Source organism: Theobroma cacao, chromosome 4 (genome assembly GCF_053813885.1).
Source record: "Theobroma cacao isolate CCN51 chromosome 4, ASM5381388v1, whole genome shotgun sequence".
NCBI lineage: Eukaryota > Viridiplantae > Streptophyta > Magnoliopsida > Malvales > Malvaceae > Theobroma > Theobroma cacao.
In genome coordinates this window covers 2,820,456-2,960,285 of record NC_142642.1, presented here as the reverse complement: position 1 = coordinate 2,960,285, position 139,830 = coordinate 2,820,456, and the positions used below count along the sequence as shown (strand labels likewise).

Sequence of the window (139,830 nt, the reverse complement as noted above, 5' to 3'; positions counted from 1 at the left end):
GACTTTTCCAAATGAGAAGCTGAAGAAGTCATTCGCCTGCTATTTGTCCACTTCAACCGGACCAGTTGCTGGGACTCTTTATCTATCCACTATTCATGTCGCTTTCTGCAGTGATCGCCCCTTGTCCTTCACCGCACCTTCAGGCCAGGAAACCTGGAGCTATTACAAGGTAAAATCATTAACCTCTTAGCTTCAAACAATAAAACTTTTTTCAATTGTATAACCCTTTCTTTCCCCTTATGTTAGATTGATGGGACTAATTAATTTGCTTTGGGAAATTCCAGGTAATGGTACCTTTGAGCAAAGTTGGCATCATCAACCCAGTGATCATGAGGGAGAATCCGTCAGAGAAATATATCCAGATTGTTACAGTGGATGGACATGATTTCTGGTACATGGGTTTTGTTAATTATGAGAAAGCCTCCAAGCATCTCTCTGAGAGTCTTTCCAATTTTGTAGCATCTGGGATTGCTGTTCAACCTGCACCTGTTGCATAAACAGAGGACTACATTTACAGGATTCTTCATATTCGAGAGCCTTTGTTTTCCTTTTTATTTAGATTTCAGTTGGATTTCATCATCCGTTTCATCTGTATTGGACTTGTTCGCTTGTACCATTTTTGTAAAATAAAATGAAACATCTCTATTCTGATCCTTGCTCATGTATTTGCGATACACAAATGAAAAAACAAAAAAAGGGACAAAAAGAAAACACAAAAAGCCAGCCCTCGCCGTTGCCGGGGATCGAACCCGGGTCACCCGCGTGACAGGCGGGAATACTTACCACTATACTACAACGACTTGTTGATGTATGGACGCTGTTCGTTCCTATTTCATTATATTAGTTACTTTCCAAAGTGACATTAATTTATACATAGGTGGAGTTAGTAGAGTAACCAAAAGTGTGATTAAAAATATATCACATTGTCAATACATAAATCCAAAATCAAAATATGTTATTAATTTGTTCTTTAATGGTACAAATTCTCAACTTTTTTTCCCTCTCTTTGATATCTTCTTCTACAATATGCATATGCACATGTTATGAAATCTTACATTAGGGTAAAGGAAGGTTCTCGGATTTATAAATGTGGACATGGCACATCTCAATAGATTAGTTTTTCAGAGACAAGGTAATGATCTTGTAACAAAGTAATGTTAAAATCAACTTAGACTCAACTTTGATGTCATGCTAAGTGCTCCAATAGATGTTGTAAGCATGGTGACTTGACCTATGAAGGCATCGTGGATTTGGGTGGGAAAAAATATTACAAAATCTCGTATAAGATAAGTAAAGAAAGAGTCTTGAACTTGTAAATGTGGATGTTGCATATCTCACTAAATTAATCTTTTGGAGAACGTGTATGTGTTGCACTTTGATTTTTCTAAAAAAAAATTGCTAAAAGATAGCATCTTGTGATTGATTCATAAGTAATTGTTACGAAATATTGGAAGAGAGATTTAATTTTAATTTAATGTTTGCTTAATTAGGATACTTTTGGCTTACTACTTAAACAAATACTCACTCTGATCACTTGTACTTTCTTTTATAAAGAAAGAATATAATACATGAAATGCTTAGAAGCCTTCAAACTTCTTTGTCAACATATATAATAGAGTTGTGTTCTTATAGTTGTCAACCAAAACCTTATTAAAACTAAAACTTATTGACACGTGTAACATTCATTTTTTGTTTATTGTTAAATAATAATTTTATTGTTATGAAATATAATTTAAAAGAACAATTATGAGAGAAATATTTAAAGGGAGTAAAAAATCTTATCAATTGTGTATTTACAAATGAAAGAAAGGCCTATTTATAAGCCAATAACTCTTAGTTAGATAGAATTTACAAGATAAAGATAATACTAAAGAATTAGATTTGGATGGATTTAATCCTAATATTAATCTAATCTAATATAAATCTAAATCTAGATATACATAATTAAATATCATATTACACTTCTTTTGTCTAGCTTGTTGCGCTACTTGACTTAGTTTGAACTTTTTAGGTCATAACATAATGAACATTCACACATATATTCATAACACTCCCCCTTGAATATTCATTATATCAAAAATATGCCTCGTTAAAACTTTATTAGAAAAAAATATCTTGCGAAAAATTTTGAGTGAAGGAAAAAAGTACATAATTCTTTTCAAGAATACACTTTTGAAATACTGCTTCTTTAAAAACCTTATCGAGAGAAACCTAGTGGGAAAAACCTTAATGAAGGAAAAGAGAAAAGTGCGCATTTAACTCTCTCTGATGACTACATTATTTAAGATATTTAAAACAGTGCATTCTAATATTTTTTTTCAACTTTTTAAATGTTACAGTAAGAAGGCTTTGGTGAATAAATTTGATAGATTGTCGCTTGAATGAATTTGTTGAAACCAATATTACCTTTTTCTTGGAGATCACAAGTGAAGAAGAATTTTGGAGAAATATTTGTTGTTCTATTGCCTTTAATGTATCCTTCATTTTATTGTGTTATGCAAGTGGTATTATCCTCATATAACGTTGTTGGAATTTCCTTCTCAGTTGACAAGCCACACGTTTCTCAAATATGTAGAGTTACAAATTTTAATTAGATACATTCATGACTTGCCTTATGAATTGTTAAAATTTCTGCAAGGTTAGAAGAATTAGCTGTAGAGGGTTCTTTTGGTAGGAAGAGAAGATGTGTTGCAATGAGTGAATAGGAATGCACTAAAGGTGGCAGAGAGGAAGATTGGAGCAATCTTTGAAGCGTAAGTGCTTTGGTGGCAGGTGGTGAGGGATAAGAAATGGTGGAGGTAGCAACAAATTACAATGAATGGGAAAAGTTGAATGGGAAGAGTTGAATGGAAAAAATATTTGTAAAAGTCTCGAGAGAGCTTTCAGGATAATCTCTGCTGGGTTTCTAATGACTTCTCTTCCCTCCCAACCTCTAAGGCTCTCGTGTTTATACTGTACAGAAGCACTTTCTTAGGAGTAGTTAGGGAGAACACATTTAATTATGGGAGAACATGCTTGTCATGGAAAAGCAGTTAAAGAATGACTTATGGCATATTAAGAGAATGATCATGTAATTAGGTAGTAAGAGTAAAATTTGGGTAATGGAGTAGTGACACTTGATAGTATACCACTTGTATTTTAAAGGAAAAAGAAAGAACAAATAGGTAAAGCATATGTGATTCAAGAAAAGGTTAAGACGAAGTCCTCTTAACTATCTCCATATCTGAGCTACCAAGTCAAGCTCTCTAGAACATCTTAAATGTGAAGTTAACTTATAAAGCTTGCCACTCGTTCTGAGTTACTTTCACTTCCCCGTATAAACAATTATTCCATACTTGCTCTTAGGTGCTTCGATGCTTAGAATGCCCTTAAGCACTTTCACGTTTGGAACTCCTCTAGGCGATTTTGCGCTTGGAACACCCTTAGATGCTTTTGTGCTTGGAACACTCTTGGGTGCTTTTACGCTTGGAACAACCTCAAGGCTTTTGCACTTGAACACCCTTGATGTAATTTTTTTTGTACACACAGTATTTCAAAAATAATAGTTAGCCAAAATTAAGCATCTACATTTTGCCCCTACATAAAAGTTCTTATGATGAGTTCTACATATAAGATGAAAAAGGCACAAAGTAATAAGCTAGACAACGCTTGTGTGTATGTGTGTGTGTATATATATATATATTATTTTTTACTTTTTATTTTTTTAAAAAGAATAGCTTGCAAATTTATACATTTATTATTATTATTATTGTGCACTTAGGATTATCCTTTAACGCTTCGTGCTTAGAACACCCTTGGACACTTCCGCATTTGAAATGCCCCTGAACGCTTCTTCGCTTGGAATATTCTTGAATTGAAAAATTTTTTAAGCATGATAATAAGAATAAAAAAGATTTGTTAAGAAAATTTAAAGCGTTATACTCATACTAGGAAAATAATTCTTTAAAGTCTACTTGGAAAGCCCTTGAGCGCTTCTGCGCTTGGAACAACCTTAGGTGCTTCTGCACTTGAAACAACTCTAGATGCTTCTATACTTGAAACACCCCTAAATGCTTCCGCTTTGGGAATACCCCAGAAAACACTTAGCATAATTTTATTTTTGCCCTTTAATGAAAATTTTATTATTACAAATAATAATAATAAAAGACAAGGCAAAACATGAGTAATTGCTCTAAAGCCTTTAGACCATTAAATTATTCTTATCGACATAGCTTTCAAGTTTAAGCAGTAAAAACAATAAAGCTATGACCAATGATTGAAAATAAAACAAAAGGTCTGTCGAGGTGAAGTGCAAAAAACTACAAACGAAATTTACAATTTTTTTGGGTATTTTCTACTGACTTTAATCACCATAAATTAAATGCTTGCAGCCAGTTTGTGTGCTTCTGTTGAAATGTTCATCTACATTTAGTTTTTATTGTTTAACATTCAAATGTACACAAAAGCTACCATATGCAACAGAGAAGCCCACTTTGACCAGACGGTCACAAAATGCTAAATAAGGCATCGGAAAGAATCATGTTGCATTGAATGTTGAAGACATTCTTATGCTTTGAGTATGTGAAATAGAGCCCTTTACCTAAACACCTCTGGAAAAAGAGTATTGGATGCATTAGTAAGTTAGTAGCCTGGTGGGGCACTTATTAACGATTTCTTTACTTAAAATTATTACTAATAAAGCTTTTGATATGAATTTTAATTTAAAATTTTACTGCATTAGAAGTTAAAGGGCACATATCCATGAATGCGAGGAACATTTTTAAGTTTCAAGATATCTTGGATTTGGATCTTTATTATTACTTCTTTGTTATGCCATATAAGGAAAGACGCCTAAGGTCTATAATTTTCTATTACTTGGTATAAGTTAAAGGGCATTTAAAAAAAAGCAAAAAAAAAAAAAGTGTACTAACAAACGAAAAAGTTTTGTTTGCCCAAAATCCATTGTGTAAATAGTTCATAAGTAGTAAGTAATTACCAAAGATATCCAAAGTTTCAATTCACTTTTAAAGGCATTAACTGGTTCTGATGCTACATCTTTAACATTTTGAAGATTGCTTTCACCAACTCACTTCAAACTTTCTAATTGTTTTTTTCGTATGATAATAGGAAGAGTTCAGGATAGGAGAAAGAAGTAGAGATATATGTGGAAAAAACAATGAGATGTAGAAAAGCATTTAATAAGAAAATTTAAAGTGCTAGATTCCTACTAGGAGAATAATTCTCCAAAATCTATAAATATGAGAGAATAGTTCTGTAAAAATTCACAATCAATTTTTCTATATTTCTCTCTAAGGTTTCTTTGAACAAGTAAATTCTCTTTACAATAATATTGTGTTGTGTTTTTTTGTACTATTATTATTATTATTATTATTATTATTATTTTATTTCATTTATTATAACGCATCTTTCATAAGGAAGAAAGAAAAGAAAAAAATAAATTATTATTGCTTGCTAGATGGTTTTCCTAAAGAGGAATTTTTTTTTGTATATGTTTAGGGGCGCTTCCTTGTTTGGAACGCCCAAAACACTTAGTATAGTTTGCCCTTTGTAGGAAAATTTTATTATTGAAAATAAAAATTTCATGCATAATAAATGTAGATTTGGTTTATTATTAGAATGTGGGAATAATGTATACATTATATATAAATCTTGAATTGCATGTAAATGTAGATAAAAGAAAAAGTTATCACTTTAATGTTTGCTACATCATAAGATTATAATTCTTTAATAATGTTGTTCAATACTTTAAGAGATTTAAGCTAAATGAAAGATTAATATGAAAAATAGAAAAGGTAAAAGTCTAGGTGTTACTAGAAACAAAGGAGGACATGGTTTTGATCCAAAGGAAAGATAAACGTCTGGCCCATGACAACTTTGTAAGCCTTTGAATATAATAATGCTTGCTTTTCCATTTGTCATGTAGGCCTTTGAAAGCTTCAATAGTTTTTATTTCTTTATGATTTTTTTTTGTATGCCTAATGATTTATATATATATATATATATATATATACATATATATATATATATATATATATTATTTGTTTACCTGGCATAAAGATAGGAATAAACAACCAAATATGGGACAAAGCTAAGAACAAATAAATAAACACGGAATATTCATAAGCAAGAATGATAATGCATGAATACTTATCTGGCTGTCTTTGTTGTTCATGCTTGTAGGAATTTCGGTTGCCTCATTTTATAAACAAGACTCGTTTTACCCCAAAAGTTCGTTATGGTGAATCTAGCAAGGCTGCTCTAGGAAAGAAAAAAAAGAATACTATTGCAACTTCTCTTTTTAAGAAAATATGAGTAGGAAAAACTGGTGAAGTACCCCTTGTGCCAGAAAATTGGGATGATGGTGTCATCAAGGAAGGAAGAGAAGATTGCTTTTGAGAAAAAGTGCATGCAAAACAGGTAGATAGGCATCCATGTGCGTCTGTTGGCTATCATTGGGATCGTATTTGTAATGAAGAACTCCAGATATGAGGTGTTCCATCCTAAGAGCTTCAATATTAAAGTTTATATTTGAACGTGGTGAATTCCTGCTTTCAATCAGTGACTACTTTCAATAATGCTAGAGTCCTTGATGCTGTAAGAGTAACCACAAAACTCCACATTCGTAGGGAATCCAAAATTGAAGTATGGCGACTATTCTTGCAAGGTGGAATACCTTTTCGCATACCATGGTTACAGCTTAGGGAGAGTTTACTTTTGCCCTTGAAGATGTGCATATTTTTTTGGAACTTCTTGGTGTTGGTAAAGCTGACCTTTGTTCCGTTATACTTTCTCAGAAGGAAGATAATGTCAAGGAATTCTTTATTAACTTGTTTAAAAATCAGGTTAGGGTTTCCAAAGTGGCGCACTGCTTCAACTAGTAGGGCTTTTATAAAAAGTTCAATATTAAAGGTGAAAGCAGTCCTCATAGGTATCTAGAACATGCTCATGAGTTAGTAGCTTTGTTGATCATGTGGTTGGCTTGGTATGTCCTTTCAAGTTGTCTAGATGATAGAATTTCCTTTTCAGTTATTCCTTATGCAATCAAAATTGCTAAGGGTGTGAGCTTTCCTCTTGCTTCACTATATCTAGGATCTTTGTATAAGAGGTTAGACTTGCATCACTCTAAAACTGCTGAATCAGTTGGTTGCTATAAAGTCTTGACTTATGTAGATGTAACCTTCATTCAAACGTGTTTATGGGACAGATTTTGTAGTTATGCCCTATTTCTAACGTGTATCAGCCTCCTGTGTCTTCCTCTGCAAATAAAGCTTTAGGGAAAAATTATAAATCTTGGGCGTGGCATGACCAAATTTTCAAAGACAACATTCTTAAGGTGTTAGATGAGGCAGATCAATTTATTGTAAGGCCTTATGTGAGATCAAACCATCGTTTTGGTGATCTAATTATTTATTACGATAGGCGACCATTTGAGATTGAAAAACTGAGCTCACGTGGATTGAACTTCTTGGTGTGGATTCATTTTTCTTAATTGCCTTCCATGATTGAGACGACTAGTGTAGGTGCCGATAAGGATTCATTGTCTGTTGAAGTGCACTCTCCTTATAGAGTGGCGCGTCAATTTGGATATGATAAGCCAACTCCACCTAGACCCTTTTTTCTTGAAAACTTCTCTTCTTGTACTTCTATATTCCTTATTGGCATGCTCAATCATAATGTGGATACATTCAAAAATTGTATTGTCCCAACCTTTGATAGAATAAGTGCCTATACTGCTAGTTGGTATGCTTATTATGTAGATTTTCTTTAGGAAAGGACTTCGTTTGTTGTACCTAATCCTAAGGTGCAATTGCATGTTCCTTCCATCAGTAATAATGACGTGTCACTTTGCTTGATTTCCTCTAAGAGGAACAAAGCCTCTTATCATGTAAACTTGTTTTTTATTCTTTGTATCTCTTCTTTCATTACATTCGCACCTAGATATTTGAACTCCTCTTTTATTTTTTAAAGGAGAGTCAATTCCAAGTGCAGAAGTGGAAGAATAAGTATCTTAGAGTTTGAGAGTGAAGAAGAATCATGTGACCACACAAAAAATTATTAGTCTAGTGATAAGTCAATTGAGGAAAGGCTTCTCAGACATGAATATCTGTGTTTGGGAGGAGAAGTGGATGGTAATGCTCTACAAAAAGGTACGATAAATATGACTAATTTTCTATCTTCTACTATATAAAATGTTGGGGGTGATGAGGTGAATGCCATTATGGGAGTTAGTGATGATGATGTGGATGCCACTACTAGAGTTGGTGGTGATAATGTGAATGCCACTATTGAAGTTGTCAGAGTGTTCTTGGGTTTGGCTTTGGAATGCCTCAGTATAATGATACAAGTATCATTTCTGAGGGAGCCTTTAGAGTTACTCGAAGTATTCAGAATAACTTTGGAATTGATGTTACTTTTGGTGTTACTTACAACATCTCCTCTTTTGAAGGTGTTCCGAATGTTATTTGTGATGCTTTTTCTCTTGAGGGTGTTTTGAATACTACTTGCAATGTTTCTTTTTTTGGGGTGTTTCGAATTCTACTTGCAATTCTTTTTCTACTAGGGTGTTTTGAATAACACACGTAAGGCTTCTTCTTCTTTTAAAGGTATTTGGAATAACTCAAATATTATTTATTTAAATATGGTTACGCCTCTTTTTGATTACTCACTATTTGTCATCTTTTGTTTAGTGGTGGAACATAAAAATGATGCTTTTGACACTTATTTGCAAAACTTCCATGGCGTTTCATTCTTGCCATAACACTTGCAACTTTTGGACCATGTCTATAAAGTAGAAGGTGAATTTTGGCATTTTAAACACAAATTCATGAACAAATGCATTATGGATAGCTTGGGTACTATTTTATAGATTGCATCCTCCCCATGGGCAGACATTTCTCTCGAAGAATTATAGAAGATGGTGGATCTCATGGAAGATGTCCTCAACTCTGGTTATCAAATTAAATGCCTTGACACTTGTATGGCTAAGGCCAAAGGATATATTATGACAAAGATTGACAATCTTAACATAGAGGTTGAGATAAAAGAACTTGACGCAAGGAAGATGGAGTTGCAAGGAAGATTAAACAGCTTTTCCAATTTTAAGAATGATAAATCCTCTTGCACTTTGAACGTCATACTTAACTAACTTTTTTTCTTGTTCTTCTTTTTCTAATATTGTAGACTTGTTTTCCATAGTAAACATTTACTTTGCTTTCTTCATGGTTTTATTGAGCTGCTATGTTCCATATTTCATTCTTTGCAAACATATGAATGTTTCACAAGTATTGTTGTGTGTGGCCAAAAGGGATTCTCAACTTTATATTAGGGAGCATAATCCTCAACCTAGTAAAAAGGAGAATGATATATTATATGAACATTTGAATCTACGGCTTATTTATAAATAACAAACTATAGTCAAGAAGTGAGTAATAAAGCTTGCAGCTAATAGCGTAATATTAATACAACCAGATTATGAGCATTTAGGCTTGTGGCTGCAATATGAATTATATGGTGAAAGATTCAAGATATAAGCTTGAGACCTAGTGAAACAATAATATTACATCCAAAGTAAAAGCGATAAAGCTTGCGGCTGAAAATGAATTTACTTTAAAATATCATAGGACAGCCAAAATGAAAGCGATAAAGCTATGGCTGATAATGCATTTAAAGTAAAATATACAAGGTAATTAAGCGAAAGAAGTCATTCATAAAAAAAAAATAGATAATGGATAGTATTGTCATACATGATACTTCTTAATGTATTAAAAATTGACTAGTGTTGTAACGACATTGGTCTTTGGATTCACTAGCTTGCAATATCCATTCTCGTTCACCTCATGAACAATGTATGGTCCTTCCTACTTCAGACTAAATTTAACCACTAATGTTCATTTTCTAATATTTTCTTCTACACGGAGTTTTAAGTCACCTTCTTCAAAACTTCTTTTCCTTACCAATTTGTCATATGCTTTACTCAACCATTTTTGGTATATGAAGAAATTCTTATTAGCTTTATCTTTTCTTTTCTCCAATGTTTCCAATTCCATCATTCGTAAAGCATCATTGTCCACCTTAGCATCCACGGCCAATCTTGCTGATGGAACTAGGATTTCTACTAGTAGAATAACTTTTGTCCCATATACTAAAGAGAAAGGAGTAGCATTGGTAGGTGTTCTTTTGGAAGTGCTATACACCCATAGTGCCATTGAAACAACATCATGCCACATCTTAGGATCGTCATGTGCCATTCTACTTAGCACTTTGAGTAGAGTCTTACTGGTGGCCTCAACTTGACCATTCTTTTTAGGGTAATAAGGGGTTGACTTCACATGATCGACATTATAAAGGACTAAGAATCCCCTTATGCTAAAGTTAAAAAATGGAGTACCATTATCAAACAAGATACGCCTAGGTATTCCAAATCTACATATGATGTTTTCTTTGATGAAGTTAGCCACGGCCGGTCCAGTTGCCTTCTTCAAAGGAACATCCTCTACCCATTTGGTGAAGCACTCTGTTGCTTTGAGTATCCATGTATGTCCTTTAGAAGAGGGACTAATAGGTCCAACCAAGTCGAATGCCCAAGTGTGGAAGAGCCAAAGTGTGACAACGTATGGAGTACTACAATTGAAGCATGTATGGCATTTCCTTGTGCGATTTACCGCATTTGCTTCCATGGTAGGTTAGTAATATCCAAGATCTAACAATTTATGATAAAGCTTTTTCCTTGTTCATGCTTTTCACTACTTCCAACGTGAACTTCTTCCATTAAGGAATTTACATCAGTAGGAGAAATGCACTTCAAATGAGGTTTTGCGAATGATGCTTGGAACAACTCATTTCTTTTCAGGAAGAAGTGTTGAGCTCTTCTCTTCGCTTGTCTCACATCTTGAAAATTTGTTGGAAGAACTCCATTTTGAAAGAAATCAATGTAAAGTCTAAGCTAATCGTCTGCACTTCCTACAAAATGACATTCATGCAGATTTAGAGATTCTTAACACTTGGGACAAGAATGTTGAAATTGAAGCACATTCTTGGACAAAATAAGCCAAAAATACCTACTCTTTAGAGTAAGTGATGTAACGGTGGTCTTTCCTCTCCATACCACTGTTAATGGATTGCTTTCAAATTTTCCTATGCTTTATGCTTGGAAATGCATCTGGCTAATACTCAATTGCTTCCTCTATGGTATAACACACCATGGATAAAAGTGAAATGCGTTAATCGTGAGATAACAATAGAGCTTGGATTGAACAAGTCTCTTATTACTAGTTCACACTAGTCTTATTCTTTATAAGTGAGAAGTTGTAATAGCTCACTGGATGGACATGAAAGCCCTCTATTTAAAACTAAATTAGTACTTTGATTTTCTTCTTGCATTTGTATTTTGGAGGCTAGAGTACTGAGTGCGTCTGCATGTCTATTCGTCGATCTTGAACTATGTTTGTCTCTCAGTTTTTGGAATTTCTATAAAAGTGACTAGATAATAGTTCTCTGGGATGAAAGCATAGGCTCTTTAAGAGAAAACTCACTATTGTTTGACTTACAATGAAATTAGAACCTCCATGGATGCACAAGCTACTAACTCCAACAATGATGGCTGCGTACAACCCTAGAATCAACACCTTATATTCTGCTTGGTTATTACTGCAGAGGAAATCTAACATGAAGGTTAAAGAAAAACCATTAAAATACACATCAAAATAAAATTAGGAATTACCTTTTCAAATTGAGATGGGAAATGCACCAACAAATCTGAAAGAGCTTGAGACTTGATTGCCTTAGGTTGCACAATTGAAATGTAAAACTCTTTGAGTAAGATAAGCCATTTTGCTTACCTCATGGATAAGGCCGGCTGAGAGAGCAAGAATTTGATAGGATTTGACTTGGTTACCACTTTAAGTTTGTGAGCCAGGAAGTAATAGTGAAGTTTTTGAGTTACGTACATCGATTCAAGACAGTACTTCTCTATCAATGGGTTCAATTCACTCTTATGCAAACATCTACTCAAATAATGCATAGGTCATTCTTGCCCTTCCACTTCTTGAACAAGAATAACAGTAATTGAATATGGAGTTGAAGTGAGATATAGCATCATTGGTTCCCTTTGAAGTGGCATAGTCATGGTCTTGGGAGAAGCATGAATACCTTTGATTTTCTTATAGGCTTACTATTGTTGGTCACCCTATGAAAATGAGAACCCTTTCTTAAGAAGAGTTTAAAAAGGCATAAGAATCTCCCCTAAGGCTAAAATGAACCTCTGAATGTAAGAAACCATTCCCAGTAGGCTTTTGAGTTGCTTCTAGCTTGATGGAGGTGGCTTTGACTAAATATCCTTTATCTTCGCAAGGTCCACGTCTATGCCTTTACAATGAACCACGAAACCTAAAAACTTACCGGTTATTTCTCCAAAGACACATTTCAAGGGATTCATGCGTAAGTTGTATTTTTGACATCTCTCGAACACCCTTCTCAAGTCTCCAAGATGATTTGGGGATTTTTTCGACTTCACTACTATGTCATCCATGCAATCTTCTAAGCAACCGTGCATCATGTCATGGAAAATTGCTGTCATGGCACGCTGATAAGTTGCACCTACGTTCTTTAACCCGAACGACATAACTGTATAGTAAAAGTTGTCAAATGGAGTTTTGAATGCTTTTACTGCATCGCTAGGTGCCATCTTTATCTAGTTATATTCGCTGAACCCATCCATGAACAAGAACATCTCATGACCAGTTGTAGCATCCACAAGAGTATCAATGTTCAAAAAAAGAAAATCATCCCTGGGACAAGCTTTATTTAGATCTCTAAAGTCCACGCACACTCGAATTTTTTCGTTTTTCTTCTTTACAGACACCATGTTTGCTAGCCAAATTAGGTGATAGATTGGCTTGATGAATCCGGCTTTAAGGAGTTTGTTAATTTCTTCCTTTATTTGGTTTTTTATGTCATGATGGAATACCTGTGCACGTTGCTTTGCTGGCTTGGTTCCAAGAGAGATGTGCAACTCATGAGGGACCAAGTTTTTAGATTTTTATTTTTTTGCTCTAAAATTATGAGTTTTTTGAACTGTTAATAAAATAATTATAAATAATTCATTTTTTCTTTTATCTTTTTCTTTTTTTCATCATTATGTGTCTCTTTTTCATTTTTTAAGTTGACAAACATTGAATAAAAAATATTTTTATTATTTAGTTAAATTATATTATGATTCTTTGTATTTTTTATTTTTCAATTACTTAGGGATAATTATGACTTTTCATCTTTGTAAATAACTATTGATTGATGATAATGAATAGCCAAAGGACCTAACAATGCATTTTGAAACAAAAAGGGTCAAAGTATACTTTAGAGGTATATTAAAGGAGAGTTTTTGTACTTTACTTATCACATAATTTTCACGTTTAAATGCGGGTGATTAATTTAATTTCAACAGGACCAATTTCCATTTGTAAACAGAAGTGATTAATTAATACCCCTCAGACTTAATGCTACTATTAATTAATTTTGGATTCCCAGCTCACTATTTTTGTTTTCACTTGAGATTTATCAAATTAAAATAGACTTACACCAACACCAATAAAATCATCGAGGTGAGACTTCAAGGAAAGTGAGATTTGGGTAAAGTTCTTTAAATCAAATCTAAAAGATTTTTATTTTATTAAAAATGACTAAATAAAATTAAATTTGAAAACCAGAACCCATGGATTTAAAGTTTTTGTTATATAGATCAAGCGTGCAAAATTTCAAATAATTTGGATATGTTTTGATATTTTATTTAAATACGTGTTTTTATTAAAAATTTTGATAAAAACTTATGTATAGATGTTATTTTTAATTAACTTTTTACATGTAATTGATTTTCTCAGTGAGTTCTATCAATTTATCGGTTTTGAATTTGAAGTTTAGTTTTTATTTAATCGATATTAACGAAAAATCTCACCGATCCAAATTCTCTCCATATATCAATGGCGTATGATTATTGATTGCAAGTTACTTGCTGTGGTAAGCTCAAGAGGTGTAGATCATCGAGAGAGACTACACATTTTGAACATATGTTTATCAGTCTATATATGTTTTTTGGAGAGATATTTGTAATATTACTTTAAATTCAAATCATTAGTAATAATTTAGTAGATGGATTTTTACGAAGATTTGCATGAGAAAAACCTCCATCGAAAGCCCAAACATTTTCTCAAGGAAGAAAAAGAGATCAGAAAATCATATTGAAAACCCAATCCAAGTTCTTTTATTCCTGATTGATTCATGGTTATCACCATCCAGCCTGCCTCACAAGACAAACCATGCAAGGTAAGAGAAAACATAACAGCAACAGGGAAATAAAACGAAGTTCAGAAAGAAAGCACAAAAGCCAAATGCAGGGAAACAGATGGAAATTGGGTTTATGGTTTTCTGATGATGATCAGCAGAAGATGGGGAAGGGATGGCCGCAGAGGGGGCAGTACCAGACTGGTTCTGGCACGACGAGGTACATCAAGGGTCCGCAGCAGCAGCTTGCTTGGAGAACAAAAGGGTGGTCTTGGTCATATTTCATTCTGATAAGGCAGTAGCGAGAATGGTCGATGGAGCTGCCAGTTAGCCGACTCCACAAAGTGCTTTCGTGAAACATGCCACCGCCGAGATTGACTCTGCTTCTCAGATCAGCCACGAGAGCTTCGCTCAGATCATTTTTGTAGAAGATGATCTTTAACTGCAAACACCAAGAAACATCATTGATAACATACATTTATATATAAGACAAACAAAAGAATTCAGAAAAGAAAATAAATTAAGCTTGGTCGGTCGGAGAGGGTGAAGAGTGATTCAAACCCTGAGATCAAAGAAACGCTCCCAAGGGGGTGGGACAGAGCGTTCGGGGTTGTTAGCAAGGAAGGTCAGAAGAGAGCTATCCATGGAAAAGCCGAAATGTGAAGAGGAAGAAGAGAAAGGTGTGAGGGGTATGGGGAGTGTGGGGGTGAATTTATAGCACATGAAAAAATAGAGGCATGCAAGTTAAAGGGTGTGGTTTTTGTCTAAACCTGAGATGTGTGGGGTTCATGAGACTCATTTCCATACCAAAAAAGAAAAATTCTTGTTTCTATATGCTTAAATGATAATTATAACATAGAGTTACGATAAAACTACCGTAATTTATTAAGATTCCGTTTAATGGATATTTTTATTATTTAATTTTGTTATTTATTTTTCACGAAAATCAAACGCAGCCTGAGATTTGAATATGCATCAAGATGAATGGGTAATACAATAATTTTTTTTTCCATTTTTCAATCTTGGTTAATAATCAAGGAGATTTGAAAGGGGAAGTAACAAAAGGGATTGCAATGAGGGATTATGCTTTCTCAACAATGGCCTAAATTATTCTCTCAATTCAAGATAATGTGTTTGAAGGCAATTATGCATATGAAATGGTAATGAAAACCTTATTGTTTTCTAGAGAATTGGATTTTTTTTGTGAAGTTAATAAAATTTAAAAGAGTTTAGTTTAACATTTTCAGTATTATGTCATAAATTTTTCATGTATTTATTATACAGAATTTACAGCGTGTATGCTTACGATGCAATAATAAATAAGCATATTCATTTATTAGCATACCGCAAAAGTTATTATTACTTGAAAAGAATCAAAAACTTTAAATTGAAATGATAAACAACTAAGAATTATTTTTTTTCCTATAAAACCTAGAAGATATAATACCTAAAAAGCTTCTAAATTATTTAGAAAAATTCAAATAAGTTTTTACTTTTTTATTGCGTGAAGTCCCTATACTTTTATTTTGAGCCAAAACCCTTGTGTTTTTGTTTTAAACCAAATAAGCCCTTTATGGCTAATGGTTAACTTAATCAATGTAACGCCTTTGACTTTAAATGAAATAATTATGCCACCTACTTGGTGAGGTTAAGAGAACTTGTGTAATTGGGGTGTATAATAAGATTTTTTCTCGAGTAATTAAGGTATAAAAGAGAGACATTGAGTTAGATGGGACAAAGAAGGGGAAATGAAGTCAAAATGTTTAATGTTTACAAGAAAGTTAGGTTCTGTTGAAAAAGTATCAATACATCAAGAACATTTATCGATACTTATTGGACATAATGCCTTAAGGAGCATTTTGTGTGAAAAGTATTAGTACTTGAAGATAATGTATCGATTGAATTTCTTGGATCACTCCTACTCGTATTGTTTTATTCACTTCTCAAACTCAAAATGCACTAAAATACTAGGAATAATTCTACCACCACTTATAAGACAGAATGCCTTAAGGAGCATTGTGAAAAGTATCGATACTTAAGGAATAAGTATTGATGCTTAAGGACCAATTATTGATACTTGGATGTTAGGATGTTGTAAAATAAGAATGCCACGTGGGCAAGTATCGATACAATACTAAGTGTATCGATACTTGCATCCAATAGTGCAGAAAATATAAAGGGCCTCGGTTGAGCACTCTAATTATGTTCCCTTCAACTCGAGACTCCCTTAGCTTCCCTCTCCCATTTGAACTCCAAAATAAGTCCAAAGGTGGATCCAAGTGGAAATCTAACCCGATTAATGTAAGTTTAAACGCATTTCAACTAGATTTATCGATTGATTTGCGTAGTTATGACTTTTATTAACAGATTCGTGAATTTTCTCCTAGATGAGAGGGTTGTTGTGTTGAATGATCTCTTGTGGTGAGTTCACCAAGGTAAGCACAAGTTGAAACTAAGCTGAAAATTGATGTGGATTTTGTAAATGGAAGAATATCTGAGCTGAAAATGGGTTTGTAAAGTATAAAGAAATTGAGTATTTTTTATTGATACACATTGATTCACCGCAAGATTGCATTTGGAGCTCCACATCTTGTACCTAAGGAGCTTGAATAACTAGTTTGACTATTGTTGGTTGATCTAGTGTGTAGGTAGCCATTAAGTGAGTAAATATGCATTCAAACGTTTTGGAAGAGTGCATGACAAGCTTTAAGTATGATTGTGATCAAATGTTTTTCAAAACGTGCATAGGAACAAGCTTTGTGTATTGCCACACTTGATTAAGGGAGAGCACCAGTCGGTTGCAACCGTGCAACCGACCAAAACTGACATCGGCGGTCATAGTCAGCTCGATTATTCGGTGCTGATTTGAGAGGTCAGCTTTAACCGACGATTTTAATGCTTCATGGCTCGATCACCAATGACACTGCCTCTCCACCTAAGCCGATCGAAAAATCGAGGGGAAGGGTGAAATTTCATTTATAGCCTTTTTAATCCCCTTTTGTCTTCTTTCTCTTCCCCAATTGTTGTATACACTCATCAAATCAACCCCCATTTTTCCCTTTGAAACCCTAAAAACCTTTTTGGCTTCTTCCTTAGTCCTCATCAGTGGCCGTCGTCAACCCCTTGCTGCCATTGTCGTCCTCTTCGCTAGTCACCGGTCGTCTCTTGTAGTCCCTGTCATCTACTCATCTTCCCTTTATTCAAGCCTTAAGGTATATACAATGTTGAATAACTTGAGTAATTAACAGATTGCGCTTGTTCTGTGTATTTCCTTTCTAACTGAAGTTAAATTAATAGAAAGTTTCTCTCTGCAATGAACTTGAATTCTCGCTGCAGCGAGAAACTTTCTGTTAATTCTACATTGTTTTTCGCTGTAGCGAACTTGCATTCTTGCTGCAGTGAGAAACTTTCTGACTTGCCAATGCAGTCAAGCCCATCCACCCTCCAACCGATCGAAACCGAAGTCGATTTCGGATGATCGATTTTCCCTTACAACCGGTCGATCTCGGTAGATCGTAAGGAACTTCGATTTTTGTCTATTTTGGTTTCTATTGAAACCGAAACTGACTGATGCTCACCTCTACACTTGATGTTATGTGCGTGTAATTGATTTATTGTATTAACTTGATGAGATGAGCATTTATGAATAATATGATATGCGTATGTATAATTATGCTGAGGCATGAACTGAATGTGCTGAAGCTTATGAATATATGATATGATGCTGCATGTGTAAATGAACTATTATATGAAATTCATATGCTACAAAATTGTGAGACATGAGTTATGTTGATATGATAAGCATGTTGAATGGCATGGTGGTTGAGGCTACATGGCCATATGAATATTTAATAATGACTGTTTATGATAAATTATGTGGTTTAAGGTACATCCTTAGCTAGCAAAGGGAAAATGGTGCTAGCCATGTGCTGAAAAAAGATAGCACATGAGATATAACCTGAGGTCAATGGCTACATGCATTGGACCGTGATGTTGTGTCCTTAGATAGTGAGGGGGAATAATCACTATACATGAGCTCCCTAGATAGTAAGGACAAAATATCAATATCCCATTGTTGAGAAGTTCCACAATATTATACAATTCACTTAATAGTAAAGGGGAAATATCACTATCCCGTGGTTGAGAAGTCCCACAGCAATATACGATTCCCTTGATAGTGAAAGGCAAAAATCACTATCTAATGGTTGAGAAGTCCCATGGTAGTATGCAATTTCCCTTGATAGTGAGGGGGAAATATCACTATTCTATGGTTGTTAAAGTTATACGGTAGCTTATATAACTTGTTAACTGCAAATTTGCAAGTCGATGTTGTGAATCCTAAGTGGATTGGTAAGTTTTATTGTGTTCTTTGTTGATATTGTTGTTTAATGTGCTCCATGGCATTCATAAGCATATGAGTGTGTTTAATTGAGGTTTGAGCACTAGAGAATGTGTTGGTATGTTTAAGCCTTAAATGATATATTGTAAATAGCCTCTTGTGGTTGGAAACTACAAAACTCCGTAGCTTTTTGAATAAAGTATCAATACATTGGGAAATGGATCGATACTTATTCATCAAGATAATTTTAAGGGTATTCTAGATTAATTGTATCGATGCTTCTTGTAAAAGTATCAATACTTGTGCTTTGTTCTTGGGCAAATGATCCCTTATCGCTAGTAGTTGCATGGGAATGTTTTCCTATTTGTATTTCACAGTCAACTGTGTATGAAATGGAGGGTTTTTAGTTGATGTGACAGTTTTAAAGCAAAATATTGATCTACATCATGGATTTGAATTGGAAAACTTGCATGGTTTCAAAGATGGAAGAACATTGTTATGAACTTTCTCTCAATAATTGCTTGTTATCTTCAAACATCCTTCACTAAGTTTTACTCATTGTTTTTAACTTGCATGTTTTCAGATTCGAAGCTAGCTGGATCGTAGATACTTTTAAGGGGATCCTTGTATACCTTTTGATAGGTTCGAGACCATGGCATTTAATACTTACTTTTCCACCCAGAGTTACTTCGCTGGTCATTGGTCGTCGAGTTGCTTTGGTCATTTAACCATATGTATATATTTATGTGTGTGGGTTATGGGATATGTCGATAGCTCTTTGTGTCTCATGACTTAATCTCCAATAATGGGAGCTCACCTAGACATTTTGTCACGACCCGAAACTCCCATCAAGCCCGTGACAACCGCCGCGACGTCCCGATAGGCACTCATTACCCCAAATACCGATCGAAACCCCGCAAGGCTTAGCATCAACTTTCGCATCTCCCCAGTGAGCGACAGTTATTAAATCTCACATTTCAAAAAAATCATAAGTCATTTCCAAATTAAAACAATAAAATATTACTTTCTGGCTCACAGGTATAAAATATCACTCTTTTTAATCATGTTAATCCATCTCGTACAGCTTAACCATGCTATAGATCATATTTCCTTGATATTATCTCCTTGACTATTTCCCAAAGTCTCTTATGTGCACATAGTTCAATTTCTGATAAATTTCTTATCATTGTACTGCCTACATCACTCATCATATATTAAGTTTGAATCTTAATTCACTAAAAATCATTCTTCATTTTAGTTGATCACAATATCAACCCCACATATGTGTATATGCCTTATAATCCCATTTATGCATCCAAGATCTATCTTGATTGGATCATTGAATACGATGCAATATCACAATTCTTCAGAGTCATCCCTTTGTCCTCAATCATCTTTACATGCCTCTATATTGCTGTGTATCCCATCCTCATACTTATGTGACATGTCAGTCATGAGTCTAACTTGACTGTATAGTCATTTGCTCCTTAAGCTTTAATATTTTCTCATTGCGAAAAGTCTTTCGAATTTATCACATCAGAGTATTCATAAGGTGGATACATATCCATATTTTATAGTTCAAGGTCAAACGCAGTGAACACTATCTCATCATTAAAGTTCTACCCTTATCTATCGATCATAACTCCCTTGCACACTTACCTATACATTCCTAGGTTACCTACAAGCCACTCATGGCCATCCAACTTTTGCCCTCTTACAGTAAGTCAAACTAATATATTCTCTTATGTTTTTCCATACGCTTTCTTAATAAAGTTTCACTCTTTCATACGAACATAACATCATTCTTCCTTAACCAATTTACAAATTGTACTTGAAATTGTAAGACCTAAAACTAGATTCTCCTCATGTACTTTTCAATATTAATACTAATATCACTCTCAACTTATAGCTTCCTTTTTATAATCACATAACTTAGTGCTTGCTTTTACAAGATCCACAGCAGAACTTCTCTTGAGTATTTCCTTAGGGATATTTATCTTAAACTTATGTCTCATAACATGTGATCACTTAACCCGTAACTTAGCCATTTATGTGGCATTCTCTTCGAGGCCCACTCCAAGGTATTGTTATATCTGTATCGATCTCCTTGGCTTTCCGATCCTGCAGGACCACATACACCAAGTATCGAACCCCAGACCTTTTACTTCCTCCGAAGGGAACGTCTTTAACTCATTCATATCGATACCTTCCAAAACTTTAAAACTCCAATTTCCAAAACTTAGAATCAAATTCAATGACCTTAGGTCAACTCGTGAATTCAACTTCACATTTGTCTCATTTTATTCATGCGTCCTAGACATGAAGTGTTCTTAACACCGCGGCACGATGGCTATTGGAGTTTACTTGATCAATGTTATTCATCTATATTTAAGGTTACTACACTAATCATTCTCAACCGTTTAGTTTCCCTTCAAGCTTACATCACAATTTTCATAACCATTTATATCCTCTTATGCTTATCACATATAATAGGTAAAATAGATATTTTCAAATTCATCTCATCCTATTCAATCTAACTTGACTTAACCTAACTCGGGGTCACACAGTGTCAGTGTGGATTTCTTAAAACAACTTTAAAACCGAAAACTTTAAAATCCAAAGCTTTAAAATTAAAATCTTTGATCTTTAAATCATGCTCTGATACCAATCAAATTGTCACGACCCGAAACTCCCATCGAGCCCGTGAGAACCGCCGCAACGTCCCGATAGACACTCATTATCCCGAATGCCGATCGAAACCCCGCAAGGCTTAGCATCAGCGTCTGCATCTCCCTAGTGAGCGACAGTTATTAAATCTCACATTTCAAAAAAATCATAAGTCATTTCCAAATCAAAACAATAAAATATTACTTTCTGGCTCACAGTGGCATTTTCGTCTTTCTTTTTTTTGAAATTTCGAAATTCGTAAAAATGTAATATGTAAGTGGAAACACATATTTCATGATTTAAATTAAATTTTGAAGTCTAAAACATTCGTTTAAAGTAAAATTATAGCTATTTGAATATAATAAAAACATTAAATAAATATTCTATTTTCTTAAAACACAATATTTTCAAAGTCTTCCTAAAATAACTTTTGTAGCGTAAGAGTAAAATAAATTTATTCATATAGTAATAAAGATAATTAAAGTATGAAATTTCGTTTACAGTGACACGTGGGCTCCCAACTAACCAAGAAGGTGTAGAGCTACGAACCCTTACTTCATATGATGCAACTCCGAGATTAATTCTCGTCTTAATCAACTATCAACAAATTATCCTGAGCTTGAAAAATGGATAGGAAGAGGGGTGAGATTATGATTACATAATCCCAGTGAGTAAACAATTACCATCAAAAGCATCTAAAGCCGAGTAGATGGAGACAATATAAAAAAAACATTATATTTCAATAATGTTCATAACGCAAAATTCGTTTCGATCTATACCAAATAATTTCTTTTCATCAAAATTTCCCTGGCTTATGAGTTTCTTAAACTTGGCCCCTGCCAGAATCATTCTCACAGGTACCTTCGTCAAGGTATCCCACTGAGACCGTCAAGGCTGTTTAATGACCCATACCCATAAACATGTTTTCACATCTGACACACAGCCGTTCCTTGGCGTTGGCTGAGTCTCACTCTCACTTGGTGGCCCGAACGTAAGATGCACTCAAATCATACCTCAGGAGATACTTCACCCAACATCTCCCCCGGGAGGTAAGTATATAATTGAGTTACCGTGCCCCTCTCATAGGTAGTCCACGAAAACCCCCACCACTGCAGTGACCGTTTAATATACCATCAGACCCATAAAAATTTCAGTAACATAATGTGGCGAATAAAATGTAATCCAGTATACCAAGACCAATTCAAAACTGTTCATATATTTCATGCCAACCTCAAAAATTTAGCCATCATGCTACTATAGTGTCATAAGCCACAATTTCAATAACATATAAAATCATAAATTTCAACATAGTCTCCATATACTCAATTTTTCCAAAACAATATTAGTTTTCAAAACCAGTATAAATCTCATTTTTATTAAAAAAATATTTTAATTGGAAAACATAATATTTTATAATTTAAACTCACCATTCAATAAAAGCATCAAACAAGTATAATTACTCTAGATATTTAAGACGATAAATTGTCCACTCACAGTTCTAGGAGTCGATATACTCCTATTTTCAGTCCGCGGGTACAGTCCTTTACCCGTATTTAATGGCTCACCACCTAGCCATAATCCATGACACATATTTCAATTAAATTGTGTCTAACAGTCATAAGCTATTTCAGGCTCGATATATATGCATGATATGAAATGAAAAATGCACAGGTAGCCATCTAGACCCGGTATTGACCTAAGTCGATTTTTCATCCAATAAATTGGCCAATGCGTCCAATTTCACTCCAACTTGCTCCATTTCTTTTCCAATCCCTCAATTCACCAAGCACAACTAATTAACACACAATTAGGCAAAATTTATCTTCACTTTTTTTCTTGGAACTTTTGGCCAACAATGGTACACTAACTCCGTAATTTTTCTTACTTAATTTTCTCTCCATAATTCATTAATTCCTACACCAAAAACTATTATTTCTTAATCAAATCACCTAGAATAACATCCCATTCTTCTCATTATTCACTTAGAGAATTCGGCTATTGATGGGCACCAAACCTTTGGTGGTTTTCTTCACTTGTTTTCATGCTACACATCATTAATCACCTAAAAACACTAACATACCTAAAAATCAAACCAATCCAAGATCATTCTCTCTCCATACCCATTTTGACCAGCCATGAATTCATCATGAAAACATGTAATTTAACCATGGAAATTAAGGAAAAATGCATGGGTAAGGTAAATCACTAGCAAAATAAAAGAAATTTTACCTTTGCTTGATCAAATCCTAGAATTCCAACACTTTCTCTTTGATTTGTCCCACCTAGGGTTTGTTTTTCCTTGGTTTCACTTTTCTTCTGGTTTGGCTGATCACTATGGGAGAAATAGGCTGATTTTTTACCTTTTTATAAAGAGATAATAAAATAATAAAAACATGACACGTGACATTTCCTTATTGGTTCAAAATTTAAATATTTGACTTTTAATTCTTTAATTCTCCACCACACATTTCTCATGTTTATCCATTTCCATGATGAATAAAATCCCTTGGTTTGGACAAATGTCTAGGTGAAAATTTACCGATTTGCCCCCGGGGTGGCAAAATTACCATTTCACCCCTATACTCCAAATTATACCGAAATTAAAATTTTTCACTTCTAAACTTCAAATCATACTCCAATAAGTCAAATGGATCAAAAAAATCTTTTCTAAAAATTTCCATTTTGTCTCCAAGTGGCAAATGACCATTTTGCCCTTGAATAGTGAAAATTTCGGTTTGACTCCAAATTGATCCTCGAACTCTAAATTACCATTTTGAGTCATTCCTGAACTGTGAAACTCTTAATTTCACCTTAAAATTCCTATTTGAACTAGTTGATGCTTAATCGACTTAATGGTACCATTATGGGTAATATCGTCTTTTAACGATTTCTCGAACTTTCTAAATATGTAACAATTCTATTAAGGATGTAAATGACGTCGTAATTATTTTATAGAACAGGGTTTGACACGTTTGTGGCCGACTTACAAGTCTAGGGTACCAACCATTTCACCACATGGATGATTGTAAGCATTAATTTATATTTTTCATCCCAAGGTGTATAATGTTTGGTTCCCATAATATGTAAGGTAAGGTTAAACAAAAGTTCTTAACAGACACATAACATGTATATGTTGAAGTATTATAATTAGAGGGTACTTCCAATAAGGGCTACCTATGTGAGTAGAAGTGTGGTCGCTTTTAAGAGCTAAAGACTTAACTTTGACAACACTCGTGAATGGTGCAAGACACAATGCCATAAAATGTGTTGGCAAAATTAGATACAAAGTGAGCAAGGAAGCTTGTGTGTGTTTAGTGGCCCGACTAGTCAAATGAAAAATTGATGGCTCAATGCTTGGTTAACTACTTAATTTAGACTAGAACCAACCACACTCACTAAGTGAAAGTTCAAATTTATGGGATACCTTCATTTATGGACAAGATTCTTAAAATTGTTGGTATTTGGAAATTTTATAAATGGTGGGGGATTGTTGGTATATTTTGAAAATAAAAGGTTGTCTTTTCTTATAAAAAGCTATTTTAGCTCAAAGATTATGTCACTTAATGTGACATAGTGTGACTATTGGATTGCAGGTGTCTTTTCATGTGAATAATTGTCTCTTAGTAAAGAGACATGTTGGAAAAACACCTCTAAATCCAAAGGTTATGAGACAACCAGAAAAACACCACAGTTCAAAAGTTTAGATATGAAAAGTTAACTTTTTGTATTGTGGCTAAAAGATTATGTTTTATGGAATGAATGGTTGTTCTTTCATGAAGTGATTATTGAAACAATACATTTATCTAAGGATTGTGTCTTGCCAAATGCAAAGGTGTCTTTAAGACAAAGAGGTGCCTTGATGAAAGGATTATATCCTTGAGAAGAGAAATTTGCAAGCCTACATAAAGGACTTGCTACCAACCATTTTGACACACTAAAAACAAATAAGACAAGAGCAGAAAAATCAAGAGCAATACAACTATTATATTCTGAATTTAAACATAAACACTTAAGTTCCCATCATCTATTAAAGGAATCCAATTCTTTATAATCTACTTGCTGCAGAAAGTAGGCTTTAAGGCTAAACAATTTTACAAACCTTCAAGTATATCTAGCAGTTTACTCTCGTAAAGTGCAAAGACGAATTTAGACGTTGGTTTCATTGTATCCCTAAGGTTATTCATATAATTCCTCTTTTGCATACCGAGTGATGGAGGCGAAATAAGTTTTAAAGATAATGTCTATGAAAAAGCTCACATTGAAGTTAATTTCGCCAATTCCTTAAACTCTATCTAAACCCTATTTACACCAACTTTTTTACCAATCAAAGAAATGACTATGGTTGGAATACCTCCATGACAAATACTTACTTCACTTCATGAGAAAAATTCCAACCTTCGAGCAATCTCTAAAACTTTGTACAATACAAAAGCTAAAGTCATAAAGGAAAGCTTAGCGGGTCGCACAATGATTCAAGCTTTGATGGAAGAACATGGTGAGGATGGCTTCATGTATAATGTTGAATATGACCAAGATGGCCATTTGACACATTTGTTTTTGGCACATCCTACTTCCATTGCACTAACAAAGAGTTACTCAAATATTTTTATCACGGATTGCACTTACAAAACCAATAGGTACAGGATGCCATTACTTGATATTATAGGGGTTTTAGGTTTTAATACTTCCTTCTATGCTTGTTTTATTTTCATGCAAAAAGAAGAGGAAAATAATTATGTGTGGGCACTAACTATGTTTAGCCAAATTTTGGAAGCTAATAATCATCCACAGGTTATTGTTTCTAATAGAGAACTATCCTTGATGAATGCAATAAATTTTGTCTTCCCAGGAACTGCAAATCTTTTATGTATTTGGCATATTGAGAAAAACATTACTGCACACTGCAAGTGTTATTTTGAAAATGATACTGATTGGGAAGCATTTCTTTTTGATTAGACGAATTTGATAAACTCTTCAGACGAGACATCATTTGAAGAAAGTTGGTGTAGTTTTGAAAATCAATATGAAAGGTACTCTCAAATTCCTAATTACATCAAGAATACTTGGCTTCCTTACAAAGAAAAGTTTATAACTGCTTGGATAAAGAAGTATACTCACTTTGGGAATCGAGTAACATCAAGCGCTAAGGGTGCACATGCAAATTTGAAAAAGTATCGTCAAGTTTCTATTAGTGATCTTCATATTGTAAAAGATAAAATTTGTCAAGCAATTGAAAATCAATTTCAAGAGATCAAAGCTAAACTTTCTAGTGAAAGGATTCGTGTGCCCCATGAGTTTCTCATTCCTTCCTTCAAAAATGTTGTTACATGTGTATCTATCTGTGCATTGGAAGAGCTTTCCAAACAATACAAATTGGCATACTCTGACTCCTTATTGTTGTGGGTCCTCCTCAAGTGGAGCTCACAACTTAAATTAATAAAAAAAAAAAAGACATCTACTCTTTTTGGATGAAGTGAGATTTTTTGAAATGAGAAAAAGTGCCAATAAAAAAGACTTACGGAGAAAATTTTTGGCCTACTGGCGAGTTGTGGTCTGATTTTGATGAAATTTCAATACGTTGTTCCTAATATTGTGAGCTTCAATATTTACGGTCAAATTGCATTTTTCTTTTCTTTAGTCTTTGATACCCTTTATTTAGATTTTATAAATTGTTGTTTGATCTCTTTACTATACTCATTGATCTTTTATAGTGTATTACTTTTTTGGATTAAGTCTCGTGGTTTTTACCTCTCACAGTGAAGAGGTTTTCCATGTTAAAAATCGTGTGTTTTTTTAGAAGTTTATTTTGTGCATTCATAACTATATCTGTCATTTGAAATATTTTTATTGGTTGAATATTAACTCCTCACAAGTTCTTTCAAGCGGGAAAGACTTTATTTTGTATCATTTATTTCATTATATCAATACTCTTTCCCAACAACTGGTGTCAGCGTAGATTTCTTATTTGTGGGTTTAGCTTGATTAAAAGATGGAGCCTAATTATAGTAAAATGATCAATTTGAATGGCCCAAATTATCACAAGTGGAATGAAAAGATGAAAGACCTACTATTTGTTAAAAAGCTACATTTACCAGTATTTGCTACAAATCTAGTGAAGAATGGGCTTTTGAGCATGAAATGGTTTGTGGTTTTATTCGGCAAAAGGTAGATGACAATGTTTTGAATCATATTGCCAATGATTCACATGCCAGAACTTTGTGAGATTAAAAAATTTCTTAGGTACAATATATTTAAATTTTGTGACGTTTTTTGTATATTACAAAATTTATAGTGATATTTCACTAACAATATATTGTTAACTTTTCTTCTTTTTTGCAGGCTCCTATTTGATGGTTGAAGACAATGCATTTTGGACACAACTCTTTGATATTAACTTTTTTTTTTAATGAGTAATGTTATGTACCTTTTGATTGATACACAAAGATGTTAAATTTTTAGCTGGCTATTTTGAATGGCAGAGATGTCTGCTGATAATGGTAAGACAATAATCTTACTATAATCGATCATGATTTTGGTTAACTACAGTTGGTATCTTTGTGCGTGTCTTTTTTCAGACAAGAATATCATACTACCTTGTGGGAGTTAAATTGTTACATAACATTTTATCAAGACAGTTAATTTGTTGTGATAGGAATTCGGGTATGGATTGGTTTGTTGCAATCAGTAAAAGCGATTTTGTCTTCAATGGTATATGCATAAACATTGAAAATTCATGGCAGAAGCTTAAAAGGTGATTTTGTAAAATTGAAATATATAGTATGCTTGAAGTTTTGACATCAGTAAAAGACATTTTCACTTGTTTTAGTTAAAATATGTACGTAAAGATTGTCAAATGATAAATAAGCATGCTATTTGTAATTTTTTTAAAAAAAAAAGTCGTTTTTACGAGTTTTTTATATAAATTTACTTCAGCATATGAACCTATGAGTTTCTTATAGAGAAATACATTCCTCCTTTTTATTAAGATACGATCATACGATTATAATTAAAAAAAATTGTAAAAATTTCAATAAATAAGTAAAAATATAAATAATTAATCTTATGCAGTGTGATTAGAAAAATATTAATATATATTTAATTAAAATTTAATTTTAATAAAAAAAATTATTTAAGTGAGAGGAATTTAAGAAATTACAATATAAAGTTATTAGTGGGAAGTGTGAATAGACAATCGAGTCTCAATAGTCTCTCCTTGAGTTTAGTTGCACGAACCAGACCTGAGTGCGCCGTTTAGTGGCCCTTATAATTTGATGCTATTTGATAGAGTTTTACTTAATAACGTCAGCTGTTAATTATTTGGACTGTGGTTGGGTACTCAATTCAATCTTGTTTCTTCATACTTCTCACGTCCAATCTTTCATCAAAATCAAGAATCATTTTTAAATCTTTTATGACATCTCTACAATTTCTCATTTTAAAACATTTTACAAACTCTTTTTCTTGTAAGTTTTTTTTGGTTTGCTTTTCATATATATATATATATATGGATGATGGCCATAGAAAGTTAAAGAAGAAGAAAAAGAAATATTAAATGCTCCAATTTCTTTCCTTTGCATAGAATTCAGATCAAAGAGATTTTATGAATTACGTATCATGCCATGGCAGAATAATAATAATAATAAAATAATCAAAGCAAAAAGCTTAATAGATTATCTTCTACAACAAATTATCACAAATTCTTGACATGACTTCATCATATCAACAAAATCTAAATTCATAATAAACAAATTAAAATTATTTTATTTAAAGTATTTCAATGGGATATAAATTTAATTTCAACTGAAATGTTATGAATATAATTAAATCCATGTTAAGATTTCATAATAACTCTCAAGGAGACAGAAGACTACACAAACAAGGGTTCTTCAAGCTACCGTTTCAAGGATAAGCCATCCTGAGGCCACCTCTCATCCCTAACATGAGTATTGGGTCACTTCAGGATGTCTAAAGCAGTAGTATATATTTCACAACATTAAATGGTAAAGATAAATTTTAAATTTCAAAATTTGTCACCCGATCACAGATCAATTGTATATATAACGCATATAAATTAGATCTTCCACTTCTAGCATTACCAGTTTCAATCAAGTCTATGCCTAGAAGGTACGAACCGGTTGATTTCATCTTGCACTAAACTCATTTAACAGCCATCTAATTAGAAAATTCCAACAACAAATGTTCTACAAAAAGAAAGGGAAGACCTATTTTAACTGCAAACAGAAAGAAACGCTCGTGCGGTAAGTGCAGACCGGCTATTGATTTGGCTTTTCTCAGCTCCAATACTTAGCGCTTCTTCTTGCTTGCTTTTGCAGCACTGGATTTTGAGGGGATGGCGATTAGGTAGATGAAAAGAACCACAATCGAGATCACAGAGATTTGAGACCCATACTTAGCAAGCAACCTCTGCAGAAAGAGAAGGTTCACATTAATTTAAAAGGGAATGAAGGTAGTTGATGAACGATGCATATCAAACTATGAGAAAAAGTTGTGAAGAACTTGAAGACATCTAGAAGGGTCAGCAAAAGGTCCATTTAAATTGTAACCAATAGGCAAGGATCAACCACTACAAATTCATCCAAAGAGAAAAGATATTTCAAAAAAAAGGGATGCATATTATCTATTCCTGAAGCATATCATAAAATCTCTGCATGCAGGTTAATACGTATACATCCAGATTCTAGATGCATGATTAATTTAACAAATGTAACATGAATCATTCATACCTTAGCCTTCAATACGTAGTCACGGTCAAAGCGGGTTCCATCAAAAACAAAAATCAAAAACAAAAAGGCTTTAGTAACATGACATAAAAAAGGGAAAATTTGAATAGCTTGATCATTGGTTTTTGCCATTCCAAACAAAAACTTACCCACTCAAACTTCTTCTCAGGAGGTCTCTCCGCAAGAACATCTAAGGGCAAGATTGGAGTTGAATATGCCTCCTAAAAATACACAACAAATTAGAGCATCAAAGCTTGTTCACCTTATTTATTTTTCCCTTAATTTTAAGGAGAAAAATAGAACTCTGTTATGGATCTCAAACCTGTAGTGCAGACTTTGTGGGAATGCGGAAAGTAATAACTGCTGGGGCACCATAGAACATTCCTTGTCTTTTGGCCTCTAATTCAAATGAATGAGATAGAAGACCACCACTGCAGATTGTAAAGTTTGCAATTTAATTAAGTCAATCTGGGAAGAAAAAATTATGTAGATTTACAGAAAGGCAATCCTCACGCATCAAGTCTCTCCCATGACTGCGAAGTGTTACCACTGACAACATCAAACGCATCTTGGGGCCAGCTATCATCAAGGAGACTCACATCATACGCTGTCCTGAAATTTTATTCAAGAAGATTGTTCCTCAAGTAAGATAATATCCACACAACACAAAAATGCATGACAAATCTCACAAAACTTCACATGAACATGGAAAAAAAGGGGGAAATGGACAATGCCCTGCTTTCATATTACCACTGCAGAAGTTCCAGAAATTTTAAGCAATAATATTCAAGCAGTATATGGTCATATGGTAGCATCAAACTCCAATTAAACTTCCATGGTCAACGCGGTTAGATCAGGGCTTTAAATGGATTGAGAAAAGAACATTGAAAATCCACGAAATAGGCAAAATTTTAGAGCAGAAAATAATTAAGCAAGCCAAAGGTTTACAAAGAATGAAATTTTTCAATAATTTTTCTTCGATTCTTAAAAGTACTAGATTTGCATTTTCATCTCGATTCTCACAGATCCATATAACTACAAAACAAATGAAATTCGGATAAAATTTACTTCTTTTCTCACACATGCAAATCAGCCACTTATCATGCAAAGCGTAAAACGACATCGTAAGCTGCATATGAGGACATGGATAGCTCAAATTCATAATGAAAAATCACAGATCGATTCAAAATTTAGAGTTTTCACCACGATGGAGAAATCAGAGCTAGATCTGGATTAAAGGAAATTATAAAAAAAAAATTGAAGAAAAAATGAGAAAGAGAAACGCACGAGAAGCCTTGGTTGTAGATGTCGATGGAGACGGAGACGCGTTCGGCTCCGGATTTGAGTCTGGTGAGTGACGCCTTCTTGTGAGCGACGATGAAGGGAGCGTCGCCAATGGCGGTGGCTGCTGATATCAAGAAGAGAGCAATCAATGCCTTGATCAGCGGATTTCCGATAAGCGTTGCCATGATTTACCGGAGCCGATGATTTCTTTTTTTATTTATTTTTTTTTTTTTTAAAGAGAAATCGCAATGGTTGAAGAGTTGAACAAACGGACAAGAGTAGGGTTCATAATATTGAGCTGACCAAGGACTGCAAATCTGGTTGGCGTGAGAAACGAAACGACGCCGTTTCTCTTTTTTGTTTTATTAAAAAAAATACAAATCCTAATTTGACTGGTTAATTGATGGGCTTGATATTTTATTCCACGTGTATGTATTTATTTATTATTTTAAAGTTTATTATTTTTCTGGAGATTTACATATTTTTCATTGAAGTAAAAAAATAACAAATTTTGCTGGTATCAAATATTCAAAACCCCAAATCAATACCATGTTTTAGATCAATTAACTAAAATTTAATAATGTCACAATAAAAAAAGAAAATAGAAAATTTACAGTACTATATATTTTAAAGAATGGAGAATTTGAGTACTAGTAGTAGATTTTTGCAAGCATGGTAGGATAATGTTGATAATGACAAAAATAAATATATGTAGAGTTTTGATAAAGAAATTTAATTAAAATAAAATTGCATCATTATTCATTAATTTTGAGAAAAAATTTCAAGGTCCCACTTAATCTTAGAACATTGATTGAAATTGAAACTCTATCATTTAAGTAAATTTAAGTGTTTATATTTCATCTATTATCAGTATATAATACAAATACAACGTCATTTAATCGTAATATGTCACTTTATTGTGTGCAAAGGAAAAAATTTAAAAATCTTACGAAACAAATATTTTTAAAATTATTAATGTTTATTTATTAACGGACTGTGTTTGGTTTCTTATAAAATCAGAAAATATATTAAATATAAACTCAGAAATTAAAGCTAATTAAACTTCATTTTGTAACTTTTGGAAAGAAGTACTAGCAAACAAAGCTCTTATCAGTATCCATGAACTACTTTGGGGTTAATTTATGCAAAGTTCAAAGATCATCAATAAGTATAATTTTTGGCAAATTAGAAATTGAGAAACATCATCAAGCTTCACAAACTCAACAAATTAATTAGCAAAAGGTGAAATTTATACACAGGCTGGTAGCTAATTATCCTCTGGAAAGCAGTATTGGGTTTGAACCTGGAACATTTTGTGGTACCTTTGAAAACAACTTGTTTCCACATGCAAATGCAAGATCACCTTTATGCATACAAGTAAGATGAGAGGATAAGATTATATATATAAATCAAAAAAGAAATTGAAAATCTTCTTTCTCCAAGCAAATGTCATTTTCCAAATTAGTAGTTCCCCATGTGCAAGTAAAAAAGATTGGTTTTTGGGCATTGGACAAAAATTAGATACTGACATGAGCCATATCCTGAAGGAGTGGCTCATCCCCTGCTACTGTTTACATGGTTTCTTGTATCGGTAAGAAAATTTCTGGAAAACGTTTTTTCCATCCGAAGAGAACAAGAACAAAGCAATAAACTGAATTCATCATGCATGCTTCTATTTTTCTGAAATGAAGTGAATTGCAGCACATTGTTCTTCGACAGGAAGCTAAAAAAATGATGGTTTCAGTTGTTACCAAGGAAGAAGAGAAGGTCTAGCATGATAGAGAAGAGCCTGTCAGGTTAGCCAAGGATAATTGCCTGAAACTAGACAGGGGCTTCCAAGGAAGAACTTTTAACCTAAGAGAAACCTGCTGTGAGGTACAGGCAAGTCATCCTTGGCTATCAAACAAGACTCTTTATCTTCATGGAAGACCTCTCTTCCTCATACGCATGCATGCTCCATCATGATCCCGAACTTTTCCTTGATTTCTTTCGCTCATATCCAAATGCTTACTCTTTAACAAGGGAAGAAGATAAGCCCTGGCATGAAAGAAAAGAGCCAGTCAAGTTAGCCAAGGTGAATGCCTGGCAACCCAACAAGATTTGAAACCTCTTGGAAGGAGCAGGCAACTCATCCTTGGCTACCAAACAGAACTCTTATCTTCATGTTAGACCTTTCTTCCTCTCTAGTATTTTTCAAGCTCAAATGCGGATACCAACACAACATTTTTGAAGTCTGTATTTATAGCAAATAAAACTAAAGAATAGAGATCAGATTCGAAACGCCACGCATGATTTTTGATCCCGCGGCCTCTTATCAATTTGCCTCATCTACAGATTTTTCCTTTTAATGTGCTGTTTCTTGCTGCCTCGCTGCCCATAATGGAATATATTCTCTTCAAATGTAGGGACCTCATGTTTTCAGAGATAGACTCTCCACAAAGATTAAGGAAAGGCCTTGAAGTTTCTGACCAGAAACTAGTCACCAGGCACTTTGGCCAGGCAAGGCAACTTGCAGCTAATCTTAGCCCTTTGAAAAGATGAAAGGCTAGGGTAGTTGTAGCATAATCTAGATATGCATACCAATGCCCCCTCCATGTGCATCTTTTGGGCTTAGGTTTGGCTCAAACCTCCTTTTTATGCAATTTTTTTCCTAGACTTTAACCTCAACGCTGTCTCTGTTTAGTTTTTATCAGGTGAAGATATTATGAACTCAAACCATGTGAGTTCTTGGCCAATGTCAATCAAAATGGTGTGACCATTACCTAAACTCCAAAAAAAAGTCATGCAAATCAAAAGTTCATTCAGTTTACGTCTCTCAATCTTGGTCAAAAACCATTTAATTGACAACCAAAATCATATGACTCTTAAACCATGGTTTTCAACCTTTCAGGACATTCGTATGAAAAGAAACTGATAACTGGGACATGGCCAAAGTGCATGTATTTAACTTTAAACAGCTTAATAAAGAAAAACAAATTGAGCTTAAATTTTTCTTTGAGCAACTCTGTTAAACCAAGCCTGTGACCACTTCTTTTCTAGTGAATTCTCTGTACTTCTCAATTCTTTAAATTTATAGATGATTTTGACTTGGCTCCAAAGGAAGCAGGCACAAAATCTAGTAAAGGAACATTGGTCAATACATTTGGGGAATGCTGATGGAAACGCCAATGGACAAATCAATACCTTCATTTCATGGGGCACATGATTCCATTGACAACACACGTCCAATTTGAGATGCCCCAGCTTACCAAAAAATGTAAAAAAAGAAGTCAATGCCATTGCCACTAGCAAAGGCTTTTGTTCTAATTGACTTCCTTTGTGTATGCATATGCATTCCTCTACACCTATAGGCCATGAAGTATTTATTCGTCCTTCGTTAAGCATCTCTAGCTGTCCATATCAATTATTGCCAGGTGATACTACTGCTCTAAGTTCATTAACCTTGAGCTAACGACCTCCTCTCCTCCCTTATGGCCTTGTTTGTTTCATTCATTACCCTTCCCTTACGACCTGAAACCACACTTTCATCTCAAAATCTAGTCAAATCCTATGATAGAATGTGCTTTTGACATTTGCTCGTGTATCGGATTGGATTCTGGTGATGCCAAGCCAATGTCAAACTCACCCCAATTAACTCAGAGGCCTTGGAATGTTCTACTTTCCAATCCCACGGTATGTGAAGCCACAAGCCACCTTAGAAACAAGAAAACCATGCAACCGAAGCCTTCGACATTACCAACTTTGGGTCTCGAGAAGCCTGCTGAGGGGTTGGATTCCAAGCCTTCACCTTAGTTAAGGTTACCCACTTTAGGGCTCCACAAGCCTGCAAAGAGGTTCTGATCCAAAACTCAATCAGAGTCAAAGCCCTTGTGCCATTAAAGAAAGCAAGCTTGGGCGGCGCATGAGCTTTCTGGCCAGCTAAGCAGAAAAAGTGATGATATTTCTCCCAGGTGGACCCCCACTTGTCAACCAATCCTTCCTGTTATCCTGGCAAGTCTGCCATACCTATCATGTGTTTCATATATATCAACTCCATGTAATATTTGTACCTTGAAATTGTATATGAATAGTATTTCTTTGGACTCTTTCTTCAGACATTGGGAGATACGCTGTACTCAGCTCCACACGCTCTTACTTTCCCTTAAATTATCTCAAACTTCTCATCTTTTCTTTAATTTTTCAATTACAAGATCGCAACTTTTTAAAGGCATGGTATTAGATTTACCAAATACTTTATGTTAATTATTGATGATGGAGAAGGTTTCCAAATCAAAGCCGAGAAGATCCGTGCTGGTTCTATGTGACTTTTGCAACTCAAAGCCAGCAGTTTTGTACTGCATAGCTGACTCTGCAAAGCTCTGCTTGTTCTGTGACCAACGAGTCCACTCTGCCAATGCTCTGTCTTTCAAGCATCCTCGTTCACAGATCTGTGACGGTTGCAAAACCAAACCAGCTTCTTTTCTTTGCTCAAATGATAATCTTATATTCTGCCAAGACTGTGATTGGAATTCACATAACAGCAACTGTTCTGTTTCAGCTCTGCACGAGCGTTCTCCTATTGAAAGGTTCTCAGGTTGTCCTTCAGTGACTGAACTAGCTTCTCTTCTGGGATTTGATTTAAAACCAAAAGATTTGATGAATTTGGATCCAGGGTTTTCTTTATACGAGCAAGAACTTATGAATCTGGAAGATTTTATGGTCCCAAATGAGAATTCCTCTGTTTCCTCTGCTTTGCTAAGCTCTGTTAAGCTTAACCATGAGGTGTATAGACAACTGGTTGAGATGGGGAAGAGAGATTTGGTGAGAGTAAGTGGTGATGGAGCTGAATTGGGGCCAGGGACGCCGCCTGGTAGAAGTTCTGAGAAGGGGAATTTAGGGAGTTTTGAAGTGGAAAATGGGGATGATGAAGAACTGCTGCACCAGCGAACCTCGTTTAGCTCTTTGCTAATGTTGGAAAACAATGTGGCCTTGAGAAAAACTGAATATGTCGCTGAAGGAGAGCTTATCTGGGACTATAACTCTTCTTATCAGGCTTCCAAGGTATGTATCAAACACAATATTTTTCACTAATTTAACTTACTCTTTTTAGTAGTCAAGTTGGGGGATGTGGGGTTTGAACATTGAACCTGGACATCCTTAAAGAGTAAAGGTGCTTTCTGTATATGATATTTTATGTAAGTTGTTAGAAGAATAAATCCCGAATATTCTACTACAACATTCCTATTATGCTTGGATTTTTGTTCCTTAGTATTTTTTTAACTTAAGTCATGTCAACTGTCATGATTCTCTTTCTGTCATTTACTTACTGTTGGTTGTGTAATTGTGTTTGTGGCCTTTCTCTGGTGTATTTCATCTGTTTTTTCTTTAACTGAATTTTGTAGGTATCTAAGTTATATTTGGGAGGTCATGCTTGATCTTATAGGCTAAACAATCTTATTTAAATACCAATGGTCCTTGTACTATATATTTTTAAGTCTGCAAAGTGGACTTTTCCAGCCCTGATTGGACCCTTTGTGATCATGGTGCATCAATGCCTTTACGGATGCAATTTCATTGCTCAACAGCAAAGGGCTTCACATTGCGAATTTATAAATGCTTTTATGATCTTACCACTTTCCATGGCCAATATTAAACCTGTACCCTAATCTTGTATCGCGCTGCATCTTCATGCACAATGTAGTTGTAAACTTTCATTTGCAGCTTCATACCAGAAACAGAGACTAGACTTGTGTTAAACCATGTTTGATGTGCGTGATTATGAAGATCATTATTTGTTGTTTCTTGTGAGGTGTTTTGAGTTATTCTTGGGTTGCATTTCTCAGAACTCAAACGAAATTCTTTATGACAAACTCATGCTTAATCTTCACATGTGCCTTTTCAGATATGGGATTTTCAATCAGGAAGGTCAAGAGACTATGAAGAATCCTGTCCAGAAGATGCAGGGTGCATGAATAGCATAAGCAGTCGCGGTTTTGTGATTAAGAACTATGATGAGTTTGCTAAGGAAGGTTCCCTATCAGAAACTAAAGTCTTTCAAGACATGGACCAGATGAGCCTCTCCATGAAATGTGAGGATACCTTGTCCAGAAGTGTAAGTTCATATTCATTTCCTTGATAAATTTCTTATGGAAGTTTGAAATCCTTTAACTTGTAGCTGGTCTTCCATTCACGCTAGTTGTCTTGAAAGTTTTTGGAGGTACACTTTCAAAGAATAGAAATAAAAGGAAGCTTTTTCTTCCTGCTCTTTCAGAAGGAAGGGTTTTGAAGTTTATTCTCCTTGTGGGGTTATATCACAGTTGTAAATAAACTGTTTTCTGACTTAGTTGGAAGTGTTGATAGGATTTTCTTGTATCTCTGACAAAATACTTGAGTGATGTGATTCCTGGAAGAAAACTTCCTCATTTCTTACTTACTACTGCTCTTTCATAAGAAGGAAAAGATAATTTCTTACTTCTACCTCTTTGGTTCTTTGTTATTAGAAAGAAAATAGCTGAAAATTCATGGAGAAAAGAAATTATTCGAGATTTGATAGTTTCAACTTGTCAGAATACTGGTTTTTTGTGTTGTATCTTTGGTCAAAATTGTGTTTACTTTTGATATGAGGCTTCACTGCTGAAATCAATAGACAAAACCAAAAGAATTCTATCAAAGCAAGGAATTTGGTTGAAGGAGGATGAAATTCTCTGATGTTTTCAGTTCCAGCAGTCTTTTCACTTATTGGCTATTGGTTTTAGGTTGGATGTTCGTCCTAAAAATTTAACACTTTTTATATTTTTTTATTGATTAAAACTTTGAAAACTGTTAAGAACCTTGATTGCGAAAATGCAGAGCCGCTGCAATCAACCATTCTCAAGCTACACAGCAACAACTGAAGCAAGTAACCATGTGCCAGTAGTTGGATCATCATCAGATTCCAAGGTGGTTGAACCCTTAAAATGCGATAGTACCAGATATGTCCAGGTCATGGAACATCTGGTTCTGGCCGGTGGTGAGTCTATGAATGAGGCAAAAGCTAAGATTGACATGGAACTGCTGGCGCAAAGCAGAGGCAATGCCATGTTGCGGTACCAGGAGAAGAAGAAACATAGGAGGTTTAAGATCTTTTAGTCTTGTTTTTTCTGTTTTCCCATGACTAACCCTTTTTTTTCTTTTAAAAAAATCTTTATTCTTTTTCAATTTGTTGTCCTGATACATGGACAGATATGACAAGCACATACGCTATGAGTCAAGGAAGGCCAGGGCTGATACTAGAAAGAGATTCAAAGGTCGCTTTGTGAAGGCAAGTGAAGCTCCAGATGTTAAGGTGTAAGGGCTGTTTTTTCCTTTTTGGATAACATGTATTCCTTCTGTAGCCCCTGTCTGTAAATATTTCTTCCCTTAGTTTGTCTACAGGATTATTGTAGCTGTAACCCCCTATGTCATAGAGGAAAAATATCGTTGCCACAACTTTTGCATTTCGGTAGCTGTAAGTTAAGATATATGTGTGCAATTACACAGTTTTTGACTGTATGCTCCTATATTGGATGGATAGTTATTAGTTATAAATGCTCAGGAGTAAGCACTATTGAACGGGTAATAAATGAAACCATACATCTATTAAATTGTTGGTATTTTGAATACAAATATAAGAAGAGTCTCTTCACCTATTCTCACTTGGTCTTAGATTGAATGTTTGTCTTAAAAAAATTCAATTGATTTTAGGTTGGATGTTAGTTCTAAAAATTCAAAGAGAGCTACTTGCCTAGACTTTCTATGGTTAGTATTTTGGCAAGCTGAAATTTTATAATCACTATAAATATAGCTTCTGCAGAACAAATATGCACTTACAGACTTGAAACACTACTTTAACCATTTTGGTTCAGCAACCAATGAAATCTTTCCATGATTCGAGTTTTTCAAGTGCAATAATGGTGCTGATGGAATTGAGTTACTTGCACATTTCTACAATCTTGTAAAGAGTTGAAGAGCTCATTTAGGAACCAGTGAATCTAATGTGCTAATTCCCAACCGGTTGCTCTTGGAAATCGATTTTAAGCAAAAACAAAAACCCAAGGAAAAACTTTCCAAGCCCTCAAAATCCCAGGTTAGTGGTTGACTAAAATATAAGAAACATCAATGGTTGCATTGTGTTGATACAATTGTCTTGTTTTGCCAAGTTGGATAACACTGGATTTCTCATCCACGAACCAGCCTGTATCCTGTCCAGGGTAACATGGTGCATCTGGGGAAGCTTGTAATTTTGATATTTCTGGTAACAAACTGCATCCAGGATGGTGGCAGAACTATGATGAATCCTGGTGCAGTTGACAGCTGATCCATCGACAGCATCTGAGCTTCTATTTTTTTTTTTTTTTTTGTATATATCCAGTTGACTGTGAACCTCATCATAACCATTTTTTTTTCAGGAGTAAACGCAAATCATACAAATGTACCCCTGCAGCATTGGCTTTCACCTTTTCTGGTATTGCAGGGGTACATTTGTCAATCTTGTGGTAGAATCAACACCAGATCAATCCAAGTTTAATGTAAACCCTCTCTACGCAATTATAATTCTATATGTCAATCTCACTAATCTTATCTTAAATAATTCTACAAAGGGCTTTGTCAACAAGTAACTTTCACCCGTATCAAAGTTATTTTCTGGTTTAATTGCTCGCAGCCCACATCCCTATGTCATATGGGAGTGATTTGAATGTAGCCCATTTCGAGCACTGCAGAGTAGATTTGAAGAATTAAATCAAAAAGGGTGATTTCGCAAATCAAGGGTTGAAATTTCTTAGGAAAAATCGTAGTTAAGGAAAGGGCAAACCAAACATGTAACACCAGTTGTCATTTGGTCCAGCTATCAAGCTTGGTCCCCACGTGCACAGTTTCAAGCAACCATAATTTAAACTCGTCTACACCAACTACCAAAGTGCTTCAAGATAAGTCCAGACTTGACCTTCAATGGAAACCCATCACAATCTTTGTATTGCGGGATATATTCTTACAGAAAGGAGAAATTTTATATTATAATTTAGAAAAAATCAAGTTGACAGAATTTAATAAATTGTAGTCATATTCTAATCTATTAGTATCATAATTTCATTGATTTAGTTTATAAACTGTACGATTACGATAATTATCTTAAAATGGATATGGTAACGCAGTATAAAACTATCTCAAACTTAATTACAGTTAATGCTGCTATGTGCAAATGATTAGATTGAAGAGTTACTCTCTGTAATTGTCTCATGTTACACTTCAAAATGAAGGGTACTACAGATGTAGGATTCAGATTGGATAGTTGTAATGTGATTTTGGAATTTTTCTTATCTGTTTGGAATAACCAGTTGCGTCAAAGAAATGAATAAATATTTTTTATATGGGAAGTTTCAATCTGCTCCTTTAACAATGCTAATGAAGACTTCTACGTCTCAGCCATGTGAGATATGCCTCGGTCCATGAGCTTTCTATTCCCAGATTCTTTTCCCTCTTTTTCTCTCTCTTGATATGGAGATATTATCAGGCATCCCATTGCATTGCATCCCCGAAGCTTCATTTCTCTTCCAGTCTCTCTCTGTATACAGTGAGTAACTTCAAGATCTCTGCTATACATAATACATCAGTGTTTTCTTTTTATTGCTGTGATTGATTTCTCTTCCCTTTCTTACATAACTCTGGATGTTGTTTTTGTAAGTTTGCTTTAAAAAGAAACTGAAAACAGCTGATATATATACATGCTTTAACATATATGTCTGCTCAAGGTTCTAGTTTCTCTTCTTATTTATTCAGGTCCATATGTTCCTGAATTACCATGGTTTCACTGCTGGAACACTCATGGAGCTGAAGTATAGATACTTTCAATGGTTTTTGTAGGATGTTATTGTTGAAAAGAATCCCCAGGGAAAAAGATGGGGTGCACTTATTCTGTGTACGGACTTGGGAGGAAAAAGAAGCTGAGTATCCCGGAAGTGGTGGTATATGTTCCTTCTATGAGAATTCCAGCACAATGTGATCTCCAAAGAGCGCTCAAGGGTCTAATTCCTCGTGATCTTATCGACAGATTATCTTGTCTAAGGAATCGGATTGCGTTAATTGCAGAGGATACTGGTCTGGCCTTATGACCCTGTTGTTTTTTCATGGTTTTTTTTTTTTTTTTTTGTTTTCCTTTTCATCTTTCACTCCCTATGGCAGTGAGAAAATGTTGGAAAATTTTATAGCTAAGTGGAATTTTGGATGTTGCAGGTGGATCTGCTATTACTGAATTGCGGCAGGCACTGGAGGAGTACTTGTCAATTCTAATTGGACTTACTAAGAAAGGTTTCAGGAATCTGCTGCTCTCTTCCTCTCCCCTTTGTGCCACATGTTTGTATGATGGAAATAACACGTTTGTATTGCAGAACATGGTCTTGAGGACTTGGTGGAATTCAAGTGGAAAAATTTAGAAGACGGACGACAAGTAAGAGCATCAGGAATCTAATATTTGTTTCTTTCCATATCTTCGGTGAACTGAAATTGAGTCTGAAATATGCAGGAGACTTGTGTAGCAAATGCCTGGTTTGAATTGTTATCTGTTGTTCACATGATGGCTATGCTCACATTATCTGAGGCTGATACGCTTATGATCCCCAAGGATTATTCTGGTTCTGGCTTTAGGGTCGTATCTACAGGTTTGTTTTTCTTACTGATACGGCTTTTCCAATTTGGCAATTTCAAACTGTAACTGCTTCCACTCTAGTCTAATCAGCTAAAAAATCATCTGTAACAATCACCAGCAGATTGCAAGAGGGATGCTGTTGATTTATTACTTAAGTCAGCAGGGTACTTGGAATTTGGTGTCCGGAATGTACTCAGTCGCATACCAGCAGAAATCAAGTACGTACAGAAATTTGCAAATCTTCCAAAATACCCTTTACATACTTCTGAGTACAAGCTTCTGATTTAATGTCATCGACATTCCCAGGAAAAGTTTGTCAAAGGATTTGCAGGATGGTGTACTAGAGGCTATTGCTATCCAAGCATTGGCCCAGGTATTCATTTACTGACAGACCCATTGGTGCTTTAAATACAAATAGATGAAATCTATCAAGCCAGGCTATCATGCATTGATTTCTTGATATTAATGAAATGGATTTGGATTCAGGGAACTGAAATACAGCTTGGTTTAGCAGTTGAAAGTCAAAAGGCCACGCTATCAGTGAAGAGGAGGTTGGCCTGTGAACAGCTCATTTATTACAGTCAGGTTTTTTTTTTTTTTCCCCATTTGAGAACCTTTGAGATCGTCGTACTTCTATGAATATTGCTTGTATGAATTGAGATTTCAGCTTTTCATAGATAGAATTCACCAGTTAAGCTGATGGAATTAACAGATTATCATACTTTGAACTCGATTGCCTGTTCTTTTTCGTTTCAGGCTTATCAATGCTTGTCTGGATGTGACTTAGGTCATGGATATGGAAAGAAACACACGTGGTTCATCAAGTGGAAATTCCTTGAATCAAAGGTATTGAGCACAATCGATTGCAAACTCGAAAATTCTGAAACATTCTCATCCCAATGTTCACTCAATTTTGCATATGAATCTAATTTTTTATGTAATCGTGTCTTCAGGCTGCTGCTTACTACTACCATGGTCTGGTCCTGGACAAGAGTAATGAACCAACCTGCCATATTAGTGCTGTATGCTGTTTTCTAGCTGCACAAGAACTACTTGTAGAGAGCAAGAAAGCCTGCATAAGCTTTTGCCTTTCAGCTCCAGTAACCAGGTTGGTTTTGATCTTAGGATACGAAAATCGTCAACTGTTATGGTATTGTCTCTGGTCAATCTTTTCAAATCTAATTCTTTTTCTTTTTTGGTGGAAAAGGGCTCCTCCACTTTGGGGAGTTATGAAGCATTTACACCAGAAAATACCTGAAGTCGCATCAAGGAAATCTCAGATGTATGGCTACCTCTTAGAACAAGAGAAGTATGCGTTTTCTGACTAGTTCATTTCTGCAACTTTGAGTTCAATTTATTTCCTCAACTAATGATCAGGGATTTATTTTGTAACTGGTGGTGAAGCAGGGCTCTCCAATCATTACCTGACCTACCAGATTTCCAACTATCACTGAGACCTGATGACTATGAATTACCTGGAATTGATCCAGCGTGGGATTGTGAAAAGTGGGAAAACCAGAGCCAGTCCCTGAAAGAGCATCTCAAAGACTGCGAGGATGAGATGGAAAAAGAATGAAAAGAATCTTACAGCCTTTCTCATCATATCTTCCTGCAAAACTAGTTAACATTCTTATACAAATCTTATCTAATATAGTAAGACAGATAGTCACAAGCAACGATTGTTAAAGTGTTGCTTTCCTATTGATCATTAGCATTGGTTTCACGATCCCATTGATGTTAAGACTTGATGGTGAACTCTGTAAACCAGGTGGTTAAGATCAAAAAGAATTAGCATGTTTTTGTACTTTAAAATTGGTTTCCAAACAAACAATTGAATACTACTCAGACACTTTTATGAGGAACTCGGATAATGATGGCTCACAGAAATAGAAATCATTGAACTGAATAGTTTAGATAAGCAGGCTTTTGATCTCTTCCAAACAGTTTACAGCTATAGTAATAGAAAAGAACAGCTTGAGGTTCTGCCAGAGGAGGTTTTGAAGCCAGGAGTGAGAACAAAAGTTCCCAATTACCTAGGATAACTAGCAGCCTAAAGCAGTTCATTTAGGCTTTAAAGCAATTTCAGAAGCTTCCCTGCTGCATTCCATTGCTAAAATTGTCTCAACATGCAATTTTCAGTAATTCTAATCTGAGTAAATAAAACATGTAAAGTACCAGAGTCAATTACAAAATATATTATGGTTCCTACCAGCACTGCAATTTCTAAAGAAACAGCATCCAACCCCTAAAAGAGAAAGTAAATTTCAAGACCTGAGCTGAAGAAGCTGCTTTGTTTGATGATTATTAACTGTCCTTGTCTCTGATCTTCAAGGGCTCAGTTGCCTTTCAGTTTCTCGGTACTCATTCATTGGCTTGATACATGACTTTGTTGCTTGACATAACAGCAAGAGCAAAGTAGGAAAAGAAAGCCAAGTAAGAGAACACCAAGGTTATCATCATTTGATTGCAAAACTTCCCCACACGATCACAAATAGCCATCCAACCCATTTTTTCTTCTCCATATCTACTGACATAACCCACTGCCGTGGCCGCTGCGCATCCAGATACGGCCAACACCATAATCACCTGCAATACACCAAAATTTGTTAAGAATAATAATAGTACTAGTAAAATTCGACTGACCATTTCCATTTACAATTTTCCATCAAACCATTCATTCTTTTCTTGGTTCAGACATGATCACAAACTCGAAATTGGGGAGTTTTCCTGAATTAATTCTGACGTAGGTGAGAATTAGTCGTGGTTTCTGACAGTCTTGAAGAGGAAACGTATTTTTGTTTTTTGTCCATTTCAATAAGAAACCAACAATTTGCTTACCATGTCATGCATCAACAGATAGAAACAGCTCTTGAGATATGATCCTGAACGGCTCAAACGGCAAACCAAGATCAATGAAAGTGCAGAGAAGGCGCAAACTACAGCGTCTGTCACAAGTAAAAACCTGTAACAAAACCACAAGAAAATGGGTTTCTCTAATTTATTAGCCATCCAAACAAACAAATGAAAAAAAGAAAAAAAGAAAAGAAAGAGTCTCAGAACAGTGTCGACTGTTAAAATCAGTGTTTACCTCATAGCAGATGAGTAGCTGTACTGAGCTCTAATAGAGAAACCAAGTAGAATGATGGATTGGGAGCTTGTGACCATAACACAGATTGCAGCCACTGTGAAAGCAGCAGCAAAAACCCTGAGCATGATTTGAGCCATAAAGAAACTTGTTTTTGAGGTGTTTGACCCTGGAATGCCCAAAGATTTGGCTTGGAGCATGAATGAAGCTTTATCTCTGGCAACCTCAAGTGCCATTTAGAGACCCTTCCTTTGCCAAGAATGTGCAGAAAACAAGCCGACGGAAGAAGGAAAACCAAGGGCAGAAAAAAAAGGACAGGCAGGAGGCAGAGAAAGAAGAGATACGCTACTTAATAAACTAAGAAGAAGAGTTTGAACGAAGATAATGATTTTTGGCAGATGCCAAAACAGATCCTACCTAGTTGGATTGAAAGTTTTTGAGCTGGCTTTGTCCAGATGCAAGCCAGTTTAACAAGTACTCATTGCAACTTGTGAGTTATGAAGCTAAAGAGATACATAGGAGTCTTCGCCTTTTTAAGTAATGGGAACCAAACCAAAGACTTAGATTTAAACACTTGTAGAAGAACAGTAAATCTAGCCCCATTCTACCAACGGATTGCCTTGTAGGAGTAATATCATGTGTTCAATTCTTCTGTTGTTCCAATAGGGTATTTTGCTTGTAGAGGGAAATTTTGTTTTTGGGGGGATGATTTCTTGTACACAAAAGTTATTAATGAAAGGGACTTGGACCAACAACCTGCAGATATGCAATAAAATTGGGGAGTTATTTGCAGAAGGGAAGGAAAATATTATTATTACATCTGACAACAAAGGCATTTTGAGCTGGAAATTCAGAAACTGACTTGTCAATCCTGAACTGGTTGCTGCCTGCTTACCTCAAGGAAAGTAGGAAACAATCTTAATTGCTGGTTTTTGTCACCGAAATTTAATTTTAATAAATGCCCCTTCAGTTTAGGTTGTTTATTTGTTCTTTTGTTTTTTTATTTATTTATTTACAGCAGATGGCATGTCTCACTCTTGATAATGAAAGCTGATCTGAAAAGCAGCACCAGATAAGGTAGAAAAACCTTTTGGTAGTAGAATTTTTGGCAGCAAGAAAATCAACTTGTTACCATATGGTTGTTCATGTATAAGGAGAATAATTCATTTTTCAAAGGGCTTAGTTCTAAACCTTAAAGGCAATGGCCTCAGCTCTGTACCCAAAAGCATCATGTGGATGTATAGTGCCAGGTTTTCAAGACTGTTTAAAAGTTGTCCAAGCAAAACAAGATCATGTATGGCACCCACCATTCTCTCCTGCCAATTGCCATGCCTTTTAACGTTGGTTGGAAAAATGAATGCAAAGCCATCAAACTTTTTCTTTGTAATTCGAGGGACACGAATTAAGATAAACCCTGCTTATGATATTTTTCATCAGTCCATTTAATAAATCAAACATTTATTAATATATTTAAATATATTTAAAATTTAAAAATTTTATACTTATCTATTCCGTAAATCAAACGGTATCATTAATACATCCCAAACATTCTTCAATTGAAAGAGCACTGAAAATAGGCAATGATCCCTCCAATGCATTTATGGCTAAGCTAGGGTGGCAGATTGCATTACACACTGGCATTTCAACTACCTTCACTACAATAAATACTAAATACTGTACACTGGTAGTATATTTACAAATACAGTCTGCCCTTTGGTCAATTCTACCTTCTGTTTTTCATCTTTCTTTCTTACCTCTTTGGTCAATATAATCTACTTGCCTTCCAATAATATCTTCAAAGTCGTACAAACCAGATCTAGGACATCGATTACTTTCCACCACCTTTTGAGGTTTGTACCCAACACCCTTTAATTCAATCAAAGCATGCAATAACATAAAAGGAAAGGCAGAAGATAAGGTAGTAACCCATCATTTCGTTATGCCTTCAAAAGAAGATTGAGTATACAATTAAGCCTTAACCAAAAGGATTCTGAAATTCATAAAATAAACAAACAATCTCAAATTATTTTACAAACAACAAAATCTGACACCTTGACATTAACCTTTCTAAGGGCACTCTCTTCATTTTTCTTACCCTAATATAAGTCAATATATTCTCTTACAAGGTATGTTATCTTTACTTTTTAGAGTCCTAAGCTCTTCATAGTTTTCTTCTTTTTTTTCTCCTTAACTTTGAAATGGAGTAATTAATTTGTTTGGCGGAGAATTATATTATAGCTAGATTCGCATTATGTCTTGCAAATCATTAGATTAGTCGAGACGAGTATTAATCAATTCAAATTAAAATAATCGATTGAATTTAGTTAATTCAAGTTGATTTTTTGAGTTGTAATATAGTTTATTCAACTATTTCAGTCGGTTTTGGTATAAAATTTACAATTGAACCAACTGAAAAATTGACAATTAATAATATATTTTTTTAAATATATATTTACATAATATAAAATAATTGGGCCCGTTCTTTAGTCCCAAATAATTGGGCCTTCACGTTCCTTTGTGGGCCTTTGCTTTGTAATTGGGCCAACAATTAGTGAAAATATTTGAGAAAAAAACTATATCATGAAAATAATTTATCCTAGCTTCACACTGAAGTGGAAAAATTAGAAAAAAAATGATAAAAAAAATTATTATATTTGGATATATTTCTTTTTGAAATAAATAAAAATAAAGTGAATAACCACTTTTAAATACTCTTTTCTTGTATACTTCAATTTATCATTTCTCTTTTCTTTGCTCTTTTTTTCTATAATACATTTTTCTTTAAATAATCATAAACTAATTTCTTATAGATTCATGAACATTCATAACAAAAATTGTTAAAAAAGAAATTTAGATAAATCAGTACTTTAATCATTATTATCAATTTTTTTTAATATAACGATGATAATAACGCATTGAGAGATACTCTTTGATTAAAAGAATAAAAAAATAAATTTTATATTGTCGTAAACAAAAAAGTTCAGTACAAAGAAACAACTTTTCACTTTCTTCAAAATTATTTTCAAATATTTTTGAACAAATATTAATTATATATAATCAAGCCGGCACATTCCATGCAATAGGAACAAATTGCTCCACAACACTATTCTTTTTTTTTTTTCAATAATAAAAAATCATTGCAAAGTAAGTTTAAAATATGTATATCACTTTTGTAAATCCACTAAAATAAGTACGGTCAATGTCTTTAGGTTTATTATATTAAAAAAAACCTCAAATACTTTTAAAAAATTCTTAAATTATGTCCATTTATTATACCCAAATAAACTTTTTTTCCCTTAATTTGTATCCACACAAACTCTTAATCTTAAAATAAAGTTAATAATGATCAAAATCAACATTAACTGATATTTTTTGTCTACATGGTATATGATATAGTTTGATAACGTGATCACATGATAATTTTTATCCACGTGACAAATAACATTAATTATCACATCAATTATCACATGATCGTATTATTTAACCATATTATATGTTATATGGATAAAAAATATCATAAAACCACATCATATATCATGTGGATAAAAGTACCACGTGATACTCAGTGAAACGAATATTAATTTCCCTTAAAGATTAAAAGCTGGTGTAGGTATAAATCAAAAAATAAAATTGCTCTAAATCTAATAAAAAAATTAAGTACTTACTTGCCAACTTAATTCTAAGTAGGTTGGTTTTTTATTGTAATTTACTTCATAAACTATGTCTTGGAATGCTAACCACACCAAGTGCATATAAAAGTAAGTCACTGACATTTTTAATTCATGTCGTTTTAGCGCCATGCATAACAAAACAAAGCTACTACATTAAAACCATCGGAAAGCAGTTACTATATATAAAGCTGAACAGAGCAAGAGAGAAACAGAGCTCCTTCCAAGCAAAAGGCCCACTTCAATGGCGACAGCTTCTCTGTGCGTCAATGGCATATCTTCGGTTTCTCGACGACGACGCATTGCCTCATGCTTCTTGAGAATAACCAAACGCAGTCAGAGTTTAGCTGTGTCGACGGAGCGGATAGAGAAGGCGGCGAGGCTAGGAGAGAATGTTGGAAGGATTGGAAAGAAGAAGGAATTAACGATGAAGGAAGCAATTGAAGTGAAACCAAATACTTACGCGAATCCGCAGGAGCTACCGGAGGAGGAGGAAGGCAAAAAGAGGTTAAAGGATTACTTTGAAGACTGCAAAGATTTGATCAAATCGGACGGCGGTCCGCCTCGCTGGTTCTGTCCATTGGAATGCACTTCTACTTCTCCAGATTACCCTCTCCTTCTCTTCTTGCCTGGTTCGTTTTCTTTTTTCCTAGTTCTATTTTTTGGTCTCTACACTAAATATTCAAATGACACTATGTTAATTGAAATTTAAAAAAAAATTATGGAAAATTTGTTTATTTAACTTTTTGAGATGTAAAATTTGTAATTAAATTTTTATAATTAAGATGTTCTAATATTTCTTTTTCAATTAAATATATAAACAATTCGTTTAATATTTTTTGAGTTATTGTAGATCTTAAATAAGATTTTATTAATTATAATTTTAAAAAATTTCTTTATGCTAAACCAACATTTATTGGAATTGTTAACATTATTTTAAAGTAAATGAGGAAAGAAGAATTCAAAATTGAATGTTATAATTAGAAAAAAATACTTGGTTTTATATATAAGAAAAATATAGCTATTGGAGATTATTAAATACATATTACCATTAGTTGATTGACAGTAAAAAAAATGGTTAAGAAAAAAAAAAGTTGTTGAAAATCATTAAATACATACAGAAATAATTAAGAATTAATAGTATTGTAGGAATTGAAAAGTGACAAAAAAATTAAAATTTATTAAGCACATAATTAGGGAAGCGAGAGAATATGTTATCCTACTAATTATCTTGACTTTTACATGTGAAATGAGCTAAATAGGAAAAAATAGATATTTATTAAGTATAAGAGAATAGGTAGATATTTTTTTAATTATATTGATTTTTATATATTTTTAATATAATTAATTATATTATTATTATTATAAAATTAAGAAACTTATAAAAATTTTGGGCCTAAAGCCACCGCTTTGATGGCTTTACCCGACACTATTAGAGTGTCGACTGATAAAAGAAATTTCACATCCATTAAGTTGAGATATCTAGATATATAAATAAAATGAGATTTCTCTAAATGATTTTAAATTAAATGTCCGTCTTAAAAATTTAACATGATATCACAAGAGACATTACTTCTCTTATTATTATCTCTGATAAATTCATTATCTGTACATATGAAAAAATATAATATATTAAAATAGTGATAACATAAATTTTATTTTTATTAAATTTGAGTATTTTAGACGTATAAATATAATAAAATCAATCTTAAAAATTTAACACTATATTCAAGTTGAACATTGACTAACTTTATATGTACCACGAGTTTTAATTGCAGGAATTGATGGCACTGGACTTGGACTTATAATGCATCATCATAAGCTTGGAAAGTAAGTAAAACTAGCCAGGATCCTATCAATTAGCCATATAAATAATTAAGTTCCAAATATTTTCCAAGTCATCTGTCACCTCTTATAAGTTTGAAGCTATGGAAAATTTTCACCTTGCTATCAGTAATCTACTTTATATGACCTTTGATTGAAGGATCTTCGAAATCTGGTGCTTGCATATTCCAGTTAATGATAGAACACCATTTACAGGTAATCTGCTTGCTCATTTGATGCCTAGCTGATAAGTCTTTGCTGTTTTGAGGTAGTTTCTATATGACTTTGAGTTCATGGGTTTAGAGCTAGTGAAGATGGTTGAAACAACGGTAAGGTCAGAGAGCTGCAGGTCACCAAATAGGCCAATATATATCCTTGGAGAATCTCTTGGAGCATGCCTTGGGTTAGCTGTTGCAGCCAGGAATCCTAAGATTGATCTTTTGCTTATTTTGGCTAACCCAGGTCAGAAGTTACATCTGTAGCTTGTTACTTTACATATGAATAGTACTAAATTTAAGTATGAAAATAGGTTATAAAATTTTGAGGTGAAATATGACCATAATTCCTTTTTGAAAAAAGATAAATATTGGAAGAGGTTACCAGCTTTCTGAATGTCTACCTGGTGAATGTTAAGTCAAACTACTCTGGCTAGGGGAAGAGCTTGTTGCTTAAAAATTCTTAGGGTATATTGCTTGAGCACCAAGCAAACCAGTTTTTGTTGCAGATGAATTCATTTTGTGGCTTTGCTTACTCCATGTAGTATCTAACTGAATTTCTTTTCTTTTTCTTGTTTTCCCCTACAGCTACATCTTTCAGCAAGTCACAACTTCAACATCTAATGCCTTTACTGGAAATCATTCCGGATCAGTTCCCTCTTAATCTCCCTTACATGCTGAGCATAATGAAAGGTTTGCTGATCTAGCTGTTCTTCAACTTTGTTGAGTTGCAAAGAATCTGTTTCCACTAGACATAGGAGAACATGATACCATTATCACTTCTGAAAATTATGATGATAGTCGCTGAAAATTTAGTCGAATTGATAATTACGATTTTGCTACATATGTTTAGGTGATCCTTTGAAGATGCTGATGGATAATGTGTTGAAAAGAGGTTCTCTGCCACAAACTATTGGAGGGCTATCACAAGATCTATTTACCATGTCATCCTACCTCCATGTAAGATCCTTCCCAAGAAGAGTGGTGGCAAAGTTAATTGTGGCACCTTGCATCTACATTCATTCACTTTCATCTTAATCTAATATACTGTGCTTTCAGTGTTACATTTTATATGCTATGTTATTAATTGTATCTTGCCATCTTATTGGATTGCCACATGTTACAATTGATCATGCGTTCATGTTAATTTTCATTCATGTGCTTCAAATTTCTCAAAAAGGGAAAAAAATGAAAATTGATGATGCAAATGACAGGTTCTGACTGATATCTTACCAAAAGAAACACTCCAATGGAAGCTAAGGATGCTGAAAACTGCTTCTGCATCCACAAATTCATGCCTTCATGCTGTAAAAGCTCAAACACTGATACTTTGCAGGTCATTAGTCATTGGCATGCTCCATTTAGTTTCAATAGCATCAATTACTTTTCATTTTTCTGCTTAGTAAAATGGTATCTTAGGAATTGCTGCAATGAACTTGAAAAATGCTGAAATGTAATATCATGTTGTTTGTCTGTCACATCTGCTGCTTACTTCAATGGTCGATTAAACTCTCTATGCTTGTCCTTATAGTGGAAAAGATCAATTGCTGCCTAGTCAAGAGGAAGGTAAAAGACTTCAGAATGCTCTGCCGAAATGTGAGATTCGTGTGTTTGATGAAAGCGGTCATCTTCTCTTCCTGGTAGGCCTCTTGTTGTATAGGCATCAAGTGGTCATCTAGACTGCAAGTTTCATTGTGCTACTTGTAAGGAAAAAAAAAAAACAAAAAAGAAAGAAAGAAAAGGAAATATAACGAAATGAAGTTCTTATTTTGATAACCAAGTAGTAGTGTTCCTTAATTGGCAGGAAGATGGTGTCGATTTGGTAATGACCATCAAGGGTGCTAGCTTCTATCGTCGTGGAAAACACCTTGACTGCGGCTCAGATTTCATACCACCAACACCTTCTGAATTCAAAAAAATATATGAATCACATAAGTAAGCATATCACTCAGAGAAGGAGCCTTGATCCTATGATCCATCTGTTGTTTACGGATTATTAAGGGATTAAAGTGATAAACCCTCTCCCTTCCCTTCTTCCCCAAAGAGAAAACTCTGGAGTTAGGCCAGAATTTATCACTTGGCTGTAACTTGACGCTTGCTCCTTCTAGGAATGTTGGTCAGTCATTAAGTTGTATGAAACCAAGTTAATTTTGAATTTCATCTTCTCAAACTTATGCTTCTCCCAGATGGATCCTTACAGCTACTAGCCCTGTGATGCTCTCAACATTGGAGAACGGAAAGGTGGTGAGAGGTCTTGCTGGAATTCCTTCTGAGGGACCAGTCCTGTTTGTTGGTTATCACATGCTAATGGCTATCGAAGTTGTTCCATTTGTAGCTCAACTTATGAGTGAGAGAGACATTCTTTTGCGAGCACTGGCACATCCAGCAATGTTTATTAAAGTTAAAGACAGCAGGTTCCCTGATCCATCAATGTTTGACGTAATTAGAATAATGGGCGCAGTTCCTGTCTCAGCAACTAACTTATACAGACTTTTGTCTTCAAAGTCTCATGTCCTGTTGTACCCTGGTGGCTTGCGTGAGGCGCTTCATAGGAAGGTAAAGATCTTTTTATGGTTATACTTGGAACTTGATCTGCACTTCAGAAAGCAATTCAATGTTCATTTTATTCAGACTTCTGATAACAAAATAATAATAATAATAATAATAATAATTAATGGCTGAAAAGGCAAAAACTAGCACAAAATTTTATTTTTCAAGCTCCATTGGTGAATTAAAAGCATTCAAAGGGGGTGGTAATGAAGGGGCAGATAGATTATTCTCTTCTCCAATATGATGGAAAAAATTTTCAGAAGGGTAAATTTTACCATATGATGCTAGGCATCCCTCCTCACCACAAGCTTGCACCATGGTTTTCTCTAGGCTAAAACTCACCTGTTAAAAATGTTCCAGGGTGAAGAATACAAGTTGTTCTGGCCAGAAGAATCTGAATTTGTCAGAATGGCTGCTAGATTTGGAGCCAAAATTGTGCCTTTTGGTGCTGTTGGAGAGGATGATGTTGCTGAGGTAAACATGAAATCTTTGTATCTCATTCATATAAGATCATAAATATTTATATTAAATCTTGAAGAGGGGTTTCTGATATCTTTGGCAAATGCACACTGTAACAAGGATCAGATTCTGTCTGGCCTGTTTGAGTGTAATTATTAACATCTTATTCTTTTCAGGTAGTTCTTGATTATAATGATCTAGTAAAGATTCCATGGCAAAGGACCCAAATAGAAGAAATGACAGAGCTGTCAATGAAATTGAGGTATGCTTAGTTTTACTAGATATCATACAAATTCTCCATCTTGAAAGATGTACCTTGACTATATCTTTGCTTACCGAACATGACAAAGCCATTCCCACTAATTAAATGCCTGGGAATGTGTTCCTATACCAAACTCCTCCTTTGAGTTTTCTTTCTATAATATTGTAATGACAGGCCTGATGCAACTGGCGAGGTGGCAAACCAACAAGTGTATACGCCATGGATGGTCCCAAAATTTCCAGGCAGGTTCTACTTTTACTTTGGGAAGCCAATAGAAACTGAAGGTCGGTAGGTTTACATGTCATACTGATAAATTCCTAAGATGGTAGCTTTTAAACTTCAAAAAAAATGAAAAAAATCTCAGCAGAAGTCAGATCAATTTCAATAAAAAATTTCTGTTGTGAAGGGATGAAGCTGGAACCAAGGGGCAAGGAGAAATCTCAAGAACTGTATTTACATGTCAAGTCTGAGGTTGAGAAATGCATTGCTTTCTTGCAAGACAAAAGAAAAACAGACCCTTTCAGGAATTTATTGCCTAGGTTGTTGTACCAGGCCAGCCTTGGCTCCACAGCCTCCTCTTCTCAAATTCCTACCTTTGAGCTTTAAACTCTTTTTTCTGCTTTGAAATTTCTTCTATTAGGGTAATATCAGTATTTCATGCTTTGTATTGTATTTTTTTTTTTCTTTGTCCTGAACTCTAAGACATGTGACATATATTGTACTCTGTACACATTTACATCAATGTAATATAGAAAATTCTAGAGCCTTGTTGTTTTCCTTTCTCGAAAAATATAAAAATTATACTTTTTCAATCTTTTTTCTTTCACGAGATGTTTTAAAATGTAACCTTTTTTTTTTTTCATATTTAGATCGTCAATACTCTTACTTTTATATATTTTTATATTAAAAATATTAAATATTTATATTATAACTTTTTTTAAAAAAATTAATATAAAATATGTTGAAAACAAAATTTTCATCTAAAAAAAGTATTTAGAGTGACAATAATTTCATTTTAAATAAATAATAATATTATATACATACACGCACGTAAGCATAATCCAACAACTTTTCCTTCTCTTTCATGTAAAAGTTTTTATAATAAATTTTAAGAGCATGTTGCTCTTGTAATTAAAATAAGCACAATAATTAAAAATATTTTATTCTTGCAAGCTATTCATTATTAAACAACAATAAGAAAGATCAAAAGTAAATGAAACTACATTTTCAGCTCATTACAAAGAAACAAACTTTCTCAATGACTTTAAAATATTTTTTTATAAGCAATGCCTGGTCTGCTTATATTAATAAATTTATGCCGGCTAATGCATTAATTTTTTCTTTGTTCTTGTTTAACATCTTCATTAATTAACCCCCTTAATTATCTGTTAATTGTGACCTAATTACTACGAAAAAGTACTCTTTCCGCCTCTAAATATATATCTTTTTTCAATTTTCATAGAAATTAAGACAGAAATTTTAATTCAAATGTTTTTTATATTAAATATTTTTTAAAAAATAATAATATAAACATTCAATTTTTTAATAAAAAATAAAAAATAAATTTATAATATAAAAAATAAAAATATTAAGATTGCATTTAGTATATTACTGAAAATGTGATTGATATGTATATAACTTCATAGTGTTTAGTATAATAAAAGAAGTGATGATTACAAGAAATGTGATTTTTGAGAGAATTATATTGTAGTATTTGATTTGTATGTATTTCATTAAGAATGTAATACAAATTGACAAAGTTACCCTTAAGTATAAAAAACATATAAGTTGAATAAGTTCATAATTTTTAATATAAAATTTTACGTTTCAATTTTAAGCAATTAAAATAATAACTAATAACATTAAAATAATAACATAATATTTTTATATTAATTATTTAAATATTAAAAAATGTAAAATTACTAAATATCTATTTTTCACAATAAACTTATAGAAATAAAAAACATTATTCGAAGACAAATAAATTATACTATCTATCAATAGATAAATAGCAGTTGTCAAAAATTTAAACGTAATCTATCGATAGATATTCAATTTTAAGCGTTGCTGACCCTTGAATCAAACATTTTCCCTCTCAAATGTTCTTAATTCTTTAGTAAATTTTCTCGAATCTAAACTATTAAATGTTTCTCTTCCAATTTTTGACATTAAAAGCATAAATTTTTCTCAAAACACTTTCAAATTTCTTAAAAATCTAAATTAAGGTTTTATAAAACCTAAAATTTTAATCTTTCCAATTTTCAAATTTAATGGTAAAATTTAACTCAAATGTGCTGGTGACGAAGGCAAGGTAAGAAGAAGAAGAAGAAAAAGGCTAGAAGGAAGAATGAGACGAAGGCAGCAAGGAAGGAAGAGAGTTAAGAAAGCAGGAAGAAAAAGAGAAGGTCAATTTGAAAAAAAAAAATTGTAACTTTCCCTCCACGAGAGAAGGGAAAGTTGTTGTAACGTGATTACAATTGTAAGCACATTATATCCTCTTTTTATCAACCAAACGCTGTTAAGTGATTTTAGTCATTTAAATTACAAAAAATGTCTTCCCCTTGCACCATACCAAACGCCCATCAAGTGTTTAAAAATAAAATTATTTTCGGATACCTCGATACAAGAAAGATAAATAACTTATTTTAATAAAAATTTTGTATAATTTTAGCGTCATGCATAACCGAACAAAACAGTTATTTAAAATCCATCGAAAAACCACCATTATATTAACAAACAGGGCAGGCGAGACAGAGAGAGAATTGGTTCGGTTTTCATGGCGGCCATTGGAGCTTCGGCATACCTCGCCGCCGGCTTATCGCCATTTTCTCAGCGGGGCACCACCTTGTACGGGGGAATAGAGAAACGCCGAGGGATTTTTTTAGCTGTCTCAACAGAGCGGATAGATGGGGCAACGAGTTTTGGAGAGGATGCAAGGTTTGAGAACAAGAAGAAGAAAGCAACGAAGGAAGAAACTGAGGTGAAACCAAACATTTACGCGAACCCGGAGGAGTTGCCGGAAGTGGAGGAAGGCAAAAAGGGGTTGAAGGATTACTTTGAAGAGTGTAAAGAGTTGGTCAGATCAGATGGTGGCCCGCCTCGTTGGTTCTCTCCCTTGGAGTGCTCTTCCAGCTCCCCAGATTGTCCTTTGCTTCTCTTTTTGCCTGGTTCGGTTTCATTCTTTTTCTTACCAATCTTCTGCTAGATATTAATTTGTTCATCCATAACATAACATAAGTTACTGAGTTCTCAGGAATTGATGGCACTGGACTTGGGCTTGTAATGCATCATCATAAGCTTGGAAAGTAAGTAAAAACCAGCTAAGTTACCAAAAAAATAGCAGTTGCTTTTCAAAGTTTGATGCCATGGCCAAACTTTCTTCACCTTACTGTTAATCGATTAACAAAATTGTCTGTCATCCCAGTAATCCAATTTAAATGATCTGTGAATGAAGGATGTTCAATGTTTGGTGCTTGCATATTCCAGTTAAGGATAGAACACCATTTACAGGTACACCTTTTCCTTTTCTCTGTTTTCATCAGTTAATTTCTCAATTAATGCCTATGAAAGGTTGTGAGATACATTATTTTTCTGTATGATTTTGTGTTTATGGTTTAGAGCTAGTGAAGCTTGTGGAAAGAACAGTAAGGTCAGAGAACTACAGGTCACCAAATAGGCCAATATATCTGGTTGGAGAATCTATTGGAGCATGCCTTGCCATTGCAGTTGCAGCTCGGAATCCTGAGATGGATCTTGTACTTGTTTTATCTAACCCAGGTCAGAAGTTACAATCCCATACCTGATTTAGATAAACTGTTATTTCAACTTGCAATTCTGATAAATGTGTACTCAGATTTAGAAAATGTTTAAAATAAGTTGCTTTAGCTCCAAGAAAAATCAGCTTTTATTGCAGATACAGTTGAGTTTGCTGCTCTGCTTAGTCCATAGAGAATCTAACTGATCTTTTTTTACTTGTTCATGTTTTCTAACCCACAGCAACATCTTTTAGTAAGTCACAGCTGCAACCACTAATACCTCTACTGGAGATTATGCCTGATCAGTTCCCACTTAATCTCCCTTACATGCTGAGCTTAGCAACAGGTTATTTTGCGAAAATGTTCTTCAACTTTCTTGGGATGCATATTGTCCTTTTCCAATTAGATCTGACAGAATAAGATGTTTAGGTGATCCTTTGAGGATGCTGATGGATAATTTTGTGAAAAGAGGTCCTCTGCCCCAAACTATTGGAGAGCTTTCACGAGATCTTGTTACAATGTCATCATACCTCCCGGTAGGATCCATAGCTTTTCTCATAGCACTTTGCTCCTGTTTTAAATTGTCCTTCCATTCCTCCTCCTCTAGAGCACAGTGTGCATTCTTTTGAGCTAGATATAGAGAAGATAACCACATAATAAGCTACAAAATTCAGAAAGAGAATAGTCCTTTGGTGACAGGTTCTGGCTGATATTTTACCTAGAGAAACACTTCGGTGGAAGCTAGATTTGCTGAAATCTGGTTCTGCATGTGCCAACTCATGCCTTCATGCTGTAAAAGCTCAGATGCTGATCCTTTGCAGGTTCTTATTTTCCTAAATTTGTGCCATAGCAGATAGCAATTTCTTAAGCGCTTCTTGCATAATCCAATGCATCTAACTCACATCAAAATAGTGCATTGTCTGCTTTCATACAGGCACGCTAAGGAATTCTTAAAATGAAATTGATTTATAAAACACTGGTTAAGAAAGGAGGAATTAATCTATGTCCTGACTTCCTCATCTTTCATACATTAAATCCATAATTCTGTTCTGTCTATAAGCCATAATCCCAAATTTTGATAAAGCATATTGAAGTTGTGCAGTAGATACCTAAATAATTGAGTGTTACATGTTGTATCAAATTTGCATCTTTAAATTGGAAATTTTACCATGATGGTGCAGTTGAATTCACTGTATTTTTCTTTATAGTGGAAGAGATCAGCTGTTGCCTAGTCAAGAGGAAAGCCAAAGGCTTCAAAAAGCAACGCCAGACTGTGAGATTCGTATGTTTGAGGAAAGTGGTCATTTTCTCTTCCTGGTATGCCGCTCTCATTGCATAGGCATCAAGTAATCTTCTAGACTGCAAGTTCCTCTTCTGATATAAAATAGTTTTGCCCCAAATTTTTCAGGAAGATAGTGTTGATTTGGTCACAATCATCAAGGGTGCTACTTTCTACCGCCGTGGAAAGCACCTTGACCGTGTGTCAGATTACATGCCACCAACACCTTCCGAATTCAAAAGAATATATGAATCGTTTAAGTAAGGAAAGTACCAATTATATTCTCTAATCCTTTTGGTAAATGAATTAAAAATTATAACAAACACAAAAAGAATCTTAAGCAGCATCAGTCCACCATCATGCTAACTATGTCAGGAATTTCCTGAGCAACCATTCCAACAAAGTAGCTCCCTATGCCTGAGGGGAATTGCATTTGCACATCCTTGAGAATTTCTTCAATAATCTCTTGCCATATTCTGCAGACTTTTCTAAGGATTTTATTACTTCTCTCTATTCGATTCTGTTTACACTAGTGAAAACCACCTTTATGATAGAGCTCCCGTCGTCATATCCTAGAAAGTTCTCCAACATCCATTTAAACATATGATTCCAAGCTTGAATTGTCCTGTTTCAAACAACAGTTAACCAAACTATAGAAGTTCAATGTGTCTTAGGCATTGGTTGGTCTTTGTCTGCAATCTCCCTCTCATAGCCAGGCATAAAATTGAAGCTTTGCCTAAGTATGAGTTCTGTAAGCCGCATAAGATTAAACCATGGCACCTTGCCAGAAAATTTGTTTTAACAGTCATCCAAGCACTTTTGATTGTAAAGTCTCCTTTTGCTAATGGGAAACAAGAAAATCTCATCAGCACCATCTTCTATATGGCTCACATGCATGGTCTCTCACCCAATGCCAAATTTGTTGAATTTCTCTGCTCAGGGCTTCAGGAAATCTGCTCTTCGATTTTGCCAAAACACCAGAATACCTTAGAATTTTCTTGGCAATACCAAACTACAGCAATTACGTTGTCACCCATTTGATCCAAAATGGCCCCCACTTAGCAGCCGCCAATCATTCCAGAAGAAAGTGTTTCTTCCCTCACCCCTCTACACCAAGGCTTCTACTTTGAATCTTCATAAAGTGCTTCCACTTAAGCCATAGCCATAGGGATCTTCATGCGATCCTTTTATTGTATTAACAGTAATCACAGAATCAAAGAACTTAGCACTGCACTGAACAATATATAATTCCCCACTAAACAAACAAAAAAAAAAAAAACCAAGGGATTAAGTCAGAACACAGAATGTAAAACTTGGTAGATGGAGAGAATAACCTTCCTCTTACATCATCAAAATTCAAGCTTTTATGGCTTTCATGTAATCAGTACGAGTATATTGTTCCTAGATGGGTTGTTACTGCTACTGGCCCTGTGATGCTTTCAACATTAGAGGATGGGAAGGTGGTGAGGGGACTTGCCGGAATTCCATCAGAGGGACCAGTCTTGTTCGTCGGTTATCACATGTTACTGGGGATTGAAATTATTCCATTTGTAGTTCAGCTTCTGACGGACAGAAATATTCTTGTTCGTGGGATAGCCCATCCAGCATTGTTCGTAAGAGTGAAAGACAGAAGGCCCCCTGAGCCTGAGCTATCAAATTTTGACGTGCTTAGAGTAATGGGTGCGGTTCCTGTCTCACCAGCAAACTTCTACAAGCTCATGTCTTCAAGATCTCATGCCTTGTTGTACCCTGGTGGCGTACGTGAGGCCCTGCATAGGAAGGTAATATGCTGACACCATCATTTGATTTAGGTACATATATTTTGCCCCGTATACCCACTTTTATTAAATTTTAGGGTGAAAATTCAATTTTAAAACTAATTACTAATAAGTGTTTTAAGTTAGACGTTCATTTTAAAAGTTAAATATGATATAAGAGTAGGTATTTTCTCTATTTGTTGGTCTTATCATGGGTTTTTTTTCTTCTATTAATTTATGTCTATGATTTTTACATGTGAGGAAGAGTATTAGAGTAATGATGGTCTCACTTTTGTTAAGTTAAAAATATATTAAAATATAAATATAATAAAAAACTTTTTTATCAATTGATTTTAAATTAAAATTTAAGATCTTTTAAACTTTAAAAAACATTTGATGCACATTCATGTAATACAAAATCTAGTTTAATTCTCCTTGCCGAGAGCATGCATCACATCGTTTTTAACAGGGTGAAGAATACAAGTTATTCTGGCCAGAACAATCTGAGTTTGTGAGGATGGCAGCAAGATTTGGAGCCAAAATTATTCCTTTTGGTGTTGTTGGAGAGGATGATATTGCTGAGGTAAGCTACAAGGCTTTCTTCCCGTTTTACTTCTTTTCATAGCAATATTAATTACTATATGAATATTGAGCCTTGACCCTTGACAAGTTATTTCTCATATATTGGGTAAAATAATCTTCACCCAACAAGACAATGAGTATCTTATAATAAGAATAATATCAAGTTACTTTATAATCAGATTCGGATAAGATTGTAAGTAGTAAAAATTAAAACAGTCCGAATTTGATTCATTATCTGCGATATTGCTCGCAATTAGCAAATACCCATATGAAGAAACATTGGAAAAACTAGGCATAAAATAGTTTTGATCTCTCTCTCTGACAAATTGAAACTAAAAAATTTGCACCTTTTTTTTTTGACCGATTCCACAGTTTTTCCTCCATGTGACAAAGCTTCTGGGCACTTTTCCAGAGAGCTTGGCTGATGTGGTTGTAGAATTGCTCCATTGACCAAATGCAATTGCCAATACTGCTGTGAAATCTACCACAAAACCAGATACACGTGCACAAAACAGCCCTAAGAAAAAATAGAGTTCAATTTGCCACCAAAAGAAAATAGAAAAAGAAGTTTGTGAGAATATCTTTCTGTTTTGCTTTACCTTCTCGCTAATGCCATCCTGGACCATATATCACTGCATCAGTGTTGATGGCAAACACAACATCAGACGTTCTAACCTCAGTGTCATGGTATTGAATGTCCTGGTTCAGAGAAGACAGTAGAGGGCAATTTGTTAATCAATTAATATCAAAATTGGGAAAATAATCCAAGTTAATCAAATTCAATCGATTTTAATCAATTCTTTCAATTTGAACGGCTTAATTCTCACCCTACTCAAAGCATAAATATGGATTCATTCATTCATTCTTATATATAAATTTTTATCTTGTTGAGGAGATTTTGAGTGTACAATGTATAGTTGATACCTTGTTGAAGCAAAATAGAGAAAGAGAAGCATTGTGTTAGTGCTCCTATCAGTGCACATATACTTCATCTCTTTACATTGTGTACGGAAATTAAGATCATGTTTTGTATCACTAATTAATTTTAAGTTGATTAATTTAACCTCTCATGAATCATAGTTAATTATATGGATGTTTTTCAGATAATTTTGGACTACAACGACCAAATGAAGATCCCTTGGAGAAGAGAAGAAATAGAACGAGTAACCAATCGATCTATAAAACTAAGGTAATTTAAAACCCAAATTTTACTTTTGTTACATTAATCGTATCGCAATTTAATCTTATCGATTTAAAATCAAATCAAGAATATCATAATGATATCGTGATTTAATTTATAATCATTATGATGTGATGATATATAGGACTGATGCAACTGGCGAGGTGTCAAACCAACAAATGCACTTACCATGGATGCTACCAAAATTTCCAGGCCGGTTTTATTATTACTTCGGGAAGCCGATCGAAACTGAAGGTAATGAATTCATTATCATCAAGTGACAAGGTACGTAATTAAAGTAACAGTAATCTGATGAAATCTGTTTCTGCAGCGATGAAGGCGGAACTAAGAGACAAGGACAAGTCTCGTGAACTGTATCTGCACATCAAGTCCGAGGTTGAGAGATGCCTTGCTTACTTGAAAGAGAAAAGAGAAAAAGATCCTTACAGGAATCTGTTGTCTCGGCTAGTATACCAGGCCACTCATGGCTCCACCTCTGCCTCTCAAATTCCGACATTTGAGCTCTGATTTGCTCTGCCTAAACATCATCATCTTCAGTTCATGGATTTCTTCATTGCTTTCTCCACTTTAATTTTGTACTTGGTTTTCGATAATTTATAACATAGCAAATGTATCTTCCTCCTTCGTCACAATTTCCTCATCCGCAGGTTAAAGATTTGACATGTATTCCTATTCCAATAAAATTTATAATAGTTACTCATAATTATAGGCATTTGGCTGAGCTTCTTTCCATGATTGATACGAATTTAGGAAGTTGAATTTCTTTTTCTTTTTTTTTTCCTCATAATCTTAAATGATATAATACTTGAAAAAATTTTAAAATTATTTTAAAAAATTTAAATAAGTCGTTAATTTTTTATTATGTTTAAGCAAGTCTTTATATTTTGATTTTATATCAAATAGGCTCTTATAACTAATAGTTGATTAATTATCATTAATTAATATGTTACTGTTATTGTGAAAAGCGAAAAAATATTATATGATCATATCATTAGATTATATCAATATATCACATCATTATCTATTATGACATGTCAACATCTTATGTCAATATCAAGTAGTATAGAATGATAAGTGATAGTTTGATTAATAACAGTTAATCAACGTCATAAAAGTTTAATTGGTTCAAAATAAAAGTATAAGAACTTAATTGATCTCAATAAAAAAATAAAAAAATTTGTGAATAATTTAAAATTTTTTTAAATATATACCAAATGAAATTGATAATAAATGAAAATTTCATGCTCACAGTCTATATCTCAATTGGTGCAGCAATTTCCTTTTTAGATAATTGGTAATTTATTATCCAAGAAAGCAAGAGAGCCCTACTACAACAGAACATACAAATCAAAGTTAATGATTTTTTTTTTGTATGGTGCTCCTGTTAAACTAGAGACAGTATACTTAGTTTTTACAAAAATTAAAATAAAATATTGATGCTGCCTTGTTCTAGTTATGAATGTCAATCCCCATTCGTGGATTGTATTTTTTTATTTTTTTTTCATTTTGTCTTTTGTTTTGATTTTGAACTTTAAAGAAAGGCAACATTGTGCAAACAGAAGTTGATCAGCTTAGTTTTCTTAAGCAATTAGCACAATAATTTGACATTTGGCAAATTTCTTTTGTCCTATATAGTGTTTGATATCTGGAATTTGTTGGCTTTTAGTACGAAACAATATACATAAATTATTTCCCAAGATAATTATTAATTGACGTGTGGTGACAGCTAATAACCCATTGAACACAATTTCATTTTATTTTTTTGAATTTTTTTACTTAACAAATAAATATCTATTTATATATACTATGTATTAAATCTAATTCTAATGGTGGCTTTAGATCCAAACTTGGTATTTTGTAGATTGATAATTGTCAATTTTTTATATCAAAATGTGTTTGACATTTGACATTTTGTTGATTTTTGTTTAAATTAATATTTATATTATTATATAGAAAATGTTTCTAAAATAAATACTAATACAATACGTCAATATTTATATATTATATGTATTTTTTAATAGAAACACATAGTGTCCTAAGCGCACAACCCGGAACATGGGCTACGCATTGCACATTTTGTTTTCAGTATCATCTGCCACGTGTCCTTCATAATGTTAGGACAATCCTAGCTGTGCCGTTTCTAAAGATTCCATCCTCTCTTTTTTTTTTCTTACATATATATATTAAAAAATAAATATTAAACTGAAACGAAATCTAATCTATCAAGCATTTGCTGAGACCACTCCTAGTCGTGCATGTGTCTGTTGTACATTGTGCATTTATACGTTGTACCTAATTTTAACTTTGAGAAAAGATTATTACTAGTTTTTAAATATAATGTTTTAAAATATTTTTTGAATTATTTAAAAAAATTTTAAATAATTTTTTATTTTTTATTACGTTCAATTAAATTTTTATATTTTTATTTTAAGTTAAACAAATCTTTTATAAGTAATAGTTGATTAATTGTTATTAAAGGCGAATATAACTAACTTTTGTTGGAGGGCCAAAGACGAAGAATAATAAGGGTTTAAAAATTATTTAAACTAATACGTCGAATTCATAATAGATAATAATTGTATATAACATGTAAATCAAAAGAATAAGAAATGAAATACTTACAATAGTCTTTTAGAAAAATTGTGCTTAAAGATGTTTCTTGAATTTAAATTCATCAATTATTGACTCTATATTGAAAAGCTAGTAAAGTCTTTCTCAATATATATAACTAAATTATTTACAAAAAACTTATCACCTATTTTGTTACGGAATCTTATTTTCACAAGTTTCATTATTGAAAAGATTTTCTCTGTAGTTGTTCTAAAAATAAAAAAAGTCAAAACAAGACGAATTAATCTATCAATCAAATGCAATTTCTTAACTTTCCTATTTTTTCTAATCTTTGGCACAATTTAAAAAGTGTCTTAATATTTACAAAACCTTAGTAATTAGGTATATTATGCTCGTAATACTTTAATTGTAACCTCAAAAGAAGTCTTTCTTACTCTACGAAATCTTGAGAATAAAAACTCTCTGCTAACTGGTAGATATCATCAATGTTGATCGATTGGTGATTGTTGTTAAGATCAAAAGCATACTTAAAGTTAAAAGTTCCACAGTTTGCTCAATGAATCTCAAATTCAATTCTTATAATGGGAATCTATTGCCACTAAGAATAAATCAACTCAATAACGATGCTTCACAGTTACATCTGGTTGACGAGATTGACCTTTGCACAAGATATATCGTGCAAACTTAAGAATTAAGTAAAGCTGAGTAAGATTTGTGGAGTCATTTTATTAATTTTTTTATTTGTATTAATTATTAAATAAAATTTTTATTTTGAGTGGGCTATAAAAAATAATTTCAAAAATTTTGGAAGACCGTTACTCTACCCTCCACCCCTGACTGTTATTATTCAAAGCATTACTTGTCATTTTATACTCATATAACATTAATGTGGTGTTTACATAAAGAGTTAAAATATCGCGTGATCATATCATTATATCACGTCAACATTACATGCATAAAAAATTATTAGTAGTATAATGGTTTAATTAAACGTAATAAAAGAATAATTGTTTATTTGAATTTTCTTATATAAGTTAAGAGTTCTTTTAGGTATTATGTCTAATTTTTGAAAAAATTATAACTAGAATTCCAAGATATTTAAAATAAATATTTAATCTAATTTAATGAAAACACTTTTTATTATACGTAATTTTCTTTTTTTTGCAATTGTTGAGCTACACAATTTGAAAATTCTTTATTTCAAAACCTTTCATTTTAATGAAAAACAAAATTGTAAGGTTTTTGTATAAGCTAAATACTTTGCCAATTAAATAGTGTGTGATTTTGTCAAATTTGTAATAGGAAGCATGATGACTAAAAAGGAAAAGGGAATTAACTTGTTCAATTGCCATAAGGACTAAGGCTAAGGTATGGTGAAAAATCTTTTCAAAAGTGAAATGGGAATCATTTGAAGTTTGTGCAATCAGATCTCTTCATAAAAAGCTACTTGCTTTTTTGCCCCATATTGCATATCCTTTTCTGTCATTATTCTTTTAATCTTTTCATCTATATATTGATAAATTATTTTCCCAAATGGATACAGATGTTCATGCTACTTTAAGAATTCATTAGACCACCTTTTTTTTTTTTGTCTGTGAATTTCCCTATACTTATAATAAATCTTATTTATTAAGTTGGTGATCAATTTATTCTTCATAGATCAAATTTCTATTGCTATATTAAGCAATTTAAATACATATTCTTTCCGTCTTTTTTTCTTTGTCTCTCTAGCTTTCATGGAACTTAAGTTTAAAGGTTTAGTTTTAATGTATTTTATATTAAATTTGAATTTTTTTTATAATATAGATGTTCAATATTTTTTAATATGAAAAAGTAAAAAAAATCATGAAAAACAAATTTATAATGTAGAAAAAAATGCAATATTTAAAAAAGACAAAAGAACTTTATTTTGGGATATCGCAAAAAAGAAAGATGAACAAAAAAAAAGGACAAAGTGAGTACTATTTCCCAAAAGGAAATATGGACATAAAAAATTGGACAAGAGAGCAATATTTATTGTGTCCAAAAAAATTCTAATGTTTAAAACAAATTTTAATTCAGAGGCTCTATAAAAATTTAACATTTGATGAGATTAATTTATTTACTCAAATAAGAAAAAATTGCTTTTTTATTGTGTTGCTGATAATGAAATGAATTTCCATATATATATATTTGTTAAATATTCAAATAAGCTATTGAATTATCTCAAAAAAATTAATTAAGTTTTTATATTTTTATTATATTTCAAATAAGCTCATGAACTTTTATTTTAAGTTAAATAAGCCTCTCTTACTATCCGTTGACTATTACAATTGACATTTTTTATGCCATATCAACTGCTATGTAATAGGTTGACATGTCATTTTAATGACAATATTGTTACGTGGCAAATGACGTGGTATAAAATTATTGATTAGAATTTTTATTTTTCTTTTTTTTACTCGTCCACATGTCCAAAATTTATCAGTTAAGAATTTGAAAAAAAAAATTAAAAGAAAAGCTTTCTCTAGCTTAATTTTTATAATTGATAATTGACAATTGACTTTTTTGAATAGTTTAAGGATTTATTTGGAGGCAATAAAAATAAATAAGAAAAAGTTACCTTTCATTACGTCGCCCATAGTGAAATGAATTTTTATAAACATAAATTACTATTTTATATAATTTTAAAAGGAACTACTAATCATACTTAAATTTTGTCTAAATCAATAATGATTGATGTACAAGTGTAGAGGAGTGTAATTCATAAAAGATGAAGGAAAACATCATATAGTTGCGTAGGTGTCCTTGGATCATATATTCTATAAATGCTATTTTTCCTTCATTGTGTAGCTATGCCTCTTTTATGGTCAAAGTTGTCATTATATCACAAGTCAACTTTAAATTTTGTGACTATATTTCAATTTTGTTAAATTTTAATATTATATTTTTAATTTTGTTAATTTTAACATGAAATAAAAAATTGATGAAAATTTGCGACTTACATCAACAAAATATTGTATGGTGTATTTCAATTTCGTTAATGATAAAATTTGATTAAATTATGAAATTAGTCTTTATATTCTATCAAAGTGGTGGATTTAGTTTATATACAATAATTTATAAAAATTGAATTTTTATACTTTCTAAAATTGATAATGTCAATTCAATTGTCAACAATGTTAACTTTTTTTTATAATTTATGCTGATATGTTTTTTTTTTTTTTACTAATGTGGCATTAAATATGATAATGTGATATTTTTTTTTATCTATTTCACAACATTCTTTACATAGTTTTAAATTATAGAGTACAAAAATTTAATTTTTCAGTGTCTCACAATACTTTTTTCATAAATCCTAAAAAGCTATTTGAATTTTTCACCTGTTTCTTTTCTAATCCCAATTAAAATCATTAGTTTTCACGTTGAATAATTTTATGTTTACACTTATAAAGTTCATGTTAATACTTGGTCACGTCATATTAACACTACTATTGCATCATTCGTGAACTGTTATATTATTATCATCATCATATCATCAAATTCAATATCACATAAGTAAAAAAATACCGCGTCAACAGAAACAAATGCCATATCATTATGGATAATAGAAATTTTTTAACACATTGGGCTGGCATTATCAACTTTAAAAAAATATAAGGACTCAATTTTTACAAATTTATTATATAAAAACTAAATCCATCACTTTGATAGAATATAGACACTAATTGCATAATTTAATCATAACATTCAATATAATAAAAGAACAATGATAAACTTCAATAAACTTCTTAATATTTATTTCTTGGAACATACCAATTTATGCAAACAATTAATTTCAAATACAATTTAAAACACAATGCTTTTAATTATTATCCAAATTGTAATATTTTATTACCTTATTAAGTAATCCCAAACTTTAATTAACATTCATAATTAGAACCTCATTTAAGACAAATTTAATGCATTTAGATTACGTGTCAAAAATGTAGCGTTAGACTGTTAGTGGATTTTAATCATCCAGCTGCGTAGTACCGTAACAAAACCCTTCGACCAAGACAGACTTGCGGAAATCTCGACAAATCAACCAGCCAGTTAAAAGCTCCCCTGTCTTGTCCGATTCTTACAATTTACAAAAAAAAAAAAGCCTCCACTACCGAGAACCAACGTTTCGATTTATCTAGTTATCCTATTTTGTTACATTTAATCATTATTCAATCGTTTCACGAGAATCATCTTTCTTTTGTTAAATTATTACCATTTCCGCGGTTGCTTCGATCAGTTAGCTGGAAAGAGAGTGAGACGAAGTTCGTTCCACCATGGCGGCAACCAGAGCTTGTCAGTTTCTCGCCGGTTCATCGGTGATGTCAACATCCGGGAATTCAGGGAGGGACCGGGGTGTAAGTTTATCTCGACGGATGGCGGTGTCGACAGAGCAGATATCGTCGGCGGCGACGACGACGACGAGTTTCGTAGAGAACGGAAGGCTGTCGGAGAAGAAGACGAAGAGAAGGAAGGAAGAAAGTGAGTTAATATCAAATGTTTACTGGAACCTGGACGAGATGACGGAGGAGAACCGGAAGAAGTTGAAAGATTATTTCGAAGAGTGCAAAGACTTGATCAGATCGGACGGCGGGCCGCCTCGGTGGTTCTCTCCTTTGGAGTGCGGGTCCCACACTCCCGATTCTCCTCTCCTTCTGTTTTTGCCTGGTTCATCTCTCTCTCTCTCTCTCTCTCTCTCTCTCTCTCTCTTTTCATGGAAATCATTTTCCCGGAGGTGTTTGAAAATGAAATCCTCCTTTTTCACTTTTCTGGGAATTGATAAAGAAATGATGATAGCTTTGTCATTAACCGAAAAGCTTAATCATCAACCTTTTTACCATCTCTTTCTCTCTAGCCTTTTGGGATGATTTTTGAGTAGGAAACTAAAATTGAGTGCTGAGTTTGTGAAACAATTTACATTACAGGGATTGATGGCACAGGGCTTGGACTCATAAGGCATCATCATAAACTCGGAAAGTTAGTGAGAAAATTATTTTTCTTTTTATTTATTATTAATTACTTTTTCTCCTCTCTAAATGTTTATTTTTTTTATTTTTACAACAATTAAGGTAACGTTTTGATTATGATTTTTATGTGCTTTATTTTATTTTAAAATTTATATATTTTTTTAATTTATTAAATGAAGGTTTGTTTTTTGGGTGTTAAAATTGAATGAAGGATTTTCGATATGTGGTGTTTGCATATTCCAGTTAAGGATAGAACGTCATTTGCAGGTAAAACATATCTCCATTTTATCCCCTCAGTTTTAAGGTTTTTTTTTTTGGGTTAGGTAGCATTTTGTTTTCTTGGGTAGCAGTTAAGCAAATGCCGACATAAATTTGATTATAATTTGTTATGTCAGTTTTTTTTTTTTTTTTTTGAAGATTGAGATAAAAATTTTGATTTTTAATATATTTTATATTAAAATTAAAAAAATGATAATATAAATATTTGATATTTTTAATATGAAAAAAAATCATGAAAAGTAAGTTTGTAATATTAAAAATATAAAAATATTGGGTGTGGAAAAAAATATTTTAAAACATTTCGAAAAGGAAAAATATAAAAAAAAAGAAATTATTAGTTTTTAATTTTTAGAATAGCATTTCCATTTTTTCATTTTGATTTGTTTATTCCTTTTAAAAGTATAATAGTAATAATAATAATAAAAGTAGAATATCCTATCCTCATGGGTCGGCGGCAATATTGAAAAAAAAAAAATAGGAGCATTTGACGTGGTCCTTTTTGACCTTTGGACTTATCAAAAAAGTACAAAAGCAAAGTAATCATTACTCAATGACAAAATCTTTCATAGTAAGAGCTAGAATGTCACATATGCCCATTCTGCCTTTCAAAGCATAGTACAATAAATTCAAAATTTTTGGAGGAAAATTTCTTATTATTATCAACTTGATTCTCTCAAGAAACACGTGAATCCATTGTTAAGCCTTTTTTGATAATTAGTATTATTTTTAAATATTTCAAAATTGAATGTCTATTTTTACTTTTTTTTATTAAATAAAACAAAAATTGATCATATTTATTATAATTTTATGAGTAATTAAAATTTTAAGTTTCATTTTTCTTCTCTTCTCTTCTATTTGCTTTTCCTTTTTTTTTTTTATTACTTCCTTAGACCTAGTGAAGCTGGTTGAAAGAACAGTAAGGTCAGGGTGCGAGAGATCACCAGGCCGACCAATTTATCTTGTTGGGGAATCTCTTGGAGGATGCATTGCCTTAGATGTCGCTGCTCGTAACCCTGACATTGATCTTGTGCTAATTTTGGCTAATCCAGGTGTGAACTTATGTTGTAATAATCCTATTGACTATAAAAAGGACTGGTTTGTAGTGTAATCTTATAAAGGATTGTAACCAAAAAATGTATACGATGACTAATGCTGTCATGTTTAGCTTAAGTAAGATGTACAATTCAAACCAAGGAAATTGGCTTTTTGTAAGGAGTGATGTTGATCACTGCAATATTAAAAGTGTTTATGCTTTCTGATCATGTTTCTTTTTGCAGCTACATCATTCAATAGGTCACAGTTACAATCTCTAATACCTTTACTGGAACTCATGCCTGATCAACTCTTGCTGAACCTCCCCTACATGCTGGACTTGGTGTCAGGTTTGGAGTCTGTTCTTCAACTTTCCATTTTGTGGACCTTGCTAGTTACCTGAGGTATATAACTGTTTATGTTTAGTCTAGTAGCCTAAAAAACCGGATGTTATCAGTATGTAGTTGAAAAAAAATGTAAAATAGAGAAACTATAGCATCACTTTTGGTAGATCTATTCTTGTTGTTTATAATCGTAAATAATTAAGAACATTGATGAGATTTGAGCAATGGCATATATTTAGGTGATCCTTTGAGGATGGCATGGGAAAATGTGGTGAAGGGACTTCTGCCGCTCCAAAATGTTGGAGTGCTATCATCACAGGATCTTCTTGGGATGCCTCAGGTTCTGGCTGATATGTTACCTAGAGAAACACTTCTCTGGAAGCTACAGCTGCTTAAATCTGCTTCTGCATCTGCCAATTCACACCTCCATGCTGTAAAAGTTCAAGCACTGATACTTTGCAGGTCATCCTTGATCATCAGCGCAATCCATTGTTATTATATCTCATTGATTTTTTAGCATATATTCTTTCCAAGTTTGGGGCCCTTGTGGTGATGATGGGTGATATTTTCTGTTTTTCTTAATAGTGGAAAGGATCAGCTGTTGCCTAGTCAAGAGGAAGTCCAAAGACTTCGCCGCATGTTGCCAAAAAGTGAGATACGTTTGTTCGAAGAAAGTGGGCATTTTCTCTTCTTAGTAGGACTCTATCTCTCTCCCATGATGTTTAAATAATCAGCGTTATGCAAATGAAATGAATTTGAAGAAAATTAAGGCCAGAAAGAGGCGACGCAAACTGATATCTTAGTAATAATTGTGCATGTTTAAGTAAGCAAGCATATTGTGCATTTTTTGTATCTGTGTGTGCTGGTGCATACATTTCAATAGTAATGCTGAGTCCGTACACAAGTTTTGCTTGAAATATCATTTCATAACTTCTTATAGTACTCATCACAGTTCTGCTCATTCGATGCAGGAAGACGATGTTGATTTGGTAACAAGCATCAAGGGTGCTAGTTTCTATCGTCGTGGAAAATACCTTGACTATGTGTCAGATTACATTCCACCAACACCTTATGAATTCAAGAAAATATATGAATCAAATAGGTAAAAATTATCCTATATGATAACTTGTGTGTAAATTGCATTAACAGGAATAAATCATAGGTATCTGAAGGCTCCGGAAGAATGGCATTGTCTGTGTCCAAGGCATCTAAAAGTTAATGGCTGGCAAGGGTTTACCTGTTGTCAGCCTTGCTGATCTATATGTCTTTAGTTGACAACAGCTATATATGACCACATTGGTCTTTACTCATTATAGCAGGTCTTGTTAGTTGTACAAGCACATCAATTTATAATAATATCGTCTCACAATATTGTTATTCCTAGATGGGTAGTTGCTGCCACTAGTCCTGTGATGCTGTCAACTTTAGAGGATGGCGAGGTGGTGAGGGGCCTTGCTGGGATCCCCTCAGAGGGACCAGTCTTGTATGTTGGCTATCACATGTTGCTGGGATTTGAATTGGCTCCAATGGTGATTCAGTTTTTTATGGAGAGAAATATTCTTTTGCGAGGGATAGCCCATCCAATGATGTTTTTTAGATTGAGAGAAGGCAACATGGTTGACCTAGCTGCATTCGACACATTTAGACTGATGGGTGCAGTTCCTGTGTCAGGACCCAACTTCTACAAACTTCTGTCTTCAAAGTCTCATGTCCTACTGTATCCTGGGGGTGTGCGTGAGGCTCTTCACAGGAAGGTAATTATTAAATTTCACAAGGACCTTTACTTTCTGAAAATTAGTTCAATGTTCATCTTGATTGGAGTTCAGACTTCTAACGCAAAAATTGTAAGTTTACACTAGCTTTAATTTGTTCCACTCAAGTTCCATGCTTCTGTTGTAATTAAAAAGTAGATGATTACAATGGGGTCAGATACAGTATCCACTTCTCTCTCTCTCTCAAGATATAAATCCTATAAATTTTCACTATATGTCTTCTCGGTCTAATTTTGATCACTTAACTTATGAAGGAAAATTATTGCTTCTTATGATGTAATTCCAACCAATTTCTTATCTTCTTGATTCTACTCTATCTAGTTGTAATTTATAAGTTAATTCATCTAGGACTGTAAAGAAAACGTGCTGATGAGCATGACAATTTTTGTGTTTATTGCAAACCACCAATGCTAGGTGCACTTCTTAAAAGTTTGAAGGGCTAAGATACTCCAGGATACTAAACAGTACATATTTTTTTCAGGGAGAAGAATACAAGTTATTCTGGCCAGAACGGTCTGAGTTTGTCAGGATGGCATCTAGATTTGGAACCAAAATTGTACCCTTTGGCGTGGTTGGAGAAGATGATGTTGGTGAGGTAAGCCTGGCACGTTTCATAGTGCACTCGCGCAGAAGTTTCTAATGCTAGTGTCTACCATAGCATCTTACTTTTGGAGCATATATATGGAAACATTTGATCTTTTGAAACACTTGATTCTGATTTTATTTTATGAATTTTCTCCTTTAGATACTCAGTTAATGAAACCTGCATTCCCCAGCTCATTCTAAACCTGGCAAAAATGAGAAGATAGCAGCGACTTGAGATTAATCAATGACTCTGCTATAAACATCTCAAATCTAAAAGGTTCTAGATGTTTGTGCATTATATATAATGAATTTTATATTTGAGTTGAATTGCATATCCTGTGAAGCATTGTGCATCATCCTCTCCTTTCTTCCTTTTTTTTTTTTTTTTTTTTGTTATGATGTTCTATATCACTAGGTTTAAGTTGATGTCTCTCTCTCTCTCTCTCACATAGAGAATTGCACATTTACTGTTGTCAGCTAGTTTTTGATTACAATGACCAAATGCACATTCCTCCCTTGAGGTCGTTCATAAAAGAACTCACAGAAGAATCTGTGCAATTGAGGTACTACGATTTTCTTCTCCTGCTGAATTCCTTTAAATCCTCTCCCATTTATCTAAAGCATACCTTGCATTTTAACTTTTCCACAATAGCCATTACTTCCCCTGGCATCACTAATCTCTGTTTGGTGTCCTTACAATATTGTGATGATAGGACTGATGCAAATGGTGAGGTGTCCAACCAGGATGTCCACCTCCCTGGAGTTCTTCCTAAATTACCAGGCCGGTTCTATTATTATTTCGGGAAACCTATCGAAACTGAAGGTACTGTCTATTTACAATCTATATTCTTGAATATCTATCGATATTACGTAATCAACAATTATTTAGTTAGCCTTGATAATAATACTGGCCTGTGTTAACCATGCCATGAATGAATCTTTGTTTCAAAAGAAAGCTTTTGTGCTGATAAAATGCATTCTAAAGTTCTAAAACAGTTGGTATTTCCGAACATGAGTCCAAATTGGCTTTGCTGGATGTGGTAAAATACATACTGGGATTCCGATTTTCAGCTCTGATCTTTGATTGACATAATTCTGTATGTTTTGAAGGGAGGAAACAAGAGCTAAGAAACAGCGAGATATCTCAAGAATTGTATTTACATGTAAAGTCAGAGGTTGAGAGATGCATGGCCTACCTCAAGGAAAAAAGAGAAAAAGATCCCTATAGGAATTTATTGCCTCGGTTGCTATACCGGGCCACGCATGGCTTCACAGCTGAAGTTCCAACTTTTGAGCTTTGAAAATTTGTCTCCTTAGAGAAGCTCAATAACCTTCCCCCAATGAAAGGTTGCATCATTGCATGTCAAAACAGCATAGGCAGAGTTTGCACTGAGGTTTTGCAGAGCAAATACAGACTTTAACACGGAATTAATTCTGTATCTTTATTAGAAAGTCCCAAGAAAGAAGGAATAAAACAAAGATTGATGCTCGACCACAAACAATGGAACGAGCGTAGGGGTAGTAAGGATAAAGGAATGCAGACATTCTGTCAAACCAACTTGATAGCATTCTCAGTATCTAGCTAATAGGGCATGGTGTATGTAAGGAAGCATACTGTAATTTCTTTGAGCTACAAAGCCATTGTTTTTATCCATGGGTCATATTAGCAACATGAGTTCTCTTTTGGCTGGAATATTATTATGTTAATATCACATTTATTTCTCTTGTTCAGTCGTTTTTGATGAACTTATTGGAATGCAATAAGAACATTGATTTTGCTTGGAAGGATACACCTTGTTTCTTCTATTTATCTGTCAGAAACAAAGCAAGGAGTTGATTTGAGTGAAAATCTGTGAACTAACACTTCCTCCACACCTCCACTGACTCATGCATAGAGAAATTAATCAGCATCATCACAGTCAATTAGTAGGTTAATGAGCAAAACTTTGAAAGTAAAGATGGTATACAATTGTTACTCCGACTCTTATTTTTTTTAATTCGTGCAAACAAATGCATATGAAACCTCGATTCTCAAATACAAGGTGTGATTCAAGAAAAAAAAATTGAATACATCAGTGTTCAACTTATATCCGCATGTAACTCATATTCCTAAGTCTGAGTAACCATAGATGGTATACATGATTGAAAAGATTGGCAAGCAATAATAACCCAACAATTATCTGAATCCTTAGGAGACATTTTTAGGAGAAGAATGCATTGAGAGTTTGTTCTAATGCAGAAAAGCAAGGAAATTTCCATTCTGAGTGATTAGGGTATTCCCCCACACTTTTTTTTAATGAGTTGATGCAAACTTCATCAGACTCTTTTAACTTTTAGCTTCTGGATCAGTTCTTATTCAATCACTCATAAACTAGCAACTACCAATCCATCCATTAAATAATTATCAAGCTTTTATCTAAATCAATAGTGATAGAAAAACTATCAAACTAATCCATTTCACATTCCATCACCACTGTCCAAAACGGTGACCTAACAGTGATGATGATGATTGAGAAAAAAAAATGTCAGTCCAAAAAGGAAAGGAAAAAACTAAAATGAAAAATTTCTGTTCAAGTTAGGAGGGATAGCAGTCTGATCAGTACAGAGGTCAAGCAAAAGTTAAGACCCCTTTTTTAAACCAATTTTCAAGAGCAATAAACCATATATATGTATATACATATATATATGTGTATATATATATATATATATATATGTATATATGTAGCCAGGTGCTGCATTTTCTGCCCTAGCAAGGAATTAAAATGGAAATGGCAAAGAGTTGGATCTTGGATATCCTAACTCTTGAACCCTGGAGCAGATGAATTACAAACATGAAACGGAAGTTCTCAGATTACCATTTCAGATTAAAATATGTCAGGGAGGAAGTGAGAGAAAAAATGATAAGCAAGCATTAATTAGCCATCATCATCATGCAAGTTACTATCAACAGAGGGACTAAGAACATCAACATCACAACTTTTAACTCAAGAAAACATAACAAAAATATCCATTCAGAAAATAAGAAATCCTGAACGAACTTTGAACTCAAACCCCCCCAGAGCTGAAACGTTTTAAAGTAACCATCCACCCTCAAAACCCTCTTCTTTTTTCTTTAACTCTCAGGTAAGCTTACTTGGAGGATCATGAAGAACCCACCGAAGCTACATTGTTACTTTTCAAAAAGAAAAAGAAAGTTAAATAACAATGAAATGAAGAGATAAAAGGGCAAGAAAACTAGGTTTATAGACGGAGAGTGAGGTCAACATTTGCAGAGTCATCAACATCAGTGGATGGAGAGAAAGTCTCAGGTGAAGAAACACCAGAAAAGCCCTGAGAAACCAACCCACCTGAGGGAAGGTGGGAATGGAAGGGCTCGAGCCACTGGTCAAGATACGGTGCACCAGGGTGGTCCATAGGGGGCTCAGCAGGGAAGCGGGTATATGGGTTCTGTGAGTGGAGGTTGAACTGTTGGGGCTGATCAACGGGGAACTTTCTTCGAGCTGCGGCACGTTCACGCTTGTGAGCATTTTGGTGACCTCCAAGAGCTTGAGAAGTGTAGAACTTTCTTGGACAGTAAAGGCATTGGAAAAGCCTCGTAGGAGCAGATGGGGAAGCTCTTTGGGGCTGTTTCTTGGTGGGTTTTGGAGCTGAAGAAGGCTGGTTGAAGAAGTTGTACATCGAGGGGTCTGCCATGGAAGTTGCAGAGAGTGAAAACAATGGAAAAAAAAGAAACAGAGAGGGAATGAGGTGGATGAAGGGGGGGAGTGGGGGGGAGTCAGGTTTTATATGGGGTTTAAGGTTTTGTTTGTATTCATCTACACAGGTTACCAGATATGCGATGATTGGTATAGAGTTTAAGGACAAAATTACCCCTCTGGTTCTGAAATTTCTTAATCTGCTAGTAACCTAGATGCATGCAAAACATATATTCAATACAACAAATTTGATATGCATGGACATCTAAAATCAAAGTCTGGTTCTTTGTTAAACTCCCTAATCAGACTCAGTGAAAACTTCAATCAAGATTAAGGTTTACAACCATGTGAAAGAATAGAGATATGAAGGAAAAAAAGTAATGATTTAGACCGTCAGATGTGATGCCTGAGACATTTGTTGATGGATATAACCTTTGACCATCATCTCTCTCTCTCTCTCTTTTATTTTGGCTTTTTCAATTGTGATTGATTGGCAGATAGTAACTGATATTCATCACCATTATGGAAAAATGGCTGTTGAAGCCTAACTCTTTATAGTTAATGATGCAAAGTAAAGTCATTTGAGCCAGAGTGAGATTGCTGCCTATATTCTAGCTAAGACCCCCATAAACTAGAATCTAGCACACAGTTTAATGTGTTTTTTCTCTCACAGTATGTAAGCATTAGGTTTAAAACCATCCTTTTTGATTCAGCATTTATCATTCCAAAGATCATTGGCAGGTTCTTGATATATTTTTTTGTTTGGGTTAAAGGATTCTTGATTCAAGTCATAGTCAAGTCTAGGGAAAGTTATAATCTGTCAACTGTCAAACACCTTTCTTCAAAAATAATTCTTGGCAACCTTTTTTTTTATAATGTATTTTTCTTTTACTACTAGTATGTAATACTATAGTGCTATATATATATATATATTTCAGCTGGTACAATGGCAGTGCCCATATCAGTTTCCTGATTGCCTTGCTGAGGGGAGTTCTGGGCATGGGACTCACTATGACCCTCCCATGCAAAGGGCAGATGACCTCATCTCCCATGGCAAGATATGATACGTGTAAGGCCTATGATTCACAATTCACAATGGAAGGGCCACCTTGTCCAATCAATAACAAGAACAAATAATCAACAGCCATTCTGACTCTAACAGAGAACCATCTACCCTCTCAAATTTGAACATTGGCCTAGTTTGTTGTAGTACCTGTACAATTCCCTTTTTTTTTTTCAGTTTAAAATTCAAAAAAGAAAAATAATAAGGGAAGCAGGAGAGAAATATGGGCAGAATGGGAAAAAAGGAAAGTGGGATTTTTGGATGGGAATAAAGGACAGCAAGTGGCAACACGTCCCTCCTTCCTTGTTATGTCAGTGACTGCCCCAAATCTCCCACTCCCTCTTTGTTAGTTTCTGTAAACAGCTCAGCACAGAGCCCTGGAATCCTCCCTCAGTTTAGGCAAGGATAGGGACACGTTCGAAGGGTATGATTGGTGGAGACTCAATCAGCCAATCATCAAACAGAGAAAGAGAGAGAGTGTGTGTGAAAGAGATTCCCTGTGCAATGCATGAAATGGGAGTATTGTGGAAAGGGTTCTTTGGCCATTCACTGAGTGGATGTGAACGTGAGAGATTGAGATTGACACTTGATATTTAAGCTTAGTCTTGAGTATATATGGCTTTGGCTAGTGAGAGCCTCCGACCGATAGGCTCCAGCACCAAAAACCAGAGATTTTGAGAGAGCCCCAACTCTCCAGTGGGTTAGGGTTATTGGGGTTTCCCTTTAAAGGGCTGTTCTAGGTTAGCTTAGAGATTCGAAAGCACAGCAAAGTCCAATCCATTTTTTGAACTTTCTGTGTTACTTTTCGAGTGATGCTGCCACATTGTACTGTGTTGTGATATCTCTTCAATCTTCTGGGATAATCCTTTTTTTTTTCTTTTAACTCCATATGTTAGCTTTCTTTTCCCCCTTAATGCCATGCACTTGATCAAAATCCATTTGGAGTCTACAAGGACTACAAGTTAGACGATCCAAGCAACCTTATACAAAAAAAAAGAAAACAAAAAGGAAGAGACAGAAACTTGGAATGACATCTAGGAGGTAGAGTCCCCCCTAAATTCTGTCACCTAAATCCAAGATAAAATTTGCTATTTTCTGGAGTAGACTATTGGAAAGGGTATGCAACCAGAACGACTTGTTACTTTTTCAGAAAGAAGAATTGCTTCCAGGGTAAACATACGAATACATCTAATTCTGTTCAGTTCATAAGGAAATTGTTAGCAAGCTTGTACAATCGAAAAAGATTATGGTTATGGTATTGATCTCCAAGGAATTGGGGTTCAGAAGGACGGTTGCATGATAAATCCAGACGTAGACCAGCTTGGTTCATTTTGTCAGAGTTGTTGCTAAGATATGATTTACACCAGACACGGCCTGTTACCCAGTGCCCAAGACAGTGAACAGGCCTTTGGAAGCATTGTGGAACTTGGGCTTCATTTCATCCGACATGGCATGGACAACTGGCAGATTGGTCAGTGGACTCAGGAAGCCCAAATACTTCTCCGATGACTTGGCCTTTCAGGCACTGCTTTTTTCCCGCTATCTATAGTTTCCCTTCTTTTCTCTTTCACTCCTATCACGGAGGAGGTTTTTGTTCTGCTTCAATTCCTATGTCTAGTCCAGAAAGTTTTTCCTCTTTTGCTGCATGGAAGTTCTTTCCGGAGAACGGAAAAATATTCACTGTTTTCAACAAAGCCAGGAAGGCAGTTTTAACAGTTTTTAACCCATCAAATTATTAGGGAGTAATGGTATATACAGGTCATTCAGGGTTAGTGCCATTTCGAGATGAGATGACTGAAATGAAACATGTGATAACTATGTACAAAGTCGGCCAAAGAAAGCATGCTTTTGCGATGTAAATTAGATGTTTCAGTTGCTGATATGGAAGTATCTTGGATCTTCTGGATAATGGTATTCCACGTTCAACTGCCATCAGACAGCAACAACCTCATTAGACAGATGGGGAAACTGTAAAATCTAAAGAACCTGCTAGAGAGTTAGTATCTATATAAATACAAAGAAAGTGTAAATTACATACCTTGCCCTCATCAGCATCTGAATGGCGTTGAGGGAACACCACTCTCAAGTCATTGTATAAATAGAATCTCCGATCCCCATCCTTGTCAGAGCCAACCTTTTGTGGCACTGACCCAGGATCAGATTTACATCTCTGAAATGACTTTGAACATTTTTTAGGGGAAGGGCATAGAAATCGGAGATGAAGAGCATAGCGCAGAGAACCAGCACCGTTAGTATTTTCATTGATCTTAGCACAACCATGGGAATGTTTCCGGTCAGTTTCGTGAAATGCATCAATGCAGGTGTAGTCCTTGCATTGGTCATTGTTGCAGCCAGTCATTTGTATTGATTCTGGTAAATCAGAGCCTTCACTGCCTTTAACTTCACTACTGTCCATTCCATCTCTGTTATAGCATAAAGGAGAATTTTTCTGTGAGGTTGACCTCACCTTGTCTTGGACTTTGCTGTCAGAACTTATCTGCCCCCGTTTCAGCTCTGCAGAATTTGGAACAGAAGATGCTAGGGTAACCTTCTGGCGCAAGAATGTCTACTTTGATTTGAACAAGGGGAAAGAGCTTATAATTAGAAACTTCATCAAACTGAATTGTACAAGCAGATATATGATTAGAAGAATGAAACTAAATGGCAGTGTCCTAAGACATTCAGTATTTTCACCAGAATTGCACCCATTATGCGAAGCACAAACATCTAAAGAACAAATAGCCACCCATGACAGCAACTGAATAACAAAACAAAACTGAAAATTCAACCCTTTCACTGCATTTTAGTCAAGCATATTTATGGAATAATGATAGTCTGTAAAGTGCACAGATTTAGTAAAGTAAGATTTATATCACTAGAGTAACATTCGAAACTCTCAAATGGCTAACCAAGATATAAAGACAACGCTGATTAAAATTAATATTACCTTGGTACCAGCTGGCATGTCACTCAGATCATAGTTGCAAAGGAAAGTATGAAGAGGTGTTTTCTCTGGATTGCTAAGAACCTGCATATCAACCAAGCAAGGAGATATGAAACCCATTTCTGACATAATACTCTAGACAGGATAAGGATATCATATAAAGTCCATAGCCGAATGCAATTTTAGAAGGTCCTAAAACAAATTAGTTAGGAAAAGAAAAAAGCAAAAAGAATGGGCCACTAGGATACCAAAATCCCATGAAGGATGTCATATTAACCTGGGCTGAACAAGGTTTTACATGCAAATCCTAACTAGAGTGAAAAAAATGCCAGGCAAAGACTACAAATCAGTGGCAGGCCTTTTTGGTCAATTAGAATGGTCATATTTGAGTTCAGAGAGATGATATCATGCTGTAGAACTGGACCAAAGCTTCAAGTTTGAGAGAAGCATATACCAATTGTATGCGTCCTTTCATAGGAATACGCAGCCGGCTTCTTACAGGATGTGATCCATCATTGCTAAGGCCTCTAACCAACTTCTGATCCCGGCACTTATTTGACAACGAATTCCTTGAAAGATCTATGGATGCATAATAGAGTAAAATGCAATCTCCATCCACACTGGTTACTGAAAATGGAAGTTTCTGTGCTTGTGGTGAGAAGGTCCCACCAGTTATGCTTAGAACAGCTAGAAAACCATCAATCCTCTATGCATAGAAGACATAAGAGCAAGCAAATGAGTGATGCAGACATCTGTGAATAACAATGTCTGCCACAAATTCAGAATAGAACAAGGTAATCCAACTTAACATTACAACTAACCTGACTGAGTTTTCCAGAAAAGAACCTTCCAGACAATAGGGACTCCTCAAATGAACCAACCAAGGATCTTCTAACAGGAAGTCCACTCAAACCTTTGATGAATCTCATACATGGAGATGTGGGGGCTGATTCTTGATACAGAGGCCAGCTCAATCCAGCAGCACTTTCCAGAGAAGAAGGGCAAAACTCTTTGTGCAAGAAACCAATATCTTCAAATGATCTGCTTGTAATCTCAAACTCCTCTTCTTCAGGGGCAAACATAATACCAGAGTCAAACCTTTCAACTGTTTGTTCTTTATTCCTTAAGGTTGAATAACAATCATCTATATCGCTTTTAAGATTCCCATAACCTCCTGCAGCTGTCATCCTCTCACTGAACTTTGGACCAAGTGGTGATAAAGAAACAGGAGGTGAGGTTGCCAATTGGGGGGATACAGTTATTGCTCCACTTTGAGACCTTACCTTAGTTGATTCTCGGAATTGATCAAACCCAGGCGAGGATAAGAAATTACGAGAAAGGTGTGGTTCCTTGTTTTCCAGCAAAGGACCATCTGTGAAAAATATAGATGCAGTTCCAGCTTTGTCATTTGAAATGTTTCTATGTTCCAAGCAGCTAGATAAGGACCAGGATGATGTAGTGAAATTCATTTTGCTGCCAATATTTGCTTTCTTATTGTCTTGTGACACAGAGTCCGAATGCTTATGAGCTAAGGAAGAGGAGTTTATCTGTGTTCTGCTGTAGCTAATGTCCAGAGGGTCACCGTTAAATTGATCCGAGAAAAGCATGCTATTTAATGGTGACAGTAATCGTTTCCTGACTAATGACCCACTGGACTCTGTTTCATTAACTCTAACACCAATAGCAGAAGACTGAACATGATCACTAGAAACTCCCTCTACTACCTTACTTGTTCCATGTGATTCAAAACCCACAATCCTAGAAACAGGGTTTCGGGCTTTCTGTTCACTTCTAGGAGTGGCAAAAGATCCAACCACATTGGCAGAGCCAATCTTCAGTCCACGAGCATTGGATGAAGCATTCATTTTCCCTTCAATTCTGATAGTATCATCTGAGAACTTTGAAAGCTCCAAAGACGTTTTCCTTTGAAAATCTCCTAGTGAAGAACACAAAGAATCCCCAATACTCTGGCTCAAACTTCCTCTCTGCATTCCATCTAAATCACAGGTGCTGACACCTGCAAACCGTGGTGGACTTTGCAAAAAAGCACCCACAGAGGCAGCTTCACCTTCCTCAGCACTATCATCTGAGGAAACTTGTGGCAACCCCATTGCTAAAATTGCAGAGAATGGTCTACCGAGTTAATCCAAATGGAGCTAAATAAGTTATCCTTCCTCTTCCTTACTCACTCGAGTTTGCCTTTACTACTTTAATACAATTCAGAATTTTCTAATCAGTTCTAATTGATCAAAATTCCATCTACAATATAACAGATAATGCGATTCAAGTCTCCTAATCCTAACAGTGTCACTAAGAAGCAATGAAATGGTTCCAACAAAACTAGCTCCTAAGAACACATAGTACTATGTATCTACTAATGGCATCCACATTTCAGCTGCAATTCGCTTACGAGCCTCCATTGAGAAAGCCAAAAACAAATTAACTATCCATCGATAATGAGTAGCACAGATCTTCTGACCTCCAAACCAGCAAGTGACAAAGCACAAAGAATTCATGTTGCTAACAAAGATAATCACCACAATTGCCTGCTGGGAATTTCCAATAAAATAAATTAGCCGAACAAGAAAAAAAGAAAGATCAAAACCGTCAAAACTTAGCTTATGCATTGAGCAGGGTACCAAATTAGACTCCATCAAGTACTAATTTAATCCCACATAGGTTTAAAACTCTACAATCGAACAACACTATTCCATAAAGAGATAAACAAGGCGATGAAGACTGAGATGAGACAAATGCAATGTTCCTTAAACAGCTCCTTCGATCAACATAAATGAATCAACAGAAAAGTATCCAATTTTAAAACCAAAATGAGAGCAAAAAAAAAAAAAAACAACTAAATAACCTCAAAATCAAGAAAAATTCCCATCAACCATGGATCCAAATGAAAAGCATACTTGAAAACTGAAAACCCAGAATTTGTTTTCGACCAAAACATAAACAAACTAACGAATGACAAACAAAAAAAAATAAAGCCCGTAAAGGCTTAAATTGATTCCTTGACACCACTGAAACTGGGTTGCTTTCACGGCACACATTCACCAGCATCAACCAGAAGCAAAGCTTATTAAGTTATAAACATCAGCAATAAATATATAAATTCACCAAGTTAAAAAAAAGCAGATAAATTAAAGAAAACCCAATCTTGATCAGCAGAATTCTGAATCAAAAAGACAAAAAATATATATGCAAAGAAATAATCAACAGATTAAAGTGATTAATAGACGCACCAATAAGAAAAGGTTGTGATCAAGGACTCTGCTAGATAAATCATTTGAATGATCTGCTCATGAATAGATAATGTTTTATCTACCCAATTAAAATGGAAGAGTAAGTAAAAAGATTGAACTTTTATTATTCAAAACAACAAAAAATTGAAACTTTAATTGTGATTTAAATTAAAAATGGAAGCTTTAATGTCAAAAATTTTCTTCTTTTGCGTCTTTTAGGGGAAGGAAGAGGAGGAGAAAAAGAAAGGGAAGGCAATGTTGAGAATGTGAGTGGGAGAATGACACCCATGTCTCTCTGGACTCTGCTTATAATCCCAAAACATAAAAATAAAAAATAAAAAAATAAATCAAAGTTTGAAGTAAAATGGAATTTACCATCCTCTTTACAATAATCCCCTATTTTTGCTCTCTTTTATATTTCTCTTATTATTATTTTTTAATTTTATTGCTGTAATTAATTTGAACCCAAAACCTTCTTTTTACTTTTCTTCTTTTCTGTTCTCAGCTTTTGGGAAATTTCCAATTGTAAAGAAATTCAGGAGGGAAATTCCTTTTTTTATCTTTCTGTTTTTACTTTTTTTTACTTTTTGCAATTTATTTATGATCTTTTTCATCTTTTTGTGTGTATAATTGTTTTTACCATGGTTTAAGATGTTATACTTATCCATTATTCAAATTATTAAAAAGATTCAGATATTTTTAATACTTTTAAAATTTTATCGAATGCCATAGTCCATAGTTGATATAACAAATTTCAATATTAAAAAATATATTAGTTAATACTATTTATGATAATATTTTAATTTATAATTAATACCATGAATTTCAATACATTGGGAGATTTATGATATTTTTGGTTAGCTTAACTTAGGACGCAATGGTGTGCAGTTAGGACATGGAATCATGTTCCTTCTTTTTTTTTTTTTTTCTCTTTTGTTCTTTTCTTTATTAAGGAACCCACCACAAAGTAAGTTTTGACTGGGAATTTTCTGTCAAAAATGGGTGACCTTGTAGCTAATTTGATTAGATTTTTTAAGCACAACATGGGAATTTTATTAATCCTATGTTTGATGCAAGTTCAACTTAAGACACCCAAGTTGGCCTTGTACCATCAAAATCCAAAGGTCCAACCAACTAGGTAGCTGGAGGGCACCCTGGAACCCATAGTTACAAGATGGCTGTTTGACCCTTTCTAGTTTCTATTACTACTAGAAAATTGTATTATGCAATTCTAGATACCCCACCCACCAAATTTGCCTGCCTTTTTACCTTTGATTTTTCTCTTCATTTTTGTTCTATTACCCTTTTGTCTTGCATGTATCTTGATTCAGATCTTCATTCTACCTTTACCAAATTCTTTCTACCCTCATTTCTTCTTCTTTTCTTTTGTTTTCTTTCCAGGCAAACTGAATTTTCAAACTATTGCTTGTTTGAAAATTTGAGAATGGGGTCATGATCATGTAGTATAGGCATTTGAGCAACGAGGCGGCAACAGTCATGAACTTGCTAACACCTGCCAACACGAATAGAATTCTCTATAACACGTGGCATAAAGACAAGAGACCCATCTGTGTGTTGTTGGTTCGAGGCTCCCCAACCAGAGGAGACAGGATGGTGTGGGGGTCAATGAGTCATCTACTCGGTTTGTGATGGTAATTGTAAATAGCAGCCTACTTTCTTCTTCCAAGTTCTACCTAACCACAATCACAGAAATATAAATTTTGAAAAAAAATGAAAAATAAAAAGATGCATAGAAACAGTACTTTTGCTGCTTTTTAGGCATTCTCGCATGGTGGCATAACAAAAGTGTGAAGGCTTATCTGGATGAAAGGTTATAGGAAAAATAAACGTGAAATGAAGCTAAAAATTGGAGGAAAATTATGGCCTAGGTACCCCAGACTTGGTATCAGTTAGGTGCTATGGAAGCTTGATGCATGCCCATCACGTAACTCAATTCTCACTTTCTAGAGCTGCTTGACTTACCAAAATTTAGTTGTTCTGTCAGAATATTGGTGACCAGAACTTCCCAATAGCTGTTATCATATTGTTGAAGTTCATTAAAGCTTCTAATTCTTGGCTTGGGATGAAACAATTCTATAACAATTCTATCTGTTTGATGTTTCTCTTCATGGATCTTTACAAGTTGTATGAGACGCTTGCAAATGGCAGCAAGTCTACGAACATCATTTTGAGTTCTCAACCCATATTTGCCCATCATTTGTTCTAAGATTAGCTTCAAGCAAGAGGCTTCTCACAAATGGAGACCATGCACTTTACCTGTGAACTACCGTCCTGCTAGAAATTAGGTTCACACAATGCATTTCATTGCGATTAGTGCAGTACAGAGAATTGGGTTCAAATTGGAGAAAAATACAGCATACAGTACTTCAATTCTACAATGGTTCATGGCAACAGACATGATAGTAGCATTGCCTTGCAGATTGCCATGGACCATTGTAATATGAACAAATCACCCTGTAGTCTTCTGGCATGTTTATCTATACAGATCATCATAGCATCTTCTAAACTTTAAACCTAAACTGTAACAAGCTAAAAAAATGAGTTTAAAAGAGTACCAAAGACAAACACCGCAGCAAAATCTGTTCATACAAAAATTTTATGAGGTAAGTTGCGTAGAAAACATTATGAGTGATGAAAACATATTCCCTGTTGGTTAAAATGGTCTAGCTGCTTCTTCCATCATCTTTTTTACTCTTGTAAGTCTCTCTATCTCCTTGAGAACCTGAAAATATCACAGAAAATAAAACAGAAAGCTCCGTTATTAGTAACTTAAAAACTATATTTAATGCCAAAAAGAAGGGTTAAAAATGTTTGCATGTAGGTTTCTCCACCTCCATAGTAATGTCTTCTTTTGACACTACATCCATGTCCTCGTAACCTAGCTGATATGCTACTTCTGCTAAGAAGAAGCTGTTAGAACCAAGACTATATGGTTTATGGCATAAAAGAAACAAAAATCACAGGGATTTACTTTGAATGGAAACAGTTGCATCAGCCGTGGCATATCCACTTCTCATGTCTTCATAAAGAGCTGTTAGCTGGGACAAAACCTATCATCAGTTAAGAACCATCAGCAATCGGCGAGAAGCAGATGCCAGATAGAATGTGAGAGTTTAAACAAAGCAGCCTCTTTAAAGTACAGTTGTGAGGAAGAATGGAAAGGTGGTACAATTGAAATATTAGATCAAAGGCTAAACCTCAGAATAAGATCCAGAATTCACTATTTCTGATGACAAAAGTTGACTCTTCTTTTCAATTATTCCCTTGGCTACCATGTCCAAGGGCACATCAACCCATATCGAGATGCCATACCTTAGAAGTGCCCTATTTATAGTTAAGATAAAGTCAGATAAAACAAAGAACTAATACAAACTGAGAGAAACAATTAATTCCACAAATGGTGCAATGACAGTCATACAAATTAGTTGAACTTTGAACTGCACCATCACCAGCACACACCACTAGTCTACCCATGGATGATAACTGCTTCAGAACTTCAGTCTGCAGCAATATTTAAAAATGAATATAAGCCAGATTATTATGTATTAATCAACGCTCAGGAGCATTTTACTAAAGAATGCCTTCAGTAGATTGAAAACTGATTTACCAATCCTATTAACAGACAAATTTGCATTGTTAATTAACACATAGATATAGCAAACAAGAAAAGAGAAACCTCAGACCCCCGGAATCCTTTCTCATCACTCTCCTTTAAGGATATGGCAGCAGATTCACCCCCAGCAGCTTCCGAGACCAAAGCATCACTAGATATAGAAGAACCCAAAAACAAGTTAAGGTAATACATCTTGAATTATAAAAGCTATCCCTGATCATTCAGTAACAAGAGTATAACATACCTATCAAAGTAATAATATCGTAATAAATCTGCTAGCAGTTTCCCCAAACTGGATTTAATGGAGTTGTTCATCCCTTTTAATGTCAAATAAATAATCAGAAAACATGAATTAGAACCAAATGCTATTGGATTAAGGAGTTCAAATTCATTTCTCAGCATTAAGAAGATGCTTACCCACAAGAAATATAGAAGTTCCTCTCAGATCAGCGGATATATCCATTGCTTTCTTCTGAATTAGACTGAACAGTTAAAATGAGCACTTCAAACCACAAGAAAATCACCAAAGTAATTCCATTTTTTTAAAATAAAAATCCAAGATTTAGAATTGTGCTATAAATTTGGATCCTTTCAAAGTTCTTCTTAAATGAGTTGTCTTTCATCCAACTCAACCCAAGTTCAAAACTTTAATCTCAAAACAAGGTGAAAGGAGTAAAACAATTGCAATTTTCTTAAATTTCTCCCCCTTTTTTTCTCCAGAATAATAAAATGCAGACATATAACATAATAAAATCTGACCTTCAAAGCAATAGAGGGATCCACAGTAGCAACCTTTGTTGCTGAAAATCAGACGACAGCAAAGCATGAAACAAATGAGAAAGGACAAACTAAACTAGTAAGCAAAGTATCGAAATTGAAATTAACCAACAATCTAATTCCATTTGCATTACCAAAACCCAACTATTTCACATACAATCTCCACATAATAGCAAGCATAATTCAATCCAGCAATAGTTCCATGAACTTAACAAAAGCTACCAAAAGCCACGAAAAATTCAAAACCAAGATAATTTAATGAAATGGGTTGCTACAAAATCTAGTAAAAGGAGCATATTTTGTTTATGGGGGGGGGGATTGAACTCACTGAAAGCTGTGTCATCAGAGACAGAGCAGTTGGTGGAGAGAGATTTTCGAGGGGGAGGACGAGAAATTGTGAGACTTTGAGAGAAAAGAGAAGTCCGTCGGTCGATTTTTGTGGAGAAAGAGTGTGGGAATTTTGGGTGCAAAACAGGATTGTGGAATGGGAGACTAGGGAGAGAAGAGTGAAGAATAGTTGCCATCTCCATGGAAGCAAAATCAGCTTTCTGCTCTGCTCTCTGCCTACCTTTGGATTTTCTTTTTTTTTTTTTGTTTTTGGGTCCAGAACCTGTCATTGGAGTTTTATCCATAAAGAATTACAAGTATTTTAATTTATTTATTTATTTATTTGGAACAGATATTTGTAGGGATATATTAATTAGTTAACAAATTTTACCAAAGTATTTTTGATAAAACAACAAGTCATGCTGAACTAGGAACTTATTGATAATTTTTTATTGCTTAAATAATAAAATGTTATTTTTTTCTAAATTTTAGTGTTTATATATATTTTTAAAATAAAAATGTAATATTTATTAATAAATATAAATATATATATATATGTATATATATATATATATATATATTCATAATAGTTTGAACTAAAAAACACAATAAATCACCAAGTTTAAAATAAAGAAAATTGTGAGAAATGGTCAATCTCATAAAATTATTTCAAAAATAGAAGTTAGTTATTTTTACTTAATTTTTATCATGACTTTATAAAATTGTTTTTGAAACTATTTCGGATAAATTAAACCATTTATCACAATTTCTTTTCTTGATTTTTAACATGATGTGTAATAATTTTATTTTTAACATGATATGTAATAATTTTTTTTAATATAACATGTAATTTGGTCTCTATCTTTGTATTTTATTAAAACATTAGAGTTAAACACCTTAAACATAGCATGTAATAATTTTTTTTTTCCAACATGATGTATAAAATTTTTTTTTCTTTCAATATGGCATGTAATTTAGTGTCTATCTTTTTATTTTATTAGAACATAAACTATTGAAGTTAAACCCCTTAAACATGACATGTAATAACTTTTATTTTTTCAACATGACATATAACTTGGTCTTTATCGCTGTATTTCATTATAACATAAATTGTTGGAGTTAAATATCTTTAATATGGCATGCAATAATTTTTATTTTTAACATGACATGCAACAATTTTTTTAAACTTGGCATGTAATTTAGTCTTTATTTTTGTATTTCACTAAGATATAAACTCTTAGAGTTAAATACCTTAAATATAAAGTATAATAACTTTTTTCCAACATGGCATGTAACAACTTTTTTTTCAACATGACTTGTAACTTGATCTCTATCTTTGTATTTCACAATGACATAAACTCTTAAATTAAATACCTTAAACATGACGTGTAATAACATTTTATTTCGACATGAAGTGTAACAACATTTTTTAAACATGACATATAACAATATTATTTTTTAAACATGACATATAACTTGATTTCTATCTTTATATTTCATTAAAACTTAAACTTTTGGAATTAAACACCTTAAGTATGACATGTAATAATTTTTTTTTCAACAAAACATATAATAATATTTGTTTAAAGTTTTTTAATTCATCCTTTCGTCGGAGGTCTTGCAACAACTGCATACCACTCGTACATCCTTAAAATTGTAGTTATCAAGACTTTGGGATCCTTTAGTAGCAACCCCACCAATTAAAGAAAAGAAAAACAAAAAACCCATCAAAAACCAAAAAAATTTAAATATTTTGTCTCCACTTCTCTTTTTGTTTTTCTCCATTTGTTCATTTGTGTGTATGAAAAGATAATTATGATAATGGCTCTTCTTTTTTTATTTATTTATTATAATTTAAATATTTTGTTGCTAGCTTTTATACCTCTATATCGTTGTTTTTACATAGTAGTGGTATTGATTTTTTCTATGTAAAAAATAATATTTTTTTCAACACATATACTTGAATATAAAGAAGTTTCATTAAAAGTAATTTTATTTAAATATATTTTTTTTAATTAAAAACTCTTAAAATTAAGAAGAGAGATATTTCGAAAACACCTTATCTTTTAGAGTTAAAAAAAATCACCCCCCTTAAAATACCCATCAATTATAATATTATAAATATAAAATATTACTAGATTAAAAACTCAAACCCATTTATTTAATTAAAAGTGAAGAGGTGACCCGCTGCAACAACCTGACCCAACTATAAATAGGCTTGAGCAACCGCCTACATTGGTCCAACCACAAACGGCCCAGCACACTCCTTACAGGCACAAATAGAAAGGGACTTGAGCGGAACAAGGCTAAATGGGCCAGAAAGCCCATTAATAGTACAAACAAAAATTAAAGCCCATCTAGCTCAACCGTAAATGGGCTTAAACAACCCATTAAAGCCTAATCAGAGCCAACTATAAACAGATGGGAACGATCGCTAAAGGGAAACAAAGTTTGGTACCGGTGGATCTTGCAACTCCAATCCAATATAAATGCACTAATTATTGTGGCATCATGATTCATGCTACAAGAGAATTTGCGTGGCAAGGCTTTCAAATGCCTGACAAATGCAAATGCCAAATCCTTTCCCCCTCTTGGTGCTTCCTCAGCAGCGTACATCAAAGAACTAAAAAAAAAAAAATGTACAAAAATTCCTCATGTGAAGAATATACGTTGATATGTAACATTGACTCAAATCTTGTCGCGTTTAGTTCTCATCATCGCTAATAGATGGCCAGCAAAGATTGAGATGAGAACCTAAACACTTCGCTAAGCGTCATATTTACAGACCTACGCCAAAGTTTATGGATAACTGAGACCTGAAAATTTTGACCCGGTGGAAATGAATCAAGGTTTATGTCAGCTCCCACCTGCATCAAGTCAAAATGATTTCCCTTATAATTTGCAACTGCAGTTGAAGTAAAACATTTAACTTGTGGAAAAAGTTAACAGAAGCAAGCTCTGATTACCTCTGATTTGGCCAGAATGAGATGCCACTTCAGAAACACCTGGTATTGTTTTGATGTTTCCAATGGAAATGGGCGTCAATGGAGGGGATGCAACGTCTCCATCCTTCTCTGAAACTTGTGGAGTCTCCAAAAGCCTGGAAACATGAATCGCCATTGCTCTTTGATTACTAGAGGGTATAGAGAAACTTCGAGGGACAACCAAAGGTGGAGTCGGAAGAGGAGACGCTCCACTTGATGTCAGTGAAGGAATATTACTTGTAGAAACCTCATGATTTCTTGAGACTAGTGGAGCAGAGTGACCAATCAAGGCAGGAGATTTTGCTGGCTTGGCAGCTGAACTACCAGGAGGCCTTGGAAGCTCATGAAGCTCATTTATCCTAGGTGAAGAGACAAGGGGAGGTGAAGCACTTGGGGATACTTTTGGAGGTGATAAGGGTTGCGGAATTGGCAAATGAGAAAATGCTGCAGAAGCTAAATGGGGAAGTTCAGCAGAGGGAATGGGACCCGTCGCAGATAAAGGCTTTGTTGGCAATTGTTTACTAGTTAATGGACCAGAAACAGCTTTTCTTTTTATCTTTTTGACTTCAGAGGAAGTATCCAACTGGGTAGGTACTGGTCCTTCGGACAAAGGAGGGGGTAGTTGTGTAGAGGTATTACTACTGTTGCACTCCTTGAAGACAGACTCAGATTTCCAGATGGTAAACTCTGATTGACCATCACCAGAATCCTTCTCATGTTTCTTTTGCTCTAGTGGGGAAGAATGCCACAAATTGTGTGGACGTCCAGCTACATTTGTTGGTCTGGTGGGGGGAATTGGGCTAATTATTCTTGAAGAGAGTGCACTCTTTGAATCATTTGGTGTTGGAAGCACATATGTGTTAGACTTCCTGGTAGATGACTGCAGCATTTGTTTTACTCTTTCAGCTGGATCAAGCTTCCTTTCAGGAAATATGGGAGCTGAATAGCTACCCACTCTATGCTCCCTACTTGAGACCAGAATATCCCCATGGCTTTTCTCCAGGTTTACCTACAGGCAGACAATAATAAAAAAAAAAACACCTCAAAAAAGGCATATTACAAGCAGCAAAACTAACAAAGTTAAAAAATTCATAATTCTGAAAGCCTGTTGTTTCACAAAATACAGCCAAAAACATATGAACAGAGATTTACCTCTGCATTTTCCATCTTTGAAGTTTGAGGAAATAAACGACCTATTTCATCTACCTGGAGAATATGCCAACATAGTTTTAGGTATAAAACGAAGGTGTCAACACACACCCACAAATGGTTATTGATAAAAGCTCAATGAACAAAAGTCACAAAAATAATAATTACATCATCCCCCTGTGTTAGAACTAGAATGAATTGAACCACTGAACTGGCCAAAACAAACTATGATTTGTATGGAATTCTGGCTGAGGGAACCAATCCCACTAAACATAAAAGAATGGGGAAAATAGGGGAAAGAAAACAGACAACAGAGACATATGGAAAGTTCAAGTAGATAAGTTTTGGACATCATTTATCCAACCCATTAATGTCTGAGGGATGCAACTCTCACTTACAAATTGACCATAACAGCTTGACATGTGAATTAAATTTACAGTAGCATAAGAACCTGACCTCCATTGAATTCCTTGATGCAGAAGTAACATCAAGCCCCTTCTCATTTGCTCTATAGTCAAAACTCAATTCCCCATCTTCGTTTGGGTCATAGGCAAGCTCACCATCTTCCCCATCATCATCTTCAAGGCCAGAGAACTGGTAATCAATGTGTTGCTGTTCTGTAACCTGCCTAACATGAGGCTCAATAGCCTCAAGTGATTTAAGTCCTTTCCTAAAGAAATTCAACTGCAGTCAAAAGAGAAAGAGAAATAAAAAAAAGGAGGAGGTTATCAGCATTGAACTTATGATAAGGTAGACGCTTCTGACATTTCAAACTTTTGGTAATAAATTAGAAAAAACCTGAGCTGCATGGTGACGGGCAGCTTGTGTTAGAAGACTTCTGGATTGCCCTTGCTTCAGAGATTTCAACCGGAAAACACAAAGGGTTGCCACTTCATCATATTCATCGCGAGCAGTTTGCAATTGCTGCAAAGTGAGAGTTTCGCCTTTTCCACCTTTTAACCTTCCTTTTTCTTTTTGTTGTGTTACCATGTATTCATAGACATTTCTGAAGATCATGAACCAAATTCAGAAAAGATTTACCACAATCAAAGCAAAATAAGTATGCAGAGAAAATTGATGTACCTTTTTTCATCACACTGCCGTTTCATATCCTGGACCAGCAAACAAGAGAAAGCCACTAAGCATGATAGACTTACAGGAATTTTTATGAAGGTAAAAGAGTTATACTGTTCATGTAAGAAATAATGTTGAAAACTTCTGATTTCCTAATTAAATAATAGAGAAATCTAGATGAGCAAACCTCAACAGTCCTAAGCTCATTGAGAAGTGACTCTGATGGGTTTGTAATTGTCAGCAATATATGTGCACGCTGAGACACAAAGAGCATCAAGAAAGGTTCAAATAAAGGGATTGTTCCAAAACACAACATATAAAAATTGCTGGAAAAGTTTAGTTTGTTCAATTTACAAATAAGATTAACACTCACATAGTTATCCACAAGTTTCTGGAGTTCAAACTGCAAGTTCCCCAACATTAACAAAATTCTACCTGCAAATAAATGCAATGTCATTACCTATATAGATACCATCTTCTGACACTCCCTTGCCATTCCACCAAAAGAATATAGGTAATAGTTGATAGTGAAGTATGCAAGCAAATAGTTACTTGATGATATCATTACACAATGCAGGATAAATATTTATAAAAGAAGAATCAAACTTTAAATAACTGAGATAGGATTGATGATTTTAACTAAAGGAGTGAAGCCGAAGACATGGAATAAGGCACATCGTTGTATGCAGTGCAGTGAAAGTTGCTATGTTCAAGTAGATATTCTGTCAAAGGTGTCCATGAGCACATGCAAGTTGAGCAGGGATATCCATGAATATAACTACATAATTAATGTCTTAAGGAGAGATTCAGACAGGACACTGACATAGCTTAAGTTCTCTAAGATGTTACTTGAACCAATTGGCAGATCTATTGCTACATGAAATCCACAGCTTACTCAACAAATAGGAATATTTCAAATGAAATGATCAATTCAGTAAAGCGGTTTAGCTTTTTGATCTCAAACTTCCATGTGAGATATTACACGACATTCCTACACCATTCATGATCTAATAGTGCAGGCAACTTAGGGAAGCAAAAGATTCTACTTACTGCTTTCTTCATCATCAGGGAGCACTCTTTTTTCCCGCAGACAGGAGCCCATTTCTTGCAGTGACTCTGAGAATTCTGAAAGAAGAAATTTTGTTAAAGTGGATTTATTCAACATTATGTTTCATAAAGCTTAATTTTCTTTGATTTCGCCGTAATCTAACACCTTGAGCAAAGGGACCCCTAGATCGTGCTACAGAGTATAAACAATAATTTCTTTCATGAAATTTTATGTGCCTATAAATTCATACAAATTCCACATCAGTAAACCTGAACATAGTAGGGAGTCATAAATACACAGCTGATATTGAAACATTTTTTATAAAACCCTATTCATGTTATTTCTGGAACTACCAGTTGCTTTTGGCTGGAAAAGCACCATCCAAAATGTATTTGGCATAGCCAATAATTTAGAAATACCAGGGTGATAAAACACAGTGAAACCTAACAATCAATATGACAACATAGCACACAGCATTATTACCATATGCACTGTTTGCCGTTGCTGCAGCCGCAGAAAGTAAGCTATCATAGCAATTTCTCATGTCTTGCATATCCTGTAAACACATCCAAGAGGAAGAAAAAAAGTCCAATTATAATCTTTCGCATTTGCAAATTGACAAAGACAGCCTTCACGAAGCATTAGTCATTGAATAGCAATACAAATGCAGAACGCTTTCGCACTTCACAGCTGAAGCCTATGAGTAGTTTCATAACGGAATCTAACACTCCACTCTTTTCCTACTTAATTATCAAGAATATCGTATTAAACCCATCTACTAAGTGCTCATACACTATTTTATTAAGCACAGAAGCCTACAACTTCTTCATAGATATTGTAATCCAGATTTAGATGCTCTCCAACCCTTAAGCATTTCACATTTTCTTAACTAATTTGACATTTCCTAACATTAATGAGAAATAAAACATTTCCTAATTTACAATCTTCTAAACTTAATGGACCATAAAATCATGTCATTGCCCCATTAAAAAGAAATTACCAAACACGTATTCCTAATTTCTCGAAAATTAGAGAAGTAGAAACTCGCTCCACTCAACTCAACTCGGTCCAACCGATTCAATTACAGTTCCAATGGTATTCAAATCATTTCTCCACTTCAAAAATCGAAACAAGAGAATCGGATTCAATTCCCAATTAAGAAAATAAAATAAGATTAATCTGCATTTAAATCAAATCAAAGCTCAAACATAATTAAAAAAAGAAAAAGAAAAGAAAAAGGAGATAAAATAAAAGTACCTGAGCTGCTTGAGCGAGTTCATCCAAATGAGCCGAAGATAAAACATCTAATTTATCCTTGGCATCGTTCTTGTGAAGCGCAAATCTTCGAAGTTTATCAAACGAAGATTTCATTTCCAACAATAAAAATAAAAGAAAGAAAAAAAATTACAAACCCTAACGCAATGAGCCAAACACCAGAAGGAAAAAAAAAAACAGAAGGAAGGAGCGAGAGAGAGAAAATCCAAAAGCTCTTTTCGTTTCCTTTGGAGAATCCAAAATTCCTATAAATATATAAAAAATGAAAATCGAAGCTCTTTTTCGCGAATTTTAACTCCGGAAAATCTGAGCTACAGAGAGTGTGAAGCTGATTAATTCGATTCTTTCAACGGCATTAAAAGTGAAGCGTTTTTTCCCTTTCCATTTTTTATTTTATTTTTTTTTATTTTCTCTTTTTGTTGGTCAAAAAAACTGACTCTTAATAGATCAAAGAGAAGAGAGAGACGGAGCCGAAAACGAATATGAAGACTAAATGTTTGTTTTTTTCAAAACAATAAAAAAAAAAGGAATGAGAAATGATATTTAGAAAATTACACGTGTTCAGTAAGGGTTGTTTAGTAATTTGAAAAAATGATATCATGATCCAACGACCAGGAAGTACACAAGTGGACGCTGATGACGCATGGTTGAAAGAATTTGAAAAAAAATCTAATGCGCCGTTGAAAATTAGCTTCTGGCCCCACAGCCAACAAGGGATCCTTGAATCAGAGTGGTGATAGCAAGTTAAGAAAAAGTAGGTAGAGATGAAGGGGATCGAGGGGAAGTGTGAATCGAGTTTGACGTGGCGGTAGGAGAGTGGTTGATCTGGTGGCACGTGGATAATTGGACGCTAACAGTACAGGTTTCTAAACAAAAGGACGCGGTCAAAGTCAGATGTCGCTGACAAGGAAAGAAGAACACAAAAATGATCCATCATAGTTTGACCAGAGGTGGGTGGGTCAAATCTTCATTTGTTTTCATTTTTTCTCAATTGCCTTTTCTACCCTCCATTTTGTTTTTAATTAACAGCAAGATAAAGTAGAAAATTAGCAGATAATTTGGTTTTAATCATAGGATTATATAGGTAATTCCGTACTTCAAAATATCTAATCAAAGAGTTGGACTTTATTTTTGAGTTTAGAAATTTCTAAGTCAAATTTTAATAACAAGACTTATGGGATGATATTAAGTACCTGTTGTTATCTTATTGTACAACAATTCAAAACCTAAATCTCTTTTCGTCCTTTTATTGTTTTCTTTTCTTTCTTCCTTCTTGACTTTGACAATGATTAGGGTAAAAGTTATGAATTCGATGTATTTTATATTTAACATAAATATTTAATATTTTTTAGGATGAAAAATTAAATTTATAATAAAAAAGACTTTGTTTTAGTTTTTACTGCTATAATAAATGAGAATCTGGTATCGAACTATTCTATATTACTAACAATTTTTTTTATTTTGAAGGAATGAATGGTATGAGTTACCAGTAAATAATGTTCATTAATCTTCACCATGATGAGGTAAAAAATGTTGGTGGTCAGTAACATTGACTTCACTCACTTGATGCAATAACTAGTTGGGCCAACCTCAATTATAACCTCAAGGCTGATTTCTCTGGTTTTGCAACCCTTAGAGAGCCACCTTTTGCCCTAGACAGCAGGGAAAAGGGAAAGGGGAAAGGGGAAAGGTTATTGGGAGAGAGTCACTTTTATACGTTCTCCACACGGCAAGTTAGACAAGAAAACTATCTCTTTACCTTTGTCACTATTTACACAGGAATACACACCAAATTTGAGCACACAACTAAAATTTATGACTACTTGGCCACTCGGGGTCCATGACCACTGTAATAAGAGACAAAGTTAGTCAATTTTTATTAAAAAGTCAAAAAAAAAATAATGATTTGTTTGATATTTAATAAGAAAATTTTTTATATAAATACTTTATAAGAAAATTTAATATTTTCAATTATTTTGATAAATTATTGAAAATATTTTTTATTGTTTGATTCATTTTATGAAAAATATTATTTTTAACAGAATTATTTGGATGTTAAAATGATAAATAAAAGTTGATTACACAATAATATTGACATTGGTTTTCACTAATTTGGATCAAAATTAAAAATAGAAATAAAAATGAATAAAATCAATAGTGATATTTGCCAAAAACATTTAATCACGTACCTGTAATGAAAATAAACTCTAATTTTCAAAAAAAATTTCATCTCATCACTTTTTTACCATAAACACTATAAAAATATAAATATTCATCAATTATGTAAGATATCCAAAACTTATAATTATAAATGTGTATTTATTAAATGAAAATCATTGAAATATTTTTTATTATGACTATTAGTAAGATTTAAACCTATACTTATAAATGTGTATTCATCAAATGACCATCATTGAAATATTTTTTATTATAATTATTAGGAAGATTTATTCAATTTATAAATAAAAAATTTAATTGTGCTGAATGATTTCATTAATTTTTTTAATTTTAATAGTGTTGAATAATTTAAATATTAATATTTTAAGTTAAAATTTTTTTTAAGTTAACTATTAATATTTCTATTTTTAAAATTTTTTAAGTTAAATAGTAATGTTCATCAAATTTAATTTTAAAAAAAATCATCAAACTTATACTCATAGACTTAGTACAAGAGTGTTTTTGTTGTCCTTCAGAAAATGTCTTACGCTTTTCAAGCATTTTTTTTTTTTAAAGCATAAAGAGATTTCATTGATAAGAATGGGAAGAAGACTTCCTTTGTACAATTACCATGGCAGACTTCCATAGTAAAAAAACAAAAAGAGTATTGGTTAGTATGCCCATTCCTAGAAATGGTATACTTTCCCAATACACCTATTCAAAGACTAGAATCATAAGACTGAACACCAAGAACACAGAATCAAAGAAAATGACCTTAGTAATTCTTGATCATCAAGAAGCAAAAAGAGCATAAAAAGGTTCAAGAACCAGGACAGAATCGACGCATTAAAACACATATAACAGCCAGCATAACACTTCTTCCTCTGAGGCCACTTTACCTCTTCGCAAAATACAAAAAGGGGGGGTGACCTTTGTCATCCAGGCCCCATTGAAACATCGTGAGCTGAGCTCTCAAAAAATACCTGCCTTGAAAATAATATAGAAGGAACACTAAGAACGTCCAAAAGTTTTGCTCTTCATCATAGATATCCATGAAAGCAACCCAAAAACAAGAGAGACAAAAATTTAATCCGTTTAGTGCCAGAAACCATAAAGAAAACAAAGATGAACTGCCCAAAGGTATTGCCACAGGAAAAACAGAATCACAAACATGAACACAAAATTCACCCTAAACTGGCGAGAGGAACAGGAAGACATCTGCCCAACTAGCAACAAACTTTCCTAGGGTAGTATATTTTAACGAGGTCAACTTCTCTACCCACTCCCTCCTTGGCTAGAAGATCGGCTTCTTTATTCCCTTCCCTTAACGTATGTCTTATCTGCCAGTCATTCACTATTTTCTTTAAAACTTCGATGTGCAGCATCCATTTCCTCAGCCTCCAAAGTGTTTTGGAGGGTTCTTTAATCCATCTAATGGCATTTTAGGAGTCACTTTCAATCAGCAAAGAATGACTATTTGCCCATACTGAATTAGAGAACAAAATGAAAGCTTCCCTGATACCCAAATATTAAGTCAGATTGGAGTCACCCCTGCCAACAGCTTTGGAGAATTTGATAAGGACCTTTCTGTTTTCATTCCTAAGTAGACCACCAATCCCCGTTTCAACCGGGCATCCGTTAGCAGCACCATCGACGTTGAATTTGACCGTACCGGCTCCAGGTCTCTCCCATATTGTTAGAGGTCTTGTGTTCCCAATCCTCTGTTGAGAAATACCCACTGCAGGGAATCTATATAAGTCAGTAATAGAGCCAACATTATCGTTCCATCTAGCATTGACCCACATTGCCACTCTCAGTTTAATGAGTTCCCAGATGAACTCTTTGTCCCATATTTTATTGTTAAAAACACCTCGTTTCTGCCGATCCATACGATCCAAGTAATAGCGAAAATTGTTGTTTTCCATATTTTGTCATAGTTAGACCCCATCTTGATGGTATTCCATATGACCATCAACTCTTTGAATCTTGTTGGCATGACCCAAGTTAAGCCCCATTCATTACACCAATCGTACTAGAGACTTGTCACCCTTTTACACCCTACGAATAAATGATCAACCGTTTCCATAGAATCGTTACACAATGGGCACAAAGCATCGATATTGTTGATGATCCCTCTTTTCACTAACTCCCCTTTGACTGTGGCTTTTCCATGTAAGAGTTGCCATACTAACACTTTCGTTTTGTGCGGAGCTATACCCCCCCAAACCTATTTCCATTCCCTTTGTATAATTCCTCTCTGATCACCATTCTTTTGACAGAAGGATTTGACTAAGAAGGCACCACTCGCTGTTTTCTTCCATACAAGCTCATCTCTCATGTTTTCACAAAGAAAAAACTCACTGATTATCTTGTTGAAAGAGTTGTACTGCTCTTGTTCCCATTCGAAAATATTCCTCCTGAGCTTAACATTCCACTCCCAACTCCCGTTTTCCCATTGCCCGAACTCTTTGACAACTTTGCATTTGTTTTCCGCCAGGGCGTAAATTCTTGGAAACATCTCTTTTCAACAACCATTTTCAGTCCAATGATCCAACCAAAATCGGATATTCTCACCATCTCCAAACGCCAAGTCGAAGAAAGGTTGTACCTGCATGAAAAACGAGTTAGTGGGGATAAGGGGTTTTGTGATATTTTTCCACATTGAAGAAACTCTCTTCCCAATCAGCACTTGAGGCAGTTGACACTTTGTGTTATCTTCATTTTTTTCACTCACCACATTCCTCCACAGACTCTCTCTTTCTCTTCCGTACCTCCATATCCACTTGGTTAACGAAGCTCTATTTTTTGTCTAAAGGCCTATGATTTCGAGTCTCCCTTCTTTTGTTGACTTACACACCTTATCCTACCCTACATAATGAATCCTCTTGTTATTTTCGTTCCCACCCCAGAGGAATCTACGTTGTATTTTTTCAATCTCGTTACTCACTCCTATAGGCACGGGGAAGATGGACATGTGATAGGTGGGTAAATTGGAAAGCACTGACCTCATGAGCGTGATCTTTCCTCCCATGGATAGCAACTTTGATTGCCATCCAACTAGTCGGTTCTGAACTTTTTGGATAACCGGCCTCCATAACTGTTGTGATCTGTGATTAACACCTAAAGGAAGCCCTAAATAAGATGTAGGCAGTGAATCTCTTCCACATCCGACCAGGTTAGCCCACTCTTCCATAACCTCTAGCTCCATATCAATTCCAGTTAGGCTGCTCTTAGCAAAATTGATCTTAAGCGCAGACATCGACTGGAAAACTCTAAGCACCCTTTTTATGTTTCTTAACTGCTTCAGTTCAGGATAACAGAATATCATTATATCGTCCGTAAATTGAAGATGGGATACCGTGAGTCCATTCCTCCCGACAAGAATACCATTGAAAAAACCTTTTCTTTTAGCTTCTTTCATAAAACAACTAAATCCTTTCGCAATCAAGTTAAATAAAAAAGGGGACAGCGGACAACCTGGGCGAAGGCCTTCGTCGCATGCGAAAGTTCTTCGAGGGAGATCCATTCACAAGTATTGACATATGGACTGTGGATATGCACTCATGGATCCAACCTCGCCATTTTTCGTGGAAGCCCATCTTAGCCATAATAAAATCGAGGAAACCCCAATTGATGTAGTCATAAGCCTTCTCAAAATCCACTTTCAAAATCAACCCTTCAGTCTTTTCCTTCTTGATCAGATCAATGAGTTCATTAGCAACAAGAACCGCATCTATCAATTGCCTCCCCTTAACAAAGGCGAACTGGTTGTTTCCTACCACATCACCAATAACTACCTTAATTCGATTAACAAAGATTTTAGCCACAATTTTGTAAAGCCTGTCGACAAGGCTGATGGGGTGGTAATCTTTCATTTTCACAGGATTTCTGACTTTAGGAATCAGAGTAATGAAGGAGTTATTGACCCCGAGTTTAAGTTTACCCGTTGTGAAGAAATGATTGACAAATTCCATCATTTTCCCTTTGACGATCCCCTATTGTTTCTTAAAGAAATTCATATTGAACTCGTCCGGGCCTGAGGCTTTGCTTCCATCATAGTTGTTGACTGTCTCCCATACTTCCTCCTCTGTTGCTGGCCTTATCATTTCTTCCGCATTTCTCTGATTTATCTGCCTCACTGTATAATTTAAATCTTTTATTTCCAGCACCCCACCAAGCTTGAATAAAGATTCAAAGTGAGCCGCAATAATGTTCTTGACTTCAGCAGGATCCTCAACATACCTCTCACCCACTTTGACTTTGTCAATGTAATTGCTTCTTTTCCTGGCTGATGCCATACCATGAAAAAAATTTGTATTCCTGTCTTCTTCATTAACCCACTTCATTCTAGTTTCTGCCTCAATTCCTTTTCCTAGATCCTATATAGGTTCCATAGTTTAGCTTTCATAGTTATAAGCGCAACTCGAAAATTCTGTCCATTGTTACTGCTCAAGAAACCTTGATTTAGGTTAGTTAACTCCCTTTCAATCTGAGTAATCCTTTCAGAAGTGTTACCAACTTCCTGCTTCTGCCAATCTTTAATTTTGGGTTTGAGGCTTCTGAGTTTTTGCCACACACCCATGCTTCGTCCTTCGTCATTTTCAATATGATCTCAATGGCTTTTAACCAATTCCTGAAAACTTTTTTCATCTGACCAAAAATCAAAGCATCTGAAGGGTTTGGGCCCTAATTAAGGTTCTTAGACCCAATTTTTACTGACAATGATTCGATATAGAACACGATAAACAGGTTTGTAGTACATTATCAAATCGTTCCAAGAAATTAACATCAACAAGGAATTTATCTAACTTGCTAAAAGTCGCAACCTGCCAGTTGTTACACCATGTGAATTTTGCACCTGTCAGCAATAAATAGACAAGCCCCGTGAAGTTAATGAACTTATCAAAATGAGCAGCTGAGCGGCCAATGCTCCCTATTCTAATCCGTTTATCCTCGAATCTCACCGTGTTAAAATCTCCTCCTAATATCCACCCCGACCTCCATATTGGTTGTTGTTCACCTAATTCATCCCACAGCTCCTTCCTTTTTACTTCATCATTGAGGGCATAGATGTTGATGAATCCGCATTTGCATTCGATACCGTTAACTCTTCCTATCAGCATGATGAAATGTCTTTCAGTTTTGCATCCTTCAAGCACGAAAAACTTTTTCTGCCACAAGCTTAAGATACCACCCGATCTACCCTCGGCCTCAATAGCCTTTCCTTCAATCTCATCATCTTTCCATAATCTATCAAAAAGGCTTCTAAAAATTAACTCCAGTTTGGTTTCTTGGATGAACACCATGTTTGGTTTTTCAGTTTTTATAAGTTTCCTAAGGGCTCTCTTTTTCTCTACTCTCCCTAAACCTCTAACATTCCATGTTAAAAGAATCATGATAAAAGACAAGCCCACACTTACCTCAGCCCCACGAACTTCTCTACGCTGCCTTCACCTTTGCCCATTGGCTTCTCTTTCCATCTCGTGAAAAAAACTAACTACCTCCGCTCTGTTTACCTTGTATTGAACACCCAGTTCCCTACTTAAATTCCATGTTGCTTCAGCTTCTTCCCCTGCCTGATCGTTCCCTCTGACACTGCCATTTGTCGATTCTGTTTTACTTTCTCCTTTCCTAATTTTTCTATTTACCTTTGAACTGATAATTCCTCTGATCTTTTCTCTTATTACTCTCATTTGGTCACCAAAGGTAACACTCGTGGTCCGACTGTTCGCCTTTAACCTTCCCATACCGACTCTCACCTCTTCATTGAGATTAACAATGTCATCCCAATTAAACTGAAGCCTATTAGAGCATTCTCCTACTTTGCCTTCAACTAAGACCATCCCTGTTTCGACTCTTTTAGCCACTTTGTGCCCTTTACCTTCGTCTTTTTTAGGGGTATTCTCAATCAACTGTTCCACCTCCACTGTAACATCGTCGACCTTTATTCCTTTACCTCCTCTGGCCTCTTTTTTCCACTTCTTCTTTCTTGAGCTCTATTTCTCGATTGATTTTGGCTCGTTTTCCTTTATTAGTGCTCCGTCTTTCGTGCTGTTATGGTTGCCTTTTTCTTTGTGAAGCTTTTTCTTCACCAGTTCAGGTTCTGTTTCTCTGAGTTGAGCCCTTCCCTAACATTCACACCTTTTTTTTCTATTTGGACAGCAACTTTCACACGGTTGGGTCCTAATAGCAGAAACCAAACTAGCATTGGTCATATTTCTCCCCTCGAGTCGACCTGCTGGGTGCATTTGGGCATTGTTCGTGAACTTCCACTCTATTTCTTCAGCTGCACACGGCCTGGGCTTCAACCCGTCTTGGTCTTTCTTGATTATAACTTCTTTGATTAGTCTTTTTTTATCCTCAAAGTTGAGTCCATTAATTTTTCGTGGCCCACTCCCGATACTGGGCCTACCTTCTTTATTTCTTTTCAAGCCCTCTCTGAACTCCCCTTTTTCTTTTGAATTCAAAATAACCTTCCCACCTCCATACTGCTTTACCTTATCAACTTCATTTACTTCAAGGTCACATCTGGTCAGGCTTTCTACTAACAATTGTCTTCCAAGCCCAGTTCCATCGTATCTACTTTCACCACGTGTCAGCCTAATTGTTTCCTGTTCAACCAACTTTCTTTGGCACCTGTCCACTTTCCAGCTAGCACCGACACAGTCGAAATCTGCCTGCCTCTCCTCCACAGTTGATGGGGCCATAAACCCGGCCTCTCCATTGTTCTTTTTTTTTCGTTGAGCTCTTGTTATCATCATTGTCAATGTTACTGAGGTCACTTGTGCCCAAAATGACCGCTCTAATCCAGTACTTGACCCCATCGACATTGACTTTGTTCCTCAACGTGATCTTAAGCTTACTTGTGACCTCCACCAGAACCATAGCAAAGTTCAGTCTACCTTTATCCTCGGTTTGCTTAGGAGCGGGATATCATCAAATCTGACCCAGACAAGAACTTTCCTGTTTTCCACCCACTCATGATAGGGTTTTAAATCAATGAACCAAGAATCAAATATCTCTTTATACAGACTTAACAAACAATGCATAACTTCGGCATCATCAAAAGATACATATAACATCCTCCCCCTATGATTCTGACTCTGACTCTTACTCCTTCTGATTGTTAGGATCTTTGTATCTCTTCAGTGCTATACCCAACTCTTGGTCTTTCCACAACACTTCTATTCAACCAGTCGCTCTCTGCTTCCGCCAGCTGCACTGAGCATTCAATCCATGCTTTGAAAGGGCCAGCTTCCTTGCCTTCCTTCTGCTCCCTCATTTTCCCAACAAGTTCCATTGACCGTTCGGTTTCCTTTATGCTTTCTTTGCTTGTCCCCACAGATTCTGCTTTCGCGTCAAACTTTTTCTCAACTATATTCAGTCTTTGTTCATTGCATTAGTTGGTGTTGACTCCTGCCTTCAAGACATCTTTGTAGGATCTGGGTCCTACTTTCTCTCTAGTGCCCTTTTTACTGTCATGTGCTTTATCTGCCACTTTGACCACCAAAGTCCTTCCTTTGATTGAAACCCCTCTTCTCGCGTTAATGGCTCTCCATAACTCTCATTCGTACCTGTATCTGACAAAGGCAAATCTTGTGGAGCCTCTGTCTTTAGTCTTAGGAGATAAACGTCCACCACAACTCCAAATCTGTTAAACCAGTCCTTAATCTCCTGCCATTCTATGGATGGACATAGATTGCCAACGAAAATCGTGAAAAGACTATTTCTCCACTTTCTCATCTCTTCCTTACCCCAATGTCGATAATTCAGTCTGTCATTAGGTCGATCTGTTCCTCCGATCTTCACTCTTCTTGCTCTTTCAAAGTGTTTACTGTTCATGTGCCTAAATTGGGATTCTCTCATCTCTCTTTTGAAAACTTGTTTGATAGTATCACGCTTTTCAAGCATTTAGCCCTCACTTCCTTATTTTCTCTCTATTTCTATGCTTTTGTTTGGTTCATTTTTGAATTAAAAATGACTATTCTTAATGAATAAGGATGTAAACGAATACGGTATCATATTTTTTTATATACTCGATTTCGAATCCATTTAATTAAAAAACATCCAAACTGTATTAAAATCACAAAACATTATTCAAAACCAAATCCTATTAGTATAACATTATCCGCTAATTACTTATATCCATTAAATACTTGATTGAATAAATAAAAATCATATAAAAAATTTAATTTTATATTTACTAATTTATAAAAAAAAATTTGGTTAAAATGGTAAAAATCATCTTAAAAGTAAAGAGGATAAATATTCAAATTTCACAAATTATAAAATTTTAAAACATTATATAGGATATTATATATACATATGTATAATCACGTTCAGTAATTCATCCGTAACCGAATATAAGATACTTGAACCTTATGTTATTGGATTGAGTACATTATACCAATAAATTATTATTCGTTAACAACACGGAAAAATTAATATCAACTCTCTTTGATTTTAATCATTTTGGACTGAAATTTAAAATTTAGAATTGGATTTAATTTTCTGTTCCTCGAAATTAAGAAAAAGAAAAAGTAAGCAAAAAGTGCAACCTCCACCATTACGGAAAGAGTTGAGAATCTTAACTGAAAATGGTCTTGTCGTTGTCCTATTAAAAAACATTGGTTAACAACTTTAATGGGTAGTTAATCAACTGTTGTACCTAAAATTGAAAACAGTTTCTTCACACTAACGAGGATTGCCTTTGTCAATGACATGCTGATCTAAAGATAAACACCCTGAAATTATTAGGACACATTATTTGTTTTATCTTTTACTTTTTTTTTTTTTTTTTGCATAGCTGTTGCTTTCAAAACTACGTAGTGATTTCCTATTTAATAGTAATCAGAGATATACAGAAGTTTTAACTTTGATATATTTTATACTAAAATTTGAAAAAAAAATTATAAATATTTAATATTTTTAATATAAAAAACAAAAATTTATTAAAAAATTTAGTATAAAAACTAAAAATCATTTTAAATTATTTCGGAAAAGAAACTGGAGTATATAAGAGAAATAACTTCAAGTACTTAGTCAGATGGAAGACAAGGAGGGCCTTTTGTGTTGCAAAAAGATAATGGAACTACAAGGTGAGATTAAACATAATTAAGGTTTGCTGGGGACAGCAAGTGAAACGGAAGACAATTAATGTATATCTTTGAATGAGGACTTTCCCTTGGTCAAAAAGGCTGGTTTTCTTGAAGCTTAAGGAAAGAAAGAAGAATGACAAGATCAAAGAGGAGCTACCATTTTCAAAGGGCCGCCTTCTTCAACTGTAGGCTAGGGGAAAAAGAGTGGTGGGTCGTGTCTAGTCGGTCCTGTATCAATACAACCAGAGGAGGGATGTTTTTGGTACGTTTTCTTCAACTCATGCTAATAGATAGTACCCAAACTAATATCTGATCCGATTCTTTTAAGTAATTAGAATAACAATTTTAGAATATGCATTATTTATAAATAATTTTTTTAATATTTATTTAAAAATTAAAGGATAAATTACTCTGGTCATTCCTATTTTCTTTCCTTCTAAAATTCCACTTTTATGATTACAATTCAAGGAGTCCCTACAGACAAAAGTCTTCCACTTCACTATGTATCCATCAAACCTAACAGTGACCACTTGCACATGTTTTGTCTCTTTTAGTTTCTATGACTAATGGTTTCATAGATTTCTTCTTCTTAGTGTTTTCTTTTGGGATGTGTAGTAAAACTTTGAAAAAGAAATTAGTGCTCTTTTCGTGTATCTGACCAAGAAAAAAAGGGTACCCTAGGAAGCACATTCTTTTTCCACATGTTGTGCCAAAAAGTTGAACAATACTTGGGATTATTGAGAGAAATAAGCTGGTAATGGTATTGGTCCGTCCTTCTCTTATGGCACAGGGAATCAGAGGTGGTTAACAGTTGAGATCGATCGATCCTCTGTACATTACCTACTACATGATAGTTATTCATTTGGAAACAATATCAGAAGCTAGACGCCTGTCTTGAAGAAAACAGATCCTAATCTTAAATGATTTGAAGGAAGAATTGAGCCGTATGCCATAAGAGAAAGCTACTTGTCGACACAAGAAGGAAATTGGGTGAATTTTAAATGAGCAGTTGCCTAGTGAAATGGGGTGCAAATGCTTTATCAGGTTGAGTCAATTCCGAAGCCAGTCTACCACTAGGCTGCCTGCAGACACTTCCTTCACTATACCATTACACGAGGCCAGCCTAAGGACTAGGTTAGTTAGGGTATTTAATTTTCAGGTATTCTGAATTCATTTGAGTTGATTATATAGGGTTAGGATGCTTTATATTTGAATTTGGGACAGGTTCAGGTGAAGTGTTTCCTACTTGTCTTGGGTTCAGGAAGGACAGGGGTATTATTGTAATACTAGAATTGTGATTCTTTCTATAAAACAAAAAAAAAAATATCTATGATGGTTTATCTTTTGTTATTAGTAAAATACGTATACTGGAGGTGAAATAATTTTCTTTCTTAGGTTGGGGTTGGGGGTCGGTTAAACCGAAACCCATGAATTGAAGAGATTCGAAAAATGAATATTTTACAAGTTTGGATATTTAAAGAATAGTGTTTATCTAATTCGAGTAAAATTGAATAGCAATTTCCAAATATTAATTGAATATTTATACAGTCAAGTATGTTGACAAATAATAAGATTCAATTATTAATACTTCAAAAACAAGGAATATCAAATCCGTTGCCATTCTTACTATAAAGAGTTAATATTTCACTATCTTGAAACTCAAGCAAAATTAAGCCTGACAACAAAAAGATTAGTAAATGAAAAGCTATTTATATACAATCAATCCATATCAGAATGTCATTTTAGAGTAATCCTTGAGTTTTTTGCCAAAGTATCCACATAAATGAAATCGAAAATTTAAAATTAATAAATATAATTAATTATTCACAAATTTTAACTTAAATCAAATCAAACAAATCCATCAATTAAAAGACGTGACAATTACTCATGCTACTCGCATAAAACGATTGCTTTTTTTTTTTCAAAGATTTTGATTTTTATATATTTATATTAGATTTATGCAATTACTAATAAAATTAAATAAATGGTAAATTTTATGGGAAAAAAAAACTGCAATTTCTATGGATGCAGATGAAGATAGAATTTGAGTGGGAGAGTGGGGGGAATTTTTCAAATCAAAAGGAGGAGATTTATAATTTAGAAAGAAAATAAATTGTTCTAATGTTTGCAATATATATAACTTTAGCATTCAGGACAATCCATTTTCTCCTGCAAAGAAATTTTTTTATATATTTAAAAAAAAAATTCGAATTCTACTCTTTTGACAATGAGATCATACACTAACTAATAAATTAAATATTTGAATACTCATGTGAAGAAATATAATTTGCATCTAATCAAGAAAATACAGAGGTCACATGTCAATTTTCCTGCTCTATCTTGTTCCTTCCATGGCTGAAAACATCTGGGGATGGAAAAAAAACACAGGCAGATGGAAGCTCTAAATTCAGGATTAAAATGGCCTTCATTCTTCTAGGATTACCAAGCAACCCTTGCAAACGAGCTTGTTGATGCTGTGACCATAAGGATTAGTTTAGATTATTGTAGAATCAGACTCTTAAAATTCTTTTTACTTTTGCTGAGCCAGTCCTAATTCCTTTTCCTATCCTTCCTCTCTTCCCTAATCGAGTTCTTGATCCCTGCTTAGAGAAAGGAAATGAAAATGGTTATATCTGAATAGGGTAACCGGACAAAACTATAGGCGATAAAAGCAAACTTTTTATCATTCTTTAAATGAAGTTATATGCATGATTGATACAGATAACAATTTCTTTCTGCCTTTATCTCATCAATCAAGTTATTCATAGAGAGACACTTTTCACAAAAAAAAAAATGGTTATTCATAGAGAGGCTGATTCCCATGCAAATTTGATGCCCACACATTGTGCTATTTTGCAGTTGGGTTTGCATGTCTATGAAGAGCCTCTAGACGAAGCATTTAAGCATTTCTTTGTTATTTTGTAAATTGAATTATGTTATATATAATTCTCAATATCGTTCTAATAATATCGTAATTTATAAGAATCATTCTGATTTAGTCTTTAATCTGTGCAATTATTATAATGTATGTAGGGCTGAATCACAATTTGATCGTTAAAACTGGATGGTGCTTGCTGACTCTACCAGGAGAGGAAGTTGGCTGTTCTTAATATTCATACCTTGTTGCTATTTCGAACATTGCTCTGTCGTTTGTCCTTCAATTTCCTTGCAGTACTATCACCTGTAAATACAGAATTGACATCAAACTCTCCGATGATAATTGGTTTTGCAAAGGATGCAATTGCCAGGAATTATCAGTTTCAGGAATTAAGTCACTAGGAAGATCATGCTTCTTTATCATTTTCGTGTGCCTCGCATCTTCCATGCAAAAAATTTCTACACTCTCTTCAGCATTTCACATCAATAACAAGAGTTAAAACTTAGCATTATCATACGTAGAATTGTTGTGATTTTGTTTATAGTTTCCTTGATGTTAATCCATGTAAAACCTGGCTCACCTTCACTGCTGTCATCATCAGACTGAGATAAAATGCAATATTCCCTGAAACTTGGCGATCTAGGATAAAAAATACAGTCGTCGTCCTCGCTATCTTCCTTATCACGGGCCTCCTTCTTCTTAACCTTTTCCATTTGGATCCCTCCTTTTCCCGCAGAATTCACCTTCTTCACATTGATTTCTTGAATCTCACCTTCTGCATGCTCTCCTTCTTTGCCACCTTCAGGCAACGGCTTGCAAAAGAGGCTACTGTCCACCACAGCACGATCATTCCTTGGATGAACAGGCCTGAATCGACGGGTTTGGGAGGAGGCGGCTGCTCCGTCGTCTGCAATGTCGAACTTTGAAACACCACAACCCATGAAGGAGGAAAGACATGCAAAAGGAACCAAGGGTATATCATCTAAATTCGGTTGATCATTAGAAAAGAGTCTGCTGCAACTATGGCCTTTTTCTGGAATTTGCATGGACAGGGAAAACCAGAGATCCAGCGAGAATTGTGGGATTAGGCTGATAACCACGAGAGGCTGAAGGGATTAAATTTTACATTTACTTGTTAGCTGTTAATTATGTTGTTGATCAGAGCCTTCCATTTTTTTTCCTTTGGTTGTTGTCTATAGCGGCAGATTCAGTATTTTTGCACGATGGATGTAAACATATAATGTCATGGATTGGATCAGGTTAATGGTTTGATTCGGAGTAAAAAATTAATCACTTTTGTAATAAAATTAAATTATAATATAAAATTTTATTAACAACTTAAACATAAACTTTCAGATTCACCAATATAAATAGATATAAAACAAAAAGAAAAATTAACATTAGATTTTCACATTAGGTATAATAATAAATATAAAGCTGAAAAAAAATTAACATTAGGTTTTCAGATTAAGCTAAAATATTTCATTAATAATTTAAATATAAGCTTTCAAATTCATCAATATAAATAAACATAAAAGCAAAAAAAAATAATATTAAATTTCACATTAAGTATCGTAATAGATATAAAACAGAAAAAAAATTAACATTAGATTTTCACATTAAGTATCATAATAGATATAGAACAGAAAAAAAATTAAAATTAGATTTTCACATTAAACTATCTTAAGACTTTGAAAGTTAACTTAAATTTCTTACCTCTACTCCAAACCAACTCATTTGATCTATGTAGAAAGGTAAAACTAAATATTTTGACTTTTATACACATAAAAATAAAAAATTAAAAACTGAAGAGTGACGGCCACCCCTCTCCCTCCGCTGATGTTTGATCAGTACAATAAAATTTAGCATTGATGTAACAAATTAAGCACAATGTTTTCTTAAAAGTCTTCTGTTTTTTTTTTTGTCAGTTAGAGATTCTACAGCAGGCTATAGCAGCTAATTTTAGCTAGTTATTCCCTCTTATGACGGACAAAGCTAAAAGCTTAAAGATATAGAAATAATTAGTGAATTAGTGATTAAAATTTGTAATTAACAATTCTACTTTAAAATGGAGGGGTAATGAAATCAAGACTAGAATTAAGAAGAAAAAAAAAATTCTATTTCACTTGATGCTTCCCTTAGTGTCTTTTTCATAATTTTACACAACGTATTCAATTTTATACTATCAATCAAAAATCTCAAACCTTAAACTTACCTATCATAAATAATAGTCTAACAATAAGAGTAATTTTAATATAAAAAATTTATTAAACATGTGACACAAAAATGAAACATCAAATGGAGACAACAGATTTATGTTTGACTTAACATCAATGTTTTTCAAGTAGTAGTTTTGCGTATAGTACTGGTTGTACCTTGTGCAACACTTGTTGTACATTAAGCATGCAATGGTGAAGATGAAGATGGTCAAGGTGTATTGAAGAAATTAGGCACCCCATAATAATCAAATAGTCCAATTAGGCACCCAAAAAAGAGTGACACGATGCCAAATTTTAAAAGTAATTGATCATCGAACGTTTGCCTAGGAAACCAAGTTCTTTTTAAATGGAACCCTTTTCTCCCGTGTGTTTTAGGCATCTTTGTTTGTGGAGCTAGAACTTGAAAGAGTTAGACATGGCCTTTGATGGAGATACCGAAGAATAAACAAAAGAAAATATTAGCTCACTACCACCCTCGAAGGCAATGCTAAGATAAGAAAGTTCTCTCCCGGATTGGGCAACTTCAGAATACACGCCCTCGTCCACCAGCTTGAGGAATGGAATACCAAGCTATGGCCTATGGGGTATCAAAGTCCTAAATTAACACTGATAAAAGAAAGAGCAGATACTAAAAGTTTGAGCTGACAGATATTGTATGAAGCCATTGATAGGATGATTATCTGCATCTTGCCACTGAATCAATCAACAAAAAGGAAGATGGATTTTTATTCTTAACTGAGATTAGATTGTTAATTTTATTTAATAAAATTGTCAATACTTTCACCAGGTCTCGGTGTTTAGCCTCTAGCTCTAGGTTGTATTTCACAAGCAAGTTTACTACTTGCTTGTACAATTGTTTTATCTGTTTCCGGAATTTAGAATTTAGTTGCTAGGAACCATTCCCCACCTAGCATGAAGAAAGGCTTCTTGGTGCAATTGGAAGTTACAAAAAGGAAAGCTTGTACTTGCACATTTATGGCCTACCACAACAACTAGACCACCTTCCATTGACAAAAATGGAGGCGTGAAAGTCAGCAATCTACGCCGCAAGCCAAACCCCATGTCTCTTTGCGTCTGTAACAGGAAAGACGTGATAAGATCATGATTCTTAAACCTCTGCCACAAGGAACTTTGGTCGGCAGTTCTGTAGCAGCCCAACCTCTCTCACGAAGAAGTTGCTGCTAAACTTTTCTTTCAGTTCCCTTACAGCAAATTGACTGCTTATAATGGAAACACTGTGACACAGAAGAAAAGAATCTTTGAACTTTGCTATGGACATGCACTAGTTATTGACTAACGTGATCAATCTGGTAGTGAACCCTCGATTAGCTGAAACTACCCTATGATTCAACGACAGCGGTATAGCATTTTGTCCAAAGGTAGCTAACAAACAACTCAAAACCCCACAAATATATATATATATATTTTCCTTTCCAAAATGTTTGTTGGGAGGTCATGTATTTTCAATAGTAGGGATTTTTGAGTTAGAAAATCATCTAAAATTCTCAATGTTTTCCTCTGTTTGTACATTGCATGTGGTACACATGTGAGTTGTCATTGACCCAACTTGCCTTGGGTCCTACTGAGATAAATAAAACGATGGTCTTTCAGAAGATTGCACGCTTGTGATCATCTGATGAGCCAAGTTAGTTTTTTTTATCACATCTAACCAACCAATCCATTTTCTGCAGTTTCTAATGTGTTGCTGCAATGACTTTTAGTTTCCCTTTATGCATCTTTTTTATTTGGATACTTGGATCTAGATGGGAAAACTTGGGGTGGTGGGAGAGTTGAGGTTAGGTTAAAAAAACCTAATTAAAAAAATATGTTCCTCTTCTTTGGCTCTATTGGCTGACAGGAAGAATCTTATTCTCATCATCCCATGAGAAGTTGTGTTACCCAAGCCTGGAAGTATTTAGAAAAACCCTTGTCTGTCTTTCTTCTCCCTTCCCAACACAACACAACCAAAACCATTCTTTAGCAGAAGAACACATTAATTACACAGAATCATTTTGAAATTGAAAGACAGTGAGAGAATCTGTTTTCTTTTAAAATGTGGCTGAAGGCCTTAAAATAATGTGCAAGAACAGAAGCCTAAAAAAGTCACCTAGATTCGATAAATGGAAGCATATTTTAGAAAGGAGTATTGAGTTCTGATGTTGGGAGTATATGAAGGGGTGGAGAATCAGCACCCATGTGCAGATGCCCTTTGCCACCATCGTTACAATGTCATGATTAGATAATACAGAACAGAACCCTTTTTCTACTTCTTTCCTTGGATGCCTCTTTTTCTGTAGTATTGTATTTTCTTTCATATTTGTATCTACTTTTAGTCATCTTTCTGTCTCAAAAATCATTTGCCTTTTGATAATGAAAGCTTAGATATGAGCAATAATTTGTGCCACCACTTTCCCCTCTCACCATAATTGTTTCAAATTTGAAGAAAACTAATAAAGCAGGATAGGGAGGGAGCAATATCATGGTAAAAGGTTTGGGATTTGCTTGCAGAACACAATTTCTCAAGTCCTTAAAACAGTCAAATTTGCCATTTTTTTTTCTTTTTCCTTTTTGCCCATTTCTCATTTCTTGCACAACAGTTAAAAGGATCTGATACAAAGTCTAGTGTGAACTGTTTTTCACTGCTTTCTCATTCAACGATTTGAGTAAGAACCAATGAAATCACTGCTTTCTTCCTCATCTAATCCATTGAGAGAAACCTCAGTAATTTCACTTGAACTCGGTGAAGAAGGTTGAGGAGGACCATAGACAGAGCAGTCTTCCACTGTAAAATCAATACAACTAGGCATGGTCACTGCACTGGTAGTCTGACTTTTGTTAGAACTGGCTCTATGTTTTTTAGCTTTTCTCTTCCTCTGAAACACCCGGAAAACCAACCAATCTCCAAACAATTTCCACTTGGACATCTGCAAATATTAGCAAAATCTTTGATGACTGCTACTTATATTTGCAGAAAAATGAGCTGTGCCACTAAATTAGTTTGTTGTTATGTTACCTGAGATGAACCGAGAGTTGCCGCAGAGCCGACAAGGCGATATTGATGTAAGAGCCATCGAATCTTGGTGTCACTGGAACGCTTCCTTTCACAGTAAATCAAAGCTTTTCTCATCCCAACTACTTGGTTGCTTCCAGAAGCTAAAATTGGTTTCTCTTTGCCAATTTGCTGCCAGTAACCAGAACCAGCTGCTCTCTTGCAATTCTTGTTACTGTCATTGCCATAGCTGTTGCTAAAGAAATACCTATTTTCTTTCGAATCACCTGGAAACCCACAAAAATTTAAACTCTTTTAGACAACCCCTTTCAAATTTGATGCTCTAGACATGGTAAGTTTGATTACTATACTACAAATTCTCAGGCTGCCAACACAGCACATGTTACATATTGCTGACAGTTTTTGTTTCCTGAAGTTTGACAGAACTTTGCATGCTTGTTTTCCACAACTTTCATTATCGCATGGAATCCTGATAAAATTATATTAAGAGAACTTGACTATTGAAGGATGATTAAGGACATGTACAAAGATCTGATAAACAGAAAATTTCACTAACTAAAGTTGGGTTTCAAAGAACTAGAAAAAGCACTACTTAGAGTTGACACTATGAAAGCATTAACCTTGAGAGAAATTAAGGGGCAGCTAACCTGGCAAGCTCCAAGGATCAGTCTGGAAAACATCAAACTCGGGAATGACAGAAGCAGGTAATGGGAGACTCAAAGCCTTTCTCTTCAGGTAATGAACCACAAGTTCTTCATCTGTAGGATGGAACCTGTAACCAATGGGCATCTTGATCCCTCCATTTACAACAAAGTTTTGACTACTTTCCATGCTCAAAACTCTCACCGAAACCTCTTCAACCAGCAAGCTTAAGTTGTATGTTTGTCTTCTCTCAACCAACCACCAACTTGAGCTAGCTTAGCTGATTGAAAATCAATCAAAGCAACATGTAGGATTGGAACTGTGCTAATAGAGAGAGAGAAGAACCCAAAAGGAAAGAAAAGGCCAAAACAAAACGAAGACTTTAGTTGGGTTTCAATGGCTTTGTAGGGAGAACAAAGACAGGGAGGTGCCCTTTTTATATACAGAGCAGAAGAAATTCCGTTCCAACTCAAAGTTCGAACAACTCCTCTTTATTCTGACTCGGAACTCCTTCCTTGACTAAAACCCCCTCCCTTTGCTTTATGTTGACAGGTCGTTTCTTAGACAAACGTGTAAGAAAACTTCTACTGTTTTTGGTCAAGACACCCCCCCATCTGCTCTCTCTACAGTCAGGCCCACGTGTGCCACGTCTCTACTGATTTTCCTTCAGGGTTCGGCCCCCTCAAAAGATCCAAGGGTCCGAATAGGTTTTGGATAACATTGTAGGCAAGTATCACAGTCCTCATCATTTCTGTTCATTCCATCACAACCGTTCATCTGAGTTTATAGATTCTATACATTATCACTAAATTAAATCTAGCCATTTTCTTAACTAAGCCATAAATACTCATAACTTATAACATATTTATTTTAAAAGATTTTTTAATTTTTATCTTTATATATTCATGATGTAACATTTTACGATTAAGTGAAGGTATGTAAACACTTTATACTAACCGAATATTGAATATAAATTCGGATAAAAATGATGATTACGTATATCGGCGGACAATTAATCTTGTATGGGCTTACATGATGAAGAAGAAAACCTTAGAATTCACCCAAAGTGAAAGTGGGACCTTGTTTTGTGTCCCAATCCTTCAAGCAGAATGATATATAGATTTTGTTGTTAGATTTTTTCTTTGTTACCCTGTTGTGTGAAAACCCTTCAAGCTTGATAATGGAGATATGGTTGTTACTTATTACCTTATGTGATTGCAAGATTTTTGGCTTAAAATCAAAGGTTATGCCGACATCAAAAGCTTAAAAGTTAGTTCTTATATTCCCCAACAACTAGATTTGTTTCATAATTTTGTTGGATGGAATTTTTTGTTTTTTGGTATTCGGATGGAATATTTATCATTTTTCTTTTGACTTGTCCATCTTTTTACAGCTCCATTTCCCACTCTTCCATTAGTTTCCTAGATGGTTTAAAGAAAAAGGGTTAATAAGTAGTGGTAGAAAAGAATTGAAGATGAATTAGTCCTGCAATTATTAAAAATATGAGAAAAGAAATAAGAAAAGTAAGCAATTTGTGAGTCATACGATGAAAGATAGGAAATGGGTTAAAAAATTGAACATTACTAAAATACTAATTGACCCTTTTTTCTTACCATTCCAAGTTAGTTAAAAGATTGATTTCAAGGAGTTAAAATCCAGTGAAAATAAACTATTTTTTTAGTCAAATTATGCAATTAAATTCTGCATTTTATAAAAAATTTTGATTTAATCAATGTACAATAATTTTTATAAATAGAGTTGATATATATTTTTTTATTTATTAATTTCAATTTAAATCTTAATACGGTTAAAGACATTAGCGTGGTACGTTGATCATATTGACATGACATTGATAAGATGATTTGACATTTTTTTATATTGTTTGGATATTTAATTAATTAAAAATAAACACAAAACTTCTTATATCATGTCACATTATAAAATATTCATACCATAAAACGTCACATCTAAGAGAAAGGTTTAGGCTTTTGCTTATATATATATTATACTCGGGGATGTTGAATTCAATTAAAAAATACATGTGAAAAATGTGAATGCAAATCATACACTAAAAAGAAGAAACTTATATTTGATTGCCAAAAGTGAAATACTACTTCACCTTAATGCCTTTATTTGTTTATTGGGAAATTAATCATCATGAAACATTAAGTACTATAATTTTTTTTTCCCTTTTATCTTTTAATTTCAAAGAAGAGTTCCATCCCCAAAAGAACCACCACCACCACCACCACCACCATCACCCCCATTTCCATAACAGAGAGTAGTAGTCATCCACATGAAGAAACACAAAGAAAAAAAGAAATCAAGCCCTTGGTCAACCATGATAATGACATTGATGAAGGGTAAACAACCCACCATAAAATAATAATCCCATGTTTTTTTTGTTCTTTGTTTTTTTCCCCTCACATTGACATTTGCAAACTACCTTTTGAAGAACACAACACCTCTAGATGCGTGTTTGAACACATTTTGGTTTTGATTTGTCTCAATTAATGAAGATTGGCCAGGTTGTGGGTGTGGGTGTGGGTTTGGGGGGAGAGAAGACTCTTTCTCCCCTCTCTTTCCCAGCCTTGAAGTTGACAATTTTGGGTAAGAGGAGAGGGGCCATGATTATGTGTGTCTGTTCTTTTTTTACATTATCATCTTCCTTATTCTTCTTTAATACTCCTAAGAAACCATTTTTGGCTTGATTTGTCCATTGCTTAGTCCAGCTGTTTCATCATATATTTTTGTAAAAGACCCTTTTGGCCGGTGTCTTCCCCACATCATTCTCATCTCTATGATTGTTGTAATCACAAAGATGGTTTCTTCTTTTCCTTTTTGTTGGCCACAAATTAATGATTAATTCTTCATTTCTTGTATAGTATTATTACTTTTCTCTAGTTAATTGCATTAATTTAGTCCATGTTCATGTACCACATATCTTTTTAATTAAATAATATCAATAAATTGAAATTATTGGAGACAAGTTTCATTTGAATTTGTTCATTGAGTTTCTCGTCTTAATGTATAGGTATAAGGTCTATAATATATTATCAACATTATTATAAATTATGTTCCACATTATTTTGTTTTACTCTTCATCAAAAACTTATACATGCATTTATTACGTGCTGACATGCTAGAACGGATAAAAATATTGAACACCGTTAGTTTTTGAAAGATCGATGAGTGTATTTTTTTTTATCAAATCTCATGAAAATAGAAAAATAATTTTCAAATTAGAAAGATAAGTGTATTTTTTATTGAAATTCGAAGAAATCTTTGAATTTTATTGTTTCCAACAAAATCATTTCTCCTTATCTTACATATTACTCTTATGCAACTCTAGCTAAAGCCAAAACCTCAAATAATACAAACCTCCACGCATACTTGGAGACAACAAAAACGACAAGTGAAGTTATAGCCATGAAAACAAAACAAAGGAAATTTAATGCAAGGGGCAAAGGTACACGCATGCTTCACTAGCGAGAACATTGCCCTGCCTATTTAGTTATCTACTAGTACTAGTGCTTAGTTTTAAGCAGCAGCCTCAGCTATACCCTCTTAATAACTGAAAAAGAAGTAGAGCTCAGCTATGCCATGGCTAGAGGCCTACACCATGGAGTTTAAAACAAAAGAAACCCTAAGCTAGATTTTCAATCCAAAAATAAACCTTTTTTCACTTTTTTTTTTATTCTAGCCAAAATGTTGTGTGAAAACTAGATGCTACTCTTTTTATGTCAAAATGAATGTTTACTTTGTATTTTTTTAAAATTAAAGTTAACCAACTTTGATTGTAATTTTTATAATATCGTGTAAAATTAAATTTTTCAAAAATAAGGTTTGAAAATTTTGAATTTAGGATTTTTTTAACTTTATTTGTCGAAATTATAATTACAAATAACATTATAATAAATAATAATCAAAGTTAATTTTTTTATCAAAGAAGGAAAAAATGGACATTTAATTTGAAACTGAAGAAGTAGTAACTTACTTCAAAGGAATTGTTCCTTGATTTGCTAGGATCTATACTGAACCAAGAGTCTTATACATCAGTTTTGCTGTAAAATCTAGACTATGATTTCGTTTTAGAAGATTAAAAGTAATTAACTCAAGCAATCACATGCTACATTCAATGTTGTGACTCAATAAGGACAAGACTAAAATCTTTTAGGATTTACATTTGATGCATTGAGAGTGTGTCTCCTTTTCTTCTTCTCCTGTTCTTCTTTCCTTAATAATTAAAAATTCAAAACTCTAAATTTTTATTTTTGATTTTTAAAATAATATAATTAAACTTCTATAAATTAATACCTTTAGCACCATGAAAATTTATTAATTAATTGAGATATTATATAATTGATAAATTAATAATTTATTAATTTGTACATTTTTTTTCAAAATATTAAACTTAATGCATGTATTGTGCATAATTTTCTCTTACAATATGAAAACATTACATTAGAGCTTCTTAATGCACTAATAAAAGTTAAAGATGAGGTTCAAGGAGACATCAATCTCAAGAGGAAACAAACCACATTGGAGTCATATGTTACAAATGCCTCATAATTAAGTCATGTATATATATAATTTTAATATATAAAGAGATTATTAATTTATATATCAAGAAGAACTTATGTGTTTTTTTTAATGTATTATTTTATAAATTTAACGAATTATTAATTTATCGCATTAGTCCTAAGTCGAGACCGATAAAAAATATTATTTAATTAAAATTATTAATTTATCGACTATTAATTTATAGAGATTATATTATATTTATTTCATTCTTTTTCTTAATTAACCTATTTCTTTTTTAAATATTTATGATCTCTTATTTAATTTACATAAGAGGGTTTTGATTACTTTTGAGACTTGGGTCCAAACGTGATACCATGAACTAATCATGATGAGGACAAAATAGAGGAACATGTTATTGATTTCAAGGCCTAAGGTAGAAGCTTGGTTTTAGATATTCAACACGTCTCTCCTAGAAAAGTTTGCTTAGGCAATGGATGTGCATCTTGATTTCAAATTGTGATGAGCCGGTTGGTTGGTGCCGTCAAATTCTTCCTCCCACCACCAGTTCCTCAGGACAAAATGGAGACAAAGGAAAAACCAACTCTTCTTCAATTATCATCCATTTTTCCATCAAACTTATTTACAATTTTTTTTTCTCTTCTTTTTAGATCTATTTGTTGTCGAGGGAAAGAGAGGAGGAGATTGACTAAGAGAGAGATGGTGAGAAAAAAAATTGTTTATCTTTCTTTTAAGAAAAATAATAATATTTATTTTTTAAGTACCTCAAACTTTTAAATTTTTTTAATAAAATAGCATCGTCTGATACCTTGACAGTGTATAAAAACGGTACGTATATCAAATATAAACCCAATGTATTATACCTTGTCCGGAAAATTGAGATGGAAAAGAAGGCAAAATTTGGGAGTTGAAAAGGGTTCGGTTGCCTATCATTCCCCCTCTCTCAATTCATTCAAGCTTAGATTGTAGTTTGGATAAGATGAGATTAACCCAACATGGAGGCCCCAACCCTTTTCCTATTCTATAACATACTTTGTTTAATGGAGTTTGACTCCGTGGATGGTTTCAATTTTTGAATTACCGAGCATATCATGAACACAAGCAGGCGTGCATGCCAATTTTGATCAAAGCAAATAAGATATTGATTAAAATTAGGGTTTATGTTTGATAAACATGTTAGTGCATGAGACTTTTGTGTGCAAGGAGGCTGATTGTTATTCCCTTGCCTCAATGTTCTTTTTAATTTGTTTGCTTGACACAGAAATGGAGCGATCAGCTAAAGGTAGTGCCCACAAGTCATCCAAGATATTTGGGCTCTTAAAATATATTAGTCTGGATTGGACTGTGCCAAGCTTCTTGGACTTTAACAATCAATTCAACCAACCCAAACATATTGTTTTTTGGAACCCCAGTATTTTCGAATTCAATGATTTTAAAGGAAAAAAAAAGGGTCAGAGCATAAGGTCTATCAGTTTAATTTCATATTTTTGATTGGTGAATAGGAATATGATTAAACAATAATAATGGAATAAATTAAAAATTTGGTGAGAAAAAGAAAGGGAATAAAACAAAGCATCATACTCTAGAAGTATAAGCATTTGGATATTTACATCATAGATGCTGTGGCTGAACAATATGCTGCTCCTGAGGTTCACTGGTGAACTACTGTGGCTGCTAGATGAGTGCAAGTGCCTTTTGGTTCTGATGGGGACTGATGGTTTTGCTGCTGATTCTTGTGATGTTTGATTTGATGTTCCAGCCTCTTCTTTCTGTATTTTGTGATTGCAGCTGATGTACTCTTTTGCTTCACAGGATTTAAATATCTTGTAGTCAAGTACATTGCTCTTAATGGCTTGTGGGGTGAGACCAATCTCAAGTATGTATTCTTTGTCAATATTGGTTTACAGGAGAAGAAAACACTAACTTGTCAAGTCGTTCAAATGTCGTTAAAACGACAATTAAAAGAATGTAACAGACCCAAGGGTAAAACGGGCTTAAAAGCAAAAACTGGTGTTGACGACAAGTGCCCTGTTACAAGATACTTGCGAGCGACTTGATTATAGAGTGTTAGGATACTTTATAATCGGGTTGTGGTCAAATTTAAATAGTAATTTCAATATTCATATTGAATTCGGATATTACCTTTTGAGTACTCAATATTCAAACTCAATTATGTCTTTTAGTATATATATTCTATATATTTTGTTAATTTATAAAAAATATAATTACTATTATATATATTTTTAATATAAACATATTTATTTTTTATTCTATGCTAATGTTACAAAAATTATAATTTATAAAATTATTAATTATAACATATATATCTTTATTTATATAAACCTATAATGTATATATTTAAAGGAAAGTTGTGAGATTAGAATAATTTTGGAACTTAGTTTTATTTTTTTAATTTCATATAACTCAGGACAACTCATATAGTTAATTAAATTAATTTATAAAATTATAATTATTATTTAGCTTGTAATGTCTTTTAATATACATATTTTATATATTATCTTAATTTATAAGGAATATAATTATTTGTGAATTATATAAAATATGGATGAAAAATATTATTGTATATGGATACAGGTATAAATTGAAATTTGGATAATTGAATACCCATGAAGAGCATTTTAATAATTTTTTTTTACATAATAAAATTTTTAAATGAATTCAGATAATTATAATCGATTAGTGGGTATGTATAGGAGTTCGGATTAAGATAATAAATTTAAAAAATATTCGAGTAATTATAAGTTTGACTATCCATTTATTATTCGCGTTCGGTGCAGCCTGCAGGTCTGCAGAATCATTCATGAATTGTGTTGCTAAAGGTGCTCTTATTGTTTAGTGTATACATAGTCCATCGGACCATAATTTACTGATTCTGTAAATCCCAAATTCTAGTAATAAACAAATCCTTACATTAGCAGAAAGTAACTGCACAAAAAATTAGGAAAGATTAGAGTTTATGGTCCTAAAGTCTAAGTAAAAAACAACAAAATTTATAAAAGTCAGGGTAAAATTCAGAAAGTTAAACAAAAGATATGTTTTTTTCTGTGTCATCTACATCATCTTAGCACTGGAGAAGTCAAAATTTGGATTTTGAGCCATGAATTTCTTAAGCATCTCTTGCTTCTCGATCCCCTCGCTGGTGGGAAGCCCTAGTTGCTTTTGTCTCTGATCAAACATCATCTTCTAAATGGTGGATTTGGTTTCAGAGTCCAAATCAGACGACTTACTAGGCTCAGGTTCTGCTTTCTAAGTATCTATCTCGGGACCTCCTTTCATCAAGGATTTCCATCAATTGGTTTTATCACACTTGGTCAGTAACAAGGAGATCATGTTTTGATCCTCCAATCTCCAGTAAGATTCGTTAGGTTTCACCACTCCGAACAACTCCGCATCAAGAATGGGAGTATGACCCTTTAGCCCAACCTTCAGATGCTTCATGTTTACATTGCAGACAACGTCCCTTTATCACGGGGCGCGGTTCAGACTCGTAGATGGTGCTCGGAGGTGTGGCGGAGTGACGGAACATGGGGAAGTATCACTGGGAGATGAACCCTCTTTGGGTGTGCTAGTCAGGAGGAAGCTGCTGGCAGGGGTGCAGAACACAGGCCCCTAGGCGAGCCAGCCAGCACAGCTCCAGACAGACAGCTCGCACAACCCAAACAGACAGTCTGTGAGAGGCCTAGAGCAGCCCGCTCGCCCAGTGCCAAAGCAGCCTGCCTGGCGTGGCCCAAGCACTCCAGCCCGCTACTTTAGCAATTCTGCTGCCTGAACCGCCCAACAGTGCCCAAATTTTGGAGTTTCCCGCCAAAAGCCATCCCATCAACTGCCTTAACTTTTGAGGGAAATTTTGGAGATTTTGGAGGGAAAACATAATATATGTAGGCTTTGTAAATTGTGTACAGCAGATTTTTAGGAATCAATACACTCTCATTCACTCTCAAATTTTTTTTCCTCTCTTCCTCTCTCCTCCCTTCTCTTTGCTGCTTGTGTGCTTGCTGGCCTAAGGCCATTTCCTGCCTGTCGATGTGAGTGTGCACTGTCCAGAGTGCTGATGAGGGTGTTGTGTGCTTGCCAACCGAATACCCTCTGCTGGGTACGTGCTGTCTGTGCTGGGTGCGTGCTGCTTATGCTGTCTGCGGGTGAAGGGTACGCACTGGGGGTCGAAAGCTTTGTGTGGGCTAGTTGGTAAGTTGCATTGCATCCTGCATCACTGTGTTGCCTCTTGGTCCTTGTGGCCTTGAGAAATCAGCTGTTAGGCATACTAGGCTAACTTGGGTTTGGAAGCCAAGCTAAGGGCGAGCCTAAGGACGCACGGTTGGGGTGTCTGTAGAACCCCCACGTGACAGGTGGTATCAGAGCCATCAGCTGCGAGCTAGGCAGTGCTGCTAGGTCAGTTGCGAGTCAGGCAATGTGCTAAAACAGTGGGCGAGGCAAGCTGTGTTGCTGGGTCTGTTGCAAGCCAAACAGTGTTGTTGGGGGTCAGTTTGTGAACAGTGTGCGATCGGTTTGCAAGCTGCACTAGAGGTGACTGAGTGGAGAGGATGACAACCAGTGGGTCTAATCTTCCAGAACCGGTGCCCGAGGGTAGAGAAACCCGTGCAAGTCGAAGGGGAAAGTCTTGCTCCTGAGACCTCATATCTGCTCTTAACGCGAGGGTGTCTCGAGTAGAGGTGGCAGTGGGTGACATGAGGGATCGCTTGGACGTGCAGGAGGAGCACGTTGAGGAGCTCAATGACCAAGATGAAGAGCTCAAGGGTGAGGTTCAGGAGATAGTGCGGGAGATGCTTGAGAATGTGGTTGAGCCGAATTCTCAGCTCGAGAGTGTGGTGGAGATCTTGCAGCGCGAGTTGGAGGACTTGAGGACTGAAGTCTGGGTGGGCAAGAGCTGAGGGTGGCTACGAGGCTGCTGTCCGCCCGGAGGTGAGGCTTGAGGTGCCAAAGCTCAAGGAGTTCTGCGACATGAGAGATGCCAAGGAGATCGACAATTTCTTGTGGGGGCTAGAGCAGTATTTCAAGGTGACTGGGATCAACACGGATTACCACGGCATCCATGTACTTAGGCGACACCGCGCTGTTGTGGTGGAGGCGTCGGTGCGACGATAGGCTCGGGGGAGCTCCGATAGGCACTTGGGTCGATTTTCAGATCGAGTTACGCAAGCAATTCTACCCCGAGTATGCCATGGATAAGGCGAGGGGGAAGCTGTGTCGGTTGGTCCAAAAGGGTGATGTTCGGGAATATGTCTGGGAGTTCAGTGATCTAGCTTTGCAAGTGGGTGACTTGGGCGAGAAAGAGGCCCTCTTCACCTTCATGGATGGCTTGAAGCCATGGGGTAAGCAGGAGCTGCAGCGTAGGGGTGTGCAGGACCTCACGCGTGCCATGGCAGTGGCCGAAGGCTTGATCGATTACTCTCGTCTGGATAAAGACAGAATCGAGCCAGCCAAGCCAAGAGATAAAGGCAAGGGCTGGGCGGACAAGGGGAAACAGTCCCGAGATGAGGACGGTGGCAATGGCAAGCCACAATCGCCATAGAAGGGCAACCCCACATGGAAGGGGAAGCCTTCCGGCAGCAAGGAAGACAAACCCAAGAGCTGCTTCCTATGTGAAGGCCCGTACTTTGTGAGAGACTGCCCAAAGCGAGCAAAGCTAGTTGCTATTGCCTCGGAGGAGGAAGAGCAGCAAGGGGATGAGACAGTCCGATTGGGGTCAATGCAGCTGGAAGCAGTATGCAAAGGTGGCAAACGAGCCAAGGGGCTCATATATGCAGACATGGTGGTGGCGGGTCAGCAAGTGGAGGCCTTGGTGGACATGGGCGTCTCTGATTTATTTGTGTCCGAACAAGGTGCTGCCAAGTTAGGCTTAAAAGCTAATAGCGCTGGAGGTTGGGTGAAGACTGTCAACTCCAAATGGGTTCGCACGAAAGGCATTGCCAAGGGGATCGACGTACAGCTAGGAGAGTGGCACTGGACAGAGGATATTGAAGTGATCCAGATGGATGACTACGAGGTTGTGATGGGGCTCGATTTCTTGGAGCGGATTCAAGCCTTTCTCGTGCCGCACAATGACTGCATATGCATCTTAGGCTCAAAGGGGCAGTGCATAGTACTTGTTCGACGGGGGTGCGCTCAACCGACTAAAACATTGTCTGCCATACAGCTTGTCGAGGGTGAGCAAATATGTGCTGCTGTACGGAGTCTAGAGGACACCCCAAACAGCATAGTTGAGGCCCCGGATGAGGTGCTGGAAGTGTCGGAACATCAATCGGGTGGTGCCAATCCAGTGGCTGGGGAGCTAAGTAGGGAGGCCACACCACCAGCCAGCAATAAGGTGCGCGCAGAGCTGCTGCTGCACATCAAGGAAGGCAAGACGCCTGACCCCATTGAGCAGCCCATCCTAGAGAGTGCAGAGGTAGAAAAGGCCAGGTTGGTCCATGTGAGTGATGGACTGAGGCGTGCCAAGGTCGACAGACCGCATAAGCCACAGCATGAGGGCTTAAGGAAGCTGTCGCTAAAAGAATGCCACGACATTTGTGGGGCAGGACACTCGAGGATACACCGGACGTTAGTGTCATGCCCGCCTTGCTCCACTAGGCATGCTGGCTCGAGGGAGAGCAGCATGACCAGCAGAAAATCTGCTGTCGCTAGACCACGCGGAGGCGTGCAGATGACTGGAACAAGCAGTTTTGGCACGCAGCAGGGTAAGTCGCGCAGACGCAGTCGTCGGGGGCGTGTGAGGCAGAGGCCAATGCCGGATGGTGCGGCACGACAGAACATCGACACCCGAGCGCGAGGTAGGGTTTCCCGCGATGAGAGTGCGCACGACCAAGAAAGCCGAGAGGGGGCGATGCGGATGAGCGCGCAGCTGAAACACCCGAGGGCAAGGCGCGCACTAGAGACGGCAGAAGGTCCGAGAGTTAGTGAAGGGTCTAATGGCGAGGTGCCAGCCAAGGATCCAGACCGACCTACTCCACCAGCAGGAAATGTGTCGAGCGTTAGGTAGGAAGGCCTTCTGCATATGCCTACCTTCCACCCGACCAAGGCAGAGAGAGCTGAGGGGCTGAACGGGGTCCAGTATAGCCGAGGTGGGTTTGCTAGGAGGAGGCATCGAAGGGATGTGGCTCAGCAGCAGGGCACGACTGCAGGCTGCAGCGCATCAGTGACTATGAGGGGGCGACAGGCCCTAGTTTTGAGTGTGATGACAGGGTGTTATCAGACCCAAGTTGTGGGACGCGCAGGAGGCGCAGGGTCAGGGCGCAGAGTGGGGTGCGGAGGCACAGAAACCCCCTGGGCTCATAAGTGGGCAAAGTCAGCGTGCAAGCAACCTGAATGGCCGCGCCAGCAGAGTGGCAACGCGGGGCGCCTGGATGGACAGCGCGGGGCACGCAGACCGCGTCGGGGGCGCACGAAGGACACTGACCACTCGGGAAAGACTGGTCAGGGCCCACATGAGGTGGAAAGGGAACTGCCTGAGGGTGAAACAAGATGGTGGTCCGCGGAGGACTGGTGGCAGTTCCGATACTAGATTGACGTCTTCCTCACGGCAGCGAGGACGCTGCCAGCTTAGGTGGGGGAGGGTATCACGGGGCGCGGTTCAGACCCGTAGATGGTGCCCGGAAGTGTGGTGGAGTGATGGAACATGGAGGAGTATCACTAGGAGATGAACCCCCCTGGGGTGTGCTAGTCAGGAGGAAGCTGCTGGCAAGGGTGCAGAACACAGGCCCTTAGGCGAGCCAACTTGCACAGCTCCAGACAGACAGCCCGCACAGCTCAGACAGACAGTTTGTGCGAGGCCTAGAGCAGCTCGCGCGCCCAGCGCTTATGCAGCTTGCCTGGCGTGGCCCAAGCACTCCAGCCCGCTACTATAGCAATTCTGCTGCCTAAACCGCCCAACAGTGCCCAAATTTTAGAGTTTCCCGTCAAAAGCCATCCCATCAACTGCCTTGACTTTTGGGGGGAATTTTGGAGATTTTGGAGGGAAAACATAATATATATAGGCTTTGTAAATTGTGTACAGCAGATTTTTGGGAATCAATACACTCTCATTCGCTCTCAAATTCTCTCTTCCTCTCTTCCTCTCTCCTACCTTCTCTTTGCTGCTTGTGTGCTTGCTGGCCTAAGGCCATTTCCTGCCTGCCGGTGTGAGTGTGCACTGTCCAGAGTGCTGGTGAAGGTGTTGTGTGCCTGCCAACCGAATACCCTCTGCTGGGTGCGTGCTGTCTATGCTGGGTGCGTGCTGCCTGTGCTGTCTACGGGTGAAAGGTGCGCACTGGGGGCCGAAAGCTTTGTGTGGGCTGGTTGGTAAGTTGCATTGCATCCTGCATCATTGTGTTGCCTCTTGGTCCTTGTGGCCTAGAGGAAATCAGCTGTTAGGCATATTATGCTGACTTGGGTTTGGAGGTCAAGTTAAGGGCGAGCCCAAGGTCGCACGGTTGGGGTGTCTGTAGAACCCCACATGACACCTTGATCTGGTTCCATGAGGCACTGGAATGCTAACACTCACCTCTTGCAGGTTTTGACCCCATGAATGGTTCTCCATGTCAAGACTGTTTGCTTCGTTTGGAGTCAGCTTCGACATTTGCTGTGAGAATCAGAAATCTCCTATATGAGAAATCTTGTATTATCAAATTCTATATGTTATAGACCTAAATGATATATTATATATATATAAAAGACTAATCCTATTAATAATATTCTAGTACAACTTTGAACTAAATATAGTATTATAGTCCAATTAGGTAATAAATATTGTAGTATACCTCTTAATTTAATAAAATCTCATTAATTTAACCTATAATCTGTACAACTGCAACTGTAATATTAATGGATGGATTTACATATATTGTCTTTGCTTTACAGGAGAATCTTTCTATCTAAAACAGAGGAAGTTCAGAATCATTAATTTCTATCGAGAGAAATAATGAAGTAGTTGTTCATCAGTTAGATCAGTTGTTAGGTTTTTTTTTTTTTTTTTTTTGCAGGATCTAAACTAAGCAAGTATCTGACCACCACTCGTTAGAAAGATTAACTATCTAAATGTAAGATTATTTTTTATTAAAAATTTTATTTTATATATTTATATTAGTCATGAACATCTACATCATTCCCACATGGTTTGCATTAAATCTTTTTTTTATTTTAAAGAATGATAGCTCGTTCGGCATTCCATTCAGCTTATGGAACCACTGATTTGATGATCAATGAAACGACTAGGAGTATGATAGATGGTCTTTGATTCTAATCCCCTTTTTCTATTTTTATATTGTATTATTGTTCATAATGTTATGGACTCTGAAGAGACAAAAGCAAGAGACAATTTTCTCTTCCAAATTTCGATGTTCAGAGAGAGAAAATGATAGTCTGAAAGATTTTCCACCTTAAAAAAACGAAGTTCTCTACAAACGTGTAACTGGGTTACAGGCCCAAAAGGGTTAAAATTGGCCGCACGGTTGGGGTGTCTGTAGAACCCCACATGACACCTTGATCTGGTTCCATGAGGCACTGGAATGCTAACACTCACCTCTTGCAGGTTTTGACCCCATGAATGGTTCTCCATGTCAAGACTGTTTGCTTCGTTTGGAGTCAGCTTCGACATTTGCTGTGAGAATCAGAAATCTCCTATATGAGAAATCTTGTATTATCAAATTCTATATGTTATAGACCTAAATGATATATTATATATATATAAAAGACTAATCCTATTAATAATATTCTAGTACAACTTTGAACTAAATATAGTATTATAGTCCAATTAGGTAATAAATATTGTAGTATACCTCTTAATTTAATAAAATCTCATTAATTTAACCTATAATCTGTACAACTGCAACTGTAATATTAATGGATGGATTTACATATATTGTCTTTGCTTTACAGGAGAATCTTTCTATCTAAAACAGAGGAAGTTCAGAATCATTAATTTCTATCGAGAGAAATAATGAAGTAGTTGTTCATCAGTTAGATCAGTTGTTAGGTTTTTTTTTTTTTTTTTTTTTGCAGGATCTAAGCTAAGCAAGTATCTGACCACCACTCGTTAGAAAGATTAACTATCTAAATGTAAGATTATTTTTTATTAAAAATTTTATTTTATATATTTATATTAGTCATGAACATCTACATCATTCCCACATGGTTTGCATTAAATCTTTTTTTTATTTTAAAGAATGATAGCTCGTTCGGCATTCCATTCAGCTTATGGAACCACTGATTTGATGATCAATGAAACGACTAGGAGTATGATAGATGGTCTTTGATTCTAATCCCCTCTTTCTATTTTTATATTGTATTATTGTTCATAATGTTATGGACTCTGAAGAGACAAAAGCAAGAGACAATTTTCTCTTCCAAATTTCGATGTTCAGAGAGAGAAAATGATAGTCTGAAAGATTTTCCACCTTAAAAAAACGAAGTTATCTACAAACGTGTAACTGGGTTACAGGCCCAAAAGGGTTAAAATTGGCCGCACGGTTGGGGTGTCTGTAGAACCCCACATGACACCTTGATCTGGTTCCATGAGGCACTGGAATGCTAACACTCACCTCTTGCAGGTTTTGACCCCATGAATGGTTCTCCATGTCAAGACTGTTTGCTTCGTTTGGAGTCAGCTTCGACATTTGCTGTGAGAATCAGAAATCTCCTATATGAGAAATCTTGTATTATCAAATTCTATATGTTATAGACCTAAATGATATATTATATATATATAAAAGACTAATCCTATTAATAATATTCTAGTACAACTTTGAACTAAATATAGTATTATAGTCCAATTAGGTAATAAATATTGTAGTATACCTCTTAATTTAATAAAATCTCATTAATTTAACCTATAATCTGTACAACTGCAACTGTAATATTAATGGATGGATTTACATATATTGTCTTTGCTTTACAGGAGAATCTTTCTATCTAAAACAGAGGAAGTTCAGAATCATTAATTTCTATCGAGAGAAATAATGAAGTAGTTGTTCATCAGTTAGATCAGTTGTTAGGTTTTTTTTTTTTTTTTTTTGCAGGATCTAAGCTAAGCAAGTATCTAACCACCACTCGTTAGAAAGATTAACTATCTAAATGTAAGATTATTTTTTATTAAAAATTTTATTTTATATATTTATATTAGTCATGAACATCTACATCATTCCCACATGGTTTGCATTAAATCTTTTTTTTATTTTAAAGAATGATAGCTCGTTCGGCATTCCATTCAGCTTATGGAACCACTGATTTGATGATCAATGAAACGACTAGGAGTATGATAGATGGTCTTTGATTCTAATCCCCTCTTTCTATTTTTATATTGTATTATTGTTCATAATGTTATGGACTCTGAAGAGACAAAAGCAAGAGACAATTTTCTCTTCCAAATTTCGATGTTCAGAGAGAGAAAATGATAGTCTGAAAGATTTTTCACCTTAAAAAAACGAAGTTATCTACAAACGTGTAACTGGGTTACAGGCCCAAAAGGGTTAAAATTGGCCGCACGGTTGGGGTGTCTGTAGAACCCCACATGACACCTTGATCTGGTTCCATGAGGCACTGGAATGCTAACACTCACCTCTTGCAGGTTTTGACCCCATGAATGGTTCTCCATGTCAAGACTGTTTGCTTCGTTTGGAGTCAGCTTCGACATTTGCTGTGAGAATCAGAAATCTCCTATATGAGAAATCTTGTATTATCAAATTCTATATGTTATAGACCTAAATGATATATTATATATATATAAAAGACTAATCCTATTAATAATATTCTAGTACAACTTTGAACTAAATATAGTATTATAGTCCAATTAGGTAATAAATATTGTAGTATACCTCTTAATTTAATAAAATCTCATTAATTTAACCTATAATCTGTACAACTGCAACTGTAATATTAATGGATGGATTTACATATATTGTCTTTGCTTTACAGGAGAATCTTTCTATCTAAAACAGAGGAAGTTCAGAATCATTAATTTCTATCGAGAGAAATAATGAAGTAGTTGTTCATCAGTTAGATCAGTTGTTAGGTTTTTTTTTTTTTTTTTTTTTGCAGGATCTAAGCTAAGCAAGTATCTGACCACCACTCGTTAGAAAGATTAACTATCTAAATGTAAGATTATTTTTTATTAAAAATTTTATTTTATATATTTATATTAGTCATGAACATCTACATCATTCCCACATGGTTTGCATTAAATCTTTTTTTTATTTTAAAGAATGATAGCTCGTTCGGCATTCCATTCAGCTTATGGAACCACTGATTTGATGATCAATGAAACGACTAGGAGTATGATAGATGGTCTTTGATTCTAATCCCCTCTTTCTATTTTTATATTGTATTATTGTTCATAATGTTATGGACTCTGAAGAGACAAAAGCAAGAGACAATTTTCTCTTCCAAATTTCGATGTTCAGAGAGAGAAAATGATAGTCTGAAAGATTTTCCACCTTAAAAAAACGAAGTTATCTACAAACGTGTAACTGGGTTACAGGCCCAAAAGGGTTAAAATTGGCCGCACGGTTGGGGTGTCTGTAGAACCCCACATGACACCTTGATCTGGTTCCATGAGGCACTGGAATGCTAACACTCACCTCTTGCAGGTTTTGACCCCATGAATGGTTCTCCATGTCAAGACTGTTTGCTTCGTTTGGAGTCAGCTTCGACATTTGCTGTGAGAATCAGAAATCTCCTATATGAGAAATCTTGTATTATCAAATTCTATATGTTATAGACCTAAATGATATATTATATATATATAAAAGACTAATCCTATTAATAATATTCTAATACAACTTTGAACTAAATATAGTATTATAGTCCAATTAGGTAATAAATATTGTAGTATACCTCTTAATTTAATAAAATCTCATTAATTTAACCTATAATCTGTACAACTGCAACTGTAATATTAATGGATGGATTTACATATATTGTCTTTGCTTTACAGGAGAATCTTTCTATCTAAAACAGAGGAAGTTCAGAATCATTAATTTCTATCGAGAGAAATAATGAAGTAGTTGTTCATCAGTTAGATCAGTTGTTAGGTTTTTTTTTTTTTTTTTTTTTTGCAGGATCTAAGCTAAGCAAGTATCTGACCACCACTCGTTAGAAAGATTAACTATCTAAATGTAAGATTATTTTTTATTAAAAATTTTATTTTATATATTTATATTAGTCATGAACATCTACATCATTTCCACATGGTTTGCATTAAATCTTTTTTTTATTTTAAAGAATGATAGCTCGTTCGGCATTCCATTCAGCTTATGGAACCACTGATTTGATGATCAATGAAACGACTAGGAGTATGATAGATGGTCTTTGATTCTAATCCCCTCTTTCTATTTTTATATTGTATTATTGTTCATAATGTTATGGACTCTGAAGAGACAAAAGCAAGAGACAATTTTCTCTTCCAAATTTCGATGTTCAGAGAGAGAAAATGATAGTCTGAAAGATTTTCCACCTTAAAAAAACGAAGTTATCTACAAACGTGTAACTGGGTTACAGGCCCAAAAGGGTTAAAATTGGCAAAACAATAGGTGTTAGGGGGCAAGTATTAGTGCTGTATCAACTCTGGGATTAGCTTTAACAGAAATGAGAGCTCCTGCTGTGAAAACTGAAGCTGTGATTTTGCCTCAGCCTCCCCATTCCCTTCCTCTGCAGGAACTGCCTTGGCAGGCTTGATCATGTCGCTCAAAGCCTGTGAGATCTCTTGAACAAAGTCTACTATCACCCCATCAATTCCCATTAAATATTGCATGTAAACAGCCTCTGGTACATTGCTGCAGTAACAAGCAAAGTTTCAAAGTTAGACAGAACCTTCCAAGCTTTAAAAAGCAGCCTGTTCAAACTTTAGGCTGTTAAGTTGGAGAAGGAAATGCCACTCAACATTTGACTATGACAACCTTTTAAAACAGTCAGAAAGCAACATAAGAGTTTTAGGAACTTACTTCAGTTTGCCATATGTCAGGAGGGAGAGCTTAGACTCTTTGATCTTAGGCAGTGCTCCTGGATTTCTAAACACTCCTTTGATCTCTGAAACAATCCCTTGTAAACCTCCTTCCAGGCAGACCTTTATGGCCTCCTCCAGGGAATTTCTCCTCACATCATAGTAAAGTTCTGTCCCACCATTTGTTAAGAAGAAAACCTGTTGATTTTCCAAGATAAACATTAAAAAAAGTCCAAAAATAACATGCAGAGATATTGATCCATTAAAAATGTAGCTAGAATCCTTACAGGATAGTTGTTCTGTAACTTCCTAACAAGCTGAGCTGCATCAGGGTGGAAACTAGAGAAGATTATGGGTCTATCTTTAGCAAACTCAAACACCACCTGTCACATAACAAAATTCACAGCAATTAAGAACAAAATGTCTAGCCAGTCCCTAGAAGAAAAAAAAAAACAAAGCTTATCGCAGGATGTAGATTTCCTCCATTGATATACCTGCAAGATGACTTGGAGAACATGGACGAGATAATCTTGCTGATAAACAATATTGTCATCAAATTTCAACTCAATATTGAAACCCAAAGAAGGCTCAACTCTCTGGAAAGCTTCTTCCAGGGTACAAAGTGGATCATCAGTTTCAACCTCCCACTTAACAATTTTCCCATCTTTTGTTTTCCTCAGCAAACATCTCCCCTCTTTCCCTGCTTCCCTCTGGGGTCCATAGCAAAGGAATTCTGCTAAACACAACTCCGTGACTCTCTTCTCAAACACAGTACCCTGGAAGAAAACCCAAATCAATTATCAGAAACACGTGGTAATGGAAAATTTTTAACCCTTGGTAATTGGTTAAAGCTTAAAAAATAAAGAAAAGAAAAGAAAAGAAAAGAAAAGTGGAACATACATTTTCTTCAGAGAGGATAACGTCGTCATGGAAAATGACAGGGCAGTCATCTTTTGTCACCTACAAAAAACCACAATCGCTTGCTTTACTTCCTGTGATTGATTGGCTCATTTGCCCATTTTTCACCACCTCCAAACTCTTTCATAAATTTCTCAAAATCAAAATCTTTTTTAAATTTTATTTTGTTAAAAAAAAAACCCACGAAATCCCAGCAAGAAAATGAACACCATCAGTAATCTTCCAATTGGGAAAAAGAAAAACTAAATCCTATTAATAGAAAATTACTTCAATTAAGGAAAAAGTAAACTTAAAAGCGCTTGTAGGCACGTGGGGAAGAAGAAAAAGAACCCATCCAACCACCCCACCAGATTAAGACAAAACACCTTGTCGTTCGCGGCGAGCGTACGCCGCCAACCCGACACAAGAACGTGGTTTCATGTGTTATGAAGATTTCGATTAATCCAAAGACGAGAAAAAAAGAAAAGTTGACAAAGAACAAACCAGATTTAACGAAAGAAAAATGTTGGGGAATTTGAATCCTTACCTGAACGTCAAATTCAATGAAGTCAATGGGAGATTTAGCGGCAGAGTTGAAGGAGAGAATGGAGTTTTCTTTAATGGCTTTCATTCTTGAATCAGAGCTTTGTAGCATGTTCATGCCATGCCCTCGATGCCCTATCACCAAAAACTTTGGTATCCTAAACGATGTCGCCCTGTTCAACTCCAACCCTACGTACAACAACAGAAAACCAAAACAAATTAAAACCCATATTTTAATCATGACCAAGAAACAAGAAACAAGAAACAAGAATCAAAGATGGTGAAAGTTTAAAAGTTGACGTTACCTTTGGAAAAACGGGTTGAGTAGAGAGAAAGAGAAGCGTTTTCCGGGACTTGGTCGAGGTTCGGCACGTCGGAGACATGAACAGCTTTGAGAGCCATTGCTGAAAGTTTTACTAAAACAGAGGAAACAAAGGGACAGAGGAGGGATTTCGAGGATTGTTGCGAGGATTTAGAGAGAAAAAAAAGGGGTATTTAAGGAGACACAACAACGGGAAGGCATGGACGAAGGATCTCCGCATAGAATATTCCCTCCAATGTTGCCCAAATATGCTTTGGGATATTCTCCGTTATCATTTTCCCCAAGTCCGCTTATTCCGTTAAACTTAACGGTGTTTTGTTTGCCACTCCCGGGTTCACGAGAAGTTTCCGTGGAAAATTTGGTCTTTTTGTTAAGACCATTCTGGTCAACTTAGTAATTGTCTTCCTTTGAAAGGGTTTCCTGGTGTTGACGCGCCGAGGCGGTGTGAACTGGTCTACCCTCTCCGATTAGGTGACCCCGAATTGCCCGATAAGGAAAATTGCCGCGTGATTTGGGCGATTGTTCCACGCGCTGTTGACGTAAGGGATGAGAGTTGGAACAAACTATTTGTCTTATACCTTTCGAAAGGGCAAAAAGGTAACAACAATAGAATATCCACCGAATATCTGTTTCCGGTAAGGCGGCAATAGTTACTTTGAATAGTAAAATTATTTAATTTGAGTAATAATTATAAGATACTTACTGTTTAAAATTCGATCATAAATATTACATTTATTAATTATTTTAAATATAACTTTAAATTTTAATTTATTAATTACTTTTTATTAATAATATAATATTTTATTTGGAATTTTGAATTTTTTTAAACATTAATAACTGAGTGCTAGTTTTAAATATTAATTTTATTCGAATTCGAGTAAGATGTAAGATAAATTTTAATTTGATTGAACTTCGAGTATCTTAAAATTAATGAATTCCTTTCCCTTCATTCTTATTATTTAAACTTTTTTCTTTTTCTTATTATTTTTTGGCTTGATTGTACGAATATTTGTTAAGATTTTACAGGCAGAGCAGAGAGTTGTGCGGGGATGCGTGCAAGAAATATGAATTTAAATTGCTGGAGACACGTGGATGGTAACTATTGGATAAGGATAATGTAGATAACACGGTATGATGAGCTGGAGCCGGCAGGCGGTGGATAAGGTGGTTCGCATGGGCATGATGTGTGTCCACGGTAGACTTACCTGTCCAGATGGTGGTGCTTTTACCATCATTAGGCGGTGATTAAGTTAAAATATTAAGTAATTAGTTACTAATTATGAATAAAGTTTTCTTGAGAGTGGCTTAGCTAGAAGAGATTTGGCTAATGTCTTTTTTTCTCTAATACATATGTATGTTGAGTTGAAGACGTGTGAAGGACGTGGAATTATTTGGATCAACTTTGTTGGAGACATATGGGGTGGAACTGACTAGGTTAGATCATGTTTGAGGCATATATATATATATATATATATATATATATATGAAATATTTTATTTCAATTGGTATTAAATTCAAAGAAAATGATTGAATAATTATTTGTTTCAATGAAAATGATTGAATATTATAAAAATCTGTGCAGAGAAGTAATATCTCATTGCAGTAATGATTTACGAATATCATTTTTTATTGTTTTTAAATGTTTGTTTTATTTTTAATTTTTATGAAATTTAAGATAATAGTTTTGATTTTAACTATTTTATATTAAAAATTGAAAAAAAAATACTATATAAATATTTATTATTTTTTAATATGAAAAATAAATTTATAATATATAAAAAATAAAAGTATTAATAGTTTAAAAATGGAAAAAAATTGGTCAAAATTTGTTTAACGTGGATTAGAAGGGAACATGATTAATTAGATATAGTTTGTCCTATTCTTGATTTGAACTGACTCTATATGCAGATAAAATTAATTTTGCCTTCAAACAAAAGCAACCCAAAGATGAAAATCCTGTTCTTTATTCCACAATATCTCTGGATGAACAATATTAAGCAATCCAACCAAACTTTTCAGCATGAAGTAATAGGCTACCAACCCGAAATTCAAGGAACCAGGGAGGATAGGGACGGACGAACGTTGATACAAGTGATGTCAAATGACATAACTAAAATGTAAAAAAACCTTACTAATTATGTTATTTATGTTAAAGTTTTATATAATTAAAGTATTAATGAACTCACTAATTCTTTTACAATTTAATT

The 139,830-nt window shown here is 34.8% G+C and overlaps 16 protein-coding genes, 1 non-coding gene and 2 pseudogenes across 22 annotated transcripts in view; 7 read left to right on the top strand and 12 right to left on the bottom strand.

Moving 5' to 3' along the window:
• Positions 1-653, top strand: part of LOC18601097 (GEM-like protein 5) — a 1,368-nt gene extending 715 nt beyond the window's left edge. The window contains exons 2-3 of the mRNA XM_018119646.2: positions 1-169; positions 285-653. The exon at positions 1-169 is cut by the window's left edge and continues 106 nt beyond it. Coding sequence (XP_017975135.1) covers positions 1-169; positions 285-497 — 382 coding nt within the window. The 3' untranslated portion in view covers positions 498-653. The remainder of the gene's footprint in view (positions 170-284) is intronic.
• Positions 654-728: 75 nt separating this feature from the next.
• On the bottom strand, positions 729-800 carry TRNAD-GUC (transfer RNA aspartic acid (anticodon GUC)). The gene has a single exon. It is a non-coding gene; the product is annotated as a tRNA-Asp (tRNA).
• Positions 801-25,744: 24,944 nt separating this feature from the next.
• On the top strand, positions 25,745-27,499 carry LOC148763064 (protein FAR1-RELATED SEQUENCE 5-like; annotated as a pseudogene).
• Positions 27,500-29,270: 1,771 nt separating this feature from the next.
• LOC18601094 (translocon-associated protein beta (TRAPB) family protein) lies at positions 29,271-31,578 on the bottom strand. The gene is made up of 5 exons (XM_088806041.1): positions 31,306-31,578; positions 30,532-30,630; positions 30,341-30,449; positions 30,168-30,239; positions 29,271-29,701 (listed from the first exon to the last, which is right to left on the bottom strand). Exons 1-5 carry the CDS (start codon positions 31,485-31,487, stop codon positions 29,582-29,584), a joined length of 582 nt encoding a protein of 193 aa, XP_088662167.1. The 5' UTR covers positions 31,488-31,578; the 3' UTR covers positions 29,271-29,581.
• A 3,793-nt stretch (positions 31,579-35,371) lies between these two features.
• On the top strand, positions 35,372-38,847 carry LOC18601091 (zinc finger protein CONSTANS-LIKE 14-like). The gene is made up of 4 exons (XM_007031912.3): positions 35,372-36,342; positions 37,184-37,393; positions 38,131-38,393; positions 38,503-38,847. The coding sequence occupies exons 1-4, from the start codon at positions 35,551-35,553 to the stop codon at positions 38,609-38,611; spliced, it is 1,374 nt and encodes a 457-aa protein (XP_007031974.2). The 5' UTR covers positions 35,372-35,550; the 3' UTR covers positions 38,612-38,847.
• A 1,870-nt stretch (positions 38,848-40,717) lies between these two features.
• LOC18601090 (Endosomal targeting BRO1-like domain-containing protein) lies at positions 40,718-43,803 on the top strand. 3 transcript variants are annotated; one of them, XM_088805957.1, is made up of 12 exons: positions 40,718-40,870; positions 41,161-41,394; positions 41,530-41,604; positions 41,685-41,743; positions 41,819-41,954; positions 42,060-42,159; positions 42,248-42,314; positions 42,428-42,526; positions 42,698-42,787; positions 42,895-43,049; positions 43,149-43,250; positions 43,349-43,803. In XM_088805957.1, exons 2-12 carry the CDS (start codon positions 41,196-41,198, stop codon positions 43,515-43,517), a joined length of 1,251 nt encoding a protein of 416 aa, XP_088662083.1. In that variant the 5' UTR covers positions 40,718-40,870; positions 41,161-41,195; the 3' UTR covers positions 43,518-43,803. The 3 variants fall into 3 exon arrangements, with proteins under 3 accessions (XP_088662083.1, XP_088662084.1, XP_088662082.1); XM_088805958.1 differs by having other exon boundaries at positions 40,724-40,870; positions 41,077-41,394; positions 42,063-42,159; XM_088805956.1 differs by having other exon boundaries at positions 40,724-40,870; positions 41,077-41,394.
• A 25-nt stretch (positions 43,804-43,828) lies between these two features.
• LOC18601089 (CASP-like protein 1F2) lies at positions 43,829-45,771 on the bottom strand. Its single transcript, XM_007031910.3, has 3 exons — positions 45,030-45,771; positions 44,780-44,903; positions 43,829-44,527 (listed from the first exon to the last, which is right to left on the bottom strand). The coding sequence occupies exons 1-3, from the start codon at positions 45,260-45,262 to the stop codon at positions 44,303-44,305; spliced, it is 582 nt and encodes a 193-aa protein (XP_007031972.2). The 5' UTR covers positions 45,263-45,771; the 3' UTR covers positions 43,829-44,302.
• A 3,167-nt stretch (positions 45,772-48,938) lies between these two features.
• On the top strand, positions 48,939-54,693 carry LOC18601088 (phytyl ester synthase 2, chloroplastic-like). Its single transcript, XM_018119597.2, has 14 exons — positions 48,939-49,326; positions 50,473-50,524; positions 50,679-50,734; positions 50,822-50,980; positions 51,322-51,426; positions 51,587-51,693; positions 51,948-52,069; positions 52,265-52,373; positions 52,538-52,668; positions 52,920-53,289; positions 53,644-53,757; positions 53,919-54,004; positions 54,179-54,288; positions 54,411-54,693. The coding sequence occupies exons 1-14, from the start codon at positions 48,939-48,941 to the stop codon at positions 54,608-54,610; spliced, it is 2,109 nt and encodes a 702-aa protein (XP_017975086.2). The 3' UTR covers positions 54,611-54,693.
• A 2,023-nt stretch (positions 54,694-56,716) lies between these two features.
• Positions 56,717-63,284, top strand: LOC18601087 (phytyl ester synthase 2, chloroplastic-like). The gene is made up of 14 exons (XM_018119592.2): positions 56,717-57,171; positions 57,258-57,309; positions 57,459-57,514; positions 57,623-57,781; positions 58,001-58,105; positions 58,189-58,295; positions 58,459-58,580; positions 58,968-59,076; positions 59,168-59,298; positions 60,444-60,819; positions 61,265-61,378; positions 62,481-62,566; positions 62,703-62,812; positions 62,889-63,284. The coding sequence occupies exons 1-14, from the start codon at positions 56,781-56,783 to the stop codon at positions 63,083-63,085; spliced, it is 2,115 nt and encodes a 704-aa protein (XP_017975081.1). The 5' UTR covers positions 56,717-56,780; the 3' UTR covers positions 63,086-63,284.
• Positions 63,285-69,159: 5,875 nt separating this feature from the next.
• Positions 69,160-75,934, top strand: LOC18601086 (phytyl ester synthase 2, chloroplastic-like). 2 transcript variants are annotated; one of them, XM_007031904.3, is made up of 13 exons: positions 69,168-69,838; positions 70,096-70,147; positions 70,349-70,404; positions 71,307-71,465; positions 71,694-71,798; positions 72,032-72,254; positions 72,378-72,486; positions 72,764-72,894; positions 73,177-73,546; positions 74,046-74,159; positions 74,627-74,712; positions 74,863-74,972; positions 75,260-75,934. In XM_007031904.3, exons 1-13 carry the CDS (start codon positions 69,448-69,450, stop codon positions 75,448-75,450), a joined length of 2,097 nt encoding a protein of 698 aa, XP_007031966.2. In that variant the 5' UTR covers positions 69,168-69,447; the 3' UTR covers positions 75,451-75,934. The 2 variants fall into 2 exon arrangements, 1 of the variants encoding a protein (XP_007031966.2); XR_001927546.2 differs by lacking the exons at positions 74,863-74,972; positions 75,260-75,934 and adding an exon at positions 74,310-74,426 and having other exon boundaries at positions 69,160-69,838; positions 74,627-74,659.
• Positions 75,935-77,275: 1,341 nt separating this feature from the next.
• KNU (C2H2 and C2HC zinc fingers superfamily protein) lies at positions 77,276-77,851 on the bottom strand. Its single transcript, XM_018119670.2, has one exon. The coding sequence runs from the start codon at positions 77,840-77,842 to the stop codon at positions 77,390-77,392; it is 453 nt and encodes a 150-aa protein (XP_017975159.1). The 5' UTR covers positions 77,843-77,851; the 3' UTR covers positions 77,276-77,389.
• A 2,719-nt stretch (positions 77,852-80,570) lies between these two features.
• Positions 80,571-85,401, bottom strand: LOC18601084 (meiosis chromosome segregation family protein). Of its 2 annotated transcripts, none has more exons than XM_007031902.3 (6): positions 85,100-85,401; positions 82,673-84,400; positions 82,306-82,557; positions 81,855-81,935; positions 80,946-81,473; positions 80,571-80,833 (listed from the first exon to the last, which is right to left on the bottom strand). In XM_007031902.3, the coding sequence occupies exons 2-6, from the start codon at positions 83,960-83,962 to the stop codon at positions 80,777-80,779; spliced, it is 2,208 nt and encodes a 735-aa protein (XP_007031964.2). In that variant the 5' UTR covers positions 83,963-84,400; positions 85,100-85,401; the 3' UTR covers positions 80,571-80,776. The 2 variants fall into 2 exon arrangements, with proteins under 2 accessions (XP_007031964.2, XP_017975080.1); XM_018119591.2 differs by having other exon boundaries at positions 82,673-84,397.
• Positions 85,402-87,392: 1,991 nt separating this feature from the next.
• SKL1 (shikimate kinase like 1) lies at positions 87,393-90,117 on the bottom strand. 2 transcript variants are annotated; one of them, XM_007031899.3, is made up of 10 exons: positions 89,839-90,117; positions 89,493-89,533; positions 89,151-89,205; positions 88,978-89,050; positions 88,797-88,884; positions 88,539-88,621; positions 88,318-88,444; positions 88,092-88,170; positions 87,952-88,016; positions 87,393-87,842 (listed from the first exon to the last, which is right to left on the bottom strand). In XM_007031899.3, the coding sequence occupies exons 1-10, from the start codon at positions 90,038-90,040 to the stop codon at positions 87,774-87,776; spliced, it is 882 nt and encodes a 293-aa protein (XP_007031961.1). In that variant the 5' UTR covers positions 90,041-90,117; the 3' UTR covers positions 87,393-87,773. The 2 variants fall into 2 exon arrangements, with proteins under 2 accessions (XP_007031961.1, XP_007031963.1); XM_007031901.3 differs by having other exon boundaries at positions 88,092-88,158.
• A 1,855-nt stretch (positions 90,118-91,972) lies between these two features.
• Positions 91,973-97,806, bottom strand: LOC18601082 (hydroxyproline-rich glycoprotein family protein). The gene is made up of 11 exons (XM_007031898.3): positions 97,350-97,806; positions 96,576-96,648; positions 96,095-96,169; positions 95,418-95,479; positions 95,232-95,300; positions 95,054-95,082; positions 94,769-94,976; positions 94,427-94,654; positions 93,974-94,027; positions 92,804-93,830; positions 91,973-92,704 (listed from the first exon to the last, which is right to left on the bottom strand). The coding sequence occupies exons 1-11, from the start codon at positions 97,461-97,463 to the stop codon at positions 92,694-92,696; spliced, it is 1,950 nt and encodes a 649-aa protein (XP_007031960.2). The 5' UTR covers positions 97,464-97,806; the 3' UTR covers positions 91,973-92,693.
• Positions 97,807-101,888: 4,082 nt separating this feature from the next.
• Positions 101,889-103,501, bottom strand: LOC18601081 (uncharacterized). The gene is made up of 3 exons (XM_018118965.1): positions 103,002-103,501; positions 102,530-102,805; positions 101,889-102,132 (listed from the first exon to the last, which is right to left on the bottom strand). The coding sequence occupies exons 1-3, from the start codon at positions 103,499-103,501 to the stop codon at positions 101,889-101,891; spliced, it is 1,020 nt and encodes a 339-aa protein (XP_017974454.1).
• A 7,434-nt stretch (positions 103,502-110,935) lies between these two features.
• On the bottom strand, positions 110,936-112,441 carry LOC18601080 (uncharacterized). The gene is made up of 3 exons (XM_018119658.2): positions 112,081-112,441; positions 111,742-111,803; positions 110,936-111,222 (listed from the first exon to the last, which is right to left on the bottom strand). The coding sequence occupies exons 1-3, from the start codon at positions 112,439-112,441 to the stop codon at positions 111,133-111,135; spliced, it is 513 nt and encodes a 170-aa protein (XP_017975147.2). The 3' UTR covers positions 110,936-111,132.
• A 3,793-nt stretch (positions 112,442-116,234) lies between these two features.
• Positions 116,235-117,837, bottom strand: NAC084 (NAC domain containing protein 84). The gene is given in 4 exon segments (XM_007031894.3): positions 116,235-116,491; positions 116,494-116,643; positions 116,733-116,995; positions 117,377-117,837. Coding segments are annotated over 4 exon segments (642 nt in total). The 5' UTR covers positions 117,561-117,837; the 3' UTR covers positions 116,235-116,446.
• A 7,148-nt stretch (positions 117,838-124,985) lies between these two features.
• On the bottom strand, positions 124,986-134,680 carry LOC18601077 (protein BOBBER 1-like; annotated as a pseudogene).
• Positions 134,681-135,352: 672 nt separating this feature from the next.
• Positions 135,353-137,780, bottom strand: LOC18601075 (glycerophosphodiester phosphodiesterase GDPD1, chloroplastic-like). The gene is made up of 7 exons (XM_007031890.3): positions 137,607-137,780; positions 137,306-137,490; positions 136,762-136,821; positions 136,356-136,637; positions 136,149-136,244; positions 135,863-136,059; positions 135,353-135,694 (listed from the first exon to the last, which is right to left on the bottom strand). Exons 1-7 carry the CDS (start codon positions 137,701-137,703, stop codon positions 135,469-135,471), a joined length of 1,143 nt encoding a protein of 380 aa, XP_007031952.2. The 5' UTR covers positions 137,704-137,780; the 3' UTR covers positions 135,353-135,468.
• Positions 137,781-139,830: the final 2,050 nt, after the last annotated feature.

Coding starts and splice junctions, on each gene's coding strand:
- LOC18601094 (XM_088806041.1), bottom strand. CDS start 31,487: ATGGCAACGCTTATCGGAAATCCGCTGATCAAGGCATTGATTGCTCTC. Junction 30,631..31,305: donor ATCTACAACCAAGGCTTCTC/GTGCGTTTCTCT, acceptor ATAAAATTTCAG/GACAGCGTATGATGTGAGTC. Junction 29,702..30,167: donor CTGAGAAGAAGTTTGAGTGG/GTAAGTTTTTGT, acceptor CTCTTTCTGCAG/AGGTTGCTTGCTAAGTATGG.
- LOC18601091 (XM_007031912.3), top strand. CDS start 35,551: ATGATGGAGAAGGTTTCCAAATCAAAGCCGAGAAGATCCGTGCTGGTT. Junction 36,343..37,183: donor CTTCTTATCAGGCTTCCAAG/GTATGTATCAAA, acceptor GTGCCTTTTCAG/ATATGGGATTTTCAATCAGG. Junction 37,394..38,130: donor AGGATACCTTGTCCAGAAGT/GTAAGTTCATAT, acceptor GCGAAAATGCAG/AGCCGCTGCAATCAACCATT.
- LOC18601090 (XM_088805957.1), top strand. CDS start 41,196: ATGGGGTGCACTTATTCTGTGTACGGACTTGGGAGGAAAAAGAAGCTG. Junction 41,744..41,818: donor ATTTAGAAGACGGACGACAA/GTAAGAGCATCA, acceptor TGAAATATGCAG/GAGACTTGTGTAGCAAATGC. Junction 42,315..42,427: donor CTATCCAAGCATTGGCCCAG/GTATTCATTTAC, acceptor ATTTGGATTCAG/GGAACTGAAATACAGCTTGG.
- LOC18601089 (XM_007031910.3), bottom strand. CDS start 45,262: ATGGCACTTGAGGTTGCCAGAGATAAAGCTTCATTCATGCTCCAAGCC. Junction 44,904..45,029: donor AGCTACTCATCTGCTATGAG/GTAAACACTGAT, acceptor GTTTTGTTACAG/GTTTTTACTTGTGACAGACG. Junction 44,528..44,779: donor ATCTGTTGATGCATGACATG/GTAAGCAAATTG, acceptor GGTGTATTGCAG/GTGATTATGGTGTTGGCCGT.
- LOC18601088 (XM_018119597.2), top strand. CDS start 48,939: ATGGCGACAGCTTCTCTGTGCGTCAATGGCATATCTTCGGTTTCTCGA. Junction 50,525..50,678: donor CATCATCATAAGCTTGGAAA/GTAAGTAAAACT, acceptor CTTTGATTGAAG/GATCTTCGAAATCTGGTGCT. Junction 50,735..50,821: donor TGATAGAACACCATTTACAG/GTAATCTGCTTG, acceptor TCATGGGTTTAG/AGCTAGTGAAGATGGTTGAA.
- LOC18601087 (XM_018119592.2), top strand. CDS start 56,781: ATGGCGGCCATTGGAGCTTCGGCATACCTCGCCGCCGGCTTATCGCCA. Junction 57,782..58,000: donor ACTTGTTTTATCTAACCCAG/GTCAGAAGTTAC, acceptor TCTAACCCACAG/CAACATCTTTTAGTAAGTCA. Junction 60,820..61,264: donor GTGAGGCCCTGCATAGGAAG/GTAATATGCTGA, acceptor CGTTTTTAACAG/GGTGAAGAATACAAGTTATT.
- LOC18601086 (XM_007031904.3), top strand. CDS start 69,448: ATGGCGGCAACCAGAGCTTGTCAGTTTCTCGCCGGTTCATCGGTGATG. Junction 70,405..71,306: donor GGATAGAACGTCATTTGCAG/GTAAAACATATC, acceptor TTACTTCCTTAG/ACCTAGTGAAGCTGGTTGAA. Junction 71,799..72,031: donor CATGCTGGACTTGGTGTCAG/GTTTGGAGTCTG, acceptor GCATATATTTAG/GTGATCCTTTGAGGATGGCA.
- KNU (XM_018119670.2), bottom strand. CDS start 77,842: ATGGCAGACCCCTCGATGTACAACTTCTTCAACCAGCCTTCTTCAGCT.
- LOC18601084 (XM_007031902.3), bottom strand. CDS start 83,962: ATGGGGTTGCCACAAGTTTCCTCAGATGATAGTGCTGAGGAAGGTGAA. Junction 81,936..82,305: donor TGAAAGGACGCATACAATTG/GTATATGCTTCT, acceptor GTTGATATGCAG/GTTCTTAGCAATCCAGAGAA. Junction 80,834..80,945: donor CAGATGCTGATGAGGGCAAG/GTATGTAATTTA, acceptor GTCTGATGGCAG/TTGAACGTGGAATACCATTA.
- SKL1 (XM_007031899.3), bottom strand. CDS start 90,040: ATGGAGATGGCAACTATTCTTCACTCTTCTCTCCCTAGTCTCCCATTC. Junction 89,534..89,838: donor CTCTGATGACACAGCTTTCA/GTGAGTTCAATC, acceptor TCTGATTTTCAG/CAACAAAGGTTGCTACTGTG. Junction 88,017..88,091: donor TGCAACTGTTTCCATTCAAA/GTAAATCCCTGT, acceptor TCTTCTTAGCAG/AAGTAGCATATCAGCTAGGT.
- LOC18601082 (XM_007031898.3), bottom strand. CDS start 97,463: ATGAAATCTTCGTTTGATAAACTTCGAAGATTTGCGCTTCACAAGAAC. Junction 96,649..97,349: donor AACTCGCTCAAGCAGCTCAG/GTACTTTTATTT, acceptor ATGTGTTTACAG/GATATGCAAGACATGAGAAA. Junction 95,480..96,094: donor CCCTGATGATGAAGAAAGCA/GTAAGTAGAATC, acceptor ATTTATTTGCAG/GTAGAATTTTGTTAATGTTG.
- LOC18601081 (XM_018118965.1), bottom strand. CDS start 103,501: ATGATGGAATTTGTCAATCATTTCTTCACAACGGGTAAACTTAAACTC. Junction 102,806..103,001: donor CGACGAAGGCCTTCGCCCAG/GTTGTCCGCTGT, acceptor AAACATAAAAAG/GGTGCTTAGAGTTTTCCAGT. Junction 102,133..102,529: donor GGAAAGATCACGCTCATGAG/GTCAGTGCTTTC, acceptor TTTTTCATGCAG/GTACAACCTTTCTTCGACTT.
- LOC18601080 (XM_018119658.2), bottom strand. CDS start 112,441: ATGGGTTGTGGTGTTTCAAAGTTCGACATTGCAGACGACGGAGCAGCC. Junction 111,804..112,080: donor TGATGATGACAGCAGTGAAG/GTGAGCCAGGTT, acceptor CTGTATTTACAG/GTGATAGTACTGCAAGGAAA. Junction 111,223..111,741: donor ATGTTCGAAATAGCAACAAG/GTATGAATATTA, acceptor TTCTCTAAGCAG/GGATCAAGAACTCGATTAGG.
- LOC18601075 (XM_007031890.3), bottom strand. CDS start 137,703: ATGGCTCTCAAAGCTGTTCATGTCTCCGACGTGCCGAACCTCGACCAA. Junction 136,245..136,355: donor TTCTCCAAGTCATCTTGCAG/GTATATCAATGG, acceptor GTTATGTGACAG/GTGGTGTTTGAGTTTGCTAA. Junction 136,060..136,148: donor AGTTACAGAACAACTATCCT/GTAAGGATTCTA, acceptor GAAAATCAACAG/GTTTTCTTCTTAACAAATGG.